The following is a 139,798-nucleotide window of genomic DNA, read 5'->3' as shown; positions in this document are numbered from 1 at the left end:
CGTAGGATCAAAACTGCGTGCCATTGTCCTTGGCGTCTCATCAGCCCTCATTGTTCGTCATGATCAGAGAGTTCAGTTTTATCCCATGCTTTTTTTGGTAATAGTCCAGCTGGCCTTGGTGAGCTCCCAGTAGATCAGCTCCACTGTCTCAGTGGGTGGGTGCACCCCTCGTGGTCCCGACTTCTTTGCTCATGTTCTCCCTCCTTCTGCCCCTCATTGGGACCTTGGGAGCTCAGTCCAGTGCTCCAGTGTGGGTCTCTGTCTCTATCTCCATCCCTCGCCAGATGAAAGTTCTAAGATGATATGCAAGATATTCGTCAGTATTGCGCTAGGATGGGGTCATTTCAGGTTCCCTATCCTCCGCTGCCCAAGGAACTAACTGGGGACCTCAGCTTGGGCTCCTGGGGGCCCCTCTAGGGTCAATTCTCCTGCCCACCCTAAAGTGGGTCCCTTAACTAAGGATTGTGGTTCCGTGCTCCCCTATCCAACCTTCCTTTATCCCGATCCTCCTATTTCCCCAAGTCCCCCCTCCTTCCCTTCTACCTTTTCTCTCCCCATCTCCCCTTACCCCCTTCCCACCCCACCCCCAAGATCCCACTTTTCTCCCCGGCAATTTTGTCTACTTCCCTTATCCAAGAGGATAACGATACGTTTTTCCTTGTGTTCACCTTCTTACTTAGCTTCTTTAGGTTCGCCAATTGTAGATTCTGTGACCCCTATTTATGGCTAGAAACCAATTATGAGTGAGTACATCCCATGTTCTTCTTTTTGGGTCTGGGATACCTCACTCAGGATAGTGTTTTCTATTTCCATCCATTTGCATGCAAAATTCGAGAAGTCATTGTTTTTTACCGCAGCGTAGTACTCTAGTGTGTATATATTCCATACTTTCTTCATCCATTCTTCCATTGAAGGGCATCTAGGTTGTTTCCAGGTTCTGGCTATTACAAATAATACTGCTATGAACATAGTTGAACAAATGCTTTTGACATGTGATAGAGCATCTCTTGGGTAAATTCCCAAGAGTGGTATTGCTGGGTCCAGGGGTAGGTTGATCCCGAATTTCCTGAGAAACCGAAACACTGACTTCCACAGTGGTTGCACAAGATTGCATTCCCACCAGCAATGGATGAGGGTACCCCTTCCTCCACAGCCTCTCCAGCAAAGGCTGTCCTTGTTGTTTTTGACTTTAGCCATTCTGACAGGTGTAAGATGGTATCTCAAAGTTGTTTTGATTTGCATTTCCCTGATTGCTAAGGAAATTGAGCACGACCTTAAGTATCTTTTGGCCATTTGAAGTTCTTCTGTTGAGAATTCTCTGTTCAGTTCAGTGCCCCATTTTTTAATTGGGTTAATTAGCATTTTAAAGTCTAGTTTCTTGAGTTCTCTATATATTTTGGAGATCAGACTTTTGTCTGTTGCGGGGTTGGTGAAGATCTTCTCCCAGTCAGTAGGTTCCCTTTGTGTCTTAGTGACAGTGTCCTTTGCTTTACAGAAGCTTCTCAGTTTTAGTAGGTCCCATTTATTCAATGTTGCCCTTAATGCCTGTGCTTCTGGGGTTATACCTAAGAAGTGATCACCTGTGCCCATCTGTTGTAGGGTATTTCCCACTTTCTCTTCTATCAGGTTCAGTGTTTTCGGGCTGATAATGAGGTCTTTAATCCATTTGGACTTGAGTTTTGTGCACGGTGATAGATATGGGTCTATTTTCATTCTTCTACAGGTTGACATCCAGTTGTGCCAGCACCATTTGTTGAAGATGCTTTCTTTCTTCCATTGTATACTTTTAGCTCCTTTATGGAAAATGAGGTGTTCATAGGTTTGTGGGGTAAAATCCGGGTTTTCTATACGATTCCATTGGTCGACTTCTCTGTTTTTATGCCAGTACCACCCTGTTTTCATTACTGTAGCTCTGTAATAGAGTTTGAAGTCAGGGATGGTAATGCCTCCAGAAGATCCTTTATTGTATAGGATTGTTTTGGCTATCCTGGGTTTTTTGTTTTTCCATATAAAGTTGATTCTTGTCCTCTCCAGATCTGTAAAGAATTTTGATGGGATCTTGATGGGGATTGCATTGAATCTATAAATTGCCTTAGGTAGAATTGCCATTTTTACTATGTTGATCCTCCCAATCCAAGAGCAAGGGATGTCCATCCATTTTTTGGTATCTTCATCAATTTCTTTCTTCAATGCCTTAAAGTTCTTGTCAAATAGATCTTTCACTTCCTTGGTTAGGTTTACCCCAAGATATTTTATGCTGTTTGTGGCTATCGTGAATGGAGAAGCTTCTCTGATTTCCCTCTCTGCTTCCATATCCTTTGTGTATAAGAGGGCGACTGATTTTTTGGAGTTGATCTTGTATCCTGCCACATTACTAAAGCTGTTTATCAGCTGTAAAAGTTCTTTGGTGGAGTTTTGGGGGTCGCTTATGTACACTATCATATCATCTGCGAATAACGAAAGTTTAACTTCTTCCTTTCCAATTCGAATCCCCTTGATCCCATTATGTTGTCTTATTGCTATTGCTAGAACTTCCAGCACTATATTGAAGAGGTATGGCGAAAGTGGACAGCCTTGTCGTGTTCCTGAGTTAAGCAGGATGGCTTTGAGTTTCTCTCCGTTTAATTTGATGTTAGCTGTCGGCTTGCTGTATATAGCTTTTATTATATTTAGGTATGACCCTTGTATCCCTAATCTCTCCAAGACTTTTAACATAAATGGATGTTGAATTTTGTCGAATGCTTTTTCAGCATCTAATGAAATGATCATATGGTTTTTTTCTTTCAGTTTATTTATATGCTGGATTACATTGATAGATTTTCGTATGTTGAACCAGCCCTGCATCTCAGGAATGAAGCCTACTTGATCATAGTGGATAATTTTTCGGATGTGTTCTTGGATTCGGTTTGCCAGTATTTTGTTGAGGATTTTTGCATTGATATTCATGAGTGAGATCGGCCTGTAATTCTCTTTCCTGGTTGAGTCTTTGTGTGGTTTTGGTATCAGAGTAACTGTAGCTTCATAAAAGGAATTTGGTAATGACCCTTCTGTTTCTATATTGTGAAATACATTAAGGAGTATAGGTATTAGGTCTTCTTGGAAGTTCTGGTAGAATTCCGCGTTGAAACCATCTGGTCCTGGGCTTTTTTTGGTAGGGAGGTTTTTGATAACCTCTTCTAATTCTTCGCGACTAACAGGTCTATTTAGATTGTTCACCTGGTCCTGATTTAACTTTGGTAAATGATATTTATCTAAGAAAGTATCCATTTCCTTTACATTTTCCAGTTTTGTGGCATATAGGCTTTTGTAGTAAGATCTAATGATTCTCTGAATTTCCTCTATGTCTGTGGTTATGTCCCCCTTATCATTTCTGATCTTATTAATTTGCAAATTCTCTCTCTGCCGTTTGATTAGTTTGGATAGGGGTTTGTCAATCTTATTGATTTTCTCCAGGAACCAGCTTTTTGTTTCATTGATTCTTTGGATTGTTCTCTGTGTTTCTATTTTATTGATTTCAGCCCTCAGTTTGATTATTTCCAGTCTCCTACTCCTCCTAGGTGAGTCTGCTTCTTTTTTTTCTAGATCTTTCAGGTGGGCTGTTAAGTCTCCAATGTGAGCTTTCTCTGTTTTCTTTAAGTGGGCACTAAGTGCTATGAACTTTCCTCTTAGGACTGCTTTCATAGTGTCCCATAAATTTGAGTATGTTGTTTCTTTATTTTCATTGAATTCCAGGAAGACTTTAATTTCTTTCTTTATTTCTTCCTTAATCCAGGTATGGTTCAGTAGTTGGCTGTTCAGTTTCCATGACTTTGTGGGCTTTCCGGGGGTAGCCTTGTTGTTGAATTCTAACTTTAATCCATGGTGATCTGATAAGACACAGGTGGTTAGTAATACTTTTTTGTAACTGTGGATGTTTGCTTTGTTACCGACTATGTGGTCGATTTTCGAGAAGGTTCCATGAGCTGCAGAGAAGAAGGTGTATTCTTTCCTATTTGGGTGGAATGTTCTATAGATGTCTGTTAAGTCCATTTGTTTCATTACCTCCATTAATTGTCTTATTTCTCTGCTAGGTTTCTGTCTGATTGACCTGTCCATTGGTGAGAGAGGAGTGTTGAAGTCTCCTACTATTAGTGTGTGCGGTTTGATGGCTGCCTTGAATTTTAGCAATGTTTCTTTTATGTACGTGGGTGCTTTTATATTAGGGGCATAGATGTTCAGGATTGAGACTTCATCCTGATGAACTGTTCCTGTTATGAATATAAAATGCCCCTCTCCATCTCTTCTGATTGATTTAAGTTTGAAGTCAACTTTGTTAGAGATTAGTATGGCCACACCTGCTTGTTTCTTAGGTCCATTTGCTTGATAGGCCTTTTCCCAACCCTTTACTCTGAGTAGGTGCCTGTCTTTGTGGTTGAGGTGTGTTTCTTATAAACAGCAGAATGTTGGATCCTGTTTTCTTATCCAATCTCTTAGCCTGTGCCTTTTTATAGGTGAGTTGAGACCATTGACATTAAGTGATATTAATGACCAGTGGTTGTTAACTCCGGTCATTTTTTTTTTTAGTCGTAGAGTTTGTGTGTATCCCTTCTTTGGTTTGTGTTGATGAAGGGTCTCTAGATGCCTGAGTTATTGTGGTCATTATTGGACTCCTTGGTTAGTGATTTTCCTTCTATTACTTTCTGTAAGGCTGGATTTGTGGCTGCATATTGTTTGAATTTGTTTTTATCCTGGAAAATTTTATTTTCTCCATTTATAGTGAACGAAAGCTTGGCTGGGTATAATAATCTGGGCTTGCATCCATGGTCTCTCAGTTTCTGCAGTACATCTATCCAGGACCTTCTGGCTTTCATGGTTTCCATGGAAAAGTCAGGTGTAAGTCTGACAGGTTTACCTTTGTAAGTAATTTGGCCTTTTTCCTTTGCCGCTCTTAATATTTTTTCCTTATTCTGAATGCTTTGTGTTTTGATAATTATATGGCGAGGGGATGTTTTTTTTTGATCCAGCCTATTTGGTGTTCTGTATGCTTCTTGCACCTTCATAGGTATATCTTTCTTTAGGTTGGGAAAGTTTTCTTCTATAATTTTATTAAATATATTTTCTGGACCATTGAGCTGCACTTCTTCTCCTTCTTCTACTCCTATTATTCTTAGGCTTGGTCTTTTTATTGTGTCTCATATTTCCTGAATGTTTTGTGATGAGAGTTTGTTGGACTTGCTGTTTTCTTTGATCAGTGTGTTTATTTTCTCTATGGTATCTTCAGAATCTGAGAGTCTTTCTTCTATCTCTTGTATTCTGCTGGTTATGCTTGTTTCTGTAGTCTCTATTCGTTTACTTAGATTTTCCATGTCCAGCCGGCCCTCTGTTTGTGTTTTCTTCTTTGCCTCTATTTCAGTTTTCAAGTCTTGAACTGTTTCCATTATCTGTTTGATTGTTTTTCCTTGGTTTTTTAGGGTATCATTCACTGATTTATTCAATTCTTCAAACTTTCTGTTACATTTCTCATCCATTTCTATAAGGGCGTTTTTTACATGCTGTTTAAGGGCGTCAATAACTTTCATGAAGTCAATCTTTTCTCCTTCTTGATTAAGGTGTTCATGTCCTTCCGTTGTGAGGTCGCTGGTTTCTGGTGGCTTCATGTTGCTTTTCAGTTTGTTGGGCGAATTCTTGCCTTGGCGTCTGCCCATCTCTTCTTCCAAATACTCCCTTATGGATCTTCTTTTACCAGATCAGGTCTCCTTGCCTACCCAACGCGGCCTCCCCAATGTTGGCTCTCCTGGCACCAAGGGATCAGGTCTCCGTGCCCAACCCTGGCTCTTCCAATGCTGATTCTCCCCACTGCTGATTCTCCTGGGGCCGAGAGATCAGGCCTCCGTGCTGGTTGGGCAGCTCGCAAACAAAGCGCCTACCCTGCTGGGTGCAGGCAGGCCACAGAAGCAAAGGAACTGCAGCCCGCCTGGACACAAAAGGGGGGGGGGCGAAGGGGGGGCTCTGGACGGAAGCTGGGTGGGCCAGGAAGAAAGAGGCAGTACCCAGGGAATAGAGGTCCTGCAGAGAGCCCAAGAAAGACAGGAGGCCAAGAGACCCCCGAGATCCCTGTCCCTGGCTGGCGCCGCGGGCCAGAAACTCACCCCAACGCTGGTTCTCCTGGGGCCGAGAGATCAGGCCTCCGTGCTGGTTGGGCAGCTCGCAAACAAAGCGCCTACCCTCCTTGGTGCAGGCAGGCCACCAAAACAAAGGAAGTGCAGCCCGCCCGGCCGCCCCGAGGACTGGGACCCAGCTCCCAATGCCACACGCCAAAAGAGGGCAGGGGGGGGCCAAGTGGGGAGGGCTCTGGACGGAAGCTGGGTGGGCCAGGAAGAAAGAGGCAGTAACCAGGGAATAGAGGTCCTGCAGAGAGCCCAAGAAAGACAGGAGGCCAAGGGACCCCCGAGATCCCTGTCCCTGGCTGGCGCCGCGGGCCAGAAACTCCTCCTTTTTGTTTTTGATGTTAAACTTCAAGCTCTTGCTTACCTCTCAAGGTCTTTGCTTTCCTGACCATGTATTCCTCTGGCTTCCATAGGCATCCGACAGCCTGCTTCCCAGCTCCACTCCATCGGGTTCCATAGGCGTTGGGTGGCCTGCTGCCCACCTCCGCTCTGCATGGGTTCCTCCCACTTTTCTGACTCTTCATTATCCTCTCCTGGCTTCACTTGCTGTTTGGCTAGCAGTCACTGAGACTCAGTCGGTTCCTCAGTTGCCGAGCAGCCATTGAGTGTGGGGAAGTGCTCTGCTGGAGTCAGATGTGACAAAGACACATAAAACATAACTCATGTCCCGGGCTTCATTGTTGACTGGGGATACAACCCTGTGAAAAGTTTCTCACCATTGCGGGGTGGGGGTGAGGAATCTGTCAGGAATCCAGAGAAACATTGCAATCAAGTTAACATTGCAATCACATGTTAAGAGGTTAGAAAGAATTCCCTCAGGCAGTTGTGGGGCTGGTATGTCGGGGCAGCAGGCCAGAGTGGGGGTTGAGCCTTTCACTCTGGCGTTCTTTGCAGAGTTCCAGTTTTTGTTCTAAATCCTCGACTCATTGCAAATGGCCTCCCTGTGCTACTGAAGGAAATTTCCCTAGAGTTGCTGTAATTTATTTTCTGTAAACAGATAAAACATGACTATGTTGACATGAAACCAAGCGTCCCAGGTGACATGGGACACAGGGCAGTCACTTACTGTCGCTTGGAAGTTCTACCTGTACATTTAACTCTTCTGATGCCCTGTGTCAGCTTTTCATATGCCTTGGCCATAGAACCAGGGCCATGGACAACCTTAGGTGCTTCTGAAGGAGAAAAGAAAACCAGGAAACCTTTCACAATATCCTTATGTAAACATTAAAGCAAGAAAGTACTCGTGTCCCTGGGATGTCCATGATTCTCAGCATAAAGAGCCTTTTTTTTTTTTTTCCTGTATGAGGTAACGTCCAAGAACAGTGAAACCTGTCGGGTCAGTCTGACCTGATTTTGCTTCCTCAGTCAGCCACATCCTAAAACAGGGAAGCAACCCAGCACGATCCTTAGCCGTCTCTAATAGTGCCAATTTTGAGTGCAGTGCTTTTAAAAATGCCATTTTAAATTGCCATAACAATTTTCACTGCTTCAAAGAGCCCATTTTTGGAAACTTCCTCTACCCAAGGAAAAAGGCCTAGGGAGTGTTATGTCATAGAAAGCTGGGTTCACTGTTGTCTGCCAATGGCCTGTCAGGCATCCATGATGGCCCACATATAGATATTAGTGGGGTTCGTTGTTGTTGTTTGTTTGCCTTTGTTTTGTTTTTCATTTTGTAAAACAACCAGAAGTCCCAGTTCCTGGTTTACAGTTCTTAACTCGGTGTAAATGCTACCTGCAAAGACTGTAATGTTAGAAACTAAAGTGACACACCCCACCATCCACTGGGAATTTCTGAATCTATCGTCGTTTGAATCACTGAACTAAACTGGGTAGGGAGACATCCAACTTCAGCCATTACCTCTAACTCAGGACACAGGACCTACAGTCCTGGAAAGCCACACACTTATCACCCAAGGTCACCTGAGGCAGGGGTAGCTAGCACCAGTGCCAGGCCACTGTATCCATCAATTCTTTCTCTCTGCACTTCGGAATTAATTTCCAAAGCAGTTGCATTTTTTGATCTGCAGTGTCCCTCAGAGGCAGACATGTCAACTGCTTGCTAAGTCCTCTGCTTGGTGATACTGAGAGGTGGCAGGACCTCCAGTCAGTGGAGCTGTTAGGGGGTCTAAGTCAGAGGGTGCACCACCAAGGGGACTGGGACTCCAGGCTCTTCCTTTAGAATCTGCAGTAGCTGTAATGGGCTTCATCTACCACATGCTTCTGCTGTAATGAGCATCAGGTCACGGGCTCCACAGCCATGAAATCAACTACTCATGGACTGACAACTCCAAAATGGATTTCAGAAAACCCGTTTCTACCATGGAATAGGAAATATTTATCTTAGTGGACTGTCTCGGGTGTTAGCTGGGATGGTGATCTGGTCAACCCAAGTTGGCAGTTGCTACCCAGAAAATATTTTGCACACCAGTGTTGATTGGAGGATCCCCGTGTTGCAGCACAGTCTGGAAAGGAAACCGCATTTCATCAATGACTGTTCTCTGACAATCGAAGCCAGATTATTCTCAAACTGGGAAGTCCATGCCACGGTACAGGAAGCCCATGGATTGACAGAGGAGTCAAGAGGCTGCTTCCCTACAGGTACAGAAACGACTGGAGCCCACTATGCATAGGACGGAGGGGTCATGTGCATATATAACCCCAACACAGCTCAAATCAGGGCTCAGAAAAATAGGAGACCTGGGTGTAAATGCCAGATCTATCGCCAACTGGAGCTAGCTATCTGGAACTGGGGGCAGTGATTTAATAATTAGAACCTCAATTTGGTAATACAATGGGAGAATTGCCATGTAATCCTTTGTGACCTGCCTTACACAAAGATGTGTTTAAATGGCATTTAATTTTTAGTAGCCATGAACAAAGGACACATTGAACAAGAAGGAGAGGAATGAAGAGGAATCATCCAGAAATAGAACCAAATGCCAGTTCCCACTGGAATTAGAAATGAATATAGCTACAGAAAACTTTGTTTATCACATAGAAAATCTTGGCAATGCTCCCCTCAAGAAAATATTGGCAGAAAAAAGAGTTGAGAATAAATATGACACAAGGGGCAGCTTTTGAATCACAGTAGTCTATAAATAACCCTTCACATTCAAAATATAGATCCCCTTTGACCCAACATTATTGCCTCCACAGGAAGCTCTCCTGAAGAATCAGGCATGTCCACAAGTGTAGAAGGACACTATAAAGTAGTCCCACACTAGTTCAAATTTGAGTTCAATAAAGGGTTCTTTATTTAGGGGTAGACTCACAGATCGCAGTCCTCTGAATGAGTGGGGAACCAAATCCAGCAGCCAAGAGGGGGTGGGGGATAGAAAGAGAGAGAGTACCCAAGCCTACACCCAACCTAGTCTAGCATCTCAAAGGCTATTGGCTGAAGGAGTTTCCCCAGCACCTCCCCCTTTTGTCTAAATAAGAGAGTTCCAAACCTAATACAAAACTATATACAATAAAACATATCAAGTATAAAAATTAGAATTACCAACAGTATAAACAATATTAAGCAAGAAACATATGCTAAATATTTCAATAATTATTTTATCCTAAGGAGTCTAAGTCTTGTATTAGAAAGTCTTGTATTAGAAAGACTAAGTCATGAGAGGAAAGTAACTATGACTATCTAGTCTTTAACCCCATCAAAGATCAGAGAAGGAAAATAATATTACTTGAGTAGGCAGGAATCACAATCAAGCAACTTCCAAAATGTATAATAAATGACAGAGACAATTAGCTACCTGGGCAAGCACCCGAAGTCTCATTTGCAATACTGGAGAAACCAACTTTGGCTAAGGCCTAGAGTAACTGACAGACCATTTTCAGAGGCAGGAAAAATTTCAAAACCATCTTACCCTGTCTTGGCAAGGTTTGGCAGTCTTTTTTCCTATATCCTGCTTGAGCAGTCCAGACACTATGCATTTTGTCAGTGCTCGAGACATGGGCAGTTCTTTGCCCAAAGGCCAGTTTTGCCAAGAAGTAAACAAACTCCAAATGGAGTGTCTTTGGTGCCCAACATTCTCTCAAGACTATATCAGTGCTGCCAGGAGCAATCGTGTCTCACATCAACAGAACCATAAGCTATTTAAATGCCATATTCTATAGTTCTTTGAAGTAGTTGAAGATTATTATCTATTTATGCATAATACAATCTCTATGTGTCTAAAGAACCTGATTAGTCTAACTATAAGTATGACAAACATGGATGACTATTGACCAATAATACTTAATACCTACATAGCTTAAAGACTAAGACTTCCTCTTAGAATATGAAGTAATCTTTAAACAATTGTGCAGCAAATGAGGACAGAGACCACAAAATGTAAACAATGTATAAGTATCTTGATCAGAGATAGGAATGTATAATGCAATATGTTAAATATATCCAAAATTTGTATCACTATACCAAGTATCTTAAGCAAATGTAGAAGCATGCATGCATGCAATATGACAAAATAACTTTGCCTAGATATACAAAATTGTAGACAGAAATAGGAACATATTCAATATAATTTGAATTTGTATCAATATACAGGAATTTATACCAATGTAAATTGTCCATAAATAATATCTCACAAATATTCACCCTATTACTCACTACTATTATTAGTGTGAGTAAGCATACACTAATCTACCAATTATCCCATCCAATACACATTTTCAGTCTAACCATTCTAATAGTAAACAATTGGAAACAACCACATTTCCATCAGTTGAGTGATTAGCCTGCTGTTATAACCACACATGACAGGTGCTACCCAACCAAAAAACACCCCAGGAAAAAGAAAATCCATTAAAGAAAAAGGCTCCGAGCTAAAGAGCAGAGTACTTTATCACCCAGAGACCACCCACATCTGTGAAAAGCACTGCTGGTGATAAGAGATAGCATCTTAGGTTTCTGAAATCCACGTAATTAGGTTTGGAACAAGGGCACGCTTCTTCCGGTCCATGGATTGAGATGTCCAGTGCGTCACAGCTGGAGAAAGACAGTGCAGCTGCAGTGCTGTGCGGGGCATGTTTCCATCACAGTCAGGAAGCAGAGAGAGATGAACGGCATTGCTCATTTCCCATCTGATTCAGCTTAGGCACCTCGCTCACATGTATGGTATGTCTGTGGAAATTCCCTCACAAATGTGCCCAGAAGTGCAGCTCTGGTGATTTTAAGCCTAGCCTCCAGTAAACCCAGTGGTGAACAATGAAGCTAAACCACTGTAGGAAGGAACACAGAGGAGAGTCTTGACTGACGTGAGTCAGACTCTGGAGACTGATGACAGCATAAAAGTTCATGAGAAAATAATAATGATCTTTTAGAGAATATTGAAAAAGTCTCAATTGAAACATTACTGTGATTACTAGTTTTAAATTCTATGAAAATATAAGTACATATGATCTTTAGAAAGAGAACTGTAAGACTCTCCTGAGACATAAAGAAATAGCCAAGAAGTGGTTCTTAGCCAGATTGCTGGGAAGAGTCTCCCTTTGTGTTCTTGAACTTCAAAGGAATTTATAACAAATCTTTAGTTTACATTTATAGGAGCTTCATAAAATATTTCAAATGGTTTTCAGAGGGAGAAAACAGACAAAACCAGGGAAAGAACTAACTGAACTTTTAAAGCCTGAGGGACTTGTAAAAGCTGGAATGTGTTTTATACGGCAATTTTGATATTAATGTGAGATCTTAGGAATAAACAAGAAAGGAAAGGTTATGGTTTAATAGTGTTGTGTCTGTGTGTCAAGTTGACAAGGGGCCTAATTAGTTTTGTGACAACTAGAAATCAACTTAAATCATTTTAGAGGTGGGAACTTCAAATGAATAGATACCTTCATAGGACTGTGAGCAAGTTTGCGGGGCTATTTCCTTGATTAATAATTGATGTTGGAGGGCCCCACCCACTGTCAGTGGTGCCATCATTGGGCAGGTGGTCTTGACTATATTAAGAAAGCAGTCTGAGAAAACCATGGGAACAAACCTATATACACTATTCTTCCATGGCCTCTTTAGTTCCTGATTCCAAGTTCCTGCTTGACTTTCTATCATGACTTCCCTTCAAGGTGGACTATAAGCTGTAAGATGAACTCTTTCCCCTCCAAGTTGCTTTTAGTAATGGTCTTTAGCCCCGCAATAGGAAGAAAACTAAAACAGTAGGTCATTTTGTTAGTTTTAGTTCTTGTACTTTTTTTTTTCTCTAAAGTTTTAACACATTTTTTTTATTGAGAAAAGGAAGAAAAAAAAAACAAGTTTCCACCTCCTCCCAGCCTCCCATTTCCCTCCCCCTCCTCCCACCCTTCTCCCCCTCCTCCCACCCTTCTCCCCCTCCTCCCACTCCTCTCCCCCTCCTCCCACTCCTCTCCCCCTCCCTCTCCAGTCTAAAGAGCAGTCAGGGTTCCCTGCCCTGTGGTAAGTCCTAGGTCCTCCCCCCTCTGTCCATATCTAGGAAGGTGAACATCCAAACTGGCTAGGCTCCCACAAAGCCAGCACATTGCATAGGATCAAAACCCCATGCCATTGTCCTTGGCTTCTCATCAGCCCTCATTGTTCGCCATGTTCAGAGAGTCCAGTTTTATCCCATGCTTTTTCAGTCACAGTCCAGCTGGCCTTGGTGAGCTCCCAGTAGATCAGCTCCACTGTCTCAGTGGGTGGGTGCACCCCTCGTGGTCCCGACTTCTTTGCTCATGTTCTCCCTCCTTCTGCTCCTCATTGGGACCTTGGGAGCTCAGTCCAGTGCTCCAGTGTGGGTCTCTGTCTCTATCTCCATCCATCACCAGATGAAGATTCTATGATGATATGCAAGATATTCGTCAGCATTGCTATAGGCTAGGGTCATTTCAGGTTCCCTATCCTCAGCTGCCCAAGGAACTAACTGGGGACCTCGGCTTGGGCTCCTGGGAGCCACTCTAGGTTCAAGTCTCTTGCCAACCCTAAGAAATTAACTTAACTAAGAATTGTGCTTCCGTGCTCCCCTATCTAACCTTCTTTTATCCCAATCCTCCTTTTTCCCCAAGTTCCCCCCATCCTCCCCTTTCCCTTTTCTCTCCCCATCTCCCCTTACCCTCATCCCACCCCATCCCCAAGATCCCAATTTTCTCCCCTGCAATTTTGTCTACTTCCCATAGCCAAGAGGGTACCTATATGTTTTTCCTTTGGTTCACCTTCTTACTTAGCTTCTTTAGGATCACCAATTGTAGACTCCGTGACCCTTATTTATGGCTAGAAACCAATTATGAGTGAGTACATCCCATATTCATCTTTTTTGGGTCTGGGTTACCTCACTCAGGATAGTGTTTTCTATTTCCATCCATTTGTATGCAAAATTCGAGAAGTCATTGTTTTTTACTGCAGCGTAGTACTCTAATGTGTAGATATTCCACACTTTCTTCATCCATTCTTCCATTGAGGGGCATCTAGGTTGTTTCCAGGTTCTGGCTATTACAAATAATACTACTATGAACATGGTTGAACAAATGCTCTTGTCATATGATAGGGCATCTCTTGGATATATTCCCAGGAGTGGTATTGCTGGGTCCAGGGGTAGGTTGATCCCGAATTTCCTGAGAAACCGAAACACTGATTTCCAAAGTGGTTGCACAAGATTGCATTCCCACCAGCAATGGATGAGGGTACCCCTTCCTCCACAGCCTCTCCAGCAAAGGCTATCATTGCTGTTTTTGATTTTTAGCCATTCTGACAGGTGTAAGATGATATCTCAAAGTTGTTTTGATTTGCATTTCCCTGATCGCTAAGGAGGTTGAGCATGACCTTAAGTGTCTTTTGGCCATTTGAACTTCTTCTGCTGAGAATTCTCTGTTCAGTTCAGTGCCCCATTTTTTAATTGGGTTAATTAGCATTTTAAAGTCTAGTTTCCTGAGTTCTCTATATATTTTGGAGATCAGACCTTTGTCTGTTGCGGGGTTGGTGAAGATCTCCCAGTCAGTAGGTTGCCTTTTTGTCTTGGTGACAGTGTCCTTTGCTTTACAGAAGCTTCTCAGTTTTAGTAGGTCCCATTTATTCAATGTTGCCCTTAATGTTTGTGCTGTTGGGGTTACACATAGGAAGCGATCTCCTGTGCCCATCTGTTGTAGGGTACTTCCCACTTTCTCTTCTATTAGGTTCAATGTGTTCTGACTGATAGTGAGGTCTTTAATCCATTTGGACTTGAGTTTTGTGCACGGTGATAGATATGGGTCTATTTTCATTCTTCTACAGGTTGACATCCAGTTATGCCAGCACCATTTGTTGAAGATGCTTTCTTTCTTCCATTGTATACTTTTGGCTCCTTTATCAAAAATGAGGTGTTCATAGGTTTGTGGGTTAAAATTCGGGTCTTCTATACAATTCCATTGGTCGACTTCTCTGTTTTTATGCCAGTACCACACTGTTTTTATCACTGTAGCTCTGTAATAGAGGTTGAAGTCAGGGATGGTAATGCCTCCAGACAATCCTTTATTGTATAGTGTAGTATTATGGGTGGCGGGGCTGCGTCCCCAACACCCCAGCCACCTGCTTGGCTAGCTTATGCCCCGAAATAATTACACAGACACTGTATTCTTTTAATCACTGCTTGGCCCTTAGCTCTAGCCCTTACTGGCTAATTCTGATATCCCAATCAACCCATCTCTAACAATCTGTGAGCACCGGCCTTACCGGGAAGATTCTAGTTCAGAGCTTCATCGCGTGTGTCTGCCCAGGAGCCTGGAGCATGGCGTCTCTCCTGAGGCGTCTGCTTCTGAGAGGAGAGCTGTCGAGTCTGACCTCACTTCTTCTTCCTCCCAGCGTTTTGTTCTGTTTACTCCTCCCACCTATCTCCTAACCAATGAAAGCCAAGTAGTTTCTTTTTATTTAACCAATGACCTTCCTCCATCAGTATAGGATTGTTTTTGCTATCCTGGGTTTTTTGTTTTTCCATATAAAGTTGATTATTGTCCTCTCAGGATCTGTGAAGAATTTTGATGGGACCTTGATGGGGATTGCATTGAATCTATAAATTGCCTTTGGCAGAATTGCCATTTTTACTATGTTGATCCTCCCAATCCAAGAGCAAGGGAGGTCCTTCCATTTTCTGATATACTCCTCAATTTCTTTCTTCAATGCCTTAAAGTTCTTGTCAAATAGATCTTTCACTTCCTTGGTTAGAGTTACCCCAAGATATTTTATGCTGTTTGTGGCTATCGTGAAAGTGAAGCTTCTCTGATTTCCCTCTCTGCTTCCATATCCTTTGTGTATAAGAGGGCGACTGATTTTTTGGAGTTGATCTTGTATCCTGCCACATTACTAAAGCTGTTTATCAGCTGTAAAAGTTCTTTGGTGGAGTTTTGGGGGTCGCTTATGTACACTATCATATCATCTGCAAATAACGAAAGTTTCACTTCCTCCTTTCCAATTCGAATCCCCTTGATCCCATTATGTTGTCTTATTGCTGTTGCTAGAACTTCCAGCACTATATTGAAGAGGTATGGCGAGAGTGGACAGCCTTGTCATGTTCCTGAGTTTAGTGGGATGGCTTTGAGTTTCTCTCCATTTAATTTGATGTTAGCTGTCGGCTTGCTGTATATAGCTTTTATTATATTTAGGTATGACCCTTGTATCCCTAATCTCTCCAATACTTTTATCATAAAGGGATGTTGAATTTTGTCAAATGCTTTTTCAGCATCTAATGAAATGATCATATGGTTTTTTTTCTTTCAGTTTATTTATATGCTGGATTACATTGATAGATTTTCGTATGTTGAACCAGCCCTGCATCCCTGGGATGAAGCCTACTTGATCATAATGGATAACTTTTCTGATGTGTTCTTGGATTCGGTTTGCCAGTATTTTGTTGAGGATTTTTGCATCGATGTTCATGAGTGAGATTGGTCTATAATTCTCTTTCTTGGTTGAGTCTTTGTGCAGTTTTGGTATCAGAGTAACTGTAGCTTCATAAAAGGAATTTGGCAATGCCTCTTCTGTTTCTATATTGTGAAATACATTAAGGAGTATAGGTATTAGGTCTTCTTGGAAGTTCTGGTAGAATTCCACATTGAAACCATCTGGTCCTGGGCTCTTTTTGGTAGGGAGGTTCCTGTTCAACGTTTCATTTTATCTTAAAAGTCATTTTTGCATTCCTTCCTTCTCTTTCCTTCCTCCCTGCCTCCCTCCCTCCCTCCCTGCCTCCCTCCCTCCCTGCCTCCCTCCCTCCCTCCCTCCCTCCCTGTGTCCCTCCCTCCCTCCCTCCCTCCCTCCCTCCCTCCCTCCCTCCCTCCCTTCCTTTCCCAATTCCTTTCCCCCTTCTTTCCTCCCTTCCTTTCCCCCCTGCTCATATGCTGACGTGGGTGTGAAGACCATATAACAATGTGCAGGAGCCAGTTCTCTCCTCCCACCATGTAGGTCCCAGGACTTGAACTCAGGCCGTCAGTCTTAGCAACAAACACCGTTACCCACTGAGCCTTCTTGCTTTCCCCACTTGATTTTTTTTTAAGGCAGAATAGCTGTCTGGTGATGAAAACTATCTGATTAACAGGGAAATTCCATGTTCGCATCTCTAGGAGTGAGCTATTAGCCATCCCTTGTGGTTACTCTAAAGGCTGAGATGAACTCGGGCTTCTGCGTTGTGTGGGTGTTTTCCTTGCTCACAGTTTGAATCATAAAATAGTAAACATCGCTCATCCTCAAAATGCTTTTGGTAGCATGATGACTGCATTTCAAAAACATGGAATCTGCATCTTATCTGGGGAAGTATTATTTTATTTAGAATTTGTTACTAAATTCTGTCTTGCTGTGTTTCCTTCTTGTTAGTGCTTTTATGTGCCCTGTGGTTCATTACAGTGTAAGTTCTGGGTTTATTAGGTGATTTTGCTCATTCTTGTTTACAGGCCATTACCACAGCTTCTAAGTGCCCCTCAGATTTTGTTCCCATTTTATGTCTATCAAACTACACTTCCACATAAACAAAACCTTTAAGTTTCTGGAACTCTTTATGTCTTTATTGCCAGCCTGCTGTTTAACCACATGAAGAACACTCTTGCTTTGCATTTCCTGATATCCAGTGATGAACATTCTGACTGTATTTCTTCCTTGCATTTCCTTCTATCCAACAATGAGCAATCTGGCTGTATTTCTTCCTTGCATTTCCTTCTATCCAGTGATGACCAATGTGATGACTGTATTTCTTCCTTGCATATTCGTCTATCTAATGATGACCAATCTGACTATATTTCTTCTTTGCATTTCCTTCTATTTAATGATGAACAATGAGATTGTATTTCTTTCTCTACAAAGAAATAATATCACTTTGTAGTTACAAACTTACTTGCATCCCTTTGTCTCAGTCTGGTTTGTATAGATGTGACATCCAAGCCTGTCTCCGAATCACATCCTTGCAGCTTCTTTGTGAACTTGGCTTTGTTAAGTCTTGGATCTTCATCCTCTGTAACAATACAAACCTCTCACTTCCTTCCTCCCACCTGACTTCTAGAACACGAGTCTCCTTTCCCTGAGCCCCTTCTTCCCAGCTTCTCTTCAGCCTCCTTTTCTCGACTCACATCACCACTGGTCATCATTTAAATATTCCTCCAACTGCTCGGAATTGCAGTGCTCCCGAGAAAGTGCCTGCAACACCGTGTCCACCTTCCAGTGTCTTCTATCCAGAGGACAAGGAGCTGTGTGTAGTTAGCTGGGCCTGAGCTTGTCAGTCTTCCCTCCGACTTCTGTGTTCAGACTCAATTCTTCCCCCTCCAGCTCCTGTGTTCAGACTCAAGTCCATGAAGGAGAAGCAGCAGCAGGGGACTACATGGCTTTGTCCCCTGCAGACCAGGGTGGGATGGCTGGGTCTGTACAACTCTGGGCTCTCAAGAAATAGCTGGCAGCGGATTTCTAGGGGTCCATCTACCTCCAACCAGACCACAGAATCATGGAACAGTTGGCATTGATGCTAATGTTGTGGCCTCACCTGTCTCACCATCAAGTCCCTAGGTGATGTGGTGTAGTAATAAGGAGCAGCGGCGGGGCTGCGTCCCCAACACCCCAGCCGCCTGCTCGGCTAGCTTTTGCCCCAAAATAACAACACACAAACTGTATTCATTTAATCACTGCTTGGCCCATTTCTATCTAGGCTAATTCTCACATATTAATTTAGCCCATTTCTAATCATCTGTGTAGCGCCCCTAGGTGCGCTTACTGGGAAGATTCCAGCTTCTATCCATCCTGGGTTGGAGCTTCATAGTGTGCGTCTGCCTGGGAGCCGGGAGCATGGCGTCTCTGCTGAGGCATCTGCTCCTGAGAGGAGAGCTGTGGAGTCTGAGCTCACTTCCTCTTCCTCTCAGCGTTTTGTTCTGTTTACTCCTCCCACCTATCTTCTAACCAATGAAATGGGCCAAGGCAGTTCCTTTATTAGCCAATGACCTTCCTCCATCAATGTGGACTGGTAATTGAGGGCAGGTGAAATCTCCAGCTCAGAAAGCCTTGCCAGCTCATTCTGGCTGCTGTGATAAAACACCCAAGGCAGGGTGTTTTATAAACAACAGGGTTCGTTTCTCATGGTTGTGGTTTCCAGATGAAGCTGCCAGCAGTTGTAGCACCTGGTGAAGACGTGTTTGACCTACGGTGTCTGCCATGGGGAGCTAGGCTATTCTGCCATGTCCTGCCATGGTGGAAGGGGAACCTGTCTTTTTGGATACTCAGGATTTCATCAACTTCCAAAGGCCCTAACTCCCAGGATCATCGCATAGGAGGAAAAGGAATTTTTTTTTAAAATTTTTATTGTATTTGTGTGTATGTCACTGTGTGTATGTGTGGGTTTGTGTCTATGTGTGTGCGCGCACATTTGTGTGAATGCCTAACAAGCCCAGAATAGGGCTTGAGATCCTCTGGTAGTGGAATTATGGGCCGTTTTAAACCGTGAAGTATAGGTGCTGTGAACCCAATTCCAGCCTTCTGGAAGAGCAGCAGATTAAAAACAAAACAAAAAAAACACTGAGTCATCTCTCCAGCAGCCCGGAGGAAGGATTTTTAATGTATAAATTTTGGAGGGACACACATATTCACACTAGAGCAATCATGTTTTTTTTTTAAACTACACTTGCCCTTTGACCTCAGTTCCCTCTTTTTATTTGATCCCTTTTGGATATCTTGGCCCAACAACTTATCCAGCTCTCAGGGCACACCTAGGCTGGTCACCTGAAAACCTTAATACCTTGAGTCACCCTTTCCCTACAGCAGCCATGCCGTGAGACCCAACTCCAAATCGTCTGCCTCAGTTTCCAGCTTCTAGCAGTTCCTACCTCCATGGGCTCCGGCAGTGGGCTCTGCTCAGCCTTCCCCTCCTGCATTCCCAGCCCGGCATCTTCTCATGACACCTTCTCCATTCTTTACCATTTCCCCAAGTGAGTCTGAAAGTCAGTCATCAGTTAGTTTCAGGTGGACCTGTGAAGATCTTCGCTGTCATGTTCAGAAGATGCACAAGACATTTCTCCCTTCGGAAGGCTGTTACTCAGACCTGAGTGGAGGCGACTAACTCTCACAAGCCGGAGGACAGAAGCAGATCCGGTGAAGCGGAGTATGGCGAGCAGTGTGTTGACTGGGAGGACTGAATATTTCCCCCCTTCATTTGTGATTGATAATCATCTGTCTGTGAAGGTCGGACCTGGGGCCCACGCCAGCTGGGCACGTGACCTGGGCTGCAGGGCTGCACGGCTCCTAGCCCTTACTGCTTTTGTGCTAGGACCCAGTGCGATGTTACACACTAGAGTGCCAGGCACACGCGGGGTTATGAGTGAGACTTGGAGGGCTCTGGAGCTTTCCTGCTTGTGGCATCTTCTTTCTTGACTCCACTCGAGGAGACATCAACCGTAGCAACAGACTTGTGAAGGAAATCTCTTATATTAAAGTGTAGCCATTAAACAGACAATAAATGAAGTTCCAACCACATCACAGAAGAGCAGGTAGCTGTGGAGGGAGAGAGACTTACACATTAGGTGTGAGGTAAGTGTACTTGGTGCAAGGGTGAAGAAGTTGGCTTAATGTGGTAGCTAAACACATTTCTGGGTACTCGCCATCCTGTTTCAGGGAAAGCCCCATTTCCGACCACTCAAAGATAAATTGGACTTAAATAACTCTAGTATAACAATCCGTTGCGACAGAGTTTTCCTTTATTATTATTTATTTTTTGATGAAACAGAGTCTATTTCTCATTACCTGATTTAAATTTACGTATATAACTTTTAATGATCTAATTCAAACTTATATTCTAAACGCTGGAAGTACATAAGACAGGTCAGCAATAATTTTAAAACGTCAATTCAGCTCAGTAGAAAGAAGCCATTGCTGTGCTTCTGTGATGAGCCCCGCTTGTTGTCACTTGCTGCACAGGAGCTCGCAAGTCTGTTTAATTGGCATGTAATTTAATTGCCACATGAGTTATTTAATTATGCGCTATAAATGGGAAGCGTTGTTTGCAGGCATTGTCTCTTTGTTGGAATCTGGAATGCCAGCTCCTCCTCTGGTCTCCTGGTTATCTCTGATTCGTTTCTCTAGGTCATCTGTGTCCTGTTGTGTGACCTATTAACTGATTTTGTCACCGTCTTTTGCAGGCGTGTGTGCATACATTTGTATTTTCCATTTTTAGTGGCAAATTAAGCAAACCAAAAGTTAATCTCCTTCAGTAATGAGAATGGAGACACAAAGGCCTGCGTTATTTCTCTACTGAATTATAATATTTACTGCTTCGGGTCAGCAGACTGTACATTCCATCCTTTCCAAATTCCACTTTGTTCCTTTGGAAGATCTATTGTAAACGTCTCTTCCAATGAGAGGCTTTCCTTAACCTCACTGATGGTTAGATTTTTTTTTCAAAGTACTAAAGTAGCAGGGTCAGAAGGAAGCGATGTCCAGTGTCTCCTTCTTAAGTGGGGGGACGCAAGGCCCCACTGGGCAAAGAGTAAATGGGGTGATGCTGGTCTCCACTAGGGAAGATTCGTGGTACTAGGTTACATATGGAATAATAAGTGCTCATCCAGTTGTTAGAGAAAACACACTGGCGAAGTCTTGTGATTCTATACAATCTTGGAACATAAAATAATTTTTAAAACTTTCGTTTTCTGCTATAAGTGTCCCGTAAGAAAAGGTTGAATGAGTGGGTGGGTTCTGATGACTATTGTCATACCTGACTCCACAGTTCTGTTTGGTTTCGTTGGGGATTTGTCTGAAAAATTGCATTTCATGTAAGGAAGAGACTAGTGCCGGCCGCAAACCAAATGGTTTGGTAAACCAGGACAACCTCCAGCATATCAATATACTAAAATTTCTATAAACTCCAAATAAACATTACTTATTTGACTCACGTGTGTTAAGCACCTGCCCTGAGCCAAGCTCTGTCCTGTGTCAGGTGACTGGTGTCAGGAGCATCTTTGCTTTAACAGCATTTGCGTTTCCATGGAGAGAGACCACAAACGTGGGCAGGTAAGGCTGCAATGCTGAGACTATACAGAAAGATGCGGCAGGAGCAGCCAGGAGGGAGGGAGGAGGTGGAGCTGGTACTTTTTAGAAATATTCATGAAAGCCCCATTGTGTCTTAGATCAGGGTGCACCAATATACCGATGATGAAATCAAGCCTGTAGTGAAAGCTGGTTTTTGAAAGGAGGGTAATATTTGAACAGGAGACTTATCGGAAGTTCGGCCCTGCAATAGGAAGCTGTGTCGACCACTTTACAGGTAGAGGAAAAACAAAACGCCAAGAGGAAGGAGTGTGCTTGGTGTGTTTCAGGAGGAGCAAAGACCTGGTTTAGTTTTAGAAGGAGGGGCGTCAAAGGTGACATCAGCAAGGTCTCAGGGAGATGTGCGCACAGACGAGAGCATCTAGATTCCAGTCTGAGGGAGATGACAAGTGTGTCTATAAGTGCTGGGTATAGAGTTAGGAGCACTCGACATTTTAAGCAGAGGATGGTCACACAGAAAGCGTGTCAAGCTTCATTAGAACAGTGGAGGATGGTTTGGGGGCCTCAAGATTGATGCCCAGATCAGTCCTTACAACAGATATTGGGCATTTTCCGATTCTGCCCTTACCTGAAATGTAAGGACCAGGGCACCCGTTGAGCTGGAATCCATGGCGAATGAGCCAGGAGCTACACCACATCCACTTCTAACCAGTCATGAGTTTGTTATTGGACTTCAGACCTGAGGCAGGAGGGCGAGGTGACTCTACACCCTGCTTCCTGGCAGCCGTGACCAAGGGCGGGAAGCAGGAACTGCTTAGTTTTTCGTGTTTAAAATCTTGCTTGGGTGTCTGAAATTTAGAATGTGTACCCACAATCTCAACACAAAATCTGACTGCATAGTTTATGCTTTGGAAACAGTACAACAGGGCCAGTGGGACAGATTACTGCCAAGACTGATGAAGAAAACTCGGTTTCTGGGCCTGTGGTGTTCTGAATGAGAATGGTTCCCACACATTGGTTCCCAGTCGGTGGATCTGTTTAAGAAGGATTAGAAGGCGTGGCCTCATTGGAGAAGACGTGTCATTGGGAGTGGAATTAGAGACTTCACAAGTCCACGACATTCCCAGGCTCTGTTCTGCTTCCTTTTGCTTGTGGATCAATGTGTAAGCTCCCACCTACTGCTCTATGCCTGGTTGCTGCCATGCTACCTGGTATGACGGTCAATGACTCTAACCCTCTAGAACTGTAAGCCCAAATAGACTCTTCTGTAAGTTGCCATGGTCATGGTGTCTTATCACATTAATAGAAAATTGACTAAGATGGGGACCCACGTGACAGAAGGAGAGAATTGTCCTATGGAAGCTGACCTTTGACCTTTACATGCATCCTGGGGGCATGCATGTACAGGAACACACACACACCCCCCCCACACACACTGAATGTAACATGTCCTAGAGGCTCCAACAGATACTGAGTCCCATCATTGGCCTTTAATCAGTATCTACCACTGGGGTGAATCAGTATTCGCCACAAGAGTGTCAGCAAGAAACATGTGAACTGGGGCAAGATCATTCTTGATTTAACCCAATGGCTGTGTCTCCTTCTTCCTCCCCTTTCAGTCCCCCCACCTCTTCTATGCCCCCATCCACTCCTCTTCTATTTCTATTTAAAGAAGGGTAGGCCTCCCATGAATAGCAATCAAACATGGTATATTATATCGAAGTCTGGATGAGGCAGCCTGGTCTGAGGATAAGTGTCCCAAAAGGTGGCACAAAAGCCAGAGACAGTCTCTGTTCCCACACTGTTAGTAGTCCAACAAGAACACCAAGCTAACAACTGTAACATGTACACAGAGGGCCTGGGTTAGTCCCGTGCACGCTCCCTGCTTAGAGCTATCAACTTTCCTCTTATGAACTTTCATTGTGTCCTTCAAGTTCAGGTGTGCTGTGTGTTCATTGCCATTGAATTCTAGAAAGTCTTTAATTTCTGTATTTCTTCTTTGACCCAGAGGTCATTCAGTAGGAGCTGTTAAGTTTCCATGTTTGTAGGAGCATGGAAGACCAGGGTGTTATATGTGATTTGATAAAATGGTGGGGTGCTGGCTCAAGAGGTTTCAGAGAAGAAGAATTTTAGTATGTTGCCTAGAGATCATTATTGTGATATTTTGATGAAGAATGTGGCTGCTTTTTGTCCTTGTCTGAAGGGTCTGCCTGAGGCTAAAGTGAAGAATTTTGGATTAAGTTTGTAGGCAGAAGAAATCTCAAAACAGTGTAGTATAGACTCTCCAGCTGGGATTACAAGCACACTCTGCCACGCCTGACCTTGGTGTGAGCGCTGAAGATCAAGCGCACCCTCATTCTGTGCAGCAGCACTTCCCTGTCTGAGGTGCCTGCCCAGCCCCTTGTGACTATGTTAAGAAAATGCATACATTGTACACACGGGTAACATGCTTTGGGTTGTTTGGTTATTGTATGACCAGACCGGATCTGCTTACACCAGGTTGGTCTTGATGCTGCAATTCTCCCGCCTTCACCTCTCAGCTGCTGCGCTCACACGCTCAGCCCACTCATGTATGCCCAGTCTCTTCTACGTCATTTTCTTTGGAAAGAACACTGCCTGAGGTGACTATTCTTGTAGATCATACAATATATGCAATGAAACAACTTTAATAATGCACGTCTGTGCACTTAGTGTGCACATGTGCATCTGCATACATTTTATAATCTGGGTTGCTAAGCTATGAATTCACATGTGTGATTAAGAAGCTATGCTTTGTTGCCAGGCACTGGGATGGAGATGAATATAGGCCTACAGCTCAGCTTGGGGGCTCAAAGTTTATACTTTTATGTTTTTAAAAATGTTTATTTTGGTTGTACAGTCCTACTGTTCAGCTGTCATAGGTCAAATGTTTAATAAGGAAGGCATTTCGAGTTGTCTATTTCTAGGCTGTTTTACATTTTGTGGGTAGAGACTCTCGTTAAGGGATATAAATATATACATAGGTATATATATGTTGTATAAACACATCTGAGACTATATATACTGTGATAGATGGGGCTGTCTATTCCTGGAAGACACAGCTGTCATGTTATTTTAATATATTGTCTTCTGTGACAGCTCATATGTACAAATAGCTGTTGGAAAGGAATACAGTGCCATGCCTTTGCCTTGATACCCAGTTGACAAAACAGGGCTTTTTAATATATATAAAATATATATTTAATGTCACAATTTATCATCATAGCTGTTCATATAAAACTTGGTCATCTGACCAGAGCCTTAGAGTGACCCAAACGTCCCAAGCATTATTGGAATTTTGCTATTGCCATGGTGTTCCTTTCTGGGGAGTTCAGGGACTATTGATAGACATCCGTGTCGCTGGGCTCTCTCACTGAATGTTGTTCTGGTTGAGATCAATAGTTTCTCTCAAGTCTCCAAGTTTGGTTTATTATTGCTCACTTGAATTTGTACAGCAATTATGATCTCATACAATGCCTTAACTTGTCCCAGTGACCAAAGACAAAGAAGAGGAACTGCGTTAGAAACCTTGTTTCTTTTAAAGAAATGTTCCTCTTCTTTGCAGCCATATAAACCTGTAGTGTCACCCAAAATTCTGCTGTCTGTCTGAGTCCACATTGAAACTACTCTAAAGTCGTCTACCGGGCAGGTCTCAGCCACAGCCCTCTGCAGACGCCTGTCAGCTTTCTGGACCTCGCCGGCCTCCCCCTTCCTTCACAAAGCAGTCAGTGTGGTATTTCTAGTGTGAAAGAAATTCTATGCTTGCCTTGAACACGCGATCTGAAATTGCTTCTGGTCAGTGAACGCGCCCTGTATGCTTCTGTTGTAGGCGCACATTGTTCCCAGCTTTGCCTTCGCATTTCTCACGTTGTTCCCCTGAGACTTCCTCATCCTGCGAGACTTGCATCAGCAGCTCCGTGGGCCATTTTTGAAATGATGGACACACAGAGTCTTCTGTATTTGGTTACAGCTCTTTCAAGAGGCTGTCCGGTAGTTAGGAGCGATGATTCCCTGGAGTCCAGGCGATTCTTGGGTGTAAGTATGAAACTTTTCACTATCACGTATGTAAGTGACAATCACAGGGCACGAATCACACCAGATACCCACGAAGACAATTTGTGAAGGTCTGAAGTAGCTTTCGCCACCTTACCAGCAGGTGGCGCGCGAACCCCACGCTTTAAGCCTCTCCGGCTTTGTGATTTTGATGTAACACACTAATTGGGCTGTTAAGGGAGGAGATGATAATTTACGCACTGTTTACAGAATAAAGCTGATTTAACCTTCAGTTTTTCTATAAGCGTTTTCTTTTTCAAACGCAGCGTTCCAACTGAAATTGCTAAAGTAAAATGGAAGACTTCAACTTGAAAAAAAATGACTGGAGAGAAATAAAAATTTAAGACAGGGCCTCAAGTCAGGGGAAATGTGAAGCATGAAATCAACACTTGGGGATGGGAACAGCGGGATCGCAGCTGCAGCCACTCACACAAGCAGCTCCCAAGCGAAAGGCAGACGGTCTGAGGCTTGAGCCAGAACACGGAAGGAAAGACAAGGGCCTGAACGCAGCTCTTACGTTTGAAGAGCTGGAACCCTGGGTGAAGAACTTCCCACGGTGTACCTGTGAACATGACCCTGTGACACTTTCACAAACTGAGAGCCACGGAAGGCAGGAAAGCAAGCACAAAGGGAGCAGTCTGGGTGGCAGTCTTGGAAGGTGTGAAGATGTCAGGGGAAGAGAATTGTTGAAGAGAGTAATGGGGGCTCACAGCTCAGGGCAGTGAAGGAAAAAGTCATGATAGAAAAAGGTCCACGGTGTTCGTTCCAACATGCGCTTCCTGTGTGGTGTGCACTGGGTGGGGCTGTTCTCTAAGTTTGTCTGCTTTTGAACATTAGGTCTTCAGCAAAGAGTGTCATGAGAGAAAAGACCTGTGTACTAGCTGGTTTGCCTGTCAACTTGACACGAGCTATAGTTATCAGAGGAAGGAGCCTCAGCTGAGGAAATGCCTCCATGAGATCCAACTGTAAGGCATTTTCTCAATCAGTGGTCAGTGGGGGAGGGCCCAGCCCAGGGTGAGCGGTGGCATCCCTGGGCTGCTAATCCTGGGCTTTAGAAGAAGGTGGCTGGGCAAGCTATGTGAAGCAAGTCAGTAAGCGACTCCCCTCCATGGCTTCCACATCAGCCCCTGCCTCTGGGATCCTGCCCTGTTTGAGTCCCTGTCCTGATTCCTTTGGTGATGAGCAGCAAAGCTGAAGTGTAAGCCTCACAAACCCTCCCCAACTTGTCTTTGGTCAGGGGGTTTTGTTGCAGCAATAAAAACCCCAACTAAGACAACACGCGAGCTCGCCTTGTTTTTAAAATGCTCCATCAGTGTAAGGTACATTAGAGAAGTCATCACAGATGAGAACAGACCCTCAAAGAACAGCAGCGTTTATTTGAGAATAACACTGCAAAGGGAAATCCACACGCCATAGTGAACTGTGGGCACATTGAAAAAGTTGAGGGTTGAAACTCAGATTATTTTGTTTTTGCTGTTATTTTTTTCTAGTTCTTGCCATTCCCTCCTTCTTTCCTCCCTCCCTCCCTTCCTCCTCCCCCCTTCCTTCCTTGGCAGGGTCTGATGTAGCCCAGGCTAGCCTCAAGCTCACAGTGCAGCTGGGATGACCTTGAACTTCTCATCCTCTGACTTTGCCTCTACCTCCCAAGTGCTAGGTTCTGGTTGTCTCTCCACACAGTCTGGCTCCTGCAATGCTGGTGATTAAACTCAGGACTTCAAGCATGCCAGGACAACCACTGTACCAACTGGGGTATCTCCAGTACGAAGGGAAGCTTTAAAAATGAAACAGAGGCAGGATCATCAGATGCTATGACAGCTATGACACAGTAACCCTGACCAAACGGTCAACTGCAGGATCCCCTCAGGCTGAGGTGGAACTGAGAACTGCTGGGGAGATGCCCTGTAGAAGGACATTTGATATAAGGCTGTGGTGGCTTCTCTGTGGGCCGTGGTCCTGGCAATCTTTCCTGGTCGTTTCCATCAGGCAGTTGTGTGCAAGAGCCCTTGCTTTACAGGCTCCTGGGATTGCTCACCTTATGTTGCTAGAGATGGCAGGAGCATCTCTGCTCTGATTCTGACAGCTCTCTCGTTATTTTTGTACGGAAGAATACGGGAACCTCCGATTGCTCATCAGTCACGTCACAGTGCTCAGCACTTCACATAAAAATCAAGAGCCCCGTACCAATGGACACATCTACACGACACTCCTCCTCCTAAAGCTCAGGGGACATTACAGAAGAGGTGGCAGAAAGATTGTAAGAGCCAGAGAATCCGGGACTTTGCTATGAGATTGTGTCTCCTAGGAACACCTAAACTACACCCGTAATGTCTTACACCTTGACTACCCAAACATAAGCAGAACAAGACCTACACTAATAGAGGCCAGAGTAAGTGTGGAAATGTCACCAGCCTCAGCCTTACACAAAGAACTCTAAGCAACCTAGAAAAGCTCAATGTGGCCACACATAGTGGATCCGAGAGCCTGGGCACTGCGGACCCACAGACTCCCAGTGGAGCCACTTGGAGATAGCCAGTGATCTTTCATCAGATGAATACTTAGGTTTTTTAGGTATGAGCACATGAGATTTTCCATTTTTAACTCAATGACCTCATCTACTGAAGGGGCGCTACAGATTTGGAAGGCAGTCCTGCCTTAGTACGTAAATGTTTCCTGAGAAAATGGAAATCAAAGTGTGTGTTGGGCAAGGGCAGTGATCTGTATTCTAAGGTTGCTTCAATAGATGCACAGATCTGTAAGTTTTACTGTGTTTTGTAATTTGCATTTAAGAAATAAGTGCACTTGGCCTGGCTACGTGTGTGGTTTGGCATGCACACACTCTGGCATGCACGGTTTCCAAGACCGAAGTTTCTCTAGTGAACTTCACATTGACTGGGTAAAAAGAGAAGAAAATAAAACAGCGAAAGACAAAAGATCCAAATTTTATTCAGTTTAGGTTGATAGAAGAGAATCTAGCAGAAGTCCATTTCTTTGATTCCTTCATAACATTTTTCTTCCATTCATATTTGGCATTTTATATAGGTTATATGTGAAGTGTTAGCTAATAAAAGAAGCCAAACAGTGTAGGAAATTAGGCTTTGTAACCCCTCCCCCCCCCACACACACGCTGTTGAAGTTTGGATCTGAAGGCAAACACCGTGAGGATATTAGAAACCTATGTAAGGAGCTGCGACTTTTATAGATTGTCTTACGTTCTTCTTCAAGCATTCGTTATCTTTTCCCCTTGAACAGGCTCCGTGTCCTGCTTCTAAAATGCTTCTCAAACGTCCTGTCCAGGGCTGTGAGCAGCCTTGTGCCCCAGCAAGATGACCAGCGCTGCTGTTTGACGTTCTGTCTGGAGCAGAATTAATCTTCTCCCCGGAGGTCATGGTGATGAACGAAACCCCATGAGCACAGGCACAGCCGACGGTGGGGCCATCTTGCACGTTGGCATTTTATCTGTAATCAGAGGCTTCATCACCACAGATCCTGTCAGCTACCCCCAAATAAGTTGCCTTTATTAATACAGGTTGTTCCTTCTTGTTGCATAATGAGCTCCACGGTGGGTAGCTGCTCAAAGACCCAACAGAAAGAAAAGCCGATCATCCGTCATTACAGAAGGCAGGGGAATCGGAAGGGGCTTTTAACTCCAAGCCACTGATGGTAATTTTTGGTTGCTTGCCTGAGTTGCCTGGAGCAACAGAAAGCATCACCTTAGTTTTATTCAGGCTAATTGCCAGCCCGTGCGTTGGTCCTAAATTTGAGGAATGATTGACAGCCCGATACATAGCTTCAAGTTCACAGTCATTAGCACACAGCCACTCAGGTCTAGTCTGCCCCAAAGACATGTACGGAAACCAGCCACCCACTGAGTCCAAACAGCACTGGAGGGAAGCAATACATCCTTCCTTAGGGGTCCACAGCTTTCTTCCTGCACTGGCCACGTCTGCACGGAACAAGGCCTGTTTATGACCCTGTTTGACATGCATTTGTGTGCAGAGGTAGTTCAGACTAGGTGCTGTCTGTTCTGACTCGGCCAGTTAAAATAGACGTAGTCACAGGACTGGCTCTCTTTGTTGATGGATTCCTGGAGTAACCAAGTGTGTTGAGCATTGACGAGGTTAAAAATAGTAGCATGTAAGCCTACGGGTTGCTTCTCGTGTTTCTTTTCATTTTAGAAAGACTGACACTTGCTCTGCGGCTTCTCTGTCATTTTAAGGGTCACACATACTTGCAGAATTGGCGTCTGTAAGGTCTAGATAGTATTTTCCTCTTTCCCTTTAAAGCATAAGCCTTTATCTATTGCACTTTCGAGCTATAGTCCCCATGCAGTGAAACACAATTATTTTGTGCCTGTCATCTTTTTGGTTCTTCGAATGCTTTGTTGTGCAATTAAATGTGGACTAAAATTAAAATCCCCATAAACCAGCTGTCAGAGGTTGCCTCTGCAAACAAGGTGGATGTCAAAGGAGACATCTTTGTCAGGAAAATACATTGCAGTTATATAGCAGACTTTCCCCTGGGAAGTCGTGGGTCTCTGCTCCTCCCCCAGAGTGGCTTTCCTCCTTCTGGATCCTGAGAGTCTTCCTGTGCCCTTTAGGGAAAACATCCTCCCGACATAGGGTCCTGCTTTCTGAGCCTTGCCTCTCAGAGCATTGCATGCAGGGATGTTACACTAACCAACCTTCTCATGCTTTTTCCACAACTGGTTTGTCCATATTTTTCTTCATCTTCCATCATCCAGTATTTACCTGCTCGTCCCCCGTGGGGACACAAGGGCAAGCATGGGGCTCCATCCATCTCCTTCCCTGTTTGCACAGTAGAGTTCTGTCACGTGACTCTTCAAACTAGAGCCCAGTGAAAAAAATTCTGACCAAGAATATTTTTGTTTGCCCTGCATAGTGTTCTAAAAATTAGAGAATTTCACCCAAACCATCTGGATTTTCAGCTTCTTTGGAAAAATGAGAAGACGTTTTCGTCTTAGAAGGCATTTCTAAAAGATTCTAGCTGAGCTGAGCAGCAGGCGACCTTGACAGGCGGCGTTGTAGGACTAAGCCCTCGAGCACAGTCTGTTCTTCCTGCTCTGGGCTTTTGACTTCTGGTTTAAAACCTTAAGGAAGAAGAAGAGCTTTCTAGATCAGAACCACCGCTCACAGCGGAGTTCTTCCAGAGATTGTAACACTGAAGGAACAAACAAAACTCTCAAGGCAGGTCCTCTACTGGCCTGTAGGCTTCCTTTGTCTTTCCGGTTCGGCATGTATGGCCGGACAGAAGCATCCAGATGTGCAGATGTGCAGACATGTACGGCCGGACAGAAGCATCCAGATGTGCAGACGGAAGATGAGGATGAAACACCCCTGCAGCCCCGCAGCCTCCTTCCCGTGTGGCTACATGAGAGTCTGTAACAGGTGCTATCAGGCTGATGAAAAGCAAGGGGGCAGTTGTACAGCTGAGGTACCTGTCAGGACGCCACAGACAGTTACTGCAACACAGAGTGACTTCTTTTTCACTTCCCGGAACAAACATTTTTCAAGAGAACGGAGACTTAGCCAGATATCTTGATATCTTATGTGTAAAATAATTTTTTTTTGAAGCTAAATTGTAAGCAGTTTTCTTCAAAGGCAGCCATCACTGCCTTTGGCTAGGATCTCACTTTGTTTTCTCAGCTGACCGACCATTAACCCTTTCAAGCCTGGCTGATTGCAAGTGTGCCGTGAACATAATACCTACTCAGAGCTACTAAGAACTAAATGAGATATGTGTAGGTGGTTGGCACACAGGAGGTATCAGGGCTCTAGGACTTGCCTTCTCTGGGGGCTTCCCATTCTTATCTTGCTTACCTCCAACTACCCTGCAGGGGGCAGTGTAACACCGGGGCTGAGGACCGAGGAAGGCGGTGTCCCTTAGAAATGAGTGACTTCAGGCAAAGAGCTCCAATTCCCCGCTTCTCAGAATCATTCTCTGTAAAAGAGCTGAAAATGATAGCGTTTGAGTTTTAGATGAGACCTGACATTTAAAGCGTTTGGCACAGATCCTGGCCCACAGTGTGCGCCCAGCATTGTTTTTAGGGTCATTACTACCACCGCTCATAGTGCCTTGGCAGTAGAATTTATTTGCTTTGATGGCAAGGCCCATGGGCGTCCCCCAGAAATCTGGACAGTGTCCCTTTGAAACCCCCTTACCGTTGCCCTTGTTCTGTTGGTGACCGAAGGCCTTCAGCTTAGTCAGCCTGAGAATAAAGAGGGGATTTCCAGCAGGGGAGGTTGAGGGAGGGATGGCCACAGAATTCTGTGCTAACTCGGGTCTCTTGAACCCACAGTCTCCCGCTGACTCCTTTGAGGTTGATCATCCCCCAAATTCTAGGTGTCTGGGCTCCTACCTCCAAAATAACAGCCGACTTTTATCCTTTCTGTTTGGACCGTCAGTCCTTCCTCTGAAGAGCTGATTGGAGAGGGGTGGCCCTCCACACAGTGGAGAGGGGTGGCCCTCCACACAGTGGAGAGGGGTGGCCCTCCACACAGTGGAGAGGGGTGGCCCTCCACACAGGAGGCTCCTAGTCATTCTCCTGTCGGTCTCTACAGTGTCGCTCTGGTTCCCACATCCTCCACCATCTGTGCCTCCTGCTGCGGCTTCCGGGTTCTTCTGCCTTGTCAGGACTAAGCTGCAAGATTGAGGAGAGCTACTTCCAGCTCACATGGCTCCAGCTCACGTGACTCATAATCGAGACCTGGAATGTAACCTTTAAAACCCAGCACGTGTTAGTCTGATGTTAGACTTAGGTAGCACCACAAGTCTGATGTTCTGGGAGAAACAAAACTATTTTCATTCGAGAACAACAAGTAATGTCTTCATGCAGGAAAGACAAATTTAGCAAAATTTGATGACCCTCCAAATCAGGTAGCTCTCACCTTTGGGAATCCCCTCGGGCCAGCTTCTCTGTGATGACTGACCCCAAGTCTGAGGGCTTCCCAGTGAAGGGTGTTTATCACTCATGTTATCATGGTGTACTTACTTCTAAAGGCACCCCAAGAGAGAGCCACCATACAGAAGGAGCTTGTGCTGGGGGAGAGAGAGTTCTAGGACCGTTAAAGACTCTTCCCAGAAGCGCCACCTTTAGTGGTGTTAGGATTGCATTAGGTCTGTAGGTCACATGCTGGGCCTAGCCACCCCATGGTGTGGACACAGCTGGACCTGCCCTGTAATTCAGAGTGGAGCAGTCTTCACAGCGACACAGCTAGGACTTTTGTTTACATAGAAACCAAGCCGAGAAGACAGGCCCTCTCACCCCCGCTTAAGTCAGTTCTGTGTAGTGGGACCTCTTGGCTACAACTGAGAAACATGTTCATAATTTACAATATTCCATATATGTAACTACTCAAGTCTAAGTGTGAAGTCACACTACCAAGGAAGTAGGAGGGGCAGAGGAACTTCTTTGGCTATCCATGTTGAATCTACCTCTCCTCCTCCTTTGGGGTTTCCCTCTGTGTTTTTTCTCTCTTCTGTTTACATCAGGCAAGTTCCATAGTCTCTTCTGTGCTTCCTTTCTCTGCTTACTAATACTTCTCTACACTGTGGCTCACAGTGGCATACACTACTTGACTTTGTTGCTGTGACTGTAGAACACAACAGACCACACACGCTGTCAAGTCTCTTACTTCCCTTGGCAGTGGTGCGGAACCTGCCTGATCAGAACCTCTCTCATCAACAGTTCTGTCTGACCGACTACTGGGCTCATGGCTGAGAGATTTCTGGAGCAACAGCCCTGCACAAGTGCAGAGAATGAGTCCTGTTATCACAATCCTGTCTCCTCAATAACAGTGTGGAATCTGGTGTGGCCATCATTAGTAAGAGAAAAAACACCAAAGAAGAAACAAAGGAAGTTGGCCATCCTGTCTTTGCTCTCACGTGCATGCGGGGGATGCTACTCTGTTTTGCAACAGCATCCTGAGCCCCAAATCTCATGGTCTGATCTTGGATCAGCTGCAGTGCTGTATACAAACTGTCCAACTCCAGGAAGCTCCGCTTTTGCTTTTGGGTAAGTGGTAGAGCTTGGGGAGATGGTATTTACCAGCCGATGGATTTTATTATCACCACCCTGGGTTTCCTGCAGCTGATGCCACTAACAGAGCTGTTCTTAGTTCTGTGTGGATGTGTGGACGAAGTGTAAGTATTTCACGTTTTGTGCAGCACGGGTCACTGTGGGAGCCACTTCACTCTGCCCTCATGCACGGGAGAAACAAGGGTATGCCTGGAAAATGGGTGTGGTTCCCCTCAGGAGAACTTCCCAGATACTGTAAATTCATATAATCATCAAGTATCTTATATGACTATTAAGAACCCCCCCATCATTTTTATTTGGTAGCTGAACAAGAGCAATCAGACGTTGGGCTAGCACTAGTTAGAAAGCCACAGTCCTCTTCTAGGATGGCCACTGGGAACTAGATGGATGAACGCATTAGGGAATGCAGAGCTCACTCGCCACGCAGCGTGCCTCTGCCTCTGCCTTTGCCGTGCCCTTGGTCCACGACCCTAGCTCCTAGTCCACAAATCTGTCCTCAAAGCAGAAACATCTGCACTGTTTCCTGGTGTCACTGGGCACATCTGGGGGCTTGTTTTGCAAGAAAACGAAAATGACTCTGGTGACTATTTGGTCCTGAAATGGTTTTAATTTAGTTTTTTTTCTCTATTCCCTTACCCTTTCTCCACAACAGAAATTAACATAAACATTCCTTCTGGCTAAATTCCCAATGCACTTCTTCACAGTGAGCATTTTCTGAAGTGAAAATTAGGGGCTTCCTTGCAGTTCTGATCAGGAATGTGAAACAGTGCATCTCACAGGGTTGGGGAACTCAGGCCCATTTTTGAATTAATTCGTGCTGGGAAGGAGGCCTCTCTGCCGCCTGCCAGAGGATCCTTTCTGCAGAAATCCAAGCATGTGGGTGATGTGTATTATTCTCCTTTCTCATCCTATCATCGAGACAGTATCATTTGGTATAGGGAGAAATTTATTGGCACTGGCCCTGTGGAGGATTGCACTCTCTATACCATCCCTAAGTTCGCTGGAACCTGGGGTGAGTAGCAAGGTCTTTTCCTAGCCCTCCACCTCTTCATCTCCAGCCTCCTAACCCCAGTTTTTATTTAGCAGAATCTAGAATCTAATGATGATGAATAAATTGGCAAGCTCATAGAAACACTGCAGTCCAGTTTGGTGGGGAAGGAGCAGACTTCTGCCTGTCTCTAGTTCTAGCCATCTTGTTCCCAAAGCAGCCTTGGATCCTTCAGACTGATGATCTAAGCTGGATCTATCTATCTATCTATCTATCTATCTATCTATCTATCTATCTATCTATCTATCTATCATCTATTTACCTACCTACCTATCATCTACCTGCCTGTAATCTAGCTACCTACCACCTTATCATCCATTGTCTTAGGGAAACACCATGATCAAAGTTTTTTTAGGGGGGAAAAGAAAGGGTTTATTTTGCTCACAGTTCTATATAACAGTTCATCATCAAAAACAGCAAAGTCAAGAACCTGGAAGCAGGAGCTGATGTAGAGGCCGTGGAGGAGTGCTACTTACTGGCTTGCTCCTCAAGGCTTGCTCAGTCTTCTTTCTTTATAGAACCCAAACCCGCCAGCTGAGGTCTAGTCCCATCCACAATGGGCCAAGCCCTCCCGCATTGATCACTAATTAAGAAAATGCCCTACAACTGGGTCTTATGGAGACATTTTCTCAACTGGAGCTCTCTCCCCTCTGATGAATCTGGGTGACATAAAGCATGTCAACTAGTTATGTCAACTCAAGTCAAGAAAGCCTGCCAGTAATCGACGTATAATCACTAATCTTTCTACCACCTATATATCATCTGCAGGTCATCTATTTGTCTATTCACCTATCTGTCTACCCAGTTCTATTCTTGGGACATCTTTGCTATCTAAGGTCTGATAACTGAGATTTTGCATAATTTAAATTCTGCAACAATTTACGGGAGCTACATGGAGGAGGAAATCACACTATAATGATTTAAATTCCATGTTTTGCATCACTTACATCTCAGGTTGAATCTTGGTTTCTTCACTTAGAGGCCATTGTAGACTTTGGGAATAATGGTCAACTTCATTGTGTCTCTGCTTAGGCGGAAGGGACAAACTCAGTGCACCCTGCAGCTTGGAAGAGAGTTCCTTTCCCTGATTTTGGCTCCAAATTTTTGTTGAATTGCTTTGTTGCTTCTGAAAGCACAGAGAAACAAATATGCAAAACAGAAGATCTGAGCCTCAGCTAGAAACTACAGGGAAGGTGCTCAGGTGTGTTCAGGCATGCTTCTATGTTGTGTGTGTGGGGGGCAGGGGAGAATGGGAGAAAACAGCTGGGCTCCGTGGGGCTTGAATGTGTAATATCTCGAATACACATGCACACACACATGTGTGTGCACCAGGTTCCCAGCTGGTGGGGCTGTTTCTGGAGGCTGTAGAGTCTCTAGGAGCTTAGAATGGGGGGTGATTGCATATGCCTTTGAAAGGGCCCGCTGAGGCCCCGTTCTCTGCTTCCTGATTTGCCTACATGTGGAAAGTACAGCAGCAGGCTATGGCTGTACAGACCAGCCTACTGCTACACCGGCTCACAGTGGCAGATTGGCCCCCTGAGCCCATTAGTGAAGGAGCAGCCCCTCTTTCCTTCCGTAGCAGTTTTTCTGACATCATCAAGGAAAGTCCTCGATATAGAGCTCATCAACCAACCTGAGGATGTTGAAGAAGGCGGTGTTCGCAGAAGCCATCCCGGTGGTCAAGGGTGGGATAGCATTCTCATGAGAAGGATGGTGAAAGATTTGGATTTTGCTAAATTTAAGGGCCTGCAGGTGTAGAAAGTGTCAAGGAGACTCTGATGGAAGATGCTGGGGAAGATGCCAAGGAGACTGGTCTCTCATGCAGGTGGAATTTTGTGATATGGGAAAAAAGCAGGGTGCTAATGGAGCAGATGGTGGCTCTCCCGCCTCCTAGTGGGGAATAGTGCTGGAAGGGAGACGGAATGGAGACCCCGTGTAACTCAGCCACCCTTGCTGTGTCCTGCCATTACAGAAGTCACTCAGCAAGTGATAGCTGACAAAGCAAGGAGACCAGCCACAGGTCATCTCAATCCAGGACGGATAGTCGCTCCAACCACGGCGTTCCCTTTAAATTCCCACAACCTCCTTAGTCCTTACAGCAAACCCTTCCAACCTCTGAACATCTCTGAGCCGCTTGCTGGCGTGGGGACCTGGGACGTGAAGATGGGGACCGCCGCGGAGGAAGAAAGCCGATGGCAATGCCTTATAGCTGTAGAAATGTAGAAACAGAAGCTGTGACCGATAAGGAGGGAATCTGGCTTGCTCCATCCTGTTGCCCCTGCTCTCCTGCCTGCAGACACCATCCAGTCAGGGGCCTAACAGGAAGAAGCTGGGCCAGAAAGGGCTGTGTGTGTGTGTGTGTGTGTGTGTGTGTGTGTGTGTGTGTGTGTGTGTGTGTTTTCAAGGTTCAGGTGCCTGGGGAACCATAACTCCAGAGCAACCAAGCGGGGTCTGGCAGGACCTCCTCCCATATTCTTCTTTATCACTGGCCAGCGATCAGGTTGGGAGCTTCTTTCTTTTCCAGCTTGTCCAGGCTTGGTTCCAGCAGCCCTGCTGCTTCTTCCGGCCCTGGGTGCTCGCCTTTCCTCCTCTCTTAGCAACCGGGAGTCTGTGGACGCCACCAAGCAGCAACTGGGAGGCTGCAGGGAGCCGGAGCAAGGAAGGGAGGTGCCCAGCCCAGGTGCTCTGAGCCCCACCGCTGCAGAGCAAAGCCACGGCTAGCTGCATCTGCACCTGCAGCGGGGTCCAAAAGGGATTCAGCAAAAATGAGCCATTCTCACCCCGCTGGGTAAGTGACAACTGGAGCTTTGCCTTGCCGAGACAGGTGTCGGCTCCAGCCAGCAGCCCTCCTCCTCCCTCTTGCTGCGGAGCTCAGGGGCGACAGAGAAAAAGGGAGGGTGGGCTGAGCGAGGGGGAAACATGCTGATTCTAGGTTGCAGGAGGATGGCATAAATCCCAAGCGTCCTATTTCCTCCCTGCCCATCCTCGCTTCTTCATAATGTTCCCCTCTCTTGAAATTCTCAGCCTGGAAAGACGGGGAAAATGGATGTGAAAACCGCTTACAGTAAGCAGGGATAGACTTCAACGCCTACTGGGATGCAGATCCCTCAGTGTGGAACACAAGCGTTTAAATGCTAAAGCAGAAGTTACCGAAATACGCATTTGTGGGGATATTTGATGCAGAGATAAATTTTTCTCCATGGCTTCTCTGTGTCTTGTAAACAAAGGAGAGGTTGTTTTTATGCCCAGGGTCTCCCTGTAGGAGGGAGAGGCCCCATATGTCAGAACTGTGTCTTCCCAGTCACAGAAGCACCCTGAGGGTTCTTTAGAACCACCTGGACCCAGGAACGTGGTGGATATGGGAAAGCAAAAGATCAGGGAGTGAGGTGCCCACTCACCCACATATGGTCTCCTGGTGATAAGGCAACCCTTCCGAAGGCCTATTAGCAACATTCAATGCATTGCACACAGTGAACAGTCTTTGTTGGTTATTTCACACACCAACAAGGTCTCCGTTATTTGTGCCTTCTGAATTAAGCGTGCGATACATACTACACCCATTTTTATCACCACATTACTATTAAACAGATTGCTCCCTTCCCCGCTTTGGTTTCGCAATTAGGTCGAAGCTTTTCAGCTGCATTTATTACACATGTCGAAGAACAGCCGATTGGCAGAAGACACCTATTTAGGCTCACTGGGAGATGGTGGCGTCTGAGAAACCATGGTCCTTATTGCTTCTAGGTCTACAACCAAACTTGAAGATTTCACTTTTTAATGTGTTCTCTGAATGAAGGGACAAGCAACAGTAATGTTTGAATAATCCAAAAAATGTCCTGTGGGAAGTTAGCTCCAGAACATTCTAGAAACCAAGGGCATTGTGGTAAATTGAATTTCAAAGCTATAATGTTTGGCTGCTGAGATCCTGAGCAATTGTTGTTGGCCACGGTCCCGTGGGATGGGGCTGATGTGTGTTCTGCAGATGCACTTGGCACTTTGTCTGAATTCAGGAGACGAATGTGCCAGTCACTGTCCTTTCCTGTGCTTGTCAAGTCCTTGGCTAGGCTCGCATCTGATTGGTCCATTTATTCATCTACGTGAAAATGCAGACAAACCTGGAGCTGCTTATTAAATTGCGCTGAAATTAAAATTTCAGAAACTGAAGTCCAATTTCCCTGATGCTCCAGGAGTTCTGAGCACATGGAGAAAGGGTCCCTGATGAAAGAGGGTGCTGTGTGGTAGGGTTATGAGGGAATACAACATCATCTATCCTACCCTAAAATGCAGAGTTTCCTGAACTGTCAGCCCCATGCCTTCTATGCTTTATCTCCCTGTATCTGGGACTGTTGAGGCTTAAGTGAAGCTCAGCAATGGTCACAAAAGAAAACCATGTTAGGGCTGCTTCTCGGTACTTCCATAGCCAGAGTCCTTTCTGAGGTATATATGACTATCTCATTCGAAGGCTCACATGACTGCCATTTCCACAGACAATGCAGCTTAGGACGGAGAAGTTGCTAACAGTGGTACAGCTTGGAAGGGCGAGGACTGAAATATAGGGCCATCTCCAGTGGGCTCGTGCCCTTCATCACTCCGTTCCACAGTCTAACAGGCATGACCATGAATGTCGAGAAATTCCATCCAGGATAGATCAGCATCTGAAGGATCAGAGTCATAGGGATCAAGTGTTTTGATATAAGATGGCAATAGTTTTGTAGTAGTGCCTAGTACATGTGTAAATGTGTTTTGTTTAGCTCATAAAAATAAATGTATGTTGGGTGCAGGCCATACACTTAAATCCCAGCACTTGGGAAGCAAAGGTAGGCAGATCTCTGTGATTTCAAGACCAACCTAGTCTACACTGTGAGCTCCAGGCCAGCCATGGCTACACAGTGAGAGAGACCCTGAAGCCCTATTTCAAGACAAGGTAATAAATAAATAAATAAATAAACAAACAAACAAACAAATAAATAGAAACAGTGATCAGAAACATATTTAGTCTACAGGCCTTAAAATTCGCCCAGTAGCAAAAGCATCCCAAATTGCTCAAGTTTCCCCCTCGAATAAAGGGAGTAATAATTTCTCTTGCCTGTTACCATTTGGAAATAATAAAAGTCTGAGTAGCAAATAAAAGGTTTCATCAAAGCTGAGAAGTCTTCTCCATCATTACTGAGGCACTTTGTACTTATTACATTTTAAAGATAAAGTGGTCATAAAGTTAAGTTTTACAACAGAGATTGTAAGTCTGAAATTTCCCCAGTCAGTGAGTGGTGTCTGGTGCCTTCTCTCGGCCTCGTCTTTGCTCTGAGTTACTTGCCTACTTAATTATACCATGAAAACACAGACTATAAAACCACACAGGCCCCACGCTGGCTTCTTTCAGATGGAGTCTGGGAGTAAATAAAACCGATCCTAAAACATCTTTCAAAGACAACAGAGACTTCATGTCTCAATTGTCTCAACTGCCTCTCCATTTGGTGGATGCCAGCTATGAAACCTGATTGCCGGTACCACAGTCCCTAAGAGAAGTGGTTTAGACTGGATGGCTTCATTTCGTGGTCCCTCCACTTTGCTCGGTCCTCCCCCTGTTGTTTGTGGGTTGGGCACCACTCCTCAAGGTGGAATAGGAATCTTAAATCCCCCCACCACGGATGAAAATAAAAGAATATAGCTCTTCATGTTCATCAGTCAATCCACGCAAATTGGGCTCTCTGTGTGAGGGGTCCACTTGACTTAAAATAGCATCAAAGATACATCTTTCAGCAAAAAGGGGAGGGAGTTTATACCTCATGACAAGGGCAGCCAATGAATGTGCTTCAGGGCAGTTTTGTCTGATAGCTCCAGAGAGCCAACACGCTGCCCACTGTACATTTCCAGAGGTATGTATCCTCACAGGTGGCGGCATAATCTACCAAGTGTTCACAGTAGGTGTGCCCATTACCTCTGAGGGACCTTTGGGGTCTTCCTCTCCATTCTTAACAATGTAGTCCTAGGCAGGAAATTATAGTTTGTTGCTCACATCTATCCCCCAAATAATCTCAAGTGCAGAAATATTTGATACTTTTAAATACTTGAATTCAAATTTGGCAGTTTATATTAGCCTTGACAAATGCCTACAGGCTAGCTCTGAGAAGCAGGTTAGCTCCAGGTGGGTTTAACAGACTCACTTGTCTTGGCTTCTGCTGACATGTCGCAGGTCTTATTCTTTTTAATATAGACACCACCCATCCTTCGGCTGAACACACCCATTCATGCACACGGATGGGGATGGAGAGGCATTCGTCCTGAAAATGCTAAGTACTTTGAACTCCTTCAGAGATGCTTATCAAAATTACCACCATCTGTCACCGGAAATGTTCCCGGTTAGCTGTGGATGACGACCCAGTGAATTCAACTGCTCTGGATGCAGTGGGCTGGAAGCGATTGGATTTGGAATCATACTTGTTGCCCAGGATAGAAGGTGCTTGTTGTGGCAACATCTAGAATATCCTTCAAAGTGCCTCTTTGCCTTTCTACTTTGCTAAGCTTGATGCTCCCCTACGGGACACTGGATGGTGAGAGCTACCTTCTTTTCAAGGAAGTAGAAGGGCCTTCAGCATTTATAGTAGGGCAAGCGTGAGGGCTTAGGAATGAGAATGACTGGAAAGACATTTTCCAGAAGGTTCATTTCAAGAAATCCCAGGAGGAAGTTGAAGACCAGAGCAGGTTTCTGTCAGTGGTAGTCTTGCCAAGTGTCCTCAGGGAAGCCTGCTATGGTGCTTGCATGCCCTATGAGTGTGTGCATCCAAGTTTGCAAAATGGCTTAGAGAACAGTGGTGCCGTAAGGTCCAACAGTAACTTCTGCTCCCATCCCTTCTCCAAATCTCTGCTTAGGAATGCAGGGAGGTGAGACAGTGTTCTCCAGGTTATTTGAACTAAGAGCAAAATGGGAAAGTACGTTTTCTCTGACTAGATTCTTAAGTGTTAAGACAGCACCAAATAACCCAAGTCAGAGGGGACATGGAATTTTGGGCCTTCAAGTTTCCAGCAATATTATTTCTAGTGAAAACCTCATATTCTCTAGTTAGTGCTGAGCCTTCTGCAGTTCATTTCATTGCAGACCAGGATATATGGAAGAATTGTGGTTCTTCCTCCAACAGCTCCCTCACTCCCCACACAGATCGTAGGAAGACTGCGCGTCATTTGGTGATTTCACAGATGTCGAGGGTAAAGGGAAACGCTCACATCTAAGTGGCACTGAAATCACTCCAACATTTACACTCTTCTGTGAGTGTCTTTGTCATTTTTCTTCAAATTATAAATCCCAAAATGGTATGACTGTGTGCATAATCTACTAAAAATGGCAGAACAGTTGATTAAGTAAAACTCTTAACTAGCAAGGAGGTATGTATGTATGTATATATATATATATATATATATATATATATATATATATATATGTGTGTGTGTGTGTGTGTGTGTGTGTACTTTCTGTTCAAATACATGATTTAAGGCAAATATATTTGAATACTCACTTATTATTCATTTTGCATAAGTGACTACTTTTTCTAACTGCATTGAACAAGAAGGTTGTGCAGTGTCCCCAACATATTTTTCCTTTCCTGTTTTCTTCCTTCCTTGGCGTGTTTTTTTTTAATTGTCCAAGTTGAGCACACAAAGAGCTACTGACTAGGGTACTATGGGTAGAACCCATGTTGTGTTTTACAGGTTGAACTATTGTCAAGAATTTGAACCTTCACCCACATAGTCTGAGTATTCCAACTTCCCACAGGCTGTTGTTTTCTCCACTCTGTTCCCTTTCGGGTCCAGAACGGAGAAACACCCTTCTCTAGCAAGGTCATCACCTCAAATAGATTAGAAAATATCCCAGGGCCAAAGTAGTTCAGCCGAGAGTTATCCTTGTGGATCAATGTGTGTGTTCTTCAGAGAAGAGGAAGGGATTTGACGAGTTGAACAGCATGGTATAAATAATTGTGCTTAACGATGATTCTGTTGGTAATAGGATTTTAGGTTTCTGGAAAACTATTGTTGAATCATCACCTTATACTGAGCCACACAGAATAAACATTAACAGTGAACAACACTGGATGGTACACACACACACACTCTCTCTCTCTCACACACACACACACACATACACGGATTCTTTAAGGACTTTCCATCCCCTTATGAGTCCTCTCTGGTCCTTGCTCTTCCATCTCTATCTCCTTCGTGTGGCTAGCTCTCGGTCTGTGGGAGCTCAAAGTCGCATGGCTTCCTTGTCATCTTCTCTTCCAGCATGGATGGGGTAGGTCAGAGGCTTCCTGTGCCCTTCCCGATGCTCGGTAATGGTCACATTCTGTTTGTGAGCATAGAGAATCCAGAATCCAGCTTTCTAGGCGCTCAAGAAAGACATTTTTAATTTCTATGCAGTAAGTCCATGTTGTCTACACAAACTGGTCTGTTCTGGTTATTCCACTGTTATGGCATTCCACATCTCAGTATGACTGCATTTGGAGACAGATCTTTAAATAAGTAATAAGGTTAAGTGATCATTAGCTGTAAGTCTTCCTACAGCATGATATCAATGCAGTGGGTCCCAATCCAACCTGCCTGTGTTCTTACCAGAGACAGAGATGAAGACACAGGTACACATGCAATGAGGTGGTCCTCTATGAACCAATGAGAGAAGCTGGCATTGCCCTTTCCTGTACGGCCTTTGGGAGCCACCGACTCTGTAGACATGTGCCCAAAACTGCAGTGCTGGAAGATAAATGTCTGTTTGTAAACTACCTGCCTGCTCTGTGATACGATTTTTTGTCAGTCTTAGAGCTAGCTAACCTGTCTGTAACAGCTGATAGCTTTTATTGCCTGGTCCGGAGAAGCTGGAATAAGTCTTTATAAGAGATGCAGAGTCACAGAAGACAAATGATTGATTGATTGATGGCAGTGTGGTAGTAATGAGTGTCTTAGTGCATCTAATATATATAAAATCCCACAGACCGAGTGGGTTAGAAACAACTCAGATGTATTTCACACAGTTCTGGAGGGTAGGAAGTTCAGAATGGTAGGCTAAGTGTCTAAAAAGTCTCTGCTTGTTTATCCACAGATGGTTGCCTTCTGCCTGTGACCATATGTTGTTTGCATATCAAGACTCTTAGGGCGATACTCCTCCTCGCCTTTCCATTATTATTATTATTTTATTATTTTATTCTCATTTTAGAAGAGGGGTTAACTCTCTTCTAAAACTACTGTCACATTAGAGATTAGGATTCTATTCATGACTTGTATGTGTGTGGTGTGTGTGAGGTATGGTGTGGTATGTATGTGTGTGTGTGTAAGTCCATTACATGATGTAGAGATATTTGAAGCCAGAAATTCAAAAGGAAGCCAAGATCTAAACCTAGCCAACATATGAGGGAAATGCCAGTGAGAAGAGGTCTTAGGAGAGCAGAACAGTGACCTCTGCTGGGATGTGCTTAGCACTCAAGTGACGCCCACCCCTCAGTGCCTGGCTCTGATTGAGATATAAAATCGATCATTTTAAACTGGTGATCCATTTTTCTGTGACTGTTACTATTTTTCTGCCACAGCTATAAACATTTATAAATTAATGAAAATACTTAGGGCAACATACTGAAGGAAAGGAAGGAGCAGCAGGGAACTAAACAGGCAAAAATAAACTGTACAAAGTAGTTACGAAAGAGCATTACCAACTATGAGTTTCAAATTGAATCAAATCATGATGTTTTATAGTTGTTGTTAATTTGGCATTCTCTCTGTGCGACAGGCGATCATATTTCATATTTGTGGTTATTATGTGGCTTTCGTATTGAGCAGTTTCTTCTCCACATCACTTGCTTCGAGATATTTACAGGAATATCATCTCCATTGTTTAGGATCCAATAAAAATAATCTGTGGTAAATTAGAAGAGCAGAATTAGTAGGAACTTCAAATTGCTGGCTACAAGGGATACAAGTGGTTTTTAATTTTTCTCCCTCCACTTCTCTGTAGTTTGAAAATTGTCCGCTCTGAGATGACAAGTACCCGAAAGAGCAAAGCTCCTCAGGAACCCGTGCTCAGAAGGGATCGCGGCCAGCTTTGTTATGTTATTTCCACTCCTTGTTCCTATGATTTACCCATTTTGACAAAACTATGCTAATCGAAAATTTGTTTTCAATTCCTTTAAAACTGAGTAGCCTTTCAATCTCCTGCGTAAATTGCAAGCTCGTGTGGTAAGACCCACATCTCGCCATGTCTCTGGGATTTGCCGGTATTGGGCTTTGAACTGGTTACTTTCTGCATGGCAGGGACTCAAGCAGCCCAAGGCGGGAAGATTTTATTCTGGATCACGGTTTACTGCTACAGTCCATCACGGGAGAAGAGATGGCTGCAGCAGCAGGAAGCAACTGGTCACATAGCATCTGTGGCCAGGAAGCGGACCTGTGCCTGCTGGTGCTGGGCTCGCTTTATCCTTTCTGTGAGGTCAGCATCCAGCTCCTGGTTCTGCCTCTGTTTAAGGTAGAGCTTCCCTTCCTTAATTAGCTGAATCCCAAACTCCCTCACAGACACGCCCAGAGATTTGTTTCCATGGTGATTCTAAGTCCCTTCAAGTTAGTTCAAGATCAACCATTACACAAATGAACACTTACTTTGGTTGCAAGAACATAGTCACTCACAATCACTCATTCATTCTGTTTTGGTCCCCAGAGTGTTTCTGTGTGGCAATGCCACATTTAGGAATTGTGATGGTCTAGAAACAGTTTGCAAGAATCCATCTGATTCTGGCTATTATGAATAATGCTACTATGAGCAGAGTTGAACAAATGTAGTATAATTGAGCATCTTTTGAGTATACGCCCAAGAATGGTATTGTTGGATCTTGAGGTAGGTTGATTCCCAATTTTCTGAGAAACTGCCATACTGATTTCTGGAGTAGTTTTATAAGTTTGCATTCCCACCAGCAATGAAGGAGTGTTCATTCCCCTTACTCCACATCCTCTCCAACATAAGCTATCATTGGTGTATTTGATCTTAGTCATTTCAAGAGTTGTTTTGATTTGTATTTCCCTAATGGCTAAGGCTGTTGAACATTTTCTCAAGTGTCTTTTGGTCATTTGAGAGTCTTCTGTTGAGAATTCTCTGTTTAGCTCTGTACTCCATTTTTTAAATTGCTCTTCAACCTAAGAATGGATAAAGAAAACATGGCACATTTACACACAAGAGTATTACTCAGCAGCAAAAAACAATGGCATCTTGAAATTTGCATGCAAATGGATGGACTAGAAAAAAACATCCTGAGTGAGGTAAACCAGACCCAGAAAGATGAGCATGGTATGTACTCACTCATAAGTGGATACTAGCTGTAAAGCAAAGGATATTGATCCTATAGCTCATGATTTAGAGAAGCTAAGTAACAAGGTGACCCCTAAGAAAAACATACATAGATCCACCTAAAAAGGGGAAATAAACAAGATCTCCTGAGAAAATTAAGAGCATGGGGGGGTAGGAGAAGGGGGTTGGAAGGGGACAAAGAGAGGAAAAGAGGATGGGAGAGGAAAACTTGAGGGAATGGGATAGTTGAGATGGAGGAAGGACAGAGCTGAGAGCAAGGAAAGATAGTTTGATTGAGGGAACCATTAAGGGACTAGCAAAAAACCTGGCACTAGAGGAATTCCCAGGAAACCACAAGGATGACCCCAGCTAAGACCTTAAGCAGTAGAGAAGTGGCCTTGCCCTGTAGTTAGATTGATGAATATCTTAAATGTTACCCTAGAACCTTCATCTAGCAATTGATGGAAACAAAGGCAGAGACCCACAGTGGAGCACTGGTCTGAACTCCCAAAAGTCCAGTTGAAGAGTGGGAGGAGTGAGAATACGAGCAAAGAGGTCAAGACCATGATGGGTTCACCCTCTGAAACAGAGCTAATGAGAGCTCACCCACTCCAGCTGGACAGGGAAGGAACCAGCATAGAATCTCTTTGGAAGATAATGTGTTCTCTCAGAAAGATGACTGAACTGGAAATAATTGAGGTTCTACAAATAGAGCAATGTCTGGTTGCACACACGCAAAGAACAGGGCATGCTCTTGTGTGCCCATAATACTAGGCATAATGAAGGAGACCAAGTCAATGCTCTCACCGGGTTCTAGGAAAACATGTTGGGGAACCTGGCTCTCTAAGCACCAGGAAACAGTACTTGACTCCAGGCACATTTCCTAAGAGCATGGTGCCAAACTATCCACTCTTTGAGGGAGAGAGAGGAAGAAAGAGGCTTTCGGTACAGATTCTTCCGAGGAAGATTTTCCTGTTAGTGTTGAAATTTCCATGTGGGAATTGCCTTCTCAGGATGACATTTCCTGTAGGGAGGCTAGTTTCATCTGGATCACTTATCAGTAGAGAGGAAGAATCTGTGTGCTCAGTGAGCTCCTCTAACAGCCAGGCAGCAGTCACCTCCTGCTGAGAGTCTCTGGGCTCTGCATACATGGTCACCCATTTGACACTCGGACTCTCCAAGGAAGCAAAAGTTTCATGGTTCTTTTCAGAGAAGGATATGAAGTGTGTGGGAGGGAAGAGCTTGTATGTGGTCACCAATCTACTAAACGGAGAGGGTAAGTTTAAACCCAGTGGTCGCGCTCTGCTTCTAAGACTCAAGCAGGCGAATTTTGATTGCAAAATGCTAATAATTTGCCCATGCGTTTCCTCTTAGGAACCTCTATGCAGCTACCACAGAAGCCCCTGGTGCTAAGAAAATGGGCCACACTATCTTATAGGGCATCATTTAATTTTCATTAAAAAAATTTTTCCTTGAGAGAATATCTTACTCTCTTTTGAGATTTATTTTTATTTTACATGCATGGGGATTTTGCCTGCACATGCATCTGTGCACCGCATGCTTGCAGTGCCCACAGAGGCCAACAAAGGGTATCAGTTATACTGGGATTGGAGTTACGGATGGGCGTGATCCACCGTGTGGGTGCTGGAACTGAAACCCGGTCCTTTGGAAGAGCAGCCAGTGCTCTTAGCTGCCGAGCCAGCTCTCCAGTCCCACCTGTCTGATTTTATATAACATACTTTTTATTATGTCAGTACCCCAGTACTCATTGCTTTTGCAGCCTCTCTGCAGGTTAGTCCTTTAGTCATTCACTTCACTCACTCCACAGGGTCCCTTCTCCAGGTTGACCTTACAGAACACACTTCACTACAGTTGTTTAAGCAGAAGGGTCCTCAGTCACGGGCCGGCCATCTCCACACACATAAACTGATCACGTTCCATGAGATCTTTTATGTAGAGAAAGATAACACTGCTCTGTAGTCAGCTGTGAGAATGAAGTCATAAGATGCAGGCTATCTAGAGCGTTTACTGTGTATGCTACACATTTTCAAGTAAGCTCCCCACAAATGCTCCTGATAAACACGGTTGCTTTCTCTAACTTCCCTTCCTTTTGTCTTTGCATTAACTACTTCATTATCTTCTCTAACTTTGAGTTCTTTTTTTTTCCAGTAGTGCACAGTTTTAAGTGGTTTCATTTTTTTTTCTGTTTAAAGATCTGGAAGATTTAAAAGGAAAGATATTAGAGCTATATAGCACATCTTACTTGCAGGCACATTGCCATGCAAGGCTTCCTGTTGCCTGCTCTGAGTTCTGCGAAACAGCCTTGCTAGATTCCGGCACAGTTGGAGTCCTGGTTGTCAACTAGTCATTTCAAACCACTGTATTAAGGCTATAAATAAAGCAATATTATGGCTCTCCTCTGGATGCATTGTTAGAATGAGCTGGGAGAAATTGTAAATCAATATTTAGCATAATTGCTGAGACCTGGTAGGTTTGGATACAAATGAAACAGAATGAGTGATGTAATATGAGACCGTTGGAATGGTATCGGTTCAATCACCCCCTACGAAGTAGCAGGTTGCAGAGCTTGCTCTGATTTTATTTGGCAAAGAGTTTTGTTATAAAGGGCTGGAAAACAACGGATCTTCATGTCTGTTGTTCTGCACTGGCTTTTCTTCAACTCTCCTCGGAAGGGTGTAGTCCCCCCGCCTTTCAGGAAACTTTGTTCTGTAAGTGGTTGCGTATGCTCTGTTAAGACACTCAGCACTGCCACGGTGATGACCCACTGGAACATTCTGCATGTTGATAAGCCAGAGGAGCTACAACATGACCTCAACCCTTTTTCCCTTCCTATGATGCTGTCAGTTATTGCTCTGAAATAATAAAGGAAGGCTATGACCTCCCCTTGTGGCTGTTCATAAAGGGATATGAATATGCATCTAAGGATCAGACAACGTATTTTGTTGCCATTGACTGATTTACTCTTTTGCTGGCTAAGAATTTAGAGGGTGGTACGAGGCTTCAGATAAGACACTGTGGAAGCTGTCTTATTCCGATGGAATCCAAAGTCATTGAGCATATGTGTGACCCTTACTTGGGTAGAAGCAATAAGTCAACAAGTACCATTCTGGGGCAGTCTTGCTGGCTTTTAACCCTTTCATGTGTGTCTATCAATGGACCACACTCACTTTTAAAACTTTTAGTATCCCGAATCAAATGACTTTGCTAGCCAGATCCTGGGTGTTCATTTATGTATGCAAATTTTATATGTAAATGGTATCATAGTATCTCCAAGTAAATATCTCTTCAGACCTGAAACCAAATTCTCCCTGCCGGAAGTAGGCGTTGATGAGCATCAGGGGATGAAGACAGGGTTCCCCAGAGCCATGGGGTAAGTGTGGAGGTGGGGGTAGAACTGTGTTTCTTGTCCTCCTCTTGTGTTTATTTCATCAAATTCTGCATTAAGAAGGAAGCAATAGGGGTTTCTCTGCTGTAAATAATGGCAGAAAAGTTATCGTACCTCTTCAGAGGTGCTGTCTGGTCTCGTGTTTTCTAAATTTTCTAACATTTACATAACAGTCACGAGGCTGACATTGATAGAAAGCTAAATTTTCTAGAGTTATTTTGTTCTACTTACTTGTACCACTCCTGGATATTTTGTTTGGAGATATTTCATTTTAGGTACATTTACTCTTTTGTGAGGAGTCTCGATGAGTTTCGAACTTAGGCTTGGTTGACAGAGAAACATGACAGGTTTGCTCATGGAGCAGGAATTGCATGTGATCTTGTGAATTTTTGAGTAGACAATGGGTGAAGAATTTGGGTCAAGAGACAGAGCCTTCCTGTCCTTAACTACAAGGTGATGTACAGGCAGACAAGCCAGTCCTGTCTGAGCCTGACTGAACAAGCCTTCCCGACATAAGCCCTTGGTTTGTGAGCTGCAGACACATTCCACTGGCTTGACTTAGAAGCCCGTGTGGGCGGCAGAGGTTTGACACAGACCCTCTTTGAACAGGATGGAACTCTATAAATTGCAAATTTCATATCATCTGAAATGCAAATCACCTCTCAACCAGAGTTTTCATTTTTAATAATAAAACTGTGCTTATTTTCCTAAGTCTCACTTGATTCTATTCTATTCAGCATAAAATAGTGTAATCAGTTTTTCCCGGGTTGGCAGGCAACGTGCAGCTTTTCCTTTTATGGCAGTGTAAAGAAATACCTTTCGTGATGTTTCCTGATGGAAATGCGGCTGAAAATGCTCTGTGCTTGGCAGCATCCTGGTGTTCTTATGAGAGAGGTTCTGTGTGTGACGGGCCAGCAGCGTTCCACACACCTGTCACGAATCGTGAGGTCTGCTCCCTTGGGTGTATCTCATCACTTCGCTTCTGTTCAAACTTCTAATATGCTGGTAATCTGGATTTTCAGGAAATAAAAAGAGCCTCGATTTGTGATATGTGTCAAGTCCTGTGGTAGAAATGAACCCACCAACTTCAGGCCACAAATACACTGTAAAGAGACTTTTCAGAGGCACAAGCCTGCCCTTGATCTTGTCATTAATAAAAAGCCCTCAAAACTCTTTAATTGGGTTAATCACCATAGCTGTCAATAACTATCTTGTGTAGATCATTACACGTAGACCTCTGGTTATATTCATTTTCCAGAAAACGATACAATTTCACTCTTCTTTCCATTCACCTACAATGAGTCATTTTATGACTTGTCCACTGTTGATACATCTTCACCGAAATGGTAGTGCAGGTACCTCTGCACTGTGCTGACTAGAGTCCCGTGTGCATGACCCTGCAGGTGGTATAACTGAGCCACATGGAGGTTCTAACTGTAGTTTGCGGACCCTCCACCCTGGTCTCCAGTCCCACCAGCAGTGTGTGAGGGTATCATTTCTTTGGCAGCTTTTCTCGTTGCTTGTTTCCTAAGGATGGCCTTCTAACTGGGGTGAGACAGGAGCTCTAGTTTCGCAGTCCCTCGGTGTCTGCATGCGTCACGCTTTGTATTTCACGATTATTGGAGTTTGTGCTGCTCTAGTCCCTGTCACCTACTTATTGACAGGATTACTTGTTGTTTTAGAATTTAGTTTTTTTGTTCCTTGTGTGTTCTTACTATTAATCCTCTCATATAACTTTCAAAAATTTCTTCTATTCTGTCAGCTGTCTCTTCATCGAAACCTGTTATTTTCCCTCTGTAGCTTAGTTGTCCTTCTTGGTCCTATTTTTTTGGCAGTGTGAGTCTTTTTCTGTAGTTCCTGCCTATGTTCATACTTCATGCTATTTCTTTACAGTATTTCAGGTTTGTTAGTTAAGGTCACTGATGCGCTTTGGTTTATATCAGGCCAGAGGCAGGTATTTGCCTTCTTCCTTCCATTTCTGGAGACACGGTTTTCTGAGAAGCATTTGTTAAGGAGGCTATTTTTCTCCAAAGAATGATTTTTGACACATTTATGGGAAATCAGGTGTCTCTGCATGGACTGGACTCCAGGCCCTCTGTTCTGTTCACTGGTGTTTGCATCTATTCGTGAGTCAAGACCATGTGCTTTGATTATCCTGGCTCTACAGTATTGCTTGAGACAATTTTTTTTCTTTGTACACCGGGAATAATTGTGCTTCCCACATGGTTCTTACTATCCTTCAATCTCTTTGGGAAATGTCACTGGAATTCTGATGAGAATCACAAAGAATCTGCCACTCATGTTGGGAATGTGACCATTGCTACCATATTGATTCTGCCAATCTGTGACCGTGGGAAGTCTTTGGAGCTTCTAGTGTCCCCTTTAATTTCTTTCTTCAGTGTCTTAAAATTGTCTTTGTAGGGGTCTTTTACCTCCTTCATTAGGCTTTTTCTAGGTTATTTTTTAGCTATTGTGAAGGAGATTTCACTGACTTTTTTCATGTTGAGGTATATATATTGGTATATATATGTATATATATTGGTATATATATTGAGATGACTATTTGATTTTTGTCCTTAATTAATGAGCTATATTGCATTTATTGATTTGTTCATGGTGTACCATGTCCGCAGCCCTGGAAGAATGTTCCCATGGTCGTATGAATGATCTTTTTTTATTATGTGTACCTGGATTCAGTTTGCATTTTTTTTTGTTGAGGATTGTATATCCATGTTCATCAGGAAAATCAGTATACAGTTTTCTGTCTTGTGCTCATACACAGCTTTTCTGTGAGCATAACACTGTTTTCATGATTTTGGAGGTATTTCATACCTTTTTATTTAAAAAATATATTGATTTATCTACTTATTGGTAGTTAATGGCATGGTGCACATTTGAAAGACAGATGGCAAATCTAAGGAGTCTGTTCCCTCCTCCCGCCATCGTGGTCCTAGAGATCGGACTTAGGTTGTGAGAGCCAGTGGCACCTCCCCCTTGTATTTTATGGAATAGTTTGGGGAACACTGTTTCCACTTCTTTAAAGGTCAGCCGTGAGTCAATTCAGCCTTAGGTTATTAATTTATTTATTTTAATTACCAGACTTCTTGTTACTGCTTTAGTCTCAATGCTTGCTATTTTAATATTCTAATTTTTAAATATTTTATTTTAAATATTTAATATTTTAATTTTGAAAATTATTTTTGAATATTTTCACATTTATTTTAAATTTCTTAGACCATTTATATCTACGAATTTATATATTTCATCTAAAATTTTCAACTTATTGAAATGTGGTTTGCAGAGCATGCCCCAATAATCATCCGAATTTCATTGGTTTCCATTGTGATATCTTATTTTTTTTTATCTCTAGTTGTGTTATTTTGAATCCCCTCTCTCTGGCTAGTTTGAATAAGGGTTTGTTGATTATAATTAGATTTTTGAAGAACCCACTCATTGTTTTATATATTTTTCATATAGATTCCCATTTTATTAATCTCTGCCATGACCATTATTTCTTTCTACTTAATATTTTTCTGTTCAGTTGTTCTTGATTTCAAAAACCTTGAAGTGAACTCATTGAATTACTTGAAAATTCCATAATTTTTTTGTTTATTTTAGCATTTGTGGCTATAACCTTCTACCTTAGAACCACTTTTATCCTGTGGCAACAGTTCTGATATGTTGTGTTTTCACTTTCAATGAAATATAGGAAATTTGGAAGCTTTCCTCTGATTCTTCAATGGTCTATTGTCATCCAAAAGTATTGCTGCACCTCTACCTGTTTGTGAATGTCCTACAGTTTCTTTCTGTCCACTTCTAATTTAATTTCACTGGAATAAGATGAAAATCAAGAAGGTTTTTAATTGTTTTAATTTGTTGAAGCTTGCTTTGTACCCTAAGATATATTATGTTTCCTAGAGTGTGGCTTGAGTTGCAGAAAGATGTATATTCTGAGTGTTGAGGCCGAGAGGGAAGTGCTCAGGGTGGCTGGTCTATAATGTCATGGAACACTTTGGTTTTATTTTTCTCTTCGTCTGGATAATCTGTCTATAGGTAATGGTGGTCTGTTAAAATCACCCCTATTATTGTCTTGGGGTCAATTTGTGCCTTTATATCCAGTAGTTTTATAAAATTGAATGTCAATGCTTGGTACAAATATGTTTAGAATTGTGATATCCTCCAGATAGATCGGCCCCTTTACCAAAATGAAGCAACCATCTTGATGGCATCTGATTCATTTTGTTTTGAACTTCTTCCTCTATGGCTATGATTCATAGGTTTGATTTTTCTCATGAGTCCTATACTGTTTGTAAGCTTTTGTTTATACTTTATTACTGTTTTGTCTTTGTCATTGTCTGAATTTTTAAAAATTCTTTAACTTTGTCTTCAAGTCCTCCTAGTCTTTCTTCCACTTACCAATGTCACAAAAATAGACTCCAATGGGAGCAAGTTTGGTGATGTTCTAGACAAAGGATTCAAAAGGATAACTAAAGAACGTTCATCAACATGAAAGAGAGCGTGAAATCAATGAACTCAGAACACACACGCCTGAATGAAGGAAGGAAGCAACACAGATATGAGAGAGGAATTTGGTAAAGAGAAAGAAAATCTGGAGAAAAAGCAAAGTGAAATTTTGTACGTGAAGAGTCAGTAAGCAGAGGGGACTGTAGGGGGGATGAGGACAGTACCCCAGGAGCACTGGCCGTCTGGAGAGTAGCCAAGAAAAGGAACACGACTCTCTCTCAGAGTCTGCAGAAGTATGCAGCTGTGCTGGCATTTTGGTTTTAACCCAGTGAGATGCATTTTCGCACTTTTCATCTCCAGGAAATGTGTAACGGCAACTTTGCGCTGTGTAACGACTAGCCTTTGGTAAGTTCTTACAGTCGCAACAGGAGATGGGTACTGCTGGCAACGGTTCAGGGGGTTCATTGTCACATTTGGTTAAGAAGACTGCACTGGTTGTGTCAAAATTGCTCCCTCTCTGAGAGGACTGCTCGTGTAGCTCTAGATCACCTTGAATTTATAATCTTGCTTTAGCCTCCCTACTGCTGGGATTACTTATGTATACTATGGGGCCTCAGAAAAATAATATTCTTTCTAGTCTCTCTAAACAAGTCTTTTTAAAAGCAGACTGGAACAACATACGTTTAAGATATCGGCTATTTTGAGGGTTTTAACACATTGTTTTGTTGTTACAGGCTAATTATAAATCAAAGTAATATATTTGTCAATTTAATGTATATGAATTTTCATGTCAGGCTGAGAACGTGGTTTAATCCTTAAAGCATGGACCCGAATTCAATCCTCAGAACTCCTGTGAACAGCCGTGGACAGTGGGGTGTACCAGTACCTGTGAACAGCTGTGTACAGTGGGGTGTGTACCAGTACCTGTGAACAGCCATGTACAGTGGGGTGTGTGCCAGTACCTGTGAACAGCCATGGACAGTGGGGTGTGTGCCAGTACCTGTGAACAGCCATGGACAGTGGGGTGTGTGTCAGTGGGGAGGCAGAGACGGGAGGCTCCCGAGGGTCTGCTAGCTCCTTAGTGCTACCAAATCAATGAGCTGCAGGGTCAGTGACACATCCTGTCTCAAAAAATAAGGTGCAGAGTGATAAAGACACCAGACAGTGACCTCTGCTCTCTGCGTGTACACACACACACACACACACACACACACACACACACACACACACCTCAATGGCACCTGCACATCTGTGCCCACACACATTAACATGAACACACACATACATATATTACACACACAATAGCTTTCCTGTCTTTGTGCTTAGAGATTGGTGGAAGCACATTTCTGTGTGTATTTCACAGTTAAATTTTTTTCTGGATTATACTTAGCAGCCTCCAGTGGCCGCTGTAGCAAGACCTGGAAAGAGGCGTTCACGCTTATTTGATAAGCATCAGAGAAAAAGGCTCCCAAAGCGCATGTGGGCAGTGACTTAAGCTAATGCGCGTTTCTTCACCTGTAAAATGCGGTGATTGTGCCTTTTATTATGGGCTGAATTTGAGTTTCTCACAACTCACGTTGACGTTCCAATCTCAGATGTGAATGATGGTGTTTAAAAGTGGGCTGTGGGGAAGTAACTAAATCACGGGTAATTGTTGCCTTTCTGCAACCTGGAAGATGTTGCCTTTGTCAGTTCCTTGCAATTCGAGGCCACATTGAACCAACAACCCCTCCTCTGGATCTCCGCAGCACAGGAGCTAGACCTCATACTTTCAGCATCCAAAGCTCTGGAGAAATGAGAAATGCATGTCTGTCTGTCCTTTAAGCCTCTTAGGTTGTGGTATCCTGTGAAGGCAGCCCAAGAGTATTAAAAACTGGTGTAGATGATAAGGGCGGTTGGAATGTGTGCTGTGGGTATGGGCTGCATTGCAGCTGGGTTGAGAGCATTCTGAGGGGCTAGGTGTGTGCATTCATTATTGTCCCCAGTGTTGATACAGAACATTTGGCAAAAGCATGAGGAAGGCAAGGGTTATCTTGGGTCACAGTCTAAGAGCGAAGTCTGTCATGGCGGGCAGTGGATCACATGACATTCACAGCCTGGAAGCAGAGAGGAAAATGCTGGTTCTCAGCTTGCTTCATGCTTTGACCTGATCCCATGAAATGGTGCCACTCAGATTTAGGACAGGCTTCCCACATTTATTAGCACTCTCTAGAGACTCTCCTCTAGACAAGCCCTTGAGGTTTGTTTCCATGGTGATGCTAGGTCCCACCAGGTTGACTTCAGAATGAAGGCACACAAAGGAAAAGCCACAGTTGGGTTGAAGGTGCATGGAAGCAGGTGGGGAGAAGGTTTTCATCTTGCTAGCAAGCATGTTCTCAGACATGGAGTCCAACATTACAAAGGGTTAAAGCCCTTCCATGCAGCCTCACACGGAAATGAGGAAACAATTTGAAACGGAACGTAAGGCACCCTTTTAATTGGCAGAGCTCTTGGCCAATCTGCATTTCTACACTAGTGTTTGTGGAAGCAGAACTGAGGCAGAGGCAGTCAGGCTGTCTGCTCCTGGGCCAGGGCTGCTGTTGGTGGAGGTGGACCATGTGGAAGCTGGACTCTTAGGAGTTATCTACCCTAGCCCCTCCCAAAGGGTGACTGTGCGTGTGTGTGGGGGAGTGGGTTGTGGTGAAATGGTGACAGTGTGTGTGTGGGGATGGGCTGTGATGTGAGGGTGATGGTGCGTGTGTGTGGGCTGTGGTGTGAGGGTGACGGTGTGTGTGGGGGGAGTGGGTTGTGGTGAAACGGTGACAGTGTGTGTGGGGGGATGGGCTGTGATATGATGGTGATGGTGCGTGTGTGTGGGCTGTGGTGTGAGGGTGACGGTGTGTGTGGGGGGAGTGGGTTGTGGTAAAAGGCTGCTACAGCCTGGAGAGATGGGCTCATCAGTGAGGCTCGGGAAAACATATTGACTTCGGGAGGCGCTCTTAGGACCGACCACTATAGAGCAGTCATCCCTTCTGGGAGGTTTCCAGTTTAGAATTTGGGATAGCTGCCATGTTACCTGATGCTCATCTCTCAGGACCCTAAATTAATTAATTAGTGTGAATGTGTGTGTGTAAAGACCTGCAGTCTGCACATGCCATGGCCCACATGTAGAGGTCAGATGACCAACTTCTATGTGTATATTGTCTCCTGCCACGTATGTTTTCCGGTTATGATCCTAACCTTTAACAACTACTGAGCCTTCTCTCTTGTCACCTCGTGAGATCTTGAAGTCAGATTTGGTTGTCAAGCCTGTGTTTAAGCTCTGTATCCACCAAACCACCAAAGACTTTCCACAGCGGTCTTGAGTGAATTAGACCAGGATGGAGGTAGAGAGTGACTGTCAGTTCACATAAGCGTGTGTGTGTGTGTGTGTATGTGCATCTCTGGTGCCTTGGGACTCTTGAGTACAGTGTCTGTGGCATCTCTGCACCCACCCTTAGAGAATGATCTAAAAATATTAGGAATCTCAATCGAGGTTGGTGGCTAATGGTGATTACTACGCCTTTCCTTTGCTTGAGAATTTTATGGAACAGACTTGCTGTTTGGGGCCAGATGAAGGAACTGTTAGGAATCGCTGAGTTTTGCTTCTATAGATCCCAGTTTGTATATCCTGCCTGGTGGGTGGTGAGGGTTCCGAGTGTGTGCTGAAAAGCTGCAGCTGGGAAAGCAGGACTCAGCCACTGAAGAGAGAGGGTGTGCGGGAAGCAGGGACAGGAACCAGTACAAGCAGAAGCATGTTTTGTCACCTCTTGGTGCTCTCCTGGTACCTGAGGCCGGAGAGTGGACCTTCCCCACTAGAAACCAGGGATTGTGCATTCTATAAAATAATCAAGGCAGCTAGACCTCTAGACAGTGATTGGTCAGCTCTGTGCAGCTGGCAATACCCTTTGGTATGATCCATACAGGATCAGTGATGGACAGGGAGTGAGGGAAATCACAGGTCATCCACAGAGTTCATCAGGAAGGTGAGTTTGACAACTGAAGCATTATATGTAAGGGAGGAAGGACTCCAGCCACCAGACCTGGGTCAGGTAACCTTATCTGACCCAGTACAGAAAACAAACTTAGAAAATGGATAATGAATAGTTCTTCTAACCATGTCTGTGGCCTGGTCAGTCAAGCTCCTATAATTGCGCTGATATTGCTATCTACAAAGTTTATTCTCCAGAACTGACAGGACACACACACACACACACACACACACACACACACGAGTATAAGCATACGTGCACATGCACATACATGTTTATAATTTTGTGTTGAGCCACATGTAGAAACAAAGGGAGGCTATGGGCCCACACCAAACACACGTAAAGAGAGCAGAAGGATCCAGAGAGACCATAGACTTAGTTGTCCATACTGGGGCCTTTTTCTGAGAAAATGAGGCTTGATAATAAGAACAAGGCTGACATAAGTATCTATTGAAAACTGACCATAGCACTAGATGTACATCATTTACTTCTTACAATGTATTATTATCAACTAATTTATCAATTTATGGTTCCAGCTTAAATACAAACCTACTCAGTCATTGTCGAACAAAGCAATTACTCATGTTGGGTGAGCCTGGGGAGAGTGATATGTCTGCCAAGTTATCACAACTGTTTGTGGGACACGTGGAAGGAGTTATTTACAAACAAAATCCCAACTGGGGACTTTAAATCAGAATAAAAAGAAAGCAGATGAATATAAAAGTTTCCAGTTTGCTGTCTTTCAGTCTCATGGCACTGGTAGGGGAGGCAGCACGCACACACACACACACACACACACACACACACACACACTCCTCCATCTTGTGGGACTAGGAATAGGATATTCTGCACACATACCTTCTGGAAGGAACTGAGAAAATAGAGGAGGATTATAATTGGGTGGTACAAAAGTTGACTGGGCATTGTTATTAGGATATAAATATTTTAAAAGTTACAGACCCTGGATTAAAGGAAGAGCTATTTTGTTCACCATAGTGTGGCTGAGGCCACTACCTTCCCAATGTTTTAACCTCACTTCATTTAATCAGGGTTCCAACACTCCTAGCTATTCCAAAAGTATTGATTTTTATTTTTTTAAGCGTGGATCTGCAAGACAGACAAAAGACTGTATATGATATTCCTGTAATGACTTATCTTAAGAATTCGTGAACTGTGCAGTAGTGATTGTTAGGCCTGAGAGACACCTGCTCACCTTTTGGAAATGGAGAGCTGAAAAGAGATTCTGAGATTCAGAAAGGGTACAGGATATAAGGCTGACCTTTCAGAGACAGGAAACCTTTGATGAACTGTAGGACACCAAGACAGTTCATTTAAAAGATATCTTCAAAGCAGCACCGAGGCTGGTTTTGTGTGTGCCTCCATGAGACTCTTGGCTTGTCTTTCTACGTAAGCCCAGGGAAATAATGGTTTCTGCGGTTGTTCATGTCTGCCGCCTTCATGTGCTACCTTGGTTTCTTGGCTTTGTTACTGCTTTTCAGTCTCTTTTGTGGACAAAATTAAACTTGTCTGGCCATTTGGCAGCATGGAACTTTCCTGTGATAGATTGTTAAGGAGAAAAGAGACAGGAAAAGGTCACCAATTTAATTTCCACATAATTAAGGTCTTGCAAACAGCTAAATAAAATTGCGGCTAACATTCTCTCCAGACTATAAGATGAGACACTTCTGTAGTCTCAGAAAAAGTTAGAATTCAGCTGTTGCATCAGAGTGCAAATCTTTGTTGTATTGTATGAAATTTTTAGGACTGGGCTATGGTGAGACTTGCTTGCTGTGTATATACATATGTAAATGTCTGCATGTACATATATATATATATATATATATATATACATATATATATATATGCACATTTTTAAGGTGCCTAATAACTAGATTAAAAGAGCAGTGTCCTAGAGGAGGAGTGAATTGAAAGTGGGAACTGGGGGGGTTGTAGGGGGGGAGGGACTGGGAGAAGAGGGAAGGGAAACTGCGGTCAAGATGTAAAATAAATAAATAAATAAAAAATAAACAAGTAGTTTCCAGTTTCTAACCCTAAATTATAGGCTAAACTTAAGCATGCATTAAGGTATAGTATGTAGCCAAGAATTTAGTTTGCTCAAAGTTGAGAGAGTCTCATTGTATAGGTCAGGTTGGCCTATAACTAAAATACCTGCTTCTGTGTCTCAAGTGGAGTATTGGGATTTCAGATGTGCGTCACTAAACTTGGTTTCCTTTAATCTTAGAAATAAAACATCCCAAAAATCTAAGATAATCTATACACTAAAGTTTTTGTAATAGAGATTAATGAAATTGTCTAGATAAATATAACTCAACAAATCAAACCCGATAAGCTAAAAGTTAGGATTTATATCAATGAAAATAATTAAATAAGGAAATAATGTCTTAATTTTCTCAGCAAATTCCTGCTTGGGATCACAACAGACAACATCAGACAGGGCGTTGAGATGCTTTCTGGGGAGACACCGTGTGTCACCAGTCAGCCGCTTCCTGACAGCTGGAGGCTGGCCCTTCACTGTGCGCCCTGCTGGCCTGAGAGAGGCAAGGGTGTGTGGTGTCTGTGTTTAGGGTGCACAGAAGAGGCCGACGCGAGTGGAGAGGTTGTTGCTTTGCCGTCTCACTCCACCAGTATGTTCTCTTGGAGGTGGTTTCGTCTTCTAAGACTGGAGGCACATTTCTGCCTTGGGGCTTTCACCAACATTTGCTTGTTCACCCGTGTCTAACTTTACTACCTCTTATCATAAGACCTGAAATGAAAAGGCTCCCAGTTGGCAGGTAAACTGGTCTACAAATGCATCGCTGGCTTGGCAGTGCTGCCAAGAGTGGCTTTGGCAATCAAGCAGCCGTCGTAACACAACAATGGCTTCTCTTCTCTGTTTCAGATTACTTGCCACGTATAATAGCCTCACAGACAAACACCTGGCTGGGTATTTCAGCAATACCAGGATCAGGCGGCACCTCCTAAGATCCGGGCTGGTAAGGCTGTTTTGAGCTCTGCCCACATTCTTGTTCAATTAAGTCTGAAAACTTCCTACCTTTCTTCAGATTTCCTGTAAGTTGGTGACATAGTTTTTTCTATACTAATTTAGAAAAATTACTTCCTTTTAAACCTCTGATTTATTTATTTGGAGGCTCTTTCTAAAGAAGAGGAGAGAAGTTACAATGGCTACTAAGGAAACATAAATTATTGAAGAAAAATCCCTGTGAGATTTCATCGGCATAGTTGATTTGCTTACTTATTCATTTATTCAGTACACATTCTGTGAACCAGGCACTGTTAAAGAGCAGGAGCAGAGAAGACCTTACCTTATTGTTTCTAGAAAAATATTGTCTTTAATACTCACAGAATATGGTGTGGCAAACATGCACAGTTCACTTCCTCTTGTGTGTATTGTGCATTTTGATTTTCATTTCCCTGTGATGGTTTATTGATACTCTAGTGCCTTCCATCATCTTCAAAGCCACTCTTCCCACGCACACAATTTCCGTTTCTTTAAAAGTGTATAAGGGAGAAAAATCTACCTCAAAAACCCCTATGGTTTTCCTTTGAAAGAAAAGGGGTGTGTTTCTCAGAGTGTTGGCTGTTTGCTTTCTTAAAGCTCAGTGTTGCCAGTGGCGCTCATTGTGTTTCTAATTGTTGTTTGTGTGCTTGGCACCAGCTGGGTGGAGCTGGAGTAAGAAAGTCCTTCTCAGCCTCCTGGGGCATTGTTATCAGAAGGGTCAGCTGAAACCTGGCTCTGCCAGGAATAAGACACCGCTCACACCCCTTGCAGCCCAGCTTCCTCAACTGTGAACTGTAGACAATGGTACCCTGCCTGTGGAGTGGCTATTACTGTTAGGAACCTGGAATGAGAGACCCTGCAATTACTGTGTGACTAGGAACACTTCTGAGCAGGATGCTAGTTGGGCAGGACTTCGTGTTTACTTAACACCACCCCTAAACGCTCAGGGAAGACTTGTTAAAAGCCTGGTAACTTGAATAAGGAAGACAAGAACTTTCTCGAGATTAACAGAGCCAGCAGCAACCCTGCAGCTTTCAGGAGCACATCACACAGAAATTCCTCAGAAAAGTGCAAGTCTGAAGCTCGCAACACTCGACCTGTGGGATTTGCTGTTGCTCAACCCCTCTGGGGGATTCATATCCACCTCACTCAAGTTTAAGCACTGTGGCTCTCTAGGAGCTTCCTGTCCAACTAAGGAGAGCAGACGTAATCCCAGAAAAGCGATAACAGTGACATGTGCCAACTACCACCAGGATGGAGACAGCAGTCAGGATGGACTAACATTAGGCCCTTCCCAGGGACAAGAAATCCTATAGCTAGCGCATTCTAGACACTGTAAGTGGGCTATCTGCACTAATAGGTTGCAGCAATAATATAAAAAATATAGTTAGAAAATAAAGAATATGGATGTGAGGACTGGAGAGACGGCTGCACGGTGAAGAACATGTACCTGAGTTCTGTTCCCAGTGCCCACAGCCAGCAGCTCACAAAGGCCTGCAGCTTCAGCTCCAGAGCACTCAACACCTGTGGCCTCTGTGGGTACCCATACTCAGACGCACATAGGCACACACAGACACATACACAGACATAATTGTTTTTTACGATACTTCTAAAGGGACAGAGTGTAGATGTGGCTTGCGTTTAAACGTAAGTGGAACAAGGGATGGGGAAGTGGGGAGGAAAACAAACAGCAGGACGGACAGCAAGCAGCCTCCTCTACGGACGGACGAAATCAGAGGACATAAAGGAAGGAGTCAAAGGAAGCAAGGGGTGAGGGCAGAATTGCTACTCCAGAGACACACAGCGATCCCCGCTGTGGCCAATATCGAAAACAGTCTATCCACACTCCTCCATAAACCATACAATCCTAAATCACAGCAATTAAACCATATTCTGGCCTGAAAAGTGCAGGAAGAAAAAGCAGGGAGCAAGCAGCGTAATGAAACCTGATATAGGTATGAATAATTTGCATTGGTATGGATTTTAAGGTCAATTTTGTTATATGTATAAATGTTTCTGATGTAACTTTTACTTGATAACTGTTATATGTAATTTTGCTATGTTAAGGTTAAAGCCTTCGGTTTTTTTTGTTTAAACAGAAAAAGGGGAAGTGATGTGGGAGTGTCATATATCAATCTGTTGATTTCATTGTTTAAGCAATAAAGAAACTGCTAGGCCCATTTGATAGGCCCACCCTTAGGTGGGTGGAGTAAACAGAAGGGAAGGCTGGGAGGAAGAGGAAGTGAGGTCAGACTCCACAGCTCCGCTCTCCAGAGCAGACGCAGGAGAGACGCCATGCTACCTGCTCCAGGGAAGACGCACGCCATGCCCCAGCTCCGACCCAGGATGGACTTAGGCTAGAATCTTCCCGGTAAGCGCTACACAGATGTAGGGGCGCTACACAGATGATTAGAAATGGGCCAGAGCAGTGTTTAAAAGAATACAGTGTCTGTGTAATTATTTCGGGGCATAAGCTAGCCGGGCAGGTGGCTTGGGTTTGGGGGACGCAATCCCGCCGCCGCCCATATTACTACAAATGACGCCCAGACGTGTGGCTAACTAAACCCACTTAAAAAAAACCTGAGAAGGCTTAAAAATAAGGGAGAGAGAGTTTAACACAGATTTTTGCTGTTTGTTGGTGGCGTGCTGTAGAGAGATTTCCTGATTCAGCAACAGCAGCAGAAAAAAAAAAGCTGCGTTATTTTAAAGTGTGGCTTCCCGGGACTGTGCCGCCAGTGCAAACTCTGGCTTTATGTTTGTGTTCCCGCTTGGGATCCGAAGGAGAGTGCTCTGAGACCTTGATGATGACTCAGAGCTCCCCGCCTGCTCCTGGGCAGAAGGCAGAATCAGGTTTAGGCAGGCGGAAGAGCATGGCAGATTCCTGTTGCCATACAGAGACGTGTTTTCAGACTGCGTAGTGCTCTGCGTGTCAGATTTGGATGTTACTTGGATGAAAAGAATTTCTGTGCTGCACGCTCACTCTCAGAATTAAAGTGCTGAGTGCCGCTCCTACCTGGTAGCCCCAGAGCTAGCACAAAATGGTACGTCCTCCATTTTGAAATTTTCCTGACTCAGCTTCAGCTGCAAATCCCTGCAGCTCATTAAGAGGTCCTGCCACGAAACACTTAAATGGTGTTGATGAAAAGCTGAACGCATGCTTTTCGGTTTTAAGCCATAGCAGGAAAAAAGCTGCGCGTTTAAAAATGCTGGCTTTCTGGGCCATCCTGCCAGGGCAAACTCTGACTGTTTGAGGCAGGAGGGCCGGCTACTGAGAGAGGACTTGAGTGTTGTCTGTTGTAGCTTGCTGGCTGGCAGGGACCTTGCAGCCAGTACCTCAGCCAGTACCTCAGCCATGAGGCTGGAAAGCTAAGGAATGGACTGGATCTAGCCGGCAAAGCCAAGCCTTTAGTCCTACTGATATTGCTCAATAATTTAAAGGCTCGTGTGGTCAAAAAAGAGAGATATACAGTAAAGAGAGATTCAAAGACAGAAAAAAATTTCTGAATGGTTTACTGTGTGTTAAAAATATATGCAGACTAAAAGTTAAAATTCTTAAAGTAAACCTCAAGTAAACTTCAAGGTGTGGTAGCACACGCCTTTAATCCCAGTGCCTAGAAGGCAGAGACGGGCGGATCTCTCTGAGTTCAAGGTGTAGTAGCAAACACCTTTAATCCCAATGCCTGGGAGGCAGAGACAGGCGGATCTCTGAGAGTTCAAAGACAGCCTGGTCTACAGATCTACGCTCAAAAAGCAAAAAGTTAACCTAGGAATGTCGCAGCTTAGATTCTTAAGCGCCTAGTGATTTAAAGGTGCAAATCAAAAGTGCTCCTGGATAGTAAAAAATTGCAGATTCACAATAGGACAGATTCAGACCACTGAATGAGTCACACTGTTCGATGAATGTACGTAGGCTTGGGACAGAGAAGAAAAAGAATATAGAGAATAAAGTTAATGGTTTAAAAAAAAAAAGTAAAGTCTTTAAAGAGACAGAATAAAGTAAAGTGATAGAGTAAAAATAAGCCGCGTAAAGATGAAAAATTCACAGAGAGTCTGGATTCTTTGTATTATTGTGTTTTCTTTAAAATTTTTGACTGTGAAGGAGCTAAGTACAGAGAGACATTTCATTATATGGGCTGCCCAGTGGAACCAGAACGGATATCATGAGGGTATGATTTCAGAATTTGGATCTAAGGACATGATGCTTTGGAAAAGAGATTCTTCTTTTGTTTTCACAGAGGATGAGACTCTATGGATTTCTTCTATTCCGATTTGGTATGATGGACCACGTCCTCCTGAAGGGTTGCTGTGAACATCTTCAGAAAATTGCCTTGCTCAACTGCCAACTGAGATAAACCTGGCACACAGGTTACACCCTAAATAATCTGATTAACGACGCCCCCATTCAGCAGGAAGCAGTTTGGAGAGAAAAAACTGCGCCCATGTTCCCAAATATAGTTTATAAATGTTCTTTTACATTTAAAGGGGGAAATGATATAGGTATGAATAATTTGCATTGGTATGGATTTTAAGGTCAATTTTGTTATATGTATAAATGTTTCTGATGTAACTTTTACTTGATAACTGTTATATGTAATTTTGCTATGTTAAGGTTAAAGCCTTCGGTTTTTTTTGTTTAAACAGAAAAAGGGGAAGTGATGTGGGAGTGTCATATATCAATCTGTTGATTTCATTGTTTAAGCAATAAAGAAACTGCTAGGCCCATTTGATAGGCCCACCCTTAGGTGGGTGGAGTAAACAGAAGGGAAGGCTGGGAGGAAGAGGAAGTGAGGTCAGACTCCACAGCTCCGCTCTCCAGAGCAGACGCAGGAGAGACGCCATGCTACCTGCTCCAGGGAAGACGCACGCCATGCCCCAGCTCCGACCCAGGATGGACTTAGGCTAGAATCTTCCCGGTAAGCGCTACACAGATGTAGGGGCGCTACACAGATGATTAGAAATGGGCCAGAGCAGTGTTTAAAAGAATACAGTGTCTGTGTAATTATTTCGGGGCATAAGCTAGCCGGGCAGGTGGCTTGGGTTTGGGGGACGCAATCCCGCCGCCGCCCATATTACTACAGAAACCAATTATTTCTCAAGACAAACCGAAGGCTTTTCTCTACTGCTTGCTTGCCTTTTTCCTGCTGGTGTTTCCCGTGAACCACAGCCAGCCTGTGCCACTCCTGTGCACGCCTCAAGGCAGTGCCTCTCCTTCCCCGCAGGGGCTTTCACGAGGATGAAAAGAACACCTGGGTTCCATCACTGGGAAGTTGTTACTCTAATGAAAACCTTGTTTTTTTTTTTTTTTTTTCGAGACAGGGTTTCTCTGTGGTTTTGGAGCCTGTCCTGGAACTAGCTCTTGTAGACCAGGCTGGTCTCGAACTCAGAGAGATCCGCCTGCCTCTGCCTCCCGAGTACTGGGATTAAAGGCGTGCGCCACCACTGCCCGGCTTGAAAACCTTGTTTTAAACGTCAAGTGTACCACCTGTGTGTGTTTTCACACTGGCAGGTACCGGAGACTTCCTTTCTCCTTTCTGCTGAAAGGAGATGAAGAGATGAAATAGTCATTAAAAAACGGAAGTTCCCTAGGGACAATGATAGTCTCCTTTAGGATTTGAAAAGGCCACTTTCTTCTCTCTCTCTCTCTCTCTCTCTCTCTCTCTCTCTCTCTCTCTGTCTTATAACATCTATTTGTCTGTCTCTCTCTTTCTCTATCATCTATCTATCCTTCCTCTATCTATCTATCTATCTATCTATCTATCTATCTATCTATCTATCTATCTATCTATCTATCATCTATCTATCTATCTATCTATCTATCTATCATCTATCTATCTATCTATCATCTATCTAACTATCTATCTATTATCTATCTATCTATCTATCTATCTATCTATCTATCTATCTATCTATCATCTATCTTCCCTCCCTCTTATTCTTCTCTCCCTCCTCTGTCTTTTTTTGGTACCTAACAACACATTTTCCTATCTTGTATTTCCATGTGTATTTTATTTACCCATTCATGATTTTCCTTTATTCGCCACAGATCACGAGAAGTGGGAGGATACTTTCTGAAAAGGAACAGAAAGCAAACACCATGAAGCGGGATCATCAGAAACACATCCGGGAGTGCTTAGCCCAAGCCATCTTCCACAAGGTCCTCGACATGGAGGTGGGGGCATTTCTCACCCTCTTTATGATGGACTGGCCACTCTTCAATAATGAGTAATGATTGGAGAATTCTTCCTAGACTTCATGGAAAAGGAAATGGGCCAAAAAGAATTGGAAAATTCTGGTTGATTTCCCAAGTAGCCAGGAGCCCAGAGACCCAAATTTTCCTCCTTTTTAGTGCAGAAGAAATATGGACATGATTACAAAGTCTGTGATATTTAATTTTCTAAATGTAGATTCTTTTAATTCACAATGGTTACCCAGCCCTCACCATCTGCACCTTAATTTCCATTTGCTAAAAAAAAAGTGACATCTGTTTAAATATCAGTAATTCCACTGCCGTGAATTATCTAGGATCTGCTATTCATTTAAGGCTCCAGAGCTCGGCCGTATGTTAAGTTTCACAGAATAGGCATTGAAACATCTGCTGTCCCTCCTACTTTGGACACATTGGTCAGCACGATTTACAGCCCAAGCATCAACACGTTTTGAGGCATCTGACATTGCACTTTTAGTGGGATGTGTAGCTAACCTGAGAAGTGACTGCAGCCTTGCTCCACAAAACTGTCCTTCCAATTGTCAAGCACCGTTTTAGTCTCTGAGAGAGGGTGCCACTCTGGGCTCGACCATATAGAAGTCACAGAGAAGTTGGCTTAGAAAGCTCCACACCTGTGGGTCCAGTAACGTTTATGAACAAATGTAGAACTAAAGCAGCAACAAGTTTAGCATCAGTGAAAATATTTATTATTGTACTGATATCATCACATTGCTATTCACTGAAGATGCTTAATGCATGCAGTTTCTGCTGACTTAGGAATTCATTTTTTTTTACCTCAGCTCATGTCCATGAGTTATAAAAACACATTGTTGACAGTCCCAAATTTGCTGATTTACAAAAGTACCAGTGGGAACGGTACAATCCTGCTTAAAAAAAATAGTATGGCATTAAATTAAGCACAACCTAGTATTTAACTTTGGGAGTGCAGCGATCAGTGTTGGATCAAGTCCTTAGAGTGTGGAGGCAGGAGGCAGCATAACTGTGCATTACTATCCGTTATGTCTCATGTATTAACAATACATAATCACGTTTAAGAGAATGTGTAACTATAATATGGAGTTTCCCTTTCTCTAATTGAAACATGGGGCTGGGAAGACAGTTCAGAGGGTGGGAACATTTACTATACAAGCTGAAGGACCAGAATTTAAATCCTCAGCACCCATGTAAAAAACCCTGTGTGGTCACACTCACGCCAATAACCCATCCCTGAGAAGGGAAGACTGCTGTATCTTGCTGACTGCCAGTCTAGTACCAGACTGAGTGAGAGACCCTGTCCAGAGGGACTGGCATGGCAGAGGGCAGAGCAGGTCGCCAGTGTCTTCTTCCTCTGGTCTCTCAGTCTGTTCACTATGCATTGCACACACACAAACCCACGTGCAGGTGAAATAAAAAGAACTAGGACTTGCTCCAAACTTGTAAATATTGTAAGTACTGGTTACACTTAGAGGTTTCAGCGTTCAGTGGACTCTGCGTGTTCACAGTGGGGATGCTTATTCAGTAAACTCAGCAGATACCTGTAAACCTGAAAAACAGTGAAATCAATTTAGTTTCTAACCAGGTTTCAGAAGGCTCACCTAAACGGCTAATATACTAGAACAACCAGGATTGTCTCCACGTTGTCACAGTGCTTCCCATTAACTGGTGCTGCTCCAGTTTTTCCTGATGTGATAGGTGTTCACGCATTCATCCGTGCAACCTGCAGTAGCAGACTCGCTGTGTGCCAAGATGGGACCCTCTCTGGTGGGTGTAGGACACTATTTATTGAAATACTAGACAGCAATTTCACAGAAGAGGGCAGTAGCAAAATGAATCCTGCAAAGGAGGGGGTGACCTGTGGGCACCAGAGCAGGGTGCATGGAGGTCCTGCTGCTGTGAGGCATACCTTGAAGAGCTAAGTTAGGAGTACAGGAGAGGAATTCCAGAGAGGGAGGACGGTCATATACAGGATACCTCAGATGGAAAGGAGGCCCAAAGACAGCGCAGGGGGCAGTTCGGCGGGTGGTGACATTATCTGGTAAGTTGCAGCTTTGTTTCTGGAAAGTCTGGAATTCCCAAGGCAGGCTGCAGAGCAGGCCATGAGGTGATGGATGTTTTTTTTCAGCAGGGGAGTGAAATAAATGGGCAGAGCTGTTTGAGAGGTTGCTGCTGGAGATGTGGAGGATGGATTAATGGGCTGGAAAAGATTGGAGGTGGGAGGTCAATTAGGAATCTGTTGCCAAAGGGTGCAGCTAACAGCCGCAGAGAGTGTGGGAGAGGCAGCTGTCTACAGAGACAGCAGAGAAGGAGAAAGCAGTAAAGAGAAGCCACTATGTCAGAAGCAGGGGAGATGGGGAGAGTTTTGGGGACTGAAGGAGGAGCCCAAAGGAGGAAGGAGTAGGGATGCGGGACCGGAAGCCGATCACAGACCTGCTAGGATGCTGCCCTGGAGCCCAGGAGTTCACAAGCTCACAAGCAGCAGGATGTCTCCAGTGGGGATGGACCCAGGAAATAAAGGTGCTGGAGACTTGGGGAGGGAGTGTCAGCCATGGGGAAGAGGAGCCTGCCATCTGACTGGAGAGTTGGGGACCAGTGGATTTGGGGAACAGGTTGATGGTAAATGTAAGAAAGCTTGTTGCTGAGTGGGTGTAAGATCAGAGCAGTAGGAAGAGGGAGGGACAAGAAGTGCCAACAGATAATCCATGACAACCAGGACTGGAGTGATTGCATCAGTAGGGACCAACTCCAGAGAAAAGAGTTTCCCTGAGGAACAATAAAACCACAGCAAGAAAGCCATAGAGACTGATTTCAAGTCTGATTAGAAAAGATGATTTCAATTGGAGGTGTATTTCTAAATCACCAACTATTACAGTAACATAATTGGATAACACAGAGGAAAAATCATAAAACAAAATAATTGCATAAAGTTCCTACTTTCAAAGGTGACCATTATTAATGTACACTTCTTTTTAGAATCTTCTAGTCATATTTATACAACAATAAAAGGGAGGCAGCATGTGAGCAGAATGTCAGCACTCAGGATGCCTCATCAGGAGATTGCCACAATTTTGAAGCCAATGCGGGCAATGGAGCAAGTTCCAGGTCATCCCAAGCTAGGTTTCAAGACCCATTCTCAACAAACAAGCAAACTCCAAAAAACACAGTGGGGCTTCAGCTGTGGCTCAGCCCTTAGGAGCAGGGACTGCCTGTGCAGGAGTTCTGTTCCCAGAACCCCTTCCAGGCAGCACAGGACTTCCTCTAATTCCAACTCCAAGAGGTAGTTCTGCTGCCACATGTCTACAGACACAAAAATACAAATGAAATCATCTTTTTTAAAACAAGAAAGGGCATCATGATACACTGTGACAGGGGCACGGGCTTGTGGCAATCAAGCGCGGCGGGGGGTGGGGTGGGGGGTGGAAAGGAGAGACCAGAGTACAAAGCAGTGAATCTGCCTCAGTGTCTCTGCTTGTGAAATTTGACTCCTGGGACCTAGTGGTACAAAGGAAGCACCTCCTCACCTCAGGGGTCCTCTGGAAAGACTGTCTCTGCCCTTACTCGATTTCTATGCGGTTCTGTATCTTGCTTCCTCCTGTGTTATTTTCATTTCCATTAAAAAAAGAAAATCAAAATCTTTAGGAACCTTGTTTAATGATCCCATTCTGTTCCAGCAGAGGCATGTGCCAAGCATTTAGCCATCTTTTCTAATTTTATACCACAATTGCATCCTTTTCTTCAAAGAAATAAAGGGGTGGGGCCATCTTCAGATAGTATCTTTTTGTGCACAACACTTAAAAGTCATTACTCAGTTTTCTTGTTCAGACCTGGAATGAAGTTTCTGGGTAAAGGGCATGGACCCTTTTAGCTAAGATGTGTAATTGGCTCTCCTAGAGCGGTGGCAATTGATATCCCCAGCTGCACACTTAGGCAGGTGGTTCTTCTCCACCTAAATGACAAGAGGGTTTACTGAAAATAAAGCTACCTCTATCGGGATTATTTTCCTCTAAAATATTCTTGGCTCTCACTAGCATGATTCTGTCTTCAACAGCGCTACCACCAGCTTGAAATAAAAAGGAAACTGGATACCTTAGCTCGGAAGGAGCGGATTCAGAGGCTGAAGGTAAACTCTTTTACCTTCTAATAACATTTTGTGATTTTAACAGACCCCCCCCCCCACGGCAGTTATTATACCTACTTTTGGACAGCACACATAGGTCAGGTCAAGCAAATGCTTCTACTGAGCCTGGATCTCCACTGCCATCAATATAGATGCTGATAGAACAGGTTCTGCTTCCGAGAAATGCATTCTGAGCACAAAAAACTTTCCAAGACAAAATTAAAAATAGCCAAATTTGAAAGGTGGCTTCTTTTTTTTTTGTGGCAGAAGCCAAAGGATATTCATGTATCTCGAGAAAATAAAAAGAGATGGTAACGTTCCTGTATGAAGGAAAATAAAACATTAGAAGAATTATACAATCACACATTCATTCGAATGTCACCCTTTAAAATTCTGGTGGGAAAGAGCTTCCTTGGTAGAAGAAAGCGTGATCAGATCTAAGACATTTCATGCTAGGTATTTTTAAACCTCTTGGTTGTTCTCTATTTTTGTTCTCTGCAGTGAACTTACAAAATGCATCCATTTGAATCAGGAGATGAGAGATTCAATTAGGCATGTTTCAGTTGAGGGTGGCAGATTTATTTGATTTCTTGAGCTATTTGAAATCATGAGCTGTTTGTTCTTAATTGTCTGTGGTATTACAAATGTGGAAACATATTTCACAAACCGATAAGTATTTGTAAAGAATTCACAGGGAACCTGTCTCCTTAAGACTAAAATATTCTTATCTGGGTTGATGGACTCAAATTTGTTTTGTTGGGGTCAAAGGCTAATCTTGTTACCAAAGTGTTGGCCAACAGGACATAGATAGCTTCTCAGGGCTCAGGAGAACGGGGGTTCAGCTTGGCTGGCCGTGCCTCGTGTCATGGGCTGTTACAGGTTGTGGATGTAACAGCGAGAAGCACTGAATTCCAGTGGGGCTCATGTTTCCCTTCCTTTGCCTTATGCAATGCAGACGAGGGACACTAAGTGGGTCATTGGGAGTGCTGTGGCCACTTGGGTTTCTCCCATTGGACACTTCTATTGGGACTGTCAAGGCTCACTGGGTATTTGTAATTGCCAAAGGCAGTTTTAGGTTCTTTCTATTTAATAGGCAAACTTGCTTCAGGGCATTATTGAGTTATTGTTTTTGTATAAAATGAATCTTTTCTGGGAGTCTCTTCTGGTCGGAGTAGTGAGGTACAACAGGCACTCTGCAGTGGCCCAACAAACATTATCTTGAAGGAAAGGGTACTCAGAGTGACTCTTTCATGTACAGCTGGAGGAGGCTCCATTTTCTGCCACTCACCACCACACCAGTCCCCGACAGGGTTGTAAGAGCCTTGCTAACCTCCATGTCCAAACACAGAGTGGCCTTCTTCATGGGGAGGGCTTTGATCTCATAGCATGTTGTGCATCAGGTGCTAAGCTAACCCCATAATCTATACATCAACTTCACAAATTTCTTTCTCATTCTAGGGAGAACATACAAGACGTTTTATTGAAGATAACATGCCCATTCTGACACCCCACCCCCCAGCTGGCCCAAAGAGTAACCGTGGCTGTAGTGTTCTGGCTGAGGAAGGACGTTCTAGTCCATTAACACTGGTGAGCCCTATTAAGCACTCTGTCCCAGATAATTAATTTATGATTTCTCATTAATTTCAGAAAGAAGGCTCTATGGGAAGCATGTCTGCACAGCCCTATAGCCTTGAAAACACAGTCAAATGAACAGTTGGAAGCCACAGCCTCCTAACTGCTCAAGTCTCCATTAACAGAGCCCTCTCCAGCCACAATCCCTGAACGTGCAGCTGTCATAGCTTCTTAAGTGGAGATCACGTATGCTTACAAACATACCCAGCTCCCTCCCCATCCCCCCACCCCTGCTCTACTTTACCCAAGGAAAAGCGCAAAATCTACCTGGTGTCTAAGATCACACACGATGAGCTGAAGCTATCCATCTCAGTATTGACACTTCAGCTCAGCAACATGGCCCTGTTGAGACTCTGGCTGTGTTTTCTGACGTCTGGGTATGGTTCTTGCTCCTCTGTGGTCTGCCCGAATTCAGCAGTGCCAGGCTGCATGGTGGTGACAGTCTACCATTTCAGGTTATCAAAAGTACATGCTTCTACTCTGAGATATTAAATGTGGTGAAATCCCACCTGAAGGAATCATACACTGATATTTCATCCCAGAATACATTGTCTGTTGCCCATGGTGAGATTTGATGGAAGGAGGGCACAGTTCTTCAAAACAATACAGATTCAGGAAGGATTTAAAAAAAAAAACTGCTGGATGCCGGTGGTGGAAGCGGGGCTAAGCTCCCCATGAATTCTTTACTCTTGGTTTTCATGACTGAATGCTTTTCCTTGTAAACTCTGATCATTTTTGTTTGTGTTGCACAATATTTGTGGAGAAACTATAAAGCCTTCAGAATGTTGAGGAAGTCTGTCACGTATGACCTTAAGCTTCAACATTCTGCAAAAGGTAGACGTGTCTTAACCTGTCCTGGTTGAACAGCCCAAGCCTTGCTAAGCCCCGCTTTTCTCTGGACTGTTTCTCCTCTTCCGGGTCTGATGTGAATGTAGGTGTGTACGCACAAATATGTCTTTGTTGGACAGTGATTCACTAGCCTCTCCCAAGCTTTCCCCAGAAGGAAATAGTGCTCCTTTTTGTCCATCACCTGGTTCAGAGAGGGAAAACCCCTTTAAGGGCTGCTCTCTGCCCTCCACCTAGTTCAGAGAGGGAAAACCCCTTTCTGTCCTCCACCTGGTTCGGAGAGGAAAACCCCTTTATGGTTTCTTTCAGTTTTGCTGGCAAACCCCCCTCAGGAGATAGTCTGTGTGTTGCTGTGCTGGAGTGAGGGAGTCCTCTGGAAATCAGAGGCTACAGTGCCATCGCCGGACACTTCAACACAGGGCTGCAGCTGGATGACAGACTGCGTGTCCCGTGCACTTTACTGCCTAGCTACCATGATTCTTAGGTGGATTTCCTGCTTCATGGAGACTCAGGACCCCTTTGGTTTGTCCCTCCTGTCCTGGACATAGCCCTTCTCAGTTTAAGCCCTGGCTACTGACAGTCCTACAGAGACAGGAAACCTTACAGGATGTCACCATTTTTCTTGAGCTTCCCTGAGGAAACCTCTGGCACCACGTGCTCCTGCACTTGGTTGCTAATTGCCCTAAATGTTCAGACACCGTGCAAGCATTTAGCTGTGCCATCTCCATTAAAACCGAGGAGAGCCATCTCAACTGAGTCTGCACATTTTTGGGAAATTCACTCCCTGGAATCCCCGAAAGAATGAGCAGAATTTGGCTAAGCTGAGTAATGTCCAGGTAGCCAATTTCAACTCACATCTTGGTACAGTTTTAAGAACATTAAGACAGTGCCATGTTTATAACAGGAAGATATATTCGCATATTGTAAAAATGCAGCAAGCTTAAGGTAGCCTCCGATATGAGCTATAAGAGTTCAGGGCTCACAACTGGCAGTTAATGGGAGATTTGTTTTCAGAGATAAATGTGATCAGTTGAGCATTTGACTGCCACATCCATCTGACAGGATGGTCTTTGTGTGCAATTGCACAGCCGTAACATTAAGAGCACAGCCTCCAATAGATATTCTGATTTGTACTAACCTGCTTTCCCCGACTTGTACACAAGATTTTTTGACAGGAGACCCTCAATGGCATATATGGGTCCAGTAGAGTCTACAAGAGTTCCTTTGGGTGATCTGAGTCTCTTATTGAGGAGAGTCTGGTTTCGTTTCTGCATGCGGTTTTAAAGACCTCTCTTAGGTTTAGCTCTTGCTTTCTCTGAGATCTCTGTTACATCAGTGGATCCATGTGTTGTCTGTTGTGGTTCAGGTTTGCAGAGATTCTGTTCATTAATTTCCTCGTCGCCGAGACCAAAGGCCTTTGAGAATTTGACTGAGGCAGGAAAAGCTTAGGTGGCTTACAGTTTGGGGATGTAGAGTCCATCACGATGGAGCAGGTATTAAAGCTGGTGGCACCACGGTGGAGGGAGCATGTGGCTGGGGCTTTTCTCCTCCTCAAAGCCTTCAGACCAGGAAGCAAAGAGAGGACTAGAAGCAGGACACTCAAGAGCATGAAGAGCTGCCATTCAGAGAGAAGCTTCTTCCCTTCAGCCTTTGCCTACTACCGTGGGATTCACCAATTCCTGAAAGAGCAGCTCCAGTTTTGGACCAAGTATTGAAACAGCCAGTAGGAGGCATTTCACATTTAAGTTATAAGTGATTCTAAGCAGTAATGGCTTAACCATGGGGATCATCCCCACCCCAGGCCAGGCCCATGAGTCTCAGGTGACTCTATGAAGTCATCAAAGACTTGGACTCCTTCTGTGTTGCTCACCCACCAGCTTGGGGTACTTGTTTCATCCACAGCTGCCAGGGCTGTGTATCACCATGTGGATGCTGCAGCCTGAGGGAAGGGGTCTGCTGGAAAGTAAGGACACACTCCCCTTCTCTTTGAGTGTGAACAGGGTGTGTCACGAGAGTCTCTTTTGTTCACATTTTACTGGCCTGAAGGGAGAGGCCCATCTTTTCACAGAGGCCTAGGGAAGTCTGGGGAAACATGCTCTCTTTGTGCCAGACATGTTTCCAAATGAAAGTTCTGTTATCGGAGAAGAGAGGAGAGCAAATATTAGGCAGTATTATCTCTGTTGCTCCTTTCTGGTCCTGGCTCAGAGCCGATTCTTCCTTGGTTTTTAGATCCCCATCTCCCTCTTGCCTCATCATTTGGATAAAAATTTTAACTGCTTCTGTGAGAACTTAGTTTTCCTTAGAGTTCTTGGTTAACTGTAAATATTCAAAGAATACATCATTTCACATTCTGTTCACTGGCATCCATCAGTCTGATTGACTAATAGAATCTTTGGATGTTAAATATTTTTAGCTCCTTGCTTGGTCTAAGGTGAGTATTCAGTATGTGCCTACTGTTGAAAAATCAGAAGTTGAACAGTGTTGCACACATGCTTCTCAAGATGCTGTGAGAACAAGGGCTTAGTAATAGTCAATGGCTGCCCTTTTTTTACGTGTGTATTTATACATACATTTGCGGAATGGAATATTTGTGGCTCATCATCCTTTCGAGTCAATGTACAAAATGCTGTTCATGAATCGTTTATACACTGTCCTTCTCATACCCCTTTGCCCAAACACGCATGTCCTATTCTTAGCATGTTTTCTACTGTCTTTGTATAAGGACAACTGGGCCAAAAGTTTCACTCCTCCCTGCTTTGGACGCATTGCTAATCTTTATACTAAACTTATGATATTCTGTTGACACCCCCCCCCCCCCAAAGGCACTTACAATGTTCCACGCTGGCACTTTTTGTATTCACTGCAGTATATTCTTGATTGGAAAGTGTCTCTGTTGGGGGCTCAGCAGGAAACAGATGGCTCATACAAATAGAGTAATTAGGAAGTTGTTTAATAAAGAAACTATTTAGGACGCTACAGCAGGGCAAAGAGAAACCAGCTAGGGATGGTAAGCCCAATGGGGTCAGCACCATGGGAAACCACAGTCCCTAGACTGAAGGAGGGAAATGGAGGGAATAGATTCCAGAAGCAGTAGGTAGGGCCCCTAGCTGGGAAAGGCTCCTCTGCAGAAGTGTTAACACTTAGGTGGCAGGAACCATTTCTACCCTGCAGGGATGATGGGAGTAAAGGCCTCCATTTCATCTTCCCTTCTTCTCTGATGTGACTCCTCTCTTTGGTAGAACCCAACTACAGTGCTGAGGTTGATTGGTAAATTCTTTGAAGGAATCCCTTCCAGGGCCCAGAGTGCCGCAGCCAGAGACATAGAAGAAGGAATGGAAGCGGCTCAGTGTGGAGACGTTCATTTTTACATAGTGCGTCCGAGCGTTGCCAGCTATAATCTTTCATTTTGTTTTCTTACATTTGTAGGAAGCAGCTGACGACACATAATTGGTGGTGCATTATAGCCGAGCACCTGCCTGTCCTGTTGTCTGCTTTTACTTTGGGTGCCAACCCTGCGGCATAATGAATTCAGAGTGGATTGTATATTGAAAACATTGAAACCGAAATGAGTCTGTTCCAATCATATCATTTCAGATCTCTCCAGTACGAACATTATTCAGCTTAACATTTAATTCAGCAAAGCCATTCTTTGCAGAAATGCAGTACTGCCAGGAGTTTACAGTACCAGCAAAGAATATGGGACTATAATAGAGGCCACCTCCTTTGTCTACGAGGCTCCATCCCTGTGATATTTGGTTATGCAGAGGACTCTAACACCATATGTTTAACAAATACTTTGGGTCAGAAGGCTGTGTATAATGGAAGAATATAATTAAAGTTTAATCTGTTCAGTTAAAAAGACACCATTAATTACTCTGGGCAATTTGTTGGATTATTAATTGGTTCTGGAAACATGTCAAGATACTAATTTAAATGGAACTTTCTCCCCTAATTGTCTAGACAGCCCCTCGGCCATATACTGCCCCAGGAAATATGCAGCCTCCGATTCGATTGCAGCCTCTTCTCAGTAGTCACACAACGAGAAATGTTTCAAAGATAACTCGAGAGTCCAAACCCAAAATCTCATTGCTGGAAAGCGAAACTCCGTTTCCTATTGGGGTAAATGCTATTTTCTTTAAGAAATATATTCTTTGAAATTGTTGATTTAAATCTTGTAATGTCAAAGGTTCTGAGATGCCATATTTAGTTTATCCACACAGTGAAACTTTCCTGTGCATTCATTAAGCACTTACTGTGTTCTTCTGATGAACTCGTTCTGTGACGGGAAGACCTGAGGATTATGTAGTTGAGCAGAATCCATAAAGGGTGGGTTCATAATGATGTGCAGTGCCAGCTCACTATGAAGAAGATGGAGGAAAAACAAAGAAGTCTTCTCACAGGCACAAATGGCTGTCCTCAGACGTGATCCTGTGTGCACTCCTTGCAGATTTAGATGCAGGAAAACCAGACAATGGGACTCTGCATGGCTGGTCTGTGTTTGCACTGGGACTAGCTTTCCTATCAGTTTGTGAAGTTACTTGGAGGTTGAACTCATCATACCCAGGGGTTTGACACTGCATCCCTTTCAAGGTTATATCTTGGGTAATCTTTGGTCTTTAAAGTGTAAAAAGGCTAAGTAAGGGTACTGTGAAACAGAATCTACCTAAACAGGGGCTAACAAGCCAGACCATTCCCACACTGGGGAGAGACAGATTGTGTCTCTAGCTTGCAGAACCATTTGCTAGTTTAAGAGTTTGTGTCACAAATGTAATTGCCGTTAATTGGAAGGTTCATTCCTTACTAGGCAATACCACCCACGAACCTAAGACATTGCCCCCTTTCACTGACAAATGCCCTTCCTGCAGATAAATGAGCGCTTGCATTTCTTTTCTTTTTCTTTTTTTTGGCATACTAAATATACACGTGCAACCGCGGCATCCTAATCTATGGGATGTGGTTTTAGCTTATGAGAGTGCTTTACACTCCGTGTTCGGTTAATTTACTGGTAGCTTCTCAAAGGCTAGAGAAGTTTAATGGGAAGCAGTGGCTTCTAGTTTGCACAGCTGGGAGTGAGGCAGGCTCCTGGGTCAGCGGCACATCCTTGCCATTTTAGCCACTGTTCAAGAGTAGCCAGGTCCCATGAGACTATTTCAGGCTACTTAAAATAACACACAAGCAGGATCCTGTCATGTTATAGTAATCCGAAATAGGAGATTTGTCCTGATCATGGACCATTAATCCACCAAGCATTATCAAGTGGCCAAAGCTTGTAGGAGCAATGAATGTTGTTTCCCTGGTTGGCAGAACCACTGGGGAGACAGGATCACAATGAGGAGGAGGTTGCTTGGTGACCAAAGAATCAGAACAGGGCTGTGTCTCAAGTGTTCCTGGCTCAGGTTAAGGCTTCCTGAGGCACCCATCTCGTCTAGGAATGGGCTTGCCAAAAGTACCAGAAATCTCACAGGTCTTTGCCTAAAACTCTCTGTGTCCTCCGGGGTTAGCTTTGCCATTAGGGCTGGACATACTCAAAGCCTAATGGGTAAGACTTTCTCCCCACGAGGTGGTGCCCCAATGGGTGCTTCCTGTGTTTTCTTCTCATGCGTCTGTAGTTCTGAGTTCTACTTTGGTAAATTTTCTTCCTAGACATAAGAACACTGCTAGTGAGAAGACACATGGTTTCTACACCCATCAGACGTTTGTTTTGCTCTCAGTGATTTCCCCCCAAATTAACTCTGAGACACTGGCTACCAGTAATAGCTATATATACACCTGGTGACATATAATAATATAATATATAACTCAAGTATTGAGAGTATGGGTCATTGAAGGAGAGGCACTGGGTAGTTCTCTACACCAACAAGTTGAAGATTAATTTCATGTTAGTTCCAATTACCTAAATGTTTAAATATTTTAGACACTTAAGACAGGCTAGGTACTGAAGAAGAACAAGTGTTGTTATTATTATTATTGATTATCAAGGCAGACATCAGTAACTTACTGAAGCTTACTATGTAATAGACATAAACAAAATAAACCATGAAAAGAGACATGCTTTTATTAATAGTATTGATGGTGAAAGTGCTACCAGACAAACTCTTTATGGCCTGCATTGTTGCTAAGTATGCATTGGGCCCTGGGTCGACCCTTCCTGCCTTACTGAAAGAAGGATTTACAGGCATAAGGACTGGAAGTACCACAGATAAAATGAGGTTGAACTTGTCTTAGCAGTCTGAGTGAGCATCTGCAGGAAAAAGTGGTGCACACGGCCAACCGCAGGTTGGCTTTGATGCCACTAATCACTTGGCAAGTATTGCCAGCATTCAGAAGGAGCCTCTCCTGCCAGGGGAAATCCTAAGTGTTTTCAAAGTCCTGCATGGAGGATCTGCCACCGTTTTAACATTGGGAATCTGCCCAGGGAACCGTGCACATACATGCAAAGACACATATATGCAAAGGCACATGTATGCAAAGGCGCATGTATGCAAAGGCACATGTATGCAAAGGTACATGTATGCAAAGTCGCAACCACCTATTTACAGTAGTGAACAACTGGGAAACGTTTCCCCTTATGAAGTATAGTTTAGGATGTTTAAGTACATAAAAATACACTGATTATATGTAATGGTTTATAAAGTCACCCAATATACCTTTAGTTAAAAATAGAAAACGAACAAGATATTAATTTTGAAAAAAATATGATTAAAATCATTTCCAAAACACGACAAGCACCTGATACCAGTTATACTATTTTTTTAAAGGAATTAAAATCATCCAAATTCTTAGTATTCTAGGTAGTTAATTCTAGGTCATTAATTTCAATATTTGTATCATGCACATTTAGTTTGATATTCTAGGCTTAATGCAATGTATTGAAGAATGAACCAGGAAACAAAGGAAGAACACTCAGTGTAATTTAGTATTCCAACATTAGAATCCGCTTACACAACAGTGTAGCTTTTATTCAAGGTTTGAGCTAGACATGTACTTACTCCCTCTGCTTTTATTTACTTAGTAACCAGTGCTCTTTATAGAGCTTTCTTTCCCTAAAATAATTTTTCATTATTAAGCACTTCATAATTTAGACGAAATGGGCTGAAAACTAATTAGGGACACAAAATATAAATGTGCTGCAAATTTATAGTGTGTCAGTAGAAATGCTTCTTAAACATTGGTGCAAAATGGATAAAAATATCTAAAGATTCCTTAAAGTTTGAAAATGTACATCAGATACATGAAATAACCAATTTGTAAAAATGTTTGGACTCATGTCTGTCTGGTAAAGATTATTGGTTTTATTTTTAAAGTTTTTAAATGATTGAGGAGAGGCATTTTGATTAAACCCTCAACAACATAAAGATATATCCCACAAGGATAAATTAATGTTTAAAATTTTTCATTTGTTCTTACTTTTTAAATAAAAATCTATGTAAAAAGTCACTTAAAAGAAATGTTACATTATACTGTGCATAAATATTCTCATGTTTCCATACTATTTAGTGAGAAATATATAGTCTAATTAAAAAAACAAATGAAGTTTAACAATTTGCCTATATATGGGTTTTTAGGATGACTGAGCTGAATTTATATGTATGTGTGGACACACATACTTAACACACACACATATGTGTGTGCCCAAATGCACATTTACAGCACAGTATTCATAGTTACACTTAATATTAATAGTAAATCTGATATGGGGTTTATTCCTGTTTGCAGGATTTCTGGGTCAAAGAGTATTCTCTTTGAAATTTGTTCAATATTTTTGTTGGTCTTTCATTATATTTGAAGTAATTCCAATAGTCTATAAGCTGGTGTTCAAACCCGGGGATGTGTGAGGCCAGGGTGTGAGGGCAGTACTTCCTGTCTCTCAGTGGACGGGCCAGCTGTACCCCAGAGTCCAGCCCTGCATCCCTCTTCTTGTGCAGATAACTCAATGAACTCTCCCTTGAGTGGTGTCCCACGTCTTCTATTGAACCCCATTTCTACAAGGATAAAAACATGTGCTTGTGGAATTTGCAATGGACGCAGAGTGTGATTTCAATAGATGCAAATGTGTATTGGGGTTGGTCTACCGTTTTCAGCTGGGTTTGTGGGCAATGTCAATCACCCAGGCTACTTGTGTGTCCCTGGGTCTTACATCGTGGTCTATGATTGCAGGGCAAGAAGGCGATGATGAAATTCAGGAACTCCATGGGCAATTCCCAGAAGCTGGATTCCTACCAACTTCCAGACATTAACATTTACCAGATACCTGTCCCCCCGACAGCCCAGCCACAAGCAGGAAAGATCTTCAGGGAAAACAGGTTCGAGCCTTGGAGGAGGAAGAGGCTACGTCCCATCACTGCTCCCAATGGCTTAGAGCCCCTCTGCACCAGGGTGATTATGGCTCAAATGTTCTTTTATTACTGTAACACCGATGAGGTCACACCAACTGAGGTCTGTAGTAGAAGAATTTTCTAGAATCAAGGACAAAACTGCATTGCATAAAAAATCCAATATTTTTGTAAGTGCATGAGTGAGTTAAAGGAAACATCTGGGTAGTTCAGCCGAAAAGCTAGTTTAGCATCATCACTGATAAGAGAACCCTCATGAAGTCTTGTGGCCAGATTCAGTTTGACTGACTCCAACTTTTCCCTCTTAATTAATTAACATTTAATTCATGGATTTAGGCATAGCTGGAGAGTATAATAAATATTATCAAATTTTACTTTTAATGGTTTATTGCAAATTAGTGAATATTGCCTACAGTTTTGTTTTCAGGGTTCTTTGAAAATGCTGGGCGTTGTCCCATATTTCCTCAAAGCCTTGGCACAGCACATGTTTGTAGGCTTAGATGAACTTTAAACAGCTCCAGTCTTGTACGAGAGCAAAGGACTTCTTTTTCATTTGGTAAATACACAAATTAATTACATGGAATCTCCGTGACTCTTAGCAGATAGTGGGATGGACATTTTCCAGAGTGAACATCAAGTGGTGAAGTACCCAGACGCATCCACCCCCTGCATCCGCGCTCCTTAGCCAGTCTTGTCTCCAGCATCCCTTTCCACTCTCAGCTGCTGCCCCCTTCTAACCTTCTCAAAAGGCCAGGACTTCTTTTCCTTGCAGTTTCAAATCTCCTCCTTTCAATTTAGTTTTCTACAGTTCTCTCTCTCTTCCTGGTTCTGTCTCTGGCAAAGCCTTTTCTGTCATCTGTGAAGACTCCTTCGCCCTGCCTGCCTCATCTCTGACTGATACTGTTCTCTGTAGATTGTGTCTTTGGCCTTCTTGGCACAGCGTCTCTGCTTTTTACACAGCGTTATCAAGTCTTTTCTATGTGGACTACACCTTAGACCGGTTTTCTCTTTTCTTTTACATTTTAAATGTTTATTCTTTGAAAATTTCATACTTAGCATATTTTATGTTACATGCTCCCAACTACCTCTCTCCAGTGGACACTCAAGCATACCAACTGACTCTGCACACAACTTCATGTCTATTACTATTATTATTATTATTAATATCCCTGGGGCCATCAGTGTTGATCATTTATAAATTATTGTGGAGCTACTGGGTGTGTGTGTAACCTATCAATGGCCGCATACCCAAATAAAAGTGACTACACCTCCCCACCACCACCAACTGTAAAAACCTCCTAAGTTGGGGTTTGTGGGAACTCAGACACTCATCCCAACCCACGCTGGAGCAGTGATTGACTTGTGCAGGCAACCACAACTGTGTGAGCTGGTGTGCTCCAACACTATCACGACTATGTGAGCGGATGTGTGCTCAACACTATCATGACTGCGTGAGTGGATGTGTGCTCAACACTATCACGACTGTGTGAGCTGGTGTGCTCCAACACAATCACGACTATGTGAGCGGATGTGTGCTCAACACTATCATGACTGCGTGAGTGGATGTGTGCTCCAACACTATCACGACTGTGTAAGCAGATGTGAATACCAACACTACCAAATTTTAGCTAATTAATTAATTATTCAAGACAGGATTTCTCTGTGTAATAGCACTAGCTGTTCTGGAACTTGAATTGTAGACCAGGCTGGCCTTGAACTCACAAAGACCCACTTACCTCTGTCTTTGAGTGCTGGGATTAAAGGTATGTATCCCCACTCCAAGTGACTTTTTAAAGATTGTCTCAAGTGTGTCTGATAGATTTTTGGTATTTTGTATTTTCCTTGACTCTAAAAATTTTATTTCCTTTTTAATTTCTTCAGTAACCTGATAATCATCCAGTAGTGTGTGTTTAGTCTCCGTGTGTTTGAGTGCTCTACGTACCATCTATGGTTTACAGTGCTGATGGTATCTAGCTTTGTTCCACTGTGCTCTAATAGAATATGCTATTCTAATTTTCCTATGTTTGTTGAGACTTTCTGTGAATCCCAGTATGTGGCCAATTGTGGAGAACGTTTTCATGGATTGCTGAGAAGAATGTCTATTATTCAGTGCTTGAGCAGAATGTTCTATAGATTCCTTGTAGGTCCTTTGGATTTGTGATGTCATTTAACTCCAATGTTTCTCTCTTTATATGACCTGTCTACTGTGAGTGAGGTATTAGAAAATATTATCACTGTGTTGGGATTGTTAATTGGTTTTACATCATTTGGTATTATTTAATGAAGTTGGACATGCCTGTGTTTTGTACATACATAGTTACAATGATATCTTCCCTTGCAGAACATTCTTTATTGGGTATGAAGTGCCCTCTTACTGGGGAATTGAGGCCAATTAATTTACAGAGTTGCTATTGAGATATGTATATTAATATCTGTTATTTTGTTTATTGTAGGAAGACCTCACTTGATAAGCAATTGTTCTATATTATTATTAGTTCTTAGGGACCCCTTGTGTGGTTTTCCTCATTTCTAAACCAAACTATTTTGTATAGAGCTAGCTTAGTGATTAGAAATCCTTTCGTCTCTTTTTATCATAGAAAATTTTTATTTATCCTTCAGATGTATTAGATAGTTGTGGTGGGTAGAATAATCTAAGTTGACAATTGTGGTATTTCAGATTGTGGAATATTCTTTTCGGGCCCTTATGGCTTTAAAAGTTTGTGCTGAATAATGAACAATGATTCTGGTTGACGTTGACTTGGTCTCTCTGGCAGTTTCCAATAGTCAGTCTTTATTCTGTGCTCTTAATATTTTAACTATACTATTTCACAGCAAGTTTCTTCTCAGAGTTTATTAAATTCTTAATGTCTATATACAGGTGCTCATCTCTTTTTCTTAAGTTTGAAAATACTTTCTATACAATTGGTATTATAATTTGTTTTACCATTTTCACAATCTGAAAATATGAAAATTAGTTTTTTTCTTCTTTTCCTGTATATTTAGTCCTATCTAAGCCTTTGGTAAATCCCCATCACACATGCGAATTATTATCCAGGAAGACTCAGAATGCTCACAATTTTATGGGCTACACTCCCTCGCAATCTTACTTCTGCAGTGCGCACTGATAACCTTTGATTCACAACTGCAGAGGTAGTTCCAGATCATGGGACTGCTGGGTGTATGTATAAACATGAGACCTCAGGTGCAAGCTCACTGTGGGTTTTATAGCATCTTAGGAATCTGGATGCATGTTTATATTAATGTGTTAGAATTAGAGCTCTGAGATAAAACTGCACATCACTGAGGATGTAGAGAAATAGCTGACTCTACTTTAGAACTGTTTTCACTCAGCCATTTTATTTTAGCTAGAACAGAGTAGAGGACTTGGAAATGTTTATCTCTGTATTAGCATTGGATTTCAACTCAGATGACAGCTGAAATTTTAGCTAGCTAAACTTTCCAAATTAGGAACTGGTGTACATATTATATGATAAAAATAATGATTATGATATTTGGTCACCTATAAAAGATAAAAGCAAGGAGTTAAATATCTGTATCATCTATCTATCTATCATCTATCTATCTATCTATCTATCTATCTATCTATCTATCTATCTATCTATCTATCTATCTATCTAATCTATCTATCATCTATCTATATAAATATCTATCACTTATCTATCTACATATCTATCATCTATCTATCTATCTATCTATCTATCTATCTATCTATCTATCATCTATCTATCTATCTATTATCTATCTATCTATCTATCTATCTATCTATCTATCTATCTATCTATCTATCATCTATCAATCTATCATCTACTAGTCTTCCAGATCCCTCCATTGTTCTTTGTATATATTTTAAAACTTATTATTCATCGTAATTGTCTGATCCAGTTTCTCTCCTTTGCCCTCTAGGCCTGATACTCTGTTTCTACACAGTCTATCCTATTGGTGATTTTCCCCCTGAGGTTTTGATGTGTTTTGTGTGTATTATTAAGCTTTTCATTTCTGACATTGTTTCAGGTCGGCTTTCTTTCCTGATTGTATCTCATGGAATTCTGCTTTCATTTTCTGCACTGGCACCCTCATTTTATTCATCTGCTTTTGTTCTGCTGAAGTATGGTGAATTTTTTGTGTTGTGATAATCACACTTACATACATGTATGCACACACATACAGTCATACACACACATGATCGCACGCACACACACACACACACATGCATGCTGACATTGAAACACAAAAGCATGTGCACCTATGTTTTTCCTTTTGGGAATTTTCTCTGCTAAGGATAGAACTATCCAGTCTACCCTCTAGGATTCTAATCATCAGCGTTTCTTCCCTGCTTTCTGCTTCCTTGTACTGATGCCTTTCTGGCTGGGGGAAATCTTTTTAATTTTCCACACATTCTATTGAGATTTTTGTTCTGATGCCATATTTATTCTGTTCTTGTGTGTTCATTGGCCATCCTTTTATAAAATACTTTATTTGGGGTTGGAGAAGTGCCTCAGTGGTTAAGAGAACTTACTCCTCCTGTAGAGAACACTGGTTGGATTTCCTGCACTCACAATTATTCATATATATATATACAAATATATATATATATATATATATATATATATATATATATATATATGCTTTTAGCATTTTGGAATTTTAGGTATAAATCCTGGGCTTTTAATGTAGTCTGTTTTCAATATAGTGGGCAATGGTTTGTGTTTAATTTGATTTGGATATCTGCCCCATTAATGAGTTTAGCCCACCACGTTCGGTATTGAGACATTTCTTTGGTAACATTCCTCGTGCTGTATCTACCCCTTTCCTGAAGGCTTTGCTTCTTCCCTTCCAGACACGCCTTGCCAGGTTCATTTCTCTTACCTTGTTCTCTCTCACACCTGTGACTTGATTTTGTTCTCACCCTCAATCTGAGCATCACTGTGACTTCAGCCTCGATATTTCCTTCTCTGTTCTGACAGAGCCGTCTTCTCCCAGGGTTTAACAATTTGCACATACCTTCTCCAGGTCAGTGCAGCCCGAGATACAAAGGCATCATAGTAAGAAATCATGTTTCTTCATCCACTAATGGAGAAGATTTCAGTTCTGCCCATCTTCCAGTTCTCTCTCCCGCCCCTTCCAAGCCAGCCTGAGTTACTAATTCAGCTGACCCTCAATTTCATGATACTATCATTTCCTCTGGAAATAAACTTATCTTCAAACTACATACTGTTTTTCCTTCATTTAATTGTCTGTTCTTCTATATGAGCTCTGTGAACTTTTAACAAAATATGAAATTTTATATTTAGTGCCAATGCTAACGACATTTATTATTTAGTGAGCCCTTAGAATATAATGTTTAACATACCATATATGCAATAAGCCTCAAAAAGACTCACAATTGCTTAACTTTGGAGATGAAGCAAATCAGGTTAAATAAATGATCCATGATCACAGAACTCATTAATATCATCTTTAAACAGCACAGCAAGCTGAACTGTTGTTGCAATCATCAAACTCAAAAGTGATTGAAATTTATTTTCTCCCATTCCTTGAGATTAACTGTAAATGGTCAGCTGTTTTCTTCAACAGAAAAACCAATTAGACTTCTACATGATAATCCCAGGCACTTGACATACATACTCATTTTTCTTATAAGGACCCCTGAAGGTCCAGGCACCTCTCAGAATGAACCAAGACAAAGGTCTATTTTCTTTGCTCACTTGTAAAGATGAAGTGATCACGTCAAAAATCGTCATTGTGTCTTGATCAATATCAACTCAAAACAGAACATTAATATTTATTCCGTCCATTTGTTTGAATTTTTATTTGAAAAGTAGCTGAAAAAGTCAAAAGTACTTTCTAACAGAGGAAGAGAGGAAATGAAAGGGAGAGAGAAAGAACTTAAAGCAGAAAATAACAGAATTTGATCATATCCCTATCATTTACAAAATTCACTAATCTGTATGCTAAAGTCCTTGAGGGGAATTTATTGTGTGACATTTTTTATTCTTACGCTTTGTATGCAATGACCCTTTATAAATATTTTCTTATGGGGTGCTTGGAATTACATATCTCTGTTCTTTATATTATAAAGTCGTGTGGGAATAGGAGTCCCATGGGAAGACCTGCAGTCACTACGTCTGCATTTTTCTGTCATAGGACCCAGGGAGGATTTACAAAGCAGCACCGCACAGCAATGCAGTTATCACAATGATCTATTTTGGGAAAAATGTGCACCTATCTTATGAGGACACAGACTTTCGAGATGAAATCAAGATTTACCAACAGCACTGTGGAGGAGAGAACCTTTGTATCTACAAAGGCAAACTGCTGGAGAAAGGTACAAATCAATGTGAATTTTAAAAAAGAAGTGGTTGGGTTGATGTTCCAGATAAACTGCTGTTGACATAATATCGAAATGACTTCAACCACTTTGTGAAATTATGCATATCCAGGGAATTAGAAACCAACAGCTGCCTAAAAGCCAATCTAGATTCACAGCTCCTTGATTGAAACTTAGCAGCAATTACTCCTGCAGATCGTAGGAGAAGGAATTTGGAGTTGTTTAACCTGGTAACAGATTAATTTTGGGACAGAGATATATATGATCACTAAAATGTTTCAGGAATATGTTGTCTACAAAATTATGAGTTAACTATTTGATTTGCTACAGTGAATGACCTTATAGGTTTTCATAAGAAAAAAATTACAGGTTGCAAATCTGTTCTTTAGAATACATGGGGGCAGAATTGCAAATTAATAGACTCCGTGATGAGTCATACCTAAATAACTTGATGTCAAATTTTTCTAAATGCTTTATCTAGTATTAAGAAAAATCCTTTGATTCTAAGTCCATACTCGTCAGAATAAGATGCTTTTGTTAACACACATTCCCATGCACTGTGGTCTTTCCTTGAATAGTTAGCTTAGTAGGGCAGCCATGAGAGGCAGAATGCTTACAAAACCGAGCTCAGTTCTTGCTTGCATAGGAAATTCTCTTCAGAAAGCATTGCTAGTTTTCACAACCATATAAAAAAATCTTGAAACAGACTGAGGAGCTGGGAAAGGACTTTGGTACACTTATAATTCTCTTTCCTTTTAAATTTCTTTCACCTATCAAAAGGAGTGCTTCAAAGGAAAACAGATGCAAACGTTTGAAGCTATAAATACAGTGACATAGTTCGGAATCACGTTTTAAGCCTCCCAAATAAACAAGACACTAGAATGTTGTTTTCAGTTAAATTAAAATGAAACATGGCTCTCAGTTTGCTGTTACTATTTTTTACAAATTTGTCAAAATTGTCAGAATTTGCTCTGGTGTTGTGTAGTCCATTTCAGAGTTCATTCCCATCACTGCAGATGAGGAAGAAAAAGGTTCTCTGAGCTGGAGTAGCTCTTGCAGGGTTTCTGCCTAGCTCTGGCCGGCTATGAGTCGGTGATACCTCAGTTGGCCTCAATAGCCGAAGTACTAACCTTTTTATAGAGAGAAGGTTGTGAATTCCAGGGAGCTTGGCATAAATTGGGGCGCATTCATACATCCTTCCTTCTCTTAACTCAAGCAGCTTTGACACAATTATTCTTTAAAAATATGATGTTTGGGTATTAATTTGGGAGAACTGATGAAATTAGCTATTATCTAGAGTTAGAATGTCTATGTTTAGGTATCTATGCTCGGAAGAGTTTCCTAGCTTCTGTACTGCACTTGATTCAACAACATGTATATAAAGGACCGTTTGGTGGAGAAGGTGACTTGTACAAACGAAGTCTTGTCTGGGTAATCTAATAAACAGTGTACATGGTCGCCCAAGGGTGTGGGCCCTGACACTGGCAGGGAGGGTGCTGCTGGGCACGGTTGTTTGTGTACATACTGATCCTGTGTCATTGTTTTGAGACACTGGATAATTTTACGTGACAACATGGAGTGAAGACTTAAGTTATTGATTCTGTCCATGCTGTACCCTGGTCTCAGCTTGTCTTATCACCAGGACAGGAATTGCTCAAAACCGAAGATTTGGTTTGTTATGGAGCTATCATGAGGTTCAGTAACCAGAGTGCTTTTTCTGAGCTATCAAGAATCTGCCCTTAGTTGTGTGTGATTCTGTGAGACGTCAGTAGGTTCTTAGGTTTCTGTGGAGAATCAATAAAAGTCTTTATTCATACTTTTGGAATAATTCACTCATTAAAATGTGGCACGCTCTGGTTTTCACTAGGCTCTCTTTTGTCTGCTCTGTGCCTAGGGAAGATGCAGGTAGACTGGATTCATGGAATAGGTGGAACCCACTCTAACCCAGGCTGCTTCCTGAAAACATAGCTGTGGACGGCTGCTGTGGCAGCCTCATTGCCAACAGCTCCCTGTTATGGTCTGGCCTGTTGCTTTTAATAATTAAGGCCCTAGTCTTTGGGAACCTCTGACCTTCCCTGTGAGCTGCTTGGAGATAGCTGCTTATTAGTGGAAATATCATAGGCCAAGGGTTTGTTGTCTTCTGCATCAAATGACGTCAGGCTCTAGGGGCCAGAAGCTTCTGGGAGTTTTCCTTCCTCTGACCATTTAGAGTACTGGTGTGAAGACAGTGAGTGTGGGGAGAGAGAAGCCCTGGGCAGAAGGACACAGATGCTTTGTCCTCTCTTTTGAAGTCTGATTTTAACATGAAGTAAATGAGACCCACTTTATCTTGTCGGTCTATCTCCAAAGATATATTTTTTAAGGAAAAGATTTGATGCCCTTATTTTATAATCCAGTGCATTATTCCTCTGAGTCTGAATTATAGATTCTTGAAGGAGATCTCTGTACACCAAGTCTGTCTCTCTGTCTGTCTGTCTCTCTCTCTCTCTCTCTGTGTGTGTGTGTGTATCATCTATTTATCCATCCATTAATATGGAAGAGGAGTCTTCTGTATACACAAATCTCTCTCTCTCTCTCTCTCTCTCTCTCTCTCTCTCTCTCTCTCTCTCTCTTCTCTCTCTCTCTCCATGTGTGTGTCTGACATCTATCTATCCATCCATACTTAGTATCACTTTTTCCTTTAGTACTGCAGTGGTATCTACCATCAGTGAACAGCAAACATCGTCTTGGCATTGCAAACACTCTACCGCTCTTTCTAATATCAAGTATTATGACATGGATAGGCTGGGGACCTCCAATCCCTGTCATCCCCAGGTTCATCAGTGAAGGACTAGGACAAGGACTCCAACTCCATGTTGTCTGGTCTGCACTCCTCTGTACTCCACAAAGAAATCACCAAGTCAGGGGTGAGAGAAGTCACGATATGTTATGATATAAAATTCTAAACCAACAGAGATAAAGGCAGAGGATACCACATCTTGTTCATTAAGTTTGAAAGCTATGAAATAATCAAATCATTAATATCAGGGTGGATGGAGGCAAGGCAAGGGACTGTCATGTCTGGCAATTGAGTCCCCATGTCCTTCCCCTAAATTTTCTCTAGAATATTTGTTTTGTTTTTATTTTATGTGTCTATATCTGTGTCTCCATGTGTGTATGTATACATCTTTGGAGATTCTGAGTGAGACCAGAGGATGTTGGATACCCTGGAGCTGGAGTTACAGGGAGCTGGAAACTACCTTATTGATGTGGACTCTGAACTCTGAAACAGCAGCAAGTGCTCTTGACTGCTGAGCTATGTGTCCAGCCCTTCCTGGATTGTCCTAAGTGTACCTTCTCCTGGTGGGCACTTGAGTTCTAAGGAACCAGCTGAGAACAAGGGATTGCAGCATGTGGATACAGGTTCACTTGCAATGAAGTTAAACTGCCCTCCAGCCTGATTGAAGAGTCTGTTTATCATTGATACTGGTAAACCTTTGAGGCCACTGTGTCTTAGCTTTTTCAAATGCTCACCTTTTTCTTAGTTTAATTTCTCCTCATGAATACTAAGGTGTACAGGATGGGACTTTCTCAGGTCTAACACTTTAAGACAGGCAGCATTTGACTTAGGAAGGTTACACAGCTCACAGTAACATACCCACAGACACTTTCAATAACTCAGCAGGAAAGAGGTTCAAATGATGACTCACAAGTTCATTATTTGGGGGCTCCTTTGCCACTGTGGTTGGATCTGAAGGAACCAAGATGAGTAGACTAGCCTTGCCATCCCAGGTTTTACAAATACACTGCACAGCAGGCATCTGAACTGGGGCTCCAAGACGTGACGCCTCCAGCAGCAGCACCCGGGAACTTGCTAGAAATGCAATTTAAAAATATCAGAATTTGTCATCAACTCTACTGAAACCCTTTGGAGTGAGAAACTCTTTGGAAAGGGTTGACTGTCCAGCTTTTAATAGTGGTTCCACACATTAAAGTTTGAAAACGTCCAGCGCAGCTGTATTTTAACAGGTTGTAATAAGAGCTAAGGTGGGGAATGCATGTGTGGTAAAGGGGTGGAACCCCCTGAGGGCCCCCCTGGAACTGGCATGTGCAACAGGATTATGAATTATTCTGTAGAGCACCTCTTAAGTGGGACTTTATTACAGACAGCTGTAGAGATCTAGAGTGATTAAGACAGCATTACAAACATCAACGCTCAGTTTCTTGGTAGGATGCTTTAAGAAGGTAGGGAGAAAAAGAATCTCAAATGCAAACGGAAGTAAGTGTAGCTTGGAGTTGAAATAACTCTCAACAATATAATTGGTATCACAATTAGAATATCTAATGCTGGAGTTGAAATATAATGCTTGCGTGTGAAGGTCTGTGGCGTGTGTGCTCATGTGTGTATTCGTAAATATGTGCGGAAGCCAGGAGGTGACCTTGGTGCCACTCCTCTGGCGCCATCCACCTTCCTTTCTGTGAGACAGGATCCCTCACCGCCCTGAAGCTCACCAAGTTAAGTTGGCTGGCTCCCCGGTACTGGGATTGTAAACAGGCTCTCCCACCCTTGGCTTTTGTTGAAAAATAGTCTCTGGAGTTCAGTTGGTCTCGTCTGCTCACAAGAAAGCATTTGACCAGCTGAGCTTGGCAGCACAGTGATGCTCCAGCAAATGTGAGGTCCTGATGTCACATCAGTAGTAAAACAAAGTTCTCAGATAAAAAGCATGTTCTGGCCGGGCGATGGTGGCGCATGCCTTTAATCCCAGCACTCGGGAGGCAGAGGCAGGCGGATCTCTGTGAGTTCGAGACCAGCCTGGTCTACAGAGCTAGTTCCAGGACAGGCTCCAAAGCCACAGAGAAACCCTATCTCGAAAAACCAAAAAAAAAAAAAAAAAAAAAAAGCATGTTCTGTAGCACAATATATTTTTTGAAAAGAAAAACTGTGATTTATAAGACAAGATATGAAGCCAGTTGCTCTCAGGAACGTGTGTTTTTGGTTTCCAGACACTTTCCAGTTTATCTCCAAGCGACACCATGGCTTCCCCTTCAGCCTCACCTTCTTCTTGAATGGGATCCAGGTGAACAGGCTGAGCTCTTGTTGTGAGTACAAGCACCGCAGGAGCTCGAGGCTCGGAGGCAAGCGAGGCTACTTTGGGTTTGTGAGTGTGGAGAAGGCATCTCCTTGCTACAGGTATGGAAGCACACGTCCTCGGCAAGAGTGACTGCTTTGCCATGTTGCCATTTGCTGATGCTTTTCTCTATACAGTTCTTAAAGAAAGAGAATCACTATATACAATCATAAAACACAAGTTTAAGATTGTCAACTGTAGCCATAAATGCTTGATTTTGAAATTATAAGGTGTAATTTCTAAACGTATTATGTTTAGAATGGTCACATTTTATATTCTGTCTCTCTTCTCATCTCTTTTTGCCTCACACTGCCTTAAATTACACCTGTGTAGGGAGAGGGGCCTTTTTCTTCATTTCTTTCTTGTTATTCTTGATAACAGCCCAAGGCAAGCCCCCCATACCCATGTGGTGTGCTATCATCTGCCTGTGTGTATGTAATTCCCAGGCTATGCCTATTGGAAACATGTCCACACTCCTAGGTCACCTACTTTTATATCCTTGTCCTCGATATGGTATTAGGTGTAATGACTGCTCTTTTTTTTTTTATCAACTTTCATGCTGGACAGCCTGTCTGGGTCTGGACTTATACTTGGAGGCGTTCTTTTAGTTTGTTTTTTCTTCAAAATATTCCTGAAGAATCGACTCAATATCAAGTTAGGACAAAATATATTCATGAAGCCATGACACTTCTTCCTTTTCCTAGAGGCAAAACAACATACTAATAATCTGATCAATACAGGTCTAATAAAAATAAGCATGAAGAAGAAAATGAGGCAGGGGATTTATGGGGTGAGCAGGACCAGGTTGGGGGAGGGTGCTGTGCAATGTAACATAATCAAGAAGCAGCCCAGTAACTTCCTTTGGCAGAACTCAGATCTCTTCCTCCAAATAGCTTCTCAACTGGAAGCCCTGTGAGGAAGGCAGAGGAAGCAGTGTTCTTGGTGTGTTCAACTTGTTGATCAGAACGAAGTAGAGAATGGAATAGTGAGGGAAGAGGCCAGAGAGGCAGTGTGGTTGAGTCCTGAGGAGTCCTGAAGTCCTTCCGAGGTCTTTGAGTTTACTCTGAAGTTAGAGAGTCTCTAAAGGAGGTTTTGAACAAAGTTCTATAGTTGAAGAAAACAGTGGAACTAAATATGTGGGTAGGTTACATATCAGTGTGGTGAAGACTGGTGTTCCGGCTTTTCACACTGCTGTGACAAGTATCTGACAAGAGCAGGGGGTGGGGGGAGGAAGAAGGGTTTCAGTTTGGCCCATGGTATGAGGCGAAGGCCAGTATGGTCAAGGAAGTACAGCAGCAGGAGTGTGCAGGAGAACCCACAGTTAGGAAGCAGAGAGATGAATGATGACGCTAAATTAGACCATAGGCTGTGGGATGGTACTGCCTCTTTTCAAGTCTTTCCCCCTCCGTTAATTCTCTCCGGAAAAGTCCTCACACATACACAAAGGTGAGTCTCACTGATACCATAGATGCTTCTTAATACTTTTAGGTTTGACAATCTCAATTCTCCATCCCAATAGGAGCCTTACTGTCAACTCAGTGATGCTTATTGGTGATTTTGAGACGAGTTACCCAAGCAAGGAGGCAGGGATGGGAACTTGATCACAGTGGCCTCCCTGTGTAATGAGTTAAATAACATTAGAGAAAACTTCTTGTGGGGAATCTTCCTTTAATAAATGGTATTTGTGTGGCTCCCAGGACTGTATAGGGTGTGAAGGGTCTTTTAGTTTTCACAACAGGAGATCATGGCATGAATTTATGTTAATAGATAGTACTGGTGCATGGAAAAAAACTTGAAGAAACATAAAAAGGGAAGTTAGTAGAGTTTAATCCTTTGGTAGATTTGAGAAACTGGGATTTAGAGTTCAAGCAGAATTTTTCAGTCTTGATTAAAGGAGAAGAGAGACCCGCATAGTGGGTGTTAGATGTTGTGTGTGCCAGCCCCAACTAGGAAGCCCTGTCCATTCTTGACATTTTCTAGAATAAGAATATTTTTCCCACTTGAGGTTGAGGAGGGGCTGGAGGTTTTAGGGAAGAAAATAGGTGTGAAAAAAATCTAGGGACTAAGAGAGTTCAAGGTCCAATGCAATAATATCTGCATGGTCTCTGCACCCACTGGGTGGCGTTCTGCCTCCAGTTCAGACACCCATTTGTGTGCAAGCCATTTCAGAGATTCCCACTGAACTCTGTGGAAAATAAATGAATTTATCCTCAACCATCTGCGTGAAGACAAGGTGTTTGTGTGAGAAAAGTCCCCTGTTAGGCTCCTGTGTTTGAACATGGAGTTGGTGCTGCTATCTGGGAAGGTAATTGAACCTTTCAGGAAGGAAGCCTTCCTGGAGGAAGTATGACACTGGGGGAGGGTTCTGAGGTTTTATATCCTGGCTCCACTTCCTGTTTTCCCTGTGTTTTCTGTGTGGATGAAATGTGAGGTGTCAGCTTTCTGACTGACTGTCCCTCCTTTCCTGGATGGACTGTATTTCTCTATCTCAGTAAAAGTAAAGGAACTAATACACAGAATATTCTCTGTGTAATAATAATTGGGAGATGGAACATGTGACTGTTGACATCCACTCTTCTACTCAATGCCTTCTAGTTCCTCTGCAATTCTCTGTTTTAACATGTGGCCTGTCTATTTATTCTCTTGCTCTTTGCAAGAATATAAAAAATAGTTAAGAGATTAAAGAGTGAGGCCTTTCACCTTCAAATGATTTACTTACAGCTCTCAGAGAATAGTGACAGGTTTTTTTTTTTTAAATTAACTTCAAAACCACACCCTCCAAAGACAATCGTGAATGCTTGGCTGTCTCCCTGTCACAGTTGAGGTAAAGGTCCCCTCATAGTGACAGAGATGAGCAAGGTTAAGTGGACAAGACTAGAATCCTGTTTCCTTGACTTATGCTCCACTTGAGGTGACTTCAACTATTCCAGTCATTTATTTGAGCTTCGGTCATCAGAACCAACACTTTGAATTACACTCAGAAGCTAAAGATGGAGTCGGTGATGGAGGAGCCAGATGTTACTCGCTTTGTCCAATTCCCTTCTGCAGATGGGCTATCAAAAGTCTGAGCTTGCAATCAGGAGGTCTCAAAGTCTTCACACAACCACAGTGCGCATTCAAAGTAACAACAAATTGCAGGTTTTAGGCGCTGAGTCTGTTGCCACCGATCAAGGAAGAACTGTTTGCACAGAAGACGGCGCTAGTGGGGAAAGCCACACATTAAACACACCATCACAATGGGAAAAGCCCTTATCATGCTTAATTTGGATGAGACGCTTGGTTCTCCTCCTCTCGTGCCTGACAGCCTGATATGTAAGTGGAGAGCCAGTCCTCTCACCTTTATTACACAGGGAGGTGCTCAAGTGTTTAGTGGTAGAATTCCGTTATTACTTTTTTGGGGGCAAATTGATTAAGAGCAATTCCCATGCAACTTGAAGACTGAAGATGGTTGAAAATTCAGTAAACACTTCAGTTTAAGAAATTACCTGGGCTTGGAGACAAAAGCATCCCGTAGGCAGTCACTTCCTGGGTCAAACCTCCTGTTATATCCTTGAAGGAGCAGGAGTAGGTTTGAATTCTCTGACCTTTGGTCAATATGAAATGGATCCACTTCTGTGGGTCCTCTCAATACCTAGAACACCAAGTAACCACACCCTAGGTCAGGATGTCTTGTTTGTAGCCACACCTTAAGTCAATAACCTTGAAAGAGCAAGAATAGGCTTAAACTCTGACCTTCAGTCCAGGTGGAGCAGGTCCACTTCTGTGGGCCCTCCACACGATATGGAACATGTCTAGGTAGCTCACCAAATTTGACTTGCCATGACTTCTACAGGTTGCTTCCGTTTTTGAAGAACAGAAGCTTACGACCAGAGAATCCACAGGAGATTGCAGAGAAGGGCTTCAAAAGGCACTTCTTAAAATCAGTAATGGAAATTCTGTTGAACCAAATGCAGACTCCCACAGTACTTAAAGGGAACAACAGTGGACTGGCTTTATTTCTTAAAGACTAATCACACATGTTGAGCCCATCTTAAATGCAAGGTGTTACCATGTTCTTAGAATGAGGAATTTCAAGGACAATAGAATCTTTTTTTCTGATTATTTACATAAGTATTTTTTAAAAGCTTCATCTTTATTTATATGTACTTGTATGTGTATTTCTGAGTATATGACACATGCGTGTGGGTGCCTTCAGAGGCCAGAAGAGGGTATTGGATTCCTTGGAGATAGAATGACCGATGGTTAGGAAGCACCCAACTTATTCTGGAAACCAAACCTGTGTCTTCTAGTCCTCTGTGAGAACAGAAGGACCTCTGAACTACTGGGCCATATAGACTCCAGTCCCTTGAGTATATAATACCTAAGGACAGATGATCTATCTGTTTATCTATCTATCTATCTATCTATCTATCTATCTATCTATCTATCTTCTATCTATCAACCTATCTACCTATCATCTATTTATCTATCTGTTGAATCACTACCTAAAGTACCTTTCTATTTATATATAAATTAATATATATATATGTATATATATATAATGTTTCCTGAGGCTTTAAGATATTTTTTTTAAAAACATTTAATACTGTAGTTCTTGGCTGATGAGAGTTTTAAATGTTTTCTTATTATGGTTAAAATTAAGAATTTATGTTCCCATACAAGATTTTTATATTAAAATAAAATGCCTCATTTTAAATCATTATATAAACACACAAGGAGAATATTCCTCATAATTTTTATTAGAATATGATACACATAAGTTATGAGGTGTGTAACTCTGCCAGTCTACTAGAAAGTTTAATAAAGTCTTCATGCTGTTATTTCTCACAGATGCATTATTGCCATGGGCCTTGACAGAAAACCATCTTCAACAAAACCTAGGAAGGAAAAGGTTGCGGAGAAAAAGGAGGAGCCACTGCAGAAGAGTCAGGGGAAAGTGAGGAAAGAGAGAGAGAATGCACCATTGAGAAGGAATGAGGTGGAAGGGAAAGAAACCTCGGTCTCAGCCACTTTTTCAGCTGAGGAACTAAAATCAGTGGTCGGAGAAGTGAGGACGGCTATGGAGGAGATGGAATGGAAGGACAAGTCAGGACAAGATGTTTGGGAAGAGGACCAGGAAAACACTTTTACATACGGTAACTAAAAGCAGATTTCTCTTGTTGCTGTTGCCTTAAGCATCTGAGGATCATTTAAGACTTTCAGATTGATCTGTGGACTATTGCTTAGCTGTGATCTGTAGACAGCTGGGCCATGCTTCTTTTACTGTTTCCTGTGAAGTCCCAAGTTCTTTTTCTGGCCTCAGAAGTGTTGAGGTGCTTTCTGTGGGAAGGAGGACATAAGGAAACTTCTGTCCTGCTCTCCCGAGTCAGAATCCACTCCTGTAGAGACCATTTGTCCAAACGGAACTTTGTCTATGTCTTTAGTTTTTGAATATGATTATAGGAGCAGCATTGACCCACTTCAGCATTGGTGAGTACAATCCGTGGGAGCATTTCTTGCTAGGATATTACACATGGACAGCAGCTTGTATGCAGTTCCAAGTCCTAGAACCTGTCTCTCTTGCGTTTCTCTTTCCCTGTCTCCACTTCCCTTGCCCTATGTCTCTCCCCCTTTCCCTGTCTCTTCTTCTCCCTATTGCCTTGTCTTTCCCTCCCCTTACTCCTCTGTCTTATTCTCCCCTGACACAAATATGTAACACATGCAAACACAGTCAGATGCACACACACACATACACACACTCACACATCTGCACAGGGGAAGCAACGGTAATATTGCCAGGCTCTGTGCAGTGGGTGGTGCGCCAGGCCCTCTCCCTGCTCACTCTCGCTTTCTATGTGAGCCTTGTTTCTAGCTCCATTTTACATCGTGGAAGATGGGTTTCACTCCTGCACAGACATAGCAGAACTCAGATCCATGCCTTTGTGGATCTATTCTCAACTGCTTCAGGTACTGCATGGCTGCATGTGATATTCCTAAGGAACCAGGAAGAGTGCACTGAGTGTTCCTCACAGAGGAGCAGTGGCCACAGGTCAGGGTTCCCTGGGGAAGGTCTGGCCTCTTAGAATCTTGTTTCTTATGTTACTATACAAGGGTTTCAGAAATCCTAGGGGGAAAACCCAAGTGCTGGGCCTCATATGCTGGTGACAGAGATAAGGGGGCTATTTTAGCTGGGATTTCACTCACAATGCTGGTGACAAAGATAAGGGGGCTATTTTAGCTGGGATTTCACTCACAATGCTGGTGACAGAGATAAGGGGGCTATTTTAGCTGGGATTTCACCCACAATGCTGGTGACAGAGATAAGGGGGCTATTTTAGCTGGGATTTCACCCACAATGCTGGTGACAGAGATAAGGGGGCTATTTTAGCTGGGATTTCACCCACAATGCTGGTGACAAAGATAAGGGGGCTATTTTAGCTGGGATTTCACTCACAATGCTGGTGACAGGGATAAGGGGGCTATTTTAGCTGGGATTTCACTCACAATGCTGGCACCTGCTCACTTCTCTCGGATCTGCCCCCATGTCTTACTCTTCCCTCTACTGGTGGCTGCAATGGTACAGAGAGTTGCTTCCCAGTGTTTCCTCTTGGAAGACAGAAGACTTGAAGAGTCCGGGCTGAGGCCCCTGTCCTTTGTTTTCCTCTTTTACAAACATGGCTGTGTAAAGACCATGCCCTTTGGACTGGGTCTATCATCTGTGTTGATGAGTTAATGGGTTTTAACTTCCATTTCCATGAGGACCCAGAGAGAGACCACAGCTCTCTTCCTGGCTGTGGCTGATCATGGAACTGGAGCCGGGTTAGGGGAGATGCTAACAGAACCTCTAACTGCCACATTTGAATGCTTGGTGCTCCTCCTTGTCAGTGGGGATTCAAGATAGCACTCTGAATGCTCTAGACGAACTTGGGAGGATAGCAGAAGCTGGTAGCGGAAGGATGCTGAAGCCTACACCAGTGGCTCATTCCTCTGATTGAAGCCAGGAGTGGGTGAGGCAAAGGTAGCTCACCTTGGGCTCTTGTGAAAACGGAAGGCTGGTAGCTGAGGGAGGACTAGGCTTTCCTGGGGATGACGGAACGGGTAGCACAGGGTCAAATTTTATGTTTTGTGGAAAAGCACAGAAGCCTGTCAAAAGCAGGATGCAGGGCTGTTTCTGTGACCCCTGAATGTTTCTTCTTTATTTTGCGTCATTTTAACCATGCCTGTAACTGCCCTGATGGTGGCCCCTGTCCTACTCTGATTTAGATTGGATACCACTGGTAATCTGTGTTGCTCCCAAATAGTAACACTTTCATGTGATTTGTCCTGTTCCATGCCAGCCCCTCCACTTCCGGTGACAGCTGCTCTTCCTTCTAATCCATATTTCTAATGACCTATTAGCTCTGGACGGGCTTGAGTCTTGCTGCTTCTAATAGCACCTTGGCTCTGTGCTAACTATGATGTGTGGAGAAGCTGAAGCTTAAAGATGTTACATTGCCTGAGGTCACATGACTAAGAAAATTCTATCTGGATATAGGACACATGACCAACTGATGTCCGAACCCTCACATATCACTACTATTTCTTACCATGGATTATTATAATATTCATGGTCTGTCAGACTCCTGCTTATCCTGTGACTAACAGCAAATATCTACAAAATAATAAGTATATGGGGCTGCGGAGATGGTTCAGTGAACTTGCTACACAAATGAAGACCTGAGTCCAACCTCCCACGGGCCGTATAAAAAGCTGGACATCATCCCACTCAATTGTAACCCCAGCACTTTGGGAGGGTGGAGCCAGGAGGATCCCTGGAGGGTTGTTTGTTGCCAGAAGCCTAGCTTCAGGTTCAGTGAGAGACCCTGCCTCAAAGGAACACTCTGGAGAGTATGAAGGAATTATGACGGAGGTGACAGAGCAGGATACCTGATGTCTACACGCGAGCACAGGTCACACATACACAGTCACAAAGGAACACTCTGGAGAGTATGAAGGAATTATGACGGAGGTGACAGAGCAGGATACCTGATGTCTACACGCGAGCACAGGTCACACATACACAGTCACAAAGGAACACGCTGGAGAGTAGGAAGGAATTATGACGGAGGTGACGGAGCAGGATACCTGATGTCTACACGCGAGCACAGGTCACACATACACAGTCACAAAGGAACACGCTGGAGAGTAGGAAGGAATTATGGCGGAGGTGATGGAGCAGGGTACCTGATGTCTACATGCGAGCACAGGTCACACACACACAGTCACACACGCACAGTCACACCCCTAATAATGTGCACGTGTGTATGCTCTGCAAGTAATCTCAGCTCTTCTTACGAAGTCCTTCATGCACACTCTAAGGTGACATCCTGCCGTTTCTTTGATCCCATTCCACTTAGATATGCTGCAGTTTCTTATTGAGGTTTATCTCAAGGTGCTCTACCGATGCCTGGAGTCACACATAATGCAGAACCCTGTACATATTTTTATTTATTTATTATGTATACAATGTTGTGTCTGTGTGTATGCCTGCTGGCCAGAAGAGGGCACCAGACCTCATTACAGATGGTTGTGAGCCACCATGTGGTTGCTGGGAATTGAACTCAGGACCTTTGGAAGAGTAGGCACTGCTCTTAACCTCTGAGCCATCTCTCCAGCCCCCCTGTACATATTTTTAAACACACATATATTCCCATACAAAATGTAGCTCTTATATTAGGCACCAGAGATGAACATGAGTAACTCCTACCATAGTATAATTATGAGAATACTTAGTGAGGGTGGAGTGGGGTCTAGCTCGGCGGTACAAAGCTTGCCTACAATCACAAGGCCCTGAATTCAGCCTCCAAAGAGCAGATGGATTCTCTAGTAAAAGGTTTTTTTACTTCTGGAAATTTCCATGTAATATTTTCTGACTGCATTTGAGCATGCGTGAGTCGAGTCACACAAAGTCAAGCTATGGACACAGGGGGAACTGCCCTGAGTACCATTTCACACAATTAATCATGAGTTCTAAGTAAAAACCCGCAGGATGAACTAGTGTCAGGAGCAGCCACTGAGAGCTCTGTATATGATGCGTGCACTCTTTCTTGTGTACAGAAATCCCTTTTCCTTGGCAGAGACTGGAGATTCCTTCATGCAGGAGTTATCTTACTGCTAGGTCTTTTTCCCCCTTCTCTTTTCTTTCTTTCTTTTTTTTTAAATTGCACTTTGATGCTCTTTCACACAGAAAAATTTCAGTTAAAGCTTACTAATTAATTAATTAAATTAATCAAAGTTTCAGTTAAATCTTATGAAACTGCCCCAGGGGCTGAAGAGATGGCTTAGCTGTTAAGAACGCTTGCTGCTCTTGCAGGGCACCTGGTTTCAGTTCCCATCACCCACCGTAGGTGGCTCCCAACCACTTAACTACAGCTCCACAAGATCTAAGGCTCTCTATAGCCTGTGTGGACACATACATGGTACACAGGTGCAAAGACACACGCACGCACACACACACACGCACACACACACACACACACAAATAAATAAAAATAAAATCTTACAAAAAATTGCCCCGTAAATTGCCCAGCGATATTTGAATACAAATCTCTTTATTGTCTTTCTGTTTGCTCTTTGCATGTTGAAGCATGCACTAACCGCCTCACCCTGTCCTTGCATCTATGACTTTGTTTACAGATATTTACACTCCTTAGGTGTGCAAAATCTCACGTTCTCTCGGTGTGCCCACTTCGCTATTTCTACCACACGTTTGTTCTCACAACATAAACACTTTCTATGTGTAGGGCACCTACGTCAAAATTAATTTTCTTTGATTGCTTAGGGTGGTCAGTACTCGAGAACATTACCCAGGAGGCCCCACCACCAGGAGAGATGGAGTGTCTAATAACTAAAACACATAAACATTGGGAAATCTTTATTTTCTTATATCTTTTAGGTTGAGGATAATTGTTTAGTTGCTTAATTGGTTCTGCATGAGCGCCTCTCGCTGTCTGTCGCTGGCATGCTGTCACTCTGAGATTTTCAGTGTGGGGTGGGGAATAAAGAGCAGACAATTAAATATGAAAGGTGAAAAATTATAACCACGAGAGACAGCTGGAGCTTATATGATGTGGCAATTTGCTTTCCCTGGTACAAATTTGCTCCATCCCTGTAGGGAATGAAGTAAATCGGAGACTGTGACAGCGATGTTCTGTTTCTAGAGTTTTGATTCTGAAGCTGTAATTATTTTGGGTGTCGTATGAGTGAACACTGTACATGGTTCCTGTTGTGGCTAAGCTACGAAGCCATCTTTAAATCTTTCCTCTGTGTCCTTTTGGGGTTCTCAGCAAACTATTCACATACTATCTCTCAGGTCCTTTGGATGTGATTAATTGAATTTTTCCGCTTCACTATTCATTAGAGTGATACCCAAATATTTTGAACAATCTTTATATGAAATATGGCCTCACTAGGTCTGCAGATTAACTTCCATTATTGTGATCCTGTTTTCTTCATTTTTAATTTACTTCCAATTTATCCTTCATATAAAGTTCCCCTCTCTCCATTTTGGTCATTGTGGGTAGTGGTGTCCATTTGTAAATGAGCCCTTATTAGCTTCCAGCCTTGTCATTTAGGTTTTCATTTCTTTTTGTGCTCTTGTGTGTAGCAGATTGCAGTCTTTGATCATCTGCTGTTCCTCCTCCCTGTTCCATAATTGTGTGGAAAAGCAACAAAGAAAGACCCAGAAAAGAGAGGACAATGGAGCCAGAGTTCTCATTAGAGTGAAATGGTTGAAGCTCCCAGAGTTCTGTTCTTATTGTCACTGTGCGGAGTTTCTTCTTTCAGACTATGAAGAAGATTTCGAAGTGGATGAGGAAAAGCAAGATGAGAGAGCTGAGGATGAGGGTCAGGCTGAAGATCAGACAAGCATAACATCCAAGTCGCCCGAGGAAGGAGAAAAAGATAATTTCAGCCTTGAAAAGGAGATTGAAATCTCTTCAGAGAAGGCACCCGATGCCCGTGCCTGTGAGAACGGCGAGGATGACGGCTTGGACAGCGAAGAGGAGGATAAACAAGGCAGGTTACAGAGTGTTATCAGGGTGCTTTTGACTTTGCTTTCTGTAAGGTTAATAAGACAGAGATGCAGAGTTACCTAACCCAAGAATCCCCCAAGAATCCCAGCCAGCCATGCCTCAGTGAGTTTCTGAATTGAAGATCTCTTCCTTAGTCTGTTCGCTTTCCTAAGTTTGGGAGATTTTAGCAAGACATTAGATGGGCCTTGCAGTAACCTGTGCTTTGTCTAGTTAGAAAGGTTGTTATAATTTTTTTATCTCAAACTATTTCAACACACACACATACACACACACACACACACACACACACACACACACACACACACACACACACACAGAGAGAGAGAGAGAGAGAGAGAGAGAGAGAGAGAGAGAGAGAGAGAGAGGAGAGAAGATTCCAAGTAGTCCCCTTAAGGGTACTCCAGAGGGCTACTGAGGCAGACTTTCCTTCTGGGCAGGAAAAGTCAGAGAAACAGTCAGCAGCATGGCAGGTCCGCCCGTTGTTTCCAAAGGTCTTATGTAATATGATTGATGGGTAGCCCACGATACCTGCTTGCAGCCAGATTGACGCTGGTTTCTGGTGCAGACAGAAGAACATTTCAGCCCATTAGAAAATGTTAGTCCTTTATACTTGACGTGCAGCCAGTGGTCTCAACGCTCAGGGCATCCTAAAGGCCCTTTGGGGGGCACTGGGACTCACAGAGACTCACAGGCAGGCTCTGTCAGGATGGTGCCTGTCATTTCTCCCTGACAGTGGGAGTGACAGAGTCAGCTCTGAGGGAGGAGAAAGAGTCTTCTGCAAGTGGACATGACCGGAGTAGCCCCTGGCCCACACTTAAGAGCTTCTATTCACTGAAAGGATAAACTAAGCAAGAGCTTGTGCTTTGGGATGTTTCTCTTGTTTTTATTTCTTTACAATTCTGCCATGAACACAGACAGGGTGCTGAGCTACTAGGTTCATAGGAGGGTTTGCAGGTTTAACCTCTTTCAGCTTAAAATGACTGTAAGTGTTCAAAGGAAAAATAAAGATCTTTTTAGGTAGGACAAGACTTTTTAAAAGATTTTAATTCACTTAAGTTCTGTCTAGTGAAACAAGGGACACATTTCCTATTTTGTCATCTGAAGGTCTTCGGCCTATGATCTGTGTCTTTTAGTTAAAGAATTCTCTTGGCAGCTCATGGGCTTTTATCAATAATGATAAGAATGGTCACACTATATTTGAGTCTTTGTGGTTTTGGTATTTGTAACTACAGAATGGGGTCACATTATGGGTGTATTTTGAGTTGCTGACTTTTTTAAAGCTTGCTTTTCATTCCAAATTATTTTCTATATAAAAATATCAAATTTTGATTTCAGGAATTATTAAGATACTATAAAAATTAAGCAATCAAGTTGATTATGAATAAACGTTTAGTTTGTAATTCACTCTCTTCAAAATTAATTTATGATGTTTTTCTGTTAGCTTAGTGGGTGCACATGAATCTACTGATATTTTAATTATCATCTTCTGCCCCACAGCCCCTCCATTAGTGCCCCACCACCCACTCAAGTCACAGTCTGGCAGGGCTTCTGTTCCCACAGCCACAGCTCAACTGCAGTCATGATATGTAGGTTTAAATTAAGTCTCTATCATTCTATTTGTCAAGAAGACTCAGGAGTCAAGGCTGGAGTGAAACCTACTCCCCAGAGAGGCTGAGTAACAACTAACTAACCTTGCTTTTTGACCAAAGAGACCACAAGAGACTTCTTCACTCTTCCCAGAGCCAAAAGAGTTCAGACTCTAGTCCCCTCCCTTTCCTTCCCTGCATCGTCTCTATCCAAATTGCTGGCTTCTCTATGGTCAATTCTGGTCAGCTGATCACTGGCTCCACCCCCTGACTCAAGGTTTAACTTTATTTGGCAGTCTCTGGAATGTCAGAGTGCTATCAAAATATTCTACAACAAATTTAAGCAAGCTTGTTCTAATAGTTAATACACACGAATTAAAAGCAAAAAAGAGCAGCCTTATATAGAGTAAAAGAGAAAACAGTTTTGTTTCAAACCAGGAAAGGGTTCATGAGGATGTGAACAGCATCTTTAGTACTAAATTGCCCAACAGCCAAGGTAAAAAGCGAAAGAAACGCTATTAGAAAATGCAGAATGACGGTGATTCGGTGTATTTGCAAATAAAACTGACATTCATATTTATTACATTGCTCAAACTTTTAGGTATTTTAATATGTTGAGATCGATCTTTTCTGTAGATATTTGCATTTTAAGTTTCTTACACAAAATTTGTGTAAAATATAATGTGTCAGTTTGAATATACAAACGGAGTTCAGTTCATAGTTCTTTATGACTCAGACCTAAATAATTCAATAGAAAATGGTGCTATCGTATAGAAAAAAGTTTCATCTTAGTCGATATTTTCAAAGGAATTATCCAAGTGATTTGTCTGTCTATAAATACATTAAAATTAATTTGCTATAAGTATAAGCGATTAGGAACACAGATGGCTTGGGTTTTCATGTCTGCTGTAACAGGGTGAAGATATTAGGCTGTTGCTGTCGCAAAGATCCTGTGAACTCCTTGGCTCTCTAGTTGTCTGAGCTTTGTGCTTTCTGGTGATCAAATAGATTTTCCTAACATAATAAGCTTTTATCTTCACCAAGAGAAAGGGATGGGCAGGTCTTCTTTTCTTCCTTCCAGGGACAGCTCCGAGTATCTGCGCCATGACTACTAAATGCCAATAGTGACGGAGAGTCTGGCGCTGACTGCTGTTGTGTGTACCTGGCTGTGCTGTAGCTCACCTGGTGACCCCTGCTCAGAAAGACTGAGTTCCACAGTGCCTGTGTGTGTGTGGGGGAATTGCTTCATCTACCTTAAACAACCTTCAGAGCAATTACTTCCCCCTTTTTATCTGCATTTTGCCATACACAAACTGGCAAATAGTGGAATCAAATAATTCAAAAGTCATATAGCCAGGAAGTTCTGCAATTCATTCGCAATTATAACCAAAGCTCAAAGCCTGCACTTTGGAGGAAAGATAGGTTTCTCAAAAGCAGAACATATCCATCTACCTACAATTAAAATCACCATTCAGCCTGGTGAAAGAATTTGTTTCCTGCAGTTCTACAGCTCAGAGGCCTTTTGGCTTCTTTTGCTACTTCTGCTTTGTTTTTACAAAGGGGAAGTAAAAACAGAATTTCTAAATTTCCCTAGATTGTCCTTTCTCTCCATGAATAAATTCTCTCCATTCCTAGGCCTTGCAAGGTCTCCCTTCAGTGACTCTGTCCACTGGGGCAGATTGAGTTAATCCCTTTAACCCTATCCAGTAGGAGGTCAGCATTCAGACATTCCCCATGTATTAAATGTTGTCTCTCAAATTACACAGATGATTAGCACAAACAACCATGCTAAGAAAACCAGGACAGTGTGTTGCTTTGCTATTCTCTTAAAGACAGTATCACAAGAGACTTTGTAGATACGTTTAAAGGGCATATTTTGACATCACTCCTTCTAAGGGACTTTGGCTGTGTGATCTCTGGCTAATATTCGTGTTACGTGGTTCTTAGACTATTAACTGAAAAAGATAAGTAGAATTACATAGAGGCAGAATAGATAATGTTTTAAATAGTTATGGAATGAGAGCCACCAGGACAGTCACTTCACAAATGCTGGGAAACTTTTGAGACAGAATTGAACTGGCAAGCTATTTTCTCTTGTCATTTCAATAATGGAATTCTCAGAGTCCTTTTGGGGGCCCTTTCAGTCCTGAGTGTTCACAGACACTGCCACTTTGCCAGAGCTCTGAGATACAGTTATCTCACCGCTTGTCTGTGTCCTCCCAGGAGGCCTCCTGTCTTCTGGACCTTCATTAATCAGATTCCATTGTGTTGCTCGAAACTACGCTTCTTAGTATGGGACATGTAAGAGTTGGCGATTTCATCCGGCTAATACATAGCATTTATTAGAGATGACAATATTGTGCAGTGGATTTCATGGAAAATGCATCGTTTCACCTACAAAAGAGTGAGAGGCATAGCATGGGCACGGAATCCCAGACACCTGTGCATCCCTTTTATTGACATGATTAAGAATCTTGCTGCTAGTGTTTGGATGTGTTTCATTTGAACCTGCCTGCACCTGTTCCCAGGGGCAAACAATTGCCCAGGCTGTCACTCTCGTGACAAGTCAGCCCTGTTTAAACTGCCAGCTCACAACTGCACTGCACACTTTGATGAATCTACTGTCGAGTGGCCCATGAGTGATGGAGGAGAGCCGACTCAGAGAGGACCCTGCTCCAGGAATGGCGTGTGCCGCTTCCTGCCATTTCAAAGGGACGATGGCTTCTGATCTCTGCATTTGTGTTCGCAACCCTGGACACTAATTTACCAGCAGAAAATGCTTTGTTAAAGATGAATGCTGTGAGTCTGGTAGGGAAAACACTGTGTGACCAGGAATGCACTTTTCCTGGGCAGTTTGGAGGTCAAAACTAAGTAATTCCTCATGAGAAAAAAAGGGAGAGGCGGTGAAGACAGACCGGAGAGCAGGAGGCAGACAGTGTTGTTTCTCCGACTACTCAAAGAGCCAGATTTAAAGCACATATTTGTTTTATAATAGTTCACTTGTGTGTTCTTCAGTTTGATAAAGCCGATGCCATAGACCTAAAATCTCAGAGTCGCCAAACATTCAATTTACTGCAATTAAGATTCTTACCATCTTGGGGTTTTATTCTTTTGCTTAAATATATACTTTGAGGATTGCATATATGTACCCAGTGTACTTTGGTCATATTGGCTATGAACTTGAAGAGAAGGCCATGACAAGGTCCTCTTCTATATTGACATTGTATTTGACATGATTTGACGAACTGACTACTGCAGGGTCATATGCCCGCATCCTGGGTGGGGGAGAGGAAATTATACACAATGGATAGACACTTTATGTGTTCATTTTTGCACGGCTTGTCATTATTTGTTTCTTTTCACTTTGTTTCATGTGGATGGGTGTTTGCCTACAAGCATGGAAGTCTGTGGTCCACCTGCTTGTTTCTGGTGGAGGCCATAAAACATCTTTGGGTGCCTTGTAACTGTGGTTGTAGACAGTGGGTGCTGAGCACACACCCAAGCCCTCTGCACGCACAGTGAGTGCTTCTAACCCTTGAGCCTCCTCTCCAGCTTCAGTCAGTCATTTCTTAATAACATGCGTTTTTTAACCCACTGCTGGCTGCTGAAGAAGGAAGTCACAGATTCAATAAATGATGTGGGAGTCTGCTGTTTTGTGTTGATTTCATTGGTTAAAGAGACCGCCTTGGCCCTTTAAGAGGACAGAAAATTAGGTAGGCGGAGTAAACAGAACAGAATGCAGGGAGAAAGAAGCTGAGTCAAGGAGTAACCATGATTCTCACTCCCAACACAGACGCAGGTTAAGATCTTCCCTGGTAAGACATCTTGTGGTGTTACAGGGATATTAGAAATGGGTTAGATCGATATGTAAGAGCTAGCCAATAAGAGGCTGGAACTAATGGGCCAGGCAGTATATAAAAGAATACAGTTTCCATGTAATTATTTTGGGTATAAAGCTAGCCGTGCGGGCACCTGGGTAGCGGGACACAGCCCCTCTGCTCCTATTTCAACAAAGAAAGTTGGTTAAATCCACCATTGCTTAGTCTACATTCAAATACTTTTAAATGAGCTCTTCCGCTATGGCTTTGTCGTTTTTGATGTGTGATAACACTATGTGGCTGAGGCTGGCTTTGAGCTTGAGATCCTTCTGTCTTGGCCTCCCATATGCTGGGAACAGAAGAGCATGTGTCACCACACCAGGCCTCTCTACACTTCTGAACACACATGGTTACATAGTTATGATGTCACACAGCAAACTTCTGAAGGAAGATTGATTGACCAGCTCACAATACAAAAGCATAAAGGTTTACACAGTACAGTATGATGTGATTTGTTCTGGTCTCAATACTGAATTCACTATACAGCTTAGCAAGTTCAATCAGACAGTGTAGAGGCGGCTACCCTCTGGGGCTCCTTTTTCCTGTCATAGCTGTATGGTGAGATAATATGTCCTTATAAAATAATGTATATATTTAACTCAATGGTGAATTCACATATTTCATGGAGTGATAATTGATTACCTGTTGAGGGCCAGATACCTGCTCTTACAATGAATGATGATCTTATACATTAGTTTAATTTATATTTCTATGTTTTAAAACATCTATTCACTGTTTCAAAAAACCAAAAAAAAAAACAACAACAAAAAAACATCTATTAATTCTAGAACAGTGGTGCTCAACCTGTGGGATACCCTACACATCAGATGTTTGCACTATAATTCATAACAGTAGAAAAGTTACCATTATGGAGTTGGAAAGAGACAAGTTTGTGGTAGGGGGTCACCACAATATGAGGAGCTATACTAAAGGCGAACAACATTAAGAAGGTTGAGTAGCACTGTTTTAGAATGTTCACTGAATGTTATATTGTATGTGAAGATTTCACCTGAACCCTGGTAACTGGAATGAGAGGGAAATAGTTCACACGCGCATGCCTATAAGCAGGAACCATTAGTATATGAACTCATGTGCCTTCGCCAAATCAGAAGAACAAAGGAAGTGTCATTTGTGAAGTGAAGGTTTTGTTTTGAATTCTTAAACTTAGTAATAAGAAAGATGCCATTGGCAATACAGTCGGTAAGAGTTGTGGCTCCATTGGCTAGATGTCAATTTTTAATAGAAATTAACCACTTTAAGTTGTATAATTAAACCCAGTATCTTAGATTCTAGCATAAACAACAATGAAGTGACAAAACAGGGTGACAACCAGGACTCTGAGGAACTAGCAAGTTTTCAAGTTTGCTACGTGCTGAGGAGTGTGGGAATAATTAAAAAAAAAAAAAACAACAAGCTTGCCCTTGGTGAAGATGGCGCAGGCTCTGAGGGTAGGAAGAGTGGAACCACACTTTCTGAGCGCTCTTCAGGACGACTGCTAGGAAAATGAGCCAGCACCCCAGGGAACAGTACAGTTATCCATCTGGTCTGCAAACGTGAACAAATCACTAGTCATTGAAGAGCCTGCCTTCCAGCTGGAAGGAAAGGCCGTGGCTCCCTTTTCTTTGTAGACTATTTCCTGGCACATTGGATGTTCTCAGCTTTAAGGGATGGGTGTGTCCATGCAGGCAGTTTGCATTGTCAATGGTATGAGAAAGGGAGGAAAGTTGGGGATTGGATAAATATTAGGGGAACCATGATCCTGCTAGGGACAGGAAACAGTGGGGGACATGCAGTTGGCTTTGGCAGAGCCTCAGACACTGAGTACAGATCTTTACCTGGACAAGGAGATCAGAAGGAACAAGCTCTCTCAGTAACAGGACAGGGATAGGGACTTTTTGGAAAAAATGGAATCAGGCAAGAGGCTGTGGCTTTGCTTTGTACCTCCAGCAGCCTCTCTATTCTAATGACTAACAATTTCAAATATGTCCTCAAAGTTGCTTTATTTGGAACTTTTTAGTATAAATTTTGCCTTATTTCTAAGAGAGGAGCACAACTCATTGTGGAAATCCCATTGCATGAACCTGAAGCTTTCTCTGCAATCCTTGTCTTACCCCAGCGTCTGCACAGACATGGAGCAAGAAGTGAGAGTGAGAGTCAATTCCACCAGGAGATGAGGGAGACATTTGGAGACGGAAAGGAGTTTGTATTGGAGGTCCGGTGCCCTAGCTACTGAGAGACCACACATTTCCCCTTCTTTCTTTACTGAACATACTCAAAATTGAACCAGGATGGGCTGTTGGTCTTTTGAAATAAGATAATATACCTAATAGAAGCTACTGAAATAGACAGAAAAGGTAGCCTGTGAGCAGTTCACAGAACCTAAAGTGGCAATCATCCTGCCAACATTCAGATGGCCTGTGCAGCCTTGGGGTCTCTGACTATGCCGAACGACATATCCTAACTAATGGTACATTTGGGAGAGTCATCCACTAATAAGTGTGAGTTGTTTCCCTTAATTTTTTGGGGGGGAGAACAGAGAGTGAATGGCCCAACTAAGGGTCATCTAGAAGCACAGAGTCACTTGGTGCTTGCCCATGGATTGTGGTTACAGGAATGGTGTTTCAGAGAGGCTGCTGCTTAACAGAGCCTCACTAGTGTCTTGGAAGTATTGGCAGGTCTCTGTGGCTATAGTTAAACTGCTATGGAGAGCTGTGCTACAGATTGCTGGCAGAGCCAGAGGGACAGGAGGATGATGAAGGAAAGGCTGGCATTTTTACTTATTTAGTTCTCGTCTTTAGTTCCACATTAGCTGGCCCAGCCAAATGTGTTATCATCATACAGTGATACAAAAGTCAGCTAAGTGAATGTGGAACACAGAAGAAATAAATCTGGAAGACCAGGAAGCTCTGGAGACTCCCACTAGTTGGTATATTCTATATGCATGTTTGGTCCCTTGTACCCTCAAAAGATAAAGTGTTTTCTGCAAAATAATTTTAAGTTCAGAGCAATTGTTTTTTTAAAGCAAACATGAGCTTGTGCTTTTCTTATCTGAAGCAATGGAATCAGGGACTTTTACAATTGTGCTCCTTTCTTTCATGGATTCAACGTGTAGGTTCACTCTTGGGAAGTTTTCACAAGCCTTTTAGAGTTCACGTGCAAGCCATTTTTGACTATTGTATGTTTCTCGCATATACCCTTCTGACAGTGCATCTGGGGCTTCTATTTTGGCTCTGTAATCTGCAGTGTTATTTCTCCACCCTGTCCTCTTTCACAGATTGCCTTAGGTTGCCCGAAGTTTTTCACCCTTGGGCATAAACTGCCTGGAGAAACCAGGGAGTTTATATTCCCCACAGGGTGGCCCACAGCCAATTATCTCTCTAGTTCAAAGTGAGAAAACCTGCTCGCTCTTAAGCCCATTACATCCCTCCTAGCCCAGCTGCCAGCTGAGTTGAGCTGATTCTGGAAACAGCTCATTGACTGACTGTCTCCCGTGCTTGCCTGGCTTCCTCACTCCCCGAAGACACTCTCCTGGAGCTCATACTCAATTTATCTTCTTCTCGGGCAGCTTCCTTTTAATGTCTCCCTTATAGGGACTCCAGAAAAGGTGTTATCTACACACACACACACCCCAAACACATTTCCTAATGCCCAGCTGCATTTGTTAGGGCAAAGATGGTGCCCAGATGCCAGAGTGTTCTAGGGTGGTAGATTTTACAGTAGATAAAAATATTTGACATTACTGCTGTGATTAAACAGTAGAAGTCAATATGTGTTCTTACAAAAACAAAGTAGTAGCCGAAATTTCTAATAGCAAAGGTATTTATAGCCTCTCTAGAGATTCTGAAAGAGAATTCAGACCTGGAGTTGGTTTTCTGTTAAATGTGATCTATTAAACTGGCTTGGGGGCACAGACCTTTAATACCTAGCAATTGGGAGGTAGGGACTGGAACTCATGGGGTATAAAGGCAGTACGAACCGTAGAGTGAAACACTGTCTTGAAATAAGACACAATTAAATAACCATCACAAAAATAAAAGTAAATCCAAACCAAGCCAAAAATCTTTGGTAGTTTGCAGATCAGTTTTTAATCACAATAATAACAGAATACACTGAGAAAGTGATCCGTTCTCCCTAAAGTTTGTTAATGGGTTAATACGATTTCTTCCCACTATAGTTCCCTATCAGTTGACACATTTACTATATAGCGAAGATGTTATCATTTATTTTTTGCAGATATTAAGACCGTTTCTTCAAACTCGTCCAGTAGTCACCCCTACTCCAGTGAAAGCGAAGATGAATCTGCGGAGCCGAGCGCAGATGTTCACTCCGGAAACAGTGCAGGGGGAAGTTCCAGAAGTTCCTCTAATCAGGACCTACACGAAAGTGACGACCAAGGAAAATACAATGTCCCAGTCGAGGAGTCCTTGGAAACTGAGATCGAGGAGCAAGAAATCACTAAAGTAGAAGAGGTTCACGGACCTCCGCTGACAGAGGTTAGTTGTTTGCCTGTTGAGGAAGAACCAGTGGAGGTAACCGAAGAGATTACAGAACCCAAGACGTCTGGGCAGTCGGCTTCCCCAGAGGCGAAGGTTAGCAGCCAGCTCCAGGAAGGAGGCACCTCTTTGGTGGAGGACGGAAAAGCCGACCTCCCTGGGCTGGAAGAAGAGGGTAAGTACAGCCAATGAGGTGACGCCACGCTCACGCACGGCCAATGAGGCGACAGGCTCACTCACGTACCTGTGCATGGAAGCTGATTTGTGTCAATGCGACTGCCAGAGCTGAGGAATCAATCTGAATGATTCTGGAAGGATTCTATATTTGCCTTTCTCCTTGTCACAGAATTTCACATGTATTTTCAGCTTGCTGTTTTCCTTCTATTGCATTTAAAAATGACTTGATCATTCTTACATAGCCTGTTTCTTATTTTCTGTAAATTCCTTCCTATGGTAATTCTATCTCTAAAATCAAATAAAACACGATATGTGTGTGAAAGTCAAAGACGTGTGGCTTTTTAGAGGTCGATACTAACGCTGCTGTTTGTTCTGAGTGGTGGATACATTTGTATGTATATAACTCATGTGGATGGTGCTTAGCGTGTCCTATGCATGGCTGTATGTTGGCTGTGAACTCATTGCATCATAACCATGGCCATCTCTTCTCTCCGGGGGAAGCAGCCATTTCTTAAGAAGGTTGTGTTGCCAAGAACTGAAGAGCCAAGCGGCAGTCCCAGAATTGGGTCAGGTGGAGGAGCCCCAGAGCTCCTTGTCTCCCTGTCATTGTAGATTAGATTCATACACAAGTATTAAAATTTCCTAAGCTATTTCATTCTGAACTATACTCTGACACCGAGCTCTTTCATGGTCGCTGGGTTTCCAGGGTGTGTGGGCAGGCCCTGTTTGATGAGAGAAGTTTAGGGTGGGACAATGGATCCCCAGGACCACAGACACATGGAAAGTCAGAAGCTTCTGTCACCTAGGAGAAGACAAGGAATGGACAGAGCCCAGTCTATGGCTAGTGAATTGTGTCTTCCTGAGAGAGCATCCTGTATCCTTCCAGGCCTCCAGGTCTCTACCATTTGCTCTCATCTGCCTTCCCGATAGTGCACCAGGCAAGCTGCTGGGTTCCCAGTTAAATCTGCTTCACAGTTTAATATTATGAATCCAACCATGTTTTTAAAACTTTGAGTGCTTTTAATTGTTATACGTTTTAGATCTCTAAAAGCTATTACTGAACTATTCAGGCCTACATCTAGGAATAGAGGATATTAAATAGTTACCTGTCTGTCTTACTGCTAATGTAATCTTGTAGTATGCCATTTTAGTATAGTCAAGACAAGGATGTAGTGAAGCTTCTTCCAGAAAGTGTTAGGAGGCGTGACCACTGGGCTGGTCTCACTAATTATGTCTAGAATGAGAGAAGGGATGTGACATGTAAAAGTTCAAAGTAGGACAAGTCCCACGTGGCTAAGATCACTTTGGTAGAGCTGCTCTCCATGACTTGAACAGGGATGACACCAGTAGGCATGCTAATGTGGAGGGAGAAAGCTCATAATGCATTTCTTAAGATGAAATCAGAAACCTTACAGAGCTAAAATCAAGCTTCTGGGAGCTTCGAGGAGACTCAACCCCTTCACTTCTCCAGTCTGCCTTGCACTCACCCACATCAGTCTCTCACCAGCTTCATTTAAAACCCCGCCTTACCATCTCTAAGTCTGCCCTCCCACAGACTTCTGCTCCCCTTGTCATGTCTCTTCAAACTCTTGCCCCTCTGCCCTTTCTAACAAAGGCACATGGGTGTACACACAGAGTCCTGATACCAAGGCTCGTTATCACGTGTGCCAAGGTGGTGGGATGCAAGGCGATCCCTGTAGATTTGCAGAATAAGGATATGGTCTTTCAAGCAGGGGATACTGTTCAGTGTTCTAAATGTTTCAAACAAATTAAGAATGCATGAATCACTTGACATGGGCAATAGGAAACAACCAGAAGAACTTACAGAAAATAAATTATTCATCCTGTAATACCATGTATCAAAATCAATGATAGAAAGGAAAAGTTATTTGAAATATTTGAAGCATAGATTTTTACATATATTTAAATAAGTAAATAATTTTTGGAAAGTAGGGTTGCCATACAATGGATTGTAATATGCTGATGAATAAAATAACAAGTGTTTAAACATATCAGTAGATTTTATCCCTCATATTTTAGAAATGGTGAGTATATTTGTTTATTTCCTCAAATACATTGGGAAACAAATTACATGTTGCCTCTAATTTCACAGGCATTTTATAATCTTTTTATGAACAGGTTTGACACTGGAAGGCCAGGAATGAAACTTTTATCCTTGCTAAGCTTTAATACATGAGCTAATTTTGTTAATGTTTATTCTTCATTAATATCTATATAAATACAAATGGAGCATCTATAAACAAGAAAAAAAGGTAGTTTAAGAAATACTCTAACATTTATTACATGAAAAATCACTTTCATTGTTTAGTAAGTTTCAAATTTTTAATCTGACATTTTACAGTTAATTGTTGCATTTTATACATTTATTAAGCTTTTATAAAACATGCTCTGCCTTCTGCTACAATGTGACTCTACAAACACTCCTGTGTGGCTCTGATGAGCATCCTTAATGTCCACGTATTCCATTCTTGGGCTTCCTCAGAACCTAACCTTTTCCCTTCTGATGGATATTTATATTTTCCCACACTTATTTTGATACATTTTTAAATTCTCACTGTAATTAGCAGTTCTTTTGTGTTTGATTACCTATTTATTTCAAATTCACAAATATTTCCTCAAGATTATAAAAAGTATAATTTATAAGTCATAAAAAGTATAATTTTTGTATCAAAAGTTACAGGTTTTTTTTTTTGTGGGCCTTGATCGACTATCTTCTCGCTCACAAACAATAGCCTCAAAAGTTTAAGTATTTGAGGGAGGAGAATAGGGTGCCAGGTGTCTTCCCGTCTTCCTCATATGTGTGGCTATAGCTAAGAAAACACTCACGGTTCTAGACATTTTATAGGATATACTTAGAGAATGTGAACATAAAATAATGGACGAGTAGTGGTTTCTCTTAGTTATAATTTAGAAGACATATAGAAATGCAGTAAGTTCTGGTGTGTATTTGTGTGTGTGGTGTGTGTGTGTGTATGTATGTGTGTGTGTGTGTGTATGTGTGTGTGTGTTTGTGTGTGATGCTGGGACTGAACTCAAGGCTTTGAGCCTGTTAGCCAAGTGCTCTCCCTTTGACCTGTATCTGCAGCTTCATTCTGTGTTTTTAGAATTGTCAGCTTATGTAATTTAACTGAAGTAAGGGTACGACTAAAGTAAAATGTGATTTGTTGTTATGTGCACAGAATAAAACAGGTCTGAGTGAGAGCAGACAAATCTGAGCTCAGCTGAGGTCTAAGGACAAGGTCTGAGTGAATGTGGAAGTATTCGGTCATCTGTTCTGGTAGATTCCTTCTGCCACTGTGTGTGAACGTCTTCAGGCATCTGTTCCAGTAGATTCCTTCTGCCATGCCGGGCATATGCTTTGTGTCCAACATGGTTCTTTGTGTGAATAGGACAAAGTCCTTGATTATACAAAGTTTGTGATCAGGGAGGAAATGCGTTCGACACATGGATCATTAAGCATGGCGGTTTGCCTGGTGTGTAAATGAGGAGGCAGAATGATTGTTAAGGGTACCTTTGGAGGGCTGTCTTTTCTGCTAATGGTACATTTGAGCAGAGACATGAGGAAGGGACAGAGGTCAGCTACTCTGTCACCTGCTGGAGATCTGAGGGACAGCTAGGATCCTCAGCCCTGGACTGCGGACAGAGTTTGGGAAGAAAGCCAGTGTAGTGGAATAGGGTGGAAGGGAGGCAAAAGGGGGAAGAGGAGGGAGCCAGGGACAGGGAGAGGGAGAGAGGAGGAGAGGCAGAGGGGAGCCAAGGTAGACTTACAGACCTCTGCGAAGTACTTATTCTGCCATGGGAAATGCTTCCTCTGGAAATTTCAGAGTGGACAGATGCCATGATCTGAACTTTGAGAAAGGCGACTCTCAGGGAGGATGGAATCTGTCCTTGAACAGCTGTGACCTTGAACTTATAATTAATTAATTCTAAGTTTTGTGCTCCATGCTTCAATGTCATGGGTAACACCAAAGCATCCTCACTGTGGAGGCGGATGAGGTTAGCTGCGAGTCTGTCAGGATCAGTTTCGGGGAAGGTAATTGATCCCCTACAAAGGATGATGGAGGTACAGAGATACTCTCCAAGGTGACTGTGGACTTAGAGTGAACTTGCCTATGTCTCCACTCTGCTTCCATGGATTTTTATGGTTTCAAATTTCAGATACAACCATTGGCATCATTTTCCTCTGCCGTGGAGCAGCTCAGTATTCTTTGCATGTTTACGATGGGACCAGTTCATTTTGTTTCAGCGCTCACAGAGGAGAACGGATGAATTCCCTGTCCTTGAAGGAACAGGCGGAGAATGTAAAAGATGCATGGGGCTTCCAGCTAAGGCGCTTGCTTGCATTTTGAAATCTGAAATTGTGGGGAAGAGAGATAATGGTGGGAACTAAGGGCGGTGTGGGATGGATAGACTGACGTTTATGTTTTGTGGCTTCACCAGGGTTTTTAGTTTGTGTACTGGGCATCTCATTTTGCACTGCCCAAATTCTTCCTCAGGCCCTGCTGGCTACAAAGTACTTGATACTTCATAAAAAAAAACAAACAAAATCCCTAAAACTTCCCCACACACAATAAGTGGAAGCTCTTGAATGATCCCTGCCCATTTCTTATTTCTTTAGAGATTTTTGTTTTACCTGAACTGGGTAAAAATGAATGCAGAAAACTTTATTTTTTTAAAAAAAATCACAAAAGTAAACATGACATCCTAGATTTGTGTTTAGTTGACAAATTATAGCCCTTATTCCAACATCATTCTGTGCCTTACTTTTCCTTAGAATCCAAGTTTATGATAAGGAGTCTATAGAAACTTCAAACTTACTCATTTAAACCATATGGACAGACTGTGCTTCAAAATGATTGAAAAGTTTTTTATTATTAAGTAGTTATGACTCAGACATTTATTGGCATTCTGTTTGTATCCTGTCTACAAGAGCCTGCGCTTTGGCATTTCATGGTCTGGTTTTATTTACACCAGTGTTCTGCTTTTTGCAGTGTGCTGTCCTCTTGGCAGGTGCTAAGACATAAGACTTAAGGACCATAAGGCTCCATTCAAAAAAGAGGCTAATTAGAAAACTGAAGATGCCAGTGTAATCAGTGATAAGAGCTCTATGTGTCCCAGCCTTGGCTCTGTTTGAAATCAGGACAACCATAAAGGGTTGCACTTGGAAAGTTGTGATTTTTCTCCTGAATCATGGACATTTTCATGATCCAGATGTCACACAATCCACAGAATTTGTTGCATAAGAGCATGAAAGAGAAAAACACAAGGAGCTCCGTGGAGTTGATTTTCCATGAGAAAGAGAAGGACCACAATTAAGAAGTGATCCTCTGAGATCGTCAGTTCTCGGTCGTGTTGAAGCTGAGGGAAAATCAGAACGTTCTCCTTCACAATGGACATGGGAAATCAAAAGTCTGGGCCAGGCCGCAGTCTCTGGAGGAGGGCAAGGCTAACACATAGCGTGGCCTCTCTGCCACGAGGTTCAGAGCCTCATCTGTTCCTTCCACGTAGTTCTTGGGCCTATCCTTTGGAATGTATAACTACTTAGCTTAACACATCAGAGAAGGAGGCAGTTATGCAGTTCCTACCGGAAGCTAATGACATTCAAGAAGCTTCCCCACTCTTTAGATGAAAATACACAAATTACACCCAGTTTTGTATAAATAAAACTGCCCCTCTTTCCCAATAGTAATGACGTAAAAGGCATCAATAGGGTTTAGAAGGTTGGCTCACTGAGTTCTCATGCGCCCTTTCCCTGGGCATACAGAGTACAAGTTTTGGAGTCCAGGTCCTACGGCAATGGTGCAGCAAAGCGAGGACTCCTTTGCACAGTGTGCACTGCTCTCACAATAGATGAGAAACCAAGGAGTTCACAAATAGTTCTCGTATCAAAGAAAAATTCCACTCCTTAATTATTGATTACGCTATTAGAACAAGAAAATGGTGTTTTAAAGATGATGTATTTCAGACTCTAGACTCATATAGTGACCCCACCCAAGCTCGAGTGAAGAGCTGCTAAGTAATACATCACAAATAGGAAAGCTCGTAGCACTACTTCCAGGAGTGGGTGAGAAGGGAAAAGAGAGAGTGTCCTGGCTGAATAAAGATGTGGAATAGGTAAGAAGTCACTCGAAGGAAGATATTAGATAATGGATGCTGGAACACTTTCCAGATTACGCTCTCAATTTAATGTGCCATGGCTCCAAACCATGGCCATGATAATTTGGAATTAAAAAAATTATAGAAGCTAGCACCAAGTAATTAGAAATTATTTCGAGTATTTGCAACAACAATAAGTCAGTAATTGCTCTAGCAAAGGAAACTGGAGAAAGCTTTGCTTTGTATATTTAATAGAGATGATATTTTTAACAAGGAAACAGTTCTTTAAAAAAAAAGAGTTCTAAAACCTCAATAGGAAAAACCCAGTCACCATGCAGCAGAAAATTAACAATGTATTAAACAATGGTCATAACTCAGTATTCACTGGCTACATAAATTAGACATTAGTCACATAAATTTTGGATAGGCATTGTGTGTGTATGTGTACACACGTGCATGCATGCATGTATGCATGGTTCTGGGGATCTAGTGCCAGTTCTGGAACATGCTAGGCACGTGTTCTGTCACTGAACTCATCTTCAGTCTGAATTTTTATGTGAAGCATCCATATCAGTTTTTCTCAAGCCATGAGCTGCAACCTCTTGGCATCGAATGATCCTTTCGCAGGAGTCGCAAATCACATGTTCTAATATCAGATAGTTACATGACAGTTCATAACTGCAAAAGTACAGTTATGAAGTAACAAGGAAAATAATTTTATGGGCGGGGTGTCACCACAGCATGGGAACAGTGTTAACGGGTCACGGCATCAGGAAGGCTGAGAACGGCTGCTCTGTGCGCACTGAAAGGCCCTTTTTACCTGGAGAGCAGAGAGACAGAATATATTGCTAAACTGGCAGTGAGGGATGTGGGGAGCACTGTAGAGGAAGAGGGAAGTGAGTGAAGGCTCCCAGGAAACCACGGGAATATTAGTGAGCAGGGCCGGCTTAGAATTGTGGGTGCTGCTTATTTTTAATTCCCACTTTTATTTCCATTCTAGTTTTAGATAATAATGGCTTTATACCGTTTTTATGTTTAGGGAAGTATGGCTTGTATCATTCAAAAATGCTTTTGTTTTAATAACAGAACACTAACCTTGTACTGCATAGTTATTTTAGTATTCTGAGCACTATTTTGAGGTTCCCTACATCACTGGGGTAAAAAGTATGGTTTTCTAAGAAATTCCCAGTAGGAAGTTATCTATTTGTTGTGAATCCTGGGAGAACTGACGATTGCCATGGCCTTTCGTGGTCACTTTTTTAGAGAGCTACAGCACAGGGTGAAGGGTAGTCAGAAGGAATGAAGTGGCTGGCCCCATGGGTTACAGGGGAGTGTGGGCAGGCACAGGTGACTTTCACAGGGTGTGGAACTGGCCAGGTGCTGGCTACAGCCCTGATTCACTAAGGCAGCTTCACCATTGATTTGGAGTGAGTTGCCATGGTCAGGTTAACATGACTGCTTAGACTAGTTTTTTTGTTCAGTGGCAGCTCTATAGCTATTGTTTATTATTATTATTATTATTATTTAATTGTAAGCCATATTTCTTTAAAGATTTTGGTTAACATTCACTGCACTGATTTAATTATGATATTTGCATCCATATATGACACACTTCTTTTCCGGTTCACCCACAACCCTCCCTTCCTCTCAGCTCATGTCATGCCTCTGCATGACCTGTGTTTTCAGCTTTTCCCATCCCTTGAGACCTCCTCCTTCCACCCCAAGCCACCATCCACTTTCCTATCTGCACACATATGTGAGTTTGCACCTAGACCCCACATATGAGAGAGAGAACGTGTGGTATTTATCTGTTGGAGTTTGGCTTATTTTAATAAAGCCCTCGTTTCCTTACAGTGTTTGGCACCCAGGACAAACCTAGGTGTACTGAGAAATGCTGCTGAGTCAGGCTCCATCCCTCGCCCTAACATCCTGACGCTTGGCTTTGCTCAGTCAACCACACTGTTTCACTCAAATCGCCAAACTATAGCTTATTTAAACTTTAAATACGCAACATCATGATGACATTAATGATAGGAGAGGTTCATGTTCTCCAATCACAAATGTCCTAAACTGACTCAGTAGCACATCCAGCTGGAACTGAGTTGTCAAGAAGTGGTGTCACATGGGATGAATGAAGAAACCTAATGTTCAGACAGAATCATAAACAATGTATCCGAGCTATACAATGTTCCTCTTTCTCTTTGTCTTAATATTTATTTTGCCACTGAGAGACACCTGTAGATATCACAGTATTTTTTTCCCAAACTACCAGTTACTTCAAAGAAATTTGTTAAGCTGGTCAAGATTACGTCATAGTTGTTTCTCTCAAAGCATAGTCCTTGGATTAGCCTGTATCGTGATGCCAAAGATGAGGAAGAGGCAAAGGAGGGAAGAGGCACGGAAGCAGAGGGGGAGGCAGGAGACTGACCCACAGTGTTTCCTCTCCTGAAGGCAGGTCTCCATTTCAGGTTATTGATGGAATTTCTGCTGACCACAGGGTGATAAGTAGTAGCATCAGTGAAGTTAGACACAGACCATTAGGTGACCAGCAGTGAGGAGACAGTGATGTTAGACACTAAAAACAAATGTATTGACTTTACAGGTTACGTCAGCTTGGGCTTTGGGCTATGGTATTAAGTATACAGGCACTTGCTGTCCCAGGGGCTCAGATGACTCTATACATTACTTCACTTCCTCCTCCTGATACCTTTGATTCCATCTCTTTTGACAGACAGGTAAACTGAGGAAACAGCATGGAAGATAGGACTTGAACCTGGACCTCTGTGGCCTTGTAGGTCCACGGTAGTAGTCAACGTTATAGAACAGAAACTCATGTGAGAATGTGCACTGTCAGACTGATAGGAATTCCACGACAGTTTATGTCCACATGGGGTGAGCACTAAGGTCAAATCACTAGATCTCCTAATGGACGGGACACTCGGTGAGGCAGCATGTGTAGGTTCAGGAATTTAAAAGAGCAGTAATGATTGGTGTCATAAGCTAAAGAACAGACATATCTAGAAAGCAAAAGTCATCTCGGCTGCTTCTCTGGTCCCACCATCCATTACGTGTGCACTTGGCAACTGTCACTGCTTCTGGCTGCTGTCGTATTTTCCTGGAAGTGCTGCTTTGCATGAATCTCCTCACTACATGATTGACTCCCGTGTGTTGTGTTTTCCTCTCCAAAATCATAGCTTAGGGGCTGTTTAATCTTTATGTATTTTTGGAAGCAAATCACATTTTCATGTGAATTTGTTTAAGTTAAATTTGTCCATCTTACTCAAACCATGTGAAATACCAATGTCCCCATGGCCTGTCTTACGCTTTTTGATATTTTATATGCTCTCCAATCAGTTGGACAGAAAACAGGTGAAGCCCAAGCACCTGGCCACTACCACTCCAACACTGCAGCTGGACTTAGCAGCCCAGGGGATGAGGTGACACCCACGAGGGAACTGGAGGTCAACCTGAGCAGAGGTAAGGGCCTGTCGTTACTTAGGGAAGACCTGAAGGGAAGTTCTCTGCAAATGCGGCCTCGTCTCCATCTTTCATCTTTAAGTCCTTGTTTGGTCCTTTTGCCCCTTCCTTCCTTCCTTCCTTCCTTCCTTCCTTCCTTCCTTCCTTCCTTCCTTCCTTCTTTCCTTCCTTCCTTCCTTCCCTCCCTCCTTCCTTCTTTCCTCCCTCCCTCTCCCCTCTCTTTCTTTCTTCTTTCTTTCCTTCTTTATCATGTAATGGATATGGACGGCAAGAAGTGCCCCAGAGGTTTAAAGAAGAGCTTTGAAACTGACATTAGCTATAAATGCTGTTTGTTTTTTTTTTTAAAAAAAAATACATTGATGTTTAAGACATAAAACAAACAAACAACAAAAAACCTGACTGGTCATATTCCATAGCCTTACTGACAGTTAACTGACCAAAGTAGATGAATTTATCTTTGCTGACCAAGTAAGAGATGTTAAGAGCCCTAGCACACCATGTTTTACAATGGCTCATGTAAACTTCTCAGTCCTTTGAGAATTAGGAAAGGATTCACTGTTGTCAGTGTGTAGTGGGACCAGTATCCCATCTTCCAGATTGCCTACTAAACATCAAATCAACGAATGGACTTCCTCATATGTGGTGAATGCTGTTTTAACTTTGCTTTGATTTGAGTGTTTGAGTGTGTGAGAGTGTGTGCGTGTCAGTGTGTATGTGAGTGTGTGTGTGAGTGTCTGTATGTGTGTGTGGGTATGTGTGTAAGAGTGTGTGAGTGTGTGTGTGTGTGTGTGTACTTGTTCTGTTCATCACTTCACCTTATCTCCAGTGTTAAGTGAGAGTTACTATGCACTATGAGACAGCGTCATGGATGCTCTAGAAGGTATGAGGGAGGCTCCCTTCCTCTTAGGGCAGCATGAAGAGGGTTAAGTGACATTTGCAGAAGCAATGGGTAGACTCACAAGAGAGCAATGCTGAACTTTTGCAGTAGACATTCCTTTACAGGAATTCTGGGGAGCCTCCCAAGCATGCAGTAGAGCCACAGATGTTCCTGAGGAGGCCAGGCCCCAGGGAGAATGTCTAGGTCATTGAAAGCAGTGGGCTGAGGGAGTAGGAAGTCACGAGGCTTTTGCAGGCAGACACAGTACTGTCAGTTTCCCACAGCCACACCATTGAGGGCTACAAGAATTCTGCCGACATGGCTGCTAACATGTTATGGATTAAAAAAGAAAACTTAGAGAGGTGCCATTTCCTAAGTTCACATAACTAGCAAACATAAGAGCTTCATGTCTATGCACCAGGCCTGTCTGAATTCCCAGGCACCTACTTATTGCATGGGATCCCGTTCATGAATTCTACACATTTGCTTCTGTAACACACTTCCTCAAAACTCACGAGATTGCCATAAAAACACACCTTTTACACACAGCTATTTCTGAGAAAGGCTTCATTTACCCATTCTTCCATGTTTTGGGAATGTTCTGTTTGACTTCTCGGTGCTGTGTGTGTTCATATAACAGCTCAGCTGGGTGCTATTAGCACATTTTCTCCTAGAATTTAAACAGTATATTAGTACGTGGAGACTAGGGAATTTTATTCCCCCATTTTCATGAATGCTCTTTAATTAATCCATTAATTCAGAGGCCAGGTTAGAAAAGCAGATGTCTTCTTTAAATGTTTTCCATAGCTGACTTTTAAACAACATTTCATGCAGGAATCTGAGCAGCAACAGATAAGAAAAAACTTGGCATCCAGGGCTACTTCTCATTGTCCCAACATAGCTGTGCTCTAAGTCAGCCCCAGTCTATGGGGAAGTAGAAATGGGCTACATCCTTTTCCAGGGGAATTTGCTACATGGTGTCTGAGCAGACATTTGGCTCTACTTAGCCCTGCCAGTGCTCTTAAGGACAATCTTGGGAACTGCCAATTGATGCCTATAAAATGACCTATAAAAGCCAACCTTAGCCTCCCTGACAGACCTGGATTATTAAAATTTTACTTTGTGATTAAAGACAGCAGAACCCATCTTCTAAATATATGTTTTAGGGGGATATGTCAGCTCTTATTGCCCACCATCCACATAGCTTGTGGTACTACTTGTCAAGAGGCTGGGATAACCAGCAAAGGCTGTGTTTGAAGAGGTTGTAGAGCAATAACAACGTAGGGTCTACGGAGGGAAAGGGGAGAGAGAAGATTATTTTAGGTTGTCACTGATAGTACCACAGGTAAAATAGCCAAGCAAACCTCTGCTCAGAGGGTAAAGGTGTGTACTGCTAAGCCTGGTGACCTGCATCTCCTCCCTGGACTCCACACAGTGGAAGGAGGGACCTGACCACTGAAAGTTGTCCCCTGACCTCCATGAGTTCGCTGTGGTAGCAAATGATCACTCTCCACAATATAATATATAAATGCAAAAACATTTTAAGTTTTCTTTGCAGGTGAGCAAAGAAAACGAGGACAGTTTGTTGGTTTATTGCATAGGTTTACAGGGTAGAATCATGTATCACAATTCATAGAATATATGAGTGTGTGTATGTATAATCAAGTCTGTCTTGGTTACTATCGCCATGTCAAACAGCCTGGCCAAGTGTATTAGTTAGGATTCTCTAAGTCAAAGCATTTATAGAATGCATCTCTCTATGTATAAAAAGGAAATTTATTAAAATAATTTGGAGACTGTGGCTTAGATAATCCAACATTGGCTGCCTATGAACAGTATGTCAAAGAATCCAGTCATTGCTCAGTCCACAAGTCTCAGCTGGTCTTTAGTATATGCTGGAATCTCAAAGAAGCAGGCTCTAATGCCATTGGAGGATGAACTTGCTAGGAAAGGTGGGAACAAACGAGCAAAGGGAAGGGAGAGAGAGCTTCCCTATTCTTGATAGAGGATGCCAGTGGAAGGTGTGGCCCCATTAAAAGTGAATTTTCCCACTTCAAAAGTCTAGATTAAAAGATTAACCTCCAACCTCAGTGATCCAGATTAGAAGTGGGTCTCCCACTTCAAACGATTCAATTAATAAAATTAAAAAAAAACCCTCACAGGTGTTCCCAGTTATTGGGTTTTAGTTAATTCCAGATGAGTCAAACTGACAATCATGAATAGACATCACAATAAAGCCAATTATAAACGAAACTTGTTTAACTGGGCGTATGGTTTCAGAGGGGTAGAGCCCATGGTGGAACAGCAAACATAACAGTAGGAACAGCTGAGTGCCTGCATCTGGATCTGAAGGAGGCAGTGGAGAGAGCACTGAGGATGGTATGAGACTTGGAAGCCTCAAAGTTCACTCCTCGTGTCACCTCCCTCCAGCAGGACAGCAAATTTTCTAATTCTTCAAAACAGTCCCCCAATGAGGGCCCAAGTTTATATAAGCCAATGTGGTTTGGATTCTCTCTCATTCAAACTACCAAGTTCCACTTCCTAGTCCCTGTAGGCTGACAGCCATATCATAAAGCAAAATGCATTTAGTCCAACCTCAAAAGTACCCATCGTCTTTTACAGTTTCCACAAAATTTAAAAGTCCAAGTATCTTCTCAGACTCAAGGCAATCTCTTAACTGTAACCCCTTACAAAAGCAAAGCCCCAAGTACTTCCAATGTACAACAGCACAGAATGAATATTACCATCGCAAAATGGGGGGATGGGAGCAGTGTAAGGAAATACTGAACCAAAACAAGGCCCAAACTCCAAATCCTATAGTCCCACGTCTCATGTCAAAGGCTTAGACAGCTCAGCCTTTCCAGCTTTGCTGACTGCAACACACTTCTCTCTTTTGGGCAGCTCCACTTCCTGTCTGTAGCTCTCCTTGATTTAGGGGTCTCCCCTGCCATACACTTGGCCTCAGTGGTTCACCTTGACTCTAGACAATGATCCTCTGTCTTCCTTATTCTGTATCTTCATGACTCTACAGCTGGAACCATGTGGACCCCAGTGCCAGGTGCAGGTCCTGCTTGGGATGGAGCCTGGCCTCTTCCTTGATTTCTATTTCCATAAGCTTTCCCTTGTTGTTGCTTAGTAGGAGCATAAAAAATTTCTCAGGTATTTTCCTTTTAAAAATTAAAGGCTTATTTGGGCTGGGTCTTGCCCTGATGGTGCCCCTCCCTTTATTTCAGTTTACACCAGGCCTCATCTTGTCTGTTTCAACACAACACAACACAACACTTAGTTTCCTAGTTCTCTTTTTCCCCAGCTGAACATTTTGCATTTCTTCTTGCTCTGCTTGCTGTTTCTAACTGTAGCTCTGCATAACAGTGATTGCCAATAACCACATGACCATCAGTGTTAGGCTACCTTGAATCTCCCTTGCCAATGAAGCTAATCTATTATGTTTCAGTTTTGCCTCAGGCAAATTTTTAGGGCAAGGGCAAACCGTAGCCACAGTTTTTGCTAATACAGCACAGGAGTGGTCTCTAGCTCAACTGCTAGTGATGCTCCACCCTGGTCCTGAAACTTCCTGAGTTGGGCCTCGCTAGCCAGCAGAAGGCTTGGCACAACTGTCTTCCATGTTCTTACTAGGCTGGCCCATTAATCTTCATTTACGGCATCCAGCCACTTTCCTGGTCCAAAGTCCCAAAGTCTTCCACATTTCTCCCCAAACCAGCATGGTCAGGTTTGTCACAGCAATAGCCCATGCCCTGGTCCTGTCTTAGTTACTTTGCAGTTGCTGTGAAGAGACACCATGACCAAGGGAACTGGTACAAGAAAGCATTTGCTTGGGCTATTATCTCAGATGGTTAGAGTGCATGATGGCAGAGCAAAGGCAGGGTGGCAAGAACAGCCGGGAGCTCACATCTTGATCCATAATTGGAGACAGAGAGATCGTTTAAAATCTCTAATCCTGTCCTCCAAGGCCACACCTTCTAATCCTTCGCAAGCAGTTCCAATAAGTAGTCAAACCACATGACTACATATACACACAAGAATCACAAGTAAAATAAAAATATTTAATAAAACTTGAAAGTAATACATACTGTTGAGATACTATTTCTGAAGTCCCTGTCACTCTGAGTAGGAGCCTTCAGCTAGAAAATTTAAAGATATTAGATATTTGCTGGCACCTGCTCTCTCATTTTCTGACGAATCATTCTGAAGGATGCAGTTTTTGGTAAATACGGCAAAATTCGGTTTCATTCTCATCCAAACCATCACAGTGTCCATGTTGGTGAGTGTGGGTTCCTATACGTGTGCTTGAGTGTCCATGCACACCTGTAGGTCAGAGGTCACCCTTGTTTGTCATTCCTAATGAAGTTTCCACCCTGTTTTATGTGTTGTTGTTTGTGTTGTTTTGAGACAGGATCTCTTACTGAACCTGGCTCATCCAGTATGTAAGGTTGAGTGGCCGTCAACCTTCAGGGATCCGCCCATCCCCTGATTCCTGGTACTGGTTTACAGGTGTGGTCTACCATACCTGGGATTTTTTCTTCTTATTATGGAGCCTGGAGATGGTACTTAAGTCCTTATAGGGCATAGCATGCCTCACTGACTGAGCTATATTCCAAACCCTGACTTTCCTTTTCCTGTGCAAAGTCTCAGACTGGGTCCCACCCCTGGAACCTGTGAAGGAGGAAGGAGGGAACCGATTCCACAGAACTGCCCTGTGACCCCTCGGGTGCTGTTCTGGACATATACACACAAGAATCACAAGTAAAATAAAAATATTTAATAAAACTTGAAAGTAATACATACTGTTGAGATACTATTTCTGAAGTCCCTGTCACTCTGAGTAGGAGCCTTCAGCTAGAAAATTTAAAGATATTTGATATTTGCTGGCACCTGCTCTCTCATTTTCTGACGAATCATTTTGAAGGATGCAGTTCTTGGTAAATACGGCAAAATTCAGGGCCTTCAGAGACACAGCAGACCTGCAGAGCCAGATTTCCCAGAGAACTTGTGAAGTACTTCAGCCGTGTTGTAGGAGGGTTGTTGACGTTGGACACTTTCCCACACAGAAGGTCCCGTCTCACTCTGTGATCCTGTTTTGCCAAAGATGATCAGTTTGTGAGCATAGATGGCATGCAGCTGACACGGAATACAAACTGGTGTCTTAGTGAAATGCCATACCTCAGCCATAAAGACTCTTGATGTCTGAATCTCAACCAGGGCAGCTCTCAGGTACTGGTAGATGATATGACTGATACTCCTGGAGCCTGGCCATGTGGCTAAATGACCACTGAGGTAGACACACTCTTGACATTGTGGGGAACAATGAATGTTAAGAGAAATAAATACTTTCCTGCTTATGGTTTTCTCAAATTTTAACATTTGAAATGAAACTAGTCTGTGCATGTGTGTGTATGTGTTACATGTCAGATAATATACTGATTGCAAAAATAAGAATATTGAGGAGTGTTGTATTTACTCATTTCATCAAGTCCAATGTTCAACTTTTATATTAACTTGTCCATTAAATTTGAAAGCATTTCTTTTCATAATGAAGAAAAGATATTTTCAGTGGTTCATGTTAGTTAACAATATTGAATCAGCTGAAGAAAGATTTCTTGTGACATATGAGGTCTCATAAATATCCCACAAGTTTCCATATTTTATTTTCTGCTTTACATGCTTTGATCAAGGTTACCTTGTGTCTCCTTTTATTTTTATGGTGCCAAATGGAAATTCAGTGGTGGAGGAAAGAGCAGCCTTCAGCTCACATGAGCAACCCGAGCAAGCTGCACCAGAGGAATACACACCAGAGAAGGAATCAGCCATGGAGGAAGATGAACGTTCCCAGCCTGAGGATGCTAACGTAGATGCTCAACTGAGGAAGAAAGCAGAGACAGAGGAAGCTGAAGCCCGCCATACCCTGGATGCTGACATGGCTGTCGGGCTGGGGGAGAAAGCAGGGATTGCAGAGGTCTCCTTGGGGGAGAGGAGCCCCAGGGAAGAGCAGCCAGCATTAGCAGAACAGTCTTCAAAGAAAGGAGAACACCGTCTGAGCACAGCTAGTGAGGCTGAGGCTGAGGCAGGCACAGAAAGACATAGCACGCATGATGAGAAACATTTCATACCCCCAGGAAAACAAACAGCGGTCGACTCAGTGTTTCTAAGTGGAGACCAAGCTCTGGACAGTCAGAGGGATATGGGCTCTGACAGGCAGACAGTTATGGAGAAAGCAAAGACAGTTTTTAAAAGTGAACAGATACTGGAAAAGGCACTCACAGAGAACTCAGTGCTTAGCTCAGAGATACTTGGGGAATCAGCAATTCCAAAAGAAGCAGAGACTTCTGAAATGGAGGAGAGAAAAAGAAAGGTGGGCTCCTCAAGACCAGATGGGGACCAAGGCACAGAGGGAGCCCTTACAGAGCCAGAGGATATGGAGCCTGTGGCAGACACAGCACCAGAGAGAGAGGATGGTTTTGAAGAGGCAATAGTTGGAAGAGAGACAGCAGCTACAGGGAGGAAGGAAGTTCTAGAAGCAGAAGCACCCTTGAGTTCCTCAACAGGAGAGGCAAGCTCCTCGGAGGTTGTCCAGGGCAACCCTGAGGAACCTTGTCAAGAAGACACAGCAAGGGAGGGAGTTACAGCTGGCACAGAATCTGCCCTGGAACAGGATCCCAGAGCAGTGCTCCCTGGGGAATCTGCTGCAGCTGAAGATGGGAAGAAAGTCGAGAGGCCCTCCACACCTGTGAGAGAAACTGGATCTGAAAGAGAAGCGGAGACAGGGGTCAAGGTGTTGAAGACGGCAGAGAAATTAGAAGAGCAAAAAGTTAAAGGGGAAGAGGAGGGCACAGAGAAGGAAATTGGGTCTGGGGGAGAGGCCCATGTATCCCTCAACAAGATGGAGCCTGATACTAAGGACATAGATCCCACAGGGGCAACTGAATTGAGTAAGGACCCAAGGCTTCTAGAAGATGCACCCAAAGAAAGAACCGTCGCCTTGTTTGAAGCAAAACCTCAATTTGGGAAGTCACTGGGAGAGAATGAAGCCACAGCCACAGAGCACAAAGGAGCAGAAGAGGTTCCAGGCCAGGAGAGTGAGGCTCCATTGCAGCAGAGAAACCCACTAAGACATCGTGGAAAGGGCTTGTTAGGAGACCGTGGACCTGAGCCAGCAGGCAGAGCTCTGGGGCCTGAGAGTACTTTCACAACCAGAGGTCAAGAGGGGGCTTCCAAGGAGCTAGGCAGCCTTGAAGGACCAGAGAGACTGGGCGAAGAAGGGCAAAGAAGGGACATCGTGATGACACACGGAGATCTTCCAGAGGAAAGATTCCCCAAAGCAGAGGTGTCCGGTAAAGAGAGTGAGGGTGAGAAGCCAGAGGAAGAGGGGCGTGAGGATAAGGAGCACCCTCCAGGGACATTGGCTGGCAACCTGGCAGGGCAGGACACAGTCAAAGATGAGGAGGATCCATGTGGAGGAGGGGTTGAAGAAACAGCTTCAGAGCAGACAGAAGAATTGGCACCGTCAGTGTCAACTTATGGGGACAGTGTGGCCTCCTCCTCTGCAATTGTCCAGAAGGAGGCTTCAGGAGAAGCAGCAGCTGAGGAAAGGGTGACGACTGAGGACATGATGCTAAGCACAGAGAAGGTGGCAGTGGTAAAGGAAGTCACATCAGCAGGGACTGCAGAGATTACACAGGAACCATAGGCTCGTGAAGTGCAGGACTGGGGAGGGGGGAACGCCTCTCAGTGTGACAGGGGAGAAGGCAGATGAGGGATACCAGTGAGGAGCAGCTGAAGAGTTCAGAGGACCAGTGCCTCAAAGAGAGACAGAGCTCACCAGTGTTTAGGGTAGCACTTCCCAGGAAGCTGGAGTTTTCTAGAACCCTATGGGAAACATCTGGAGAAACTGCACAGAGAAAGCGAGCGTGCAGATGTTCCCTTGAGCACAGCGGAGTCTACTGTGCTCCTTACTTGCAGTCTTCAGTTGCAGTTGCTCAGCCTCACGCGGGCCTGATGGCCAAGCAGACACGGGGGAGGAGTAGAGCTCACAGAGGAGGCTGCTGGGCTCTCTATGTGGCCATTATTTGGAGGGTATCTTTGAAAGTGAGGTTCCCTGAAGTGAGATCCTTGTTTATCATGAGGCTCAAGGACAAAATACACAATACACAGAGAAGTCGGACACTGAGGAGCTGCTGGAGGGGAAAGAACATGAGCAAAATATATTGTATATTAATTAAAAAGGTGTACAGAGAAGAATGTGCCCCCCCAAAATAAGGGGTTAAACTCACTCTAGAGTTCTTTCCCATTAACTTTTTCATACACACGCATAATGTGCTTTGATCAAATCCAACTCCTCCTCTCCCCTCCAACTCCTTCCAGCCCCCCACCCCCACTTTAGGGTTTTGAAGAATGGAACAGAGTTCACCTGTGGTCATTTAATCTTGTAAGGCTTCTTTTCTTTTACCTCTGATGTTTTACAAAGTTTAATAAATGTATGTCTTCCATACATAGATTACAAATACTTAATATCCAATGTTTAGTATACATATATTTAGTAGCATTTAAACACCTAAGTTCTGAGTAGGGGGTAAACATGTCCTGTTATTTCTGACACTCCATGACCTCATTAGTCTGAACGATTTTATCCACTGTGCTATCTTTTCCCCAGCATATTGTGAACTGTCACAGTTGAAGATGCAGAGTGGAAATGACTGAAGCAGGAAGGTCACCAGAACTTCAGATTGTCTTTTCACCCACTGCTGGCCTTCCTTGGTCTTGGTCTGTAGGCACTAGTCAGTAGGTTAAGCACCATGGTGAGAAGGGCTTAGGTAGATTTGCCCTCATGAGAGCTGCAGCCCCAAACAGAGACTGGAGAAATTGAACAATCTGCACAGCTGTGTTTAAACTGAAGCGATGGTTTTCAAACATTTGACTTTTACCAAAGATTACCAGAAGGTGAGTCCTGATGGTTTGAATTTGTTGAAATCACTTTTTATTTTACAATTAAATATTAGCTCCCATCTCATCCATGGGGTTCTGTCTTCATCACCAATTCTTTGGAAGTGAGCTCCTCAGTGTCTTTTATGTCCACTTAAAACTGAAGATTGCCTCAATCCTTTCCAAGTCCTTCCAGGAAAAGGATTCCATGGTATGGAAATTCACTTTCTCTTGGAAACATTAATTATTCCTATTTACACCTGGAGTGTGTGTGTAAAGTAGGAACTTTCCTGAAAATACCCTTTGTTTGTATGCCTTTGTGACCCATTTTCTCTGATAGACTAGCAAAGTGTGGCTTTCAGCATTTTATCCTTGGTAGTGTTATTTATCAGAGTGCTCACAAATGCAAACAAAAATGTAAGTACTTCATCTAATTGTAATCTAAATGTAGTGATTGTAATGGGAAGATATTCATCACACACGCTCTTGGAAGACATGATCAATTACAAATGCTCTGGGAAGATGTGGTCCATCACACACGCTCTGAAAAAACGTGGTCCATCACTCATACTGGGAAGATGTGGTCCATCACACACACTCTGGGAAGTTGTGGTCCATCATGCACACTCTGGGAAGACGTGGTCCATAACACACACTCTGAAAAGATGTGGTCCATCACACATACTCTGGGAAGACGTGGTCCATCACACACACACTGAAAAGATGTGGTCCATCACACACACTCTGAAAAGATGTGGTCCATCACACATACTCTGGGAAGATGTGGTCCATCACACATTCTCTAGGAAGTCGTGGTCCATCGTGCACACACTGGGAAGACGTGATACATCACACACACACTGGGAAGATGTGGTCCGTCACACATACTCTGGGAAGATGTGGTCCATCACACATTCTCTAGGAAGTCGTGGTCCATCGTGCACACTCTGGGAAGATGTGGTCCATCACACACACTCTGGGAAGATGTGGTCCATCACACATTCTCTAGGAAGACGTGGTCCATCACACACACTCTGGGAAGACGTGATACATCACACACACTCTGGGAAGATGTGGTCCATCACACACACTCTGGGAAGATGTGGTCCATCACACATTCTCTAGGAAGACGTGGTCCATCACGCACAATCTGTACCTGATGTCATCCTGAAGAGCTGCAGCCTGTGCTCCTTCCAGGGTTCTGTTATTTCAAGCCTGAGTGATCACAGTTATTCTCCAGATGGTGCCCAGATATAATTTCCTAATTGGGTATCAACGTATTCTGAGCATCAAATTTTCTTGAAGACATCCCTACACCATGTTCCAAAGCTCACATAACTGACCCCATTTCAACAAGAGAGGAGATGAGAATTATCCAAGGCAGCAAGTCCCCAGCCAGGAGGAGAATCAACCTTTCATGGGGTACTTTCACGACTGAACTCTTTTCCCTACCACAAAGCTTCAGATATATTTGGTTATAAACGAAGCTAAGTCTCACTATTTTATTTTTTTTCTTTGTTCTATGTAGCCAAAGTTGTGGGCCCCTTTCCTGAGTCACCAGATAGTCATGCTGTCTGCCATCAGCTCTGTGTTGCTATTGTTAAGGTGTCCCGTTGTTACAGATGGTTTTCATTTTGATGAACAATGGAGTTTTTTGAAAATCAATGATATACCAGATTAGACGTATTGGAACAGAGAGTGGACGGATCACTTTATCACAGATATTATCACCTAGAGTTTGCCACCTGCCCTCCTCTCATAATTAGAAACTGCATAGGGCATTGGAGGAGGGGCTAGAAACTGCAGCTTTACCAAACCTTGGAGGTGATTCTAATGTGCACTAAAGCCTGGACTCTGCTCAGATAAATCACTGTTTACACTGAGACCTCATGGTGATTGGAAAACAGGCTGCAGGAGCATTGTCCTTGGGACAAAACATACAACTTTCCTCCTGTATGGTCATTCTAAAGGAGATGGTAATCAGCATTGAAGTATGATTGTATGGGTATTTGGGACTTGCCTCTCTCCCTGAAGAACACATTGACTGAATCTGACAGCAGCCTCTCTGCCCTCTTCTCTGATCCATGGCTGGATCTCATCGACTCCACATCCGGTTCCACAGCATTATCGCCACCACTCTAGGCCTCCACTCCACATTATCCTCCATGCCACAGAGCACGTTGAACAAAAGCACTGATGAGAAGGCTTTGAAAAACTTGTTAATCACTTTGAAAAATGAGTTTTGTACAATGTGCTAAATGGAAATCGCCTCGGATTATTTTTATATTTAACACCTCCCTCCGGCCCAGCCTGTAGCACAATTCTACAATCTGCATGTGGGCTTAACTGTGAAATTCAGTGTTGTGTTGTTTTGATTGAATGAATTTTATCTTTGCAAATATTACATCAATAAAATTATGTTTAGCGAAACTGATTTTTTCCATAGTTTCTTCGCTATTAAAATATAAGTAATACATTTAACAGGCATAATAGGAGAGTTTTCTTGGAAACAAGATTAGACTTTCAATATATTTTGTGTTATTTTCTTGCAAAAATTCAAATGATAAGAGCATACAAAAGAGACATAGTCTTATTGGGCTATGCTTTTAAGTGTGTTTGTAGACCGCCTGCATTCATTGGCACCTTCTGTATTCCTGGGATAATGCCAGAGAGGAGATATTCCCACCTCTTTACCCACAAATGTAAATAGAAGCTCAGTGTAGTTAAGTGCTTGTCTAAAATCACAATCTCAGGTCATCTAACCTGTGCTTTAGACTAGTTATCAAAACATTATAAATTACATCTAGGAAGGTTCTAGATGCGTGTACTAAGAGTCTCCACGTTTCTGCTGAAGGAGGAAACATCTTACTAACACATCTAATAATACCAGTGTTCAGCAAAGAACAAAAAGGTCTGTACGATTCAAAAGACGACAGACTGCCAAGGAAACTTAGGAAGAATGAGGCTTTGTGATTGAATTTTGAGGAAAACCTTTCCTGTCACTTTATAAACTTCCATGAGGTAAATTTACAGCTTAGGTGAGTTATCTAACCTCCTTATGATCAATAATTTGCCACAGTTCTTGCCCTTGGAAAATGATTGTTTGAACAAAGAAGAGAAAAATCTCAAAGGAATTTATTTAGTGGGTGAAATATTTGAACAGGCTCAAGGACAGCCCAAGAGATGCCGCTTATGACCTTGGGTAATATTTCCTCCAGTCCTTTTCTACACTCAATTTTGTCATAAAAAAAAAAAAAAAAGGAATTCCCTGTCATCGTGGTTTACAGAAGAGGTGCAAGAGAATGGAGCTAAATAAAGCTGGAATTTTTTAAGAATCTCCCAAACTAATGCTTCAGAAACCACTCTGACTGATCCTTCCTTTGATTTATTTTTGTTCAGTTTTCTTTCTCCCTATACACCCAATGACAGGAAAGCTGTGCCCTCCACAATAGCTGGAGATTCATCTCAAGAGATGAAAGTGTGGGGTAGCTGATAGTCAAATAACTTTTATAATTCCTTTCAGAATGCCCAAACTTTTTAGTATATTTGTGACCCTTGGAATAATCTGTAATGTGGCTGTATACCACTCTTATAAGGGAAAAGGAGGTATATTGTTATCTGTGACTCTTACACTAATTTGGCATGTCTTTGTATACATGTTTTATGGGGTTCTATAACCTATAGAAGGTTCTGAGACAAGCTGCTATCAAACTATCTGCTTTGCAGATGTCTCCTGGTCTTTGTTCAGTGCATACTCACAATTCAAGGCATAGTAAGGACTCATGCATACTGGGAGAAATCGCCTAGGTCATCAGAAGTCTGGGTATGGTTGTAACACAGGGACCTTCAGGCTGGTGTAAGGATACCCACAAATGGAGATGGATTTTTTTTTGGTGTACTGTCAAGGGTAGACTGAGGTGCATGAAGTAGAGATTCAAAAGGGACTGGCTTTAATGGCTAATTAACAAATCCTCCTGAAAATGGGCTCCAACTATGTGCTTCCCATAGAACTAACTGAGGACCAGACTGAACTTTCAGTTGATAATCTCTTAAAATATTATATTTTAGTATCTTGTTGTCCTGTGAATTTTGTTAAATTAGTCACAAGGAATTTCTATGAAGAACGTTTTTACACAATGTAATAAGCTCCTTCGTTCCCACCCACTTAGTATGTGATATGCACAAATATTATGTTTTTCATTTATAAATATGAGACACAGAGTGGAAGAAAACTGATGCTAAATGCTCCCATTCTAGCAAGAAATAACATTTGCTCACAGCTACATAAACTAATTAAAAATAGAAGCCACCATTCTCAGAGATACATCTTTTAAGGTTTTTTTTTGTGTGATGTTTATTAAAATTTATGATGTATATATGTGGTCTTGATCAAATGTGGACTTCTAATAATCCCAATGGTGATCAATCTAGAAGAAATTTAATACAAAGAGCCTTGTGGTCATAGGGAATTTTTTAAATTAAATTTTGACATGTATATTGGTTTAGTGGCAGAAAAATATGTTAGAATGAGCAATAAAACAACCAAAATAGAAAGTCCTACTCAGGAGCATAAAATTCCTTTCACAAAGTGGTAGGAAGATATAAGTTTACAGGAAAATTACAGCATTTTTCTAATGTTAAACAAAAGTTTAGTCACGTACCTTTGACAACAAGGTGTTGGAGGTCAGGCTCTCTGAGATGTGCCTCAGTGTTTGTGAGATGTGGGATTTCCCTCTATGTGCTGTGATTACCATTAATGAATAAAGAAACTGCTTTGGACCTATAGCAAGGCAGAACATAGTTAAGCAGGGAAAGCTAGGCTGAATGCTGGGAGAAAGAAGGGTGGAGTGAGAGAGAAACCATGGAGCTACCAGAGACAGATGCTGGAAACTTTACCCCATAAGCCACAGCCACGTGGCGATATACAGATGAATAGAAATGGGTTAAATTAATGTAAGAGTCAGCCAATAAGAGGCTAGAGCTAATGAGCCAAACAGTGATTTAATTAATACAGTTTTGGTGTGATTATTTCAGGTCTAAGCTAGCTGGGCAGCCAAGAACCAACAAGCAGCCTCTCTCCCTCCAACATTTGTGTGTTTGCAGGGACAGGCTTTGGAAACAACACTGTAGTCATTGAGGACTCTCTTCTGGGCTGGGAGAAGGCTGTGATGTGATGTAGTTTTGGAACATCTGCATACCACTCCGAGGAACCATGGGCCATGAGGCCTGAGGGAATTCTGAGGGTAGGTCTCTTGATTCCCACAGAAATCCAGTCCCTCCTTAATCCTGGTCAGGGACTTTCTGTATTTGAGAGAAGTTTCCATGCAGAAAGTCCCACCTTACCTCCAGCCCAGTCATCAAGGAACCAAATGTGTTCACTCTGAAGGAAACTTCATGGTGAAACCCCAAAGGACCCGCTGTATAGGTAAAACCAACGGCAAAGGCTGTGGAATCTTGACCCCAAGACTGCAGGAAGAACAGCACCATAAGCATTTTAACAAAGAGGGTCTGATTTTATAACTTCAGAAATTATATATCTATGATTTCCAATTAAGTATGTGAACAGTTTTAGATGTACTACTTGTAAATGTGTCCTAATGGTTCTACAATCCTTTCAGAGGTCAGAGTCCTGGTTTAAAAGGCTGAATAGTGGACACTCTGTGCTT

General features: G+C 43.0%; 1 protein-coding gene and 1 long non-coding RNA gene across 2 annotated transcripts; one reads left to right on the top strand and one right to left on the bottom strand.

Moving 5' to 3' along the window:
* Positions 1–30,957: 30,957 nt before the first annotated feature.
* LOC142853791 (uncharacterized) lies at positions 30,958–32,106 on the bottom strand. Its single transcript, XR_012911258.1, has 3 exons — positions 32,015–32,106; positions 31,476–31,607; positions 30,958–31,093 (listed from the first exon to the last, which is right to left on the bottom strand). It is a non-coding gene; the product is annotated as an uncharacterized LOC142853791 (long non-coding RNA).
* A 4,996-nt stretch (positions 32,107–37,102) lies between these two features.
* Positions 37,103–136,565, top strand: Erich3 (glutamate rich 3). The gene is made up of 14 exons (XM_075981032.1): positions 37,103–37,530; positions 60,833–60,926; positions 66,996–67,121; positions 71,203–71,274; positions 72,730–72,858; positions 77,710–77,868; positions 81,907–82,125; positions 88,248–88,428; positions 93,415–93,601; positions 98,370–98,674; positions 104,343–104,573; positions 114,288–114,722; positions 124,196–124,318; positions 130,937–136,565. The coding sequence occupies exons 1-14, from the start codon at positions 37,508–37,510 to the stop codon at positions 132,898–132,900; spliced, it is 4,248 nt and encodes a 1,415-aa protein (XP_075837147.1). The 5' UTR covers positions 37,103–37,507; the 3' UTR covers positions 132,901–136,565.
* The last annotated feature ends 3,233 nt before the right edge of the window (positions 136,566–139,798 follow it).

Source organism: Microtus pennsylvanicus, chromosome 7 (genome assembly GCF_037038515.1).
Source record: "Microtus pennsylvanicus isolate mMicPen1 chromosome 7, mMicPen1.hap1, whole genome shotgun sequence".
In the NCBI taxonomy this organism is placed as follows: domain Eukaryota; kingdom Metazoa; phylum Chordata; class Mammalia; order Rodentia; family Cricetidae; genus Microtus; species Microtus pennsylvanicus.
Note: the sequence above shows the minus strand (reverse complement) of the source record. Positions and strands in the feature narration are given on the sequence as shown.

Coding starts and splice junctions, on each gene's coding strand:
- Erich3 (XM_075981032.1), top strand. CDS start 37,508: ATGAGCCATTCTCACCCCGCTGG. Junction 37,531..60,832: donor AGCCATTCTCACCCCGCTGG/GTAAGTGACAAC, acceptor TCTCTGTTTCAG/ATTACTTGCCACGTATAATA. Junction 82,126..88,247: donor TAGAGCCCCTCTGCACCAGG/GTGATTATGGCT, acceptor TTTCTGTCATAG/GACCCAGGGAGGATTTACAA.